The sequence below is a fragment of the Quercus robur genome, chromosome 11 (genome assembly GCF_932294415.1).
Source record: "Quercus robur chromosome 11, dhQueRobu3.1, whole genome shotgun sequence".
Taxonomy (NCBI): domain Eukaryota; kingdom Viridiplantae; phylum Streptophyta; class Magnoliopsida; order Fagales; family Fagaceae; genus Quercus; species Quercus robur.
In genome coordinates this window covers 5795995-5940173 of record NC_065544.1, presented here as the reverse complement: position 1 = coordinate 5940173, position 144179 = coordinate 5795995, and the positions used below count along the sequence as shown (strand labels likewise).

At 33.8% G+C, this 144179-nt stretch overlaps 3 protein-coding genes and 1 pseudogene across 3 annotated transcripts in view; 3 read left to right on the top strand and 1 right to left on the bottom strand.

Moving 5' to 3' along the window:
- Nucleotides 1–4481, top strand: part of LOC126707599 (lysine--tRNA ligase, cytoplasmic-like) — a 6045-nt gene extending 1564 nt beyond the window's left edge. The window contains exons 5-15 of the mRNA XM_050407327.1: nt 855–979; nt 1058–1120; nt 1370–1495; nt 1608–1890; nt 2004–2100; nt 2190–2346; nt 2861–3004; nt 3109–3177; nt 3268–3411; nt 3511–3562; nt 4318–4481. Of these exons, the coding sequence (XP_050263284.1) occupies nt 855–979; nt 1058–1120; nt 1370–1495; nt 1608–1890; nt 2004–2100; nt 2190–2346; nt 2861–3004; nt 3109–3177; nt 3268–3411; nt 3511–3562; nt 4318–4334 (1277 nt within the window). The 3' untranslated portion in view covers nt 4335–4481. The remainder of the gene's footprint in view (nt 1–854; nt 980–1057; nt 1121–1369; nt 1496–1607; nt 1891–2003; nt 2101–2189; nt 2347–2860; nt 3005–3108; nt 3178–3267; nt 3412–3510; nt 3563–4317) is intronic.
- A 24390-nt stretch (nt 4482–28871) lies between these two features.
- Nucleotides 28872–94835, top strand: LOC126707601 (lysine--tRNA ligase, cytoplasmic-like). Its single transcript, XM_050407329.1, has 15 exons — nt 28872–28961; nt 89302–89467; nt 89561–89654; nt 90550–90635; nt 91212–91336; nt 91415–91477; nt 91726–91851; nt 91964–92246; nt 92360–92456; nt 92546–92702; nt 93217–93360; nt 93465–93533; nt 93624–93767; nt 93865–93916; nt 94672–94835. Exons 1-15 carry the CDS (start codon nt 28884–28886, stop codon nt 94686–94688), a joined length of 1701 nt encoding a protein of 566 aa, XP_050263286.1. The 5' UTR covers nt 28872–28883; the 3' UTR covers nt 94689–94835.
- LOC126707600 (lysine--tRNA ligase, cytoplasmic-like) lies at nt 58924–64709 on the top strand. The gene is made up of 15 exons (XM_050407328.1): nt 58924–59071; nt 59191–59356; nt 59450–59543; nt 60440–60525; nt 61086–61210; nt 61289–61351; nt 61600–61725; nt 61838–62120; nt 62234–62330; nt 62420–62576; nt 63091–63234; nt 63339–63407; nt 63498–63641; nt 63739–63790; nt 64546–64709. Exons 1-15 carry the CDS (start codon nt 58994–58996, stop codon nt 64560–64562), a joined length of 1701 nt encoding a protein of 566 aa, XP_050263285.1. The 5' UTR covers nt 58924–58993; the 3' UTR covers nt 64563–64709.
- Nucleotides 94836–105369: 10534 nt separating the features above from the next.
- LOC126706629 (protein transport protein SEC13 homolog B-like) lies at nt 105370–108384 on the bottom strand (annotated as a pseudogene).
- Nucleotides 108385–144179: the final 35795 nt, after the last annotated feature.

The following is a 144179-nucleotide window of genomic DNA, read 5'->3' as shown; positions in this document are numbered from 1 at the left end:
GTTACTAACACCTTTTGACTTATATGTATATATATAGTTGCTCCTTATTGTGTTGACACTGTTGAGTTTACAAAAGAAATCACCATTAGTATAATTACTTAATTTGGTCTCTCTCTCTCTCTCTCATTTGATGTTTGATAATGAATTGAAAATTTTGTGGCATAAGGAAAAAATTATGGAGAGTGTTGGCAGAACTTCAAAATACAAATTTAAAAGAGACCACTTGAAAATTCCCTTAAATAGGTGCTTCATTTTGGTCTTTTTCCCTATGGTGAACGGTTTTAGTTTTCTATGCCGCATAATTGGTTTTTTTTTTTTTTTTTTTAATTTTTATCATTATGCTGCATGATTGTTGGAATCTTCCAGAAATGGGTCCAGTCTTGTGATATAGATGTACATTTTTTTTTAACTCATAATTATATACAGATTTAGTGGGTCTTGAACTTACAAACTCACTCCCAACCTTTCTCTTACAAGGGAAGGAGGTGCCATTTGAGCTAGAGGCATAATTTAATTTTTTTGAATTTCAAAGTTGAGTTGTAGGTTTTTGAGTCATTGTTTCTTTAAATTATAAACTTCCTGGTTGACTTAAATTTTGTTAGAATTATGGTCAAATGATTAAACTCACTATTTCCTAGCAGCTTAAACTTTTGAGAGAATTTGTAATTGAAATTCACTCTACCTCCCATTTAAAATGTAAAAAATCACACATGTTTGGCCCCGCTTATTAAGGGGGAGATTGGGCTCATGCGTGAGAGGGAGTACTAGAATTATGTTCAAATTAAATTCACCATTTTCTAATGGTTTTAGTTTTTGACAAAATCCGTAATTTAACACATTTTCTTTTAATTCAGGGAAAACTAAAAGGGGGGAGCTAAGTATTTTTCCAAGATCGTTTATAGTCTTATCCCATTGTCTCCATATGATGCCAAGGCAAAAGTCTAAGGCTGGTTCTGTTTCTGACAATGCCAATTTGAAGGTGAACATGGTTTCTCCCTGAATGATTTAGTGCTGGTTATAGTCTCATCCTGACTTCCTTACTTTCTTATTATTGCAGAAAGAGGAGGCTTGGGTCCCAGGATGTACCAGGAATCCTGAAACATATATTTTGAAAGACCAGGTATTGATTAATATCCTAAAATTCAACCAAATTCCTGTTGCACTGTTTTAAACTATATTCTTTAGCACACCCAAAATAAAATTCTTATGTACATATGATCTGGTACTGATGAATTGGACTATTTTTTTCCTGATGTAGATAAAAGTGAGAAGGGTCCATTTATTTTATTTTCTTTCAGTTTGGACTGTGTTTTCACTTCTCCTCTTCTTTTCCTTTTCTGGGGTTTTATTTTATTGTCTTCAATGCTAGGAAACTCGATATCGACAACGCCATTTAGATTTGATGCTGAATACGGAGGTTCGACAAATTTTTAAGACAAGATCTCAGATCATTTCATATATTCGGCACTTTCTTGAGAGTCGTGATTTCTTGGAGGTTAGTTGTTTGTCTTGATTTTTTTATTTATTCAATTCATTCAGGTGGTTTCTACATATGGCACTTCACTTTACTTTCTTTTAATTACCTTCAATGTTCTTTTCACTGTCAGGTTGAAACACCAATGATGAATATGATTGCTGGTGGAGCAGCTGCCCGTCCATTTGTGACCTATCACAATGACCTGAACATGAAGCTATTCATGCGCATTTCGCCTGAGCTCAATCTTAAGAAGCTTGTTGTTGGTGGACTTGACCGTGTTTATGAGATTGGAAAGCAGTTCAGAAATGAGGGCATCGATTTGACGCATAATCCTGAGTTCACCACCTGTGAGTTCTATATGGCTTTTGCTGACTACAATGACTTGATGGAACTCACTGAGACAATGTTGAGTGGTAAGGGTCATTTGGATCATGTTGCAAATAACTGCTTCATTCCACTTGGGTAGTGAAGTTATTTTTATCCTCCAAAATACTTGGATTTTTCCTGACACTGTAATGTGTAACAGGGATGGTAAAGGAGCTTACAGGCGGATATAAAATTAAATATCATGCAAATGGGCTGGATGAGGATCCAATTGAGATTGACTTCACTCCACCTTTCAGGTTTGTCATCTATATAGTATCTCTCACAAATTGTATAACATTAACATGAATATGAAAATATATGAAATTGGTCCTTTTAACTCTGGCAGAAGGATTGACATGATAGAAGAATTAGAGAAGATGGTGAACCTCAATATTCCCAAGGACTTTTCCAGTGATGAGGCCAACAAATATTTGAAAGACGTATGCGCGAAGTATGAGATCAAATGTGCCCCTCCTGAAACTACAGCGCGTTTGTTGGACAAAGTCAGTTCTCTGCTTAGTCCTTTTAAAAAATTTTTATTACTTTATTGAACATAAATTAGGTAGTTACTGGCATTGTGATCCTGTGTTATGTACTAAGTAGATACAATATCTGTTACGAAGGTTCTGAGCTTTATGCTTAAGGAGGTGAATGAGAGTTGAACGGATAGCTCTTGCTGGAATACTGGTTTTTCCTTAGATGGTTTTCTGCTATTTGGAGTAATGGTTCAATAAGATTGCTTAAACTGATAAGCTGTAGCAGTTGGATAAAGTAGAAATCGTAGCATTTATCTGTGGGAGAGGTAATTGGAGGTTGGGAACAGTGAAATGCCATTAAAAGAACAATATGATGGGGGCCCCAATATTTTACAATTATTTAAGTAATTCTGCATTAGAAAAAGTGTGTCAAAGTTTTCTGACTTGATCTGATTTTGTTCCTTAAGGTAGACTATTCTTGCTTGCATGCTCAGACAATTTATGAGAATTGGTTATATTTTTTTTTTTTCTGTTACTGCAGCTTGTAGGACACTTCTTGGAAGAGACTTGTACAGATCCTGCTTTCATCATTAACCACCCTGAGTTAATGAGTCCTTTGGCAAAGTGGCATAGAGCGAAGAAAGGCCTTACTGAGCGTTTTGAGTTATTTATTAACAAGCATGAAGTATGCTTTTTCAGGATATCTTGTTTTCTTTTTCTTTCTATGTATCATTCAATTTTCAGCTTTTTAATTCATGATTCTGACTTAATTTTTCTGTAACCGCTCAGCTCTGCAATGCATACACTGAATTGAATGACCCTGTGGTACAACGCCAGCGATTTGCTGAGCAGCTCAAGGTTCACGCATCAGTTTTTAAGTGTGCAGTGGATTTATCCTTAAATAAATTCCTCTGGAACTCTTCTGAATGATATGTGGTCTGCATGCAGGATCGGCAGTCTGGTGATGATGAAGCAATGGCTTTGGATGAAACCTTCTGTGCGGCTCTTGAGGATGGGTTGCCTCCAACAGGCGGTTGGGGATTGGGTATTGATCGCCTAACAATGTTGTTAACTGATTCACAAAACATTAAGGTTCTCTTCTCTCTCTCTCGGGTCTGTGCCTGTTTGCAATTGTCTCATTTATACATGTATGTTCTCAATGGGCTCTCAACATATGCTATTTGGTAACAGGAGGTTATTCTCTTCCCAGCCATGAAACCTCAAGATGAGCCATCTGCTAAAGGTACTCATTTTCAGTTTGGCCCATGTTATGCTTTTGTCTTTAGTTGATGCTAGTCTTTTCTGTCTCTTTCGTATTGTGCTGATGGCATTTTTGTGTTCTGTCTAAGGAGTATGCAGTTATATCTATATTTATTAAAGTCATACCGAACTAATTGTCGAACTTTCAAATCGTTTTTGTAGAATTTTGGTTTGGTATGAAAGAAACACTGGATTTGCAAAATAAATTTTTATTTTTTAAACTGAGTTTTTAATTATAGGTTGTTTTAACCAAATAATCATGCTTTCTTTCAATATTTAATTATAATGAAATACTTTTTAAGTCTTTTACTTTGAAACCTTGATTGATTAACTAAGGTATCAATTCAAGGCTCTATTTTTTGTCGTCGTCAATAGAAATTCATGAATTCTATATTTCAATGAGGCCTATGTATTCCATGAAATCATACTTTTATTAATTTCAACGTTTATTATGCTTACAGCTTACATATTTATTTAATTTAGTACTGGCTAATCAGATTTTTTTTAAAATTTATTTTATTTTCAATTTAAAAAATATATATAATTAAACAGTGACTATTGGTTTTCACCCAATGACTCAATTATTGAACCAATTAACCATTATACCAATTCATTGGTGGTTTGATGTTTGGTGCAGTTCACTTTTTGTTCCAGTTTTGATAACTATGGTTATGTTGTCCATGTCCCAGAGTATTGTATATTTTGACTGACTTAGTTGGTCCCTTGGTATTCCTTTAGGCAATGCAGGAGCTTAGGAAATTTTCAAAATTCTGAAACCCAGAGCTCTCATCCCAGAAAGTTGGCATGAACCTTTGATTGACTGCGTCGGCGTTGTCTCTTGCTCTCTCAGACTCTCAGTCTCTCCAATTCGGATTTGTTTCGTTTTTTTTTTTTTATTATTGGATTTGTTATTATTATTATTATTATTATTTATTGATTATAATTTTGGGCTCAAATTGGAGAGAAATTATTAGGTCTAGATGGAATACTGATTACTGATACCTAAGCAAGTGTCATCTTCCTAGCGCAAAACAACAATAATAATAATAATAAAAATAAAAATAAAAATAAAAACAAAAGTAGTGTTATAGCTTATAGGTGCTATAGATTTTACTACATGTATTACAAACTGATTTGTCACAAATTAAAAAAATGTAATTTAAAATTCAATTATGAGATAATTTAAACTTACTAATTATATTTATTGTCACATTAGGTGATGCTACACTAGGTGATAGTGTTTTATTGGTTGGAAGAGTCATTTCAGTAGCCCTAGTATATCTAATAATTTGTCTGAATTGGAGGATCAAAGTAAATAACCAAAAGAAAGGACATTTTGTGTGAGCAGTAGGATCAACTACATCAGAGTAGGAGGATTGAGATTCTACATGCTTCAGAGTGAATTTTTTTTTTTTTTTTTTTTTTTTTTTTTTTTTTTTTTTTTTGTTGTTGTTGTTGATAGATACAGTAGAATTTATGACGTTTATTCTATGATAATTGCTCTTAATAGCAAAAGATTTTACTAGCTAAGCGGGAACCTACAAAAAAACTTGTGTGCAGTGTGCACTCAGGGGCTCATGATAATACTATTCATTTACAACAAAAAGAAACTTGGAATAAAAATGTGCATTTTTTAAATTTCAAGAAAGCTACGACATAGGCTCATGGCCCATGAAATTTCAAGAAAGCTCCAACATCTCTAATACTCTATGTTATCATTATTATGTACATTTTGTATAGTTATATTAGAACAGATGGCCATCATTGCATTCCATTACATAGTTCTAGTAGTTAATAACTTAATATTAATCGAAATCACATGTTGTGTCGTGTACTGTTGAACCTGATTAAGCTTTTTTTTAAAAAAATACCTGGAGATGAAAATGGTCCGTATCTTCATGCGTGAGGCACGGAAAGATAATGGTTTTTCATATTTATACACATATAAAACCTATTCATTGTTAGAACTTAAGAAGATTCACATTGGAAGAATGTGTATTAAGAGTCTATTTGGATAAGGCTTTTTGCTGAAAATACTGTAGCAAAATAATTTTTAAGTTATGAATAGTGCCGTGAGACTCAAGATTTACCTCGAAATCTATGTTTTCACAAGTTTGGCTGGGTCGTGAACAATGCTGTGGGACTTAGCCAAAAACCCAAAACGCACAATAATTTGTACGCAAACGCATGCTTAGCTAAGCATGTGTTTGCCAATAGATGTTTGTGCGTTTTGCGTTTTTTTTGGCTAGTCCCACGGTATTGTTCACGGACCAGCCCACTTTAATAAAATGTAGCAACAATGTTTTGCCTTTTAAAAATTATTTTGCTACAATGTTTTCTGCAATAAGTTTTCATTTTTCAACAAAATAAGCGGTATCCAAACAGACCCTAAAGTTCAAAATAATTAGTGGTGCTGGTCGTTAATGATGTTCATTATTTGTTAACTGTGTTATTTTGTTAGCTCAACTTATAAAATCTTTTGTTATCGAATAAGAATTTGAAATCAAATCTTGTCAACATAAAAAATAGTCATTAATGTGGTAAGAGAGAAATTATAATGCTGTAAATACTATAAATTCAAATCCCGTCATATTTATTTATTTTTAAATGATCATAGAACATTTAGGTTGTGTTTGAGATTAGAGTGTAAGGTCAGCTTATTTTACTATTTAGCTTATTTTTGTTACTATTCATGAGTCTCACTGCACTTTTTAGTATTATTCATGGGTCCCACATCACTTTTTGGTATTATTAATGGGTCCCACTGTACTATTTTAACTAGATTTTACCTTTATCTACAGTACTTTCAGTAAAAAGTTTTAAATTTTAGCTAAATAAAGCTAAGTTTGGTAACTGTTTTTTTTTATCAGTTTTCTGTTTTCAAGTACCATTTTCAGTTTCCAATCACAAAAAACTTGTTTGGTAAACTCAAAACAACAGAAAAGAGAAAAAAAATTTGTTTCTAATTTATAACGAAAAATGAAAACAACCAAAGGGTTCTTTTCAATATTGTGTTTTTTTAGGCTTGTGAAAACACAGGAAAAACATGTCATTTTACAACTTTAATGAACCAGCTCGCAAGTTCGATTTGTGTAACTCTGATTCTTATTTATATATTTTTTTCCTCCTTGCCGCTACTTCATATAATTTTTTCCCTTCCTTGTCGCTACTTTCTGCTGAAATTTCCCACACAAAGACCCTTGAGAACGAAACTAAAGACAAGTGGTACCAAGTACAGTAAAACCCACTCCCTTTCACTCTCTCCCCTCTAGTTTATTCTCTGCACCTCTAATTTATCTCTCTCTCTCTTCCTAATTTCATATTTTTATTTTTCTATTAGTGATTTACATAATCTTTTACAGTTTTTGGGGATCCATTAGTCAAAGGTACACATAAAATTGTATTTTACCATCTATATAAATTAAACTTGCTTTAACTTTGAATAAACTAATGTTACAAGGACAAATAGTTTTACATAATCCATCTTAGGGATTGATGTGATAGAATGGTATGTTTGGTTTTTATTTTATAGTTATATAAAAGTGTTAGCACATTTGGCTTTTATAACGTTTAAATGCTATTTTTCTTACAACAGTATGAGACTTTCATTTATATAGTTCCAATCTTGTATGATTAAAGTTTCAAGCTTGAATATTATAAACAAAGCATTTGATTTTATAATTCCTCAATGTATATTGATTTTAAATACTTTGAAGCAAACGTATTTTTGAATTAGAATGAATAGACAAAAAGTTTTAAATTAGCCAAACAAAACAAAATTCAACTTTTTCAAAAACAAATACCAAACAAATTTCTTAAATTTTATTTTTGGAAATTGTTTTTTTCTTTTCAACTAACCAAATGTGTTTTTCATTTTGAAATTTTTTTTTTTCTTTTTTCCTTAAAAACAAGAAAACGAAAATAGTTACCAAACATGACCTAATTAAGCTGTTCCCAATCTAACCTAGGTGTTCGTTTGGAACAACTTATTTAATTGAAACTGAAAACTTTTTGCCGAAAGTGTAGAAAAAATGTTAAAAAATAAACTGAATAGTACAGTGGAACCCATAAATAGTATTAAAAAGTGCAGTGAGACTCATGAATAGTAGCAAAAATAAGTTGAAAGTAGAGATAAGCTGAAAAATTCAACTCATCCCAAACGCACACCTAGTATACTCATTTTTTTTTAGATTGAGAAACACAGCCTGTCTATCTCTATTAGGACCTACTGACTCATGAGTTGCACCCATGTTAAACTTATATATAGACTTCTCCATCTTATTTCTCATGCTTCTAAATTAATTCAACTAATTGCTCCTATTTGCATTTATAGCTTGTTTGGATGGAGGGGGAGTAAAGGGGAGTAGAGTAGAGGGAGGGAGAGTAGACTAAATTACCTTGTTTGGATATTTTTTAAGGGAGGAGGGAGAAGGATTTGAAGGGGTTTGGAGGGATTCTAACTACTTCTAACCCCTCATTTTTAATTCCCCCAAATTGGAGAGATTTGGAGGATGAGTAGAGCATAAGAATACTTGACCAAATGAATTACCAAATTTACCCTTACCATATTAACAAAATTACAAACTATGAAAAGGCTAATTATTTCTCTACCCCTTAATTTTAAAAACATCCAAATAAGGTGGAGGATAACCATTCCCCTCTACTCTTCTCCCCACTACTCTCCTCCCCTCTACTCCCCTTTACTCTCCTCTCTCTCCAAACTTCCAAACATAGCATTAGATTTGTTTACCTCATTTGGTAATAAAGAAAAGATATATAGCCTTATATTTACATGCCACCATTATGATAGCCCGCCACATTTTTTTTTGAACAAGTTGGGGTTCATTATTCTTATGCATGTAGTCTATATATTATGAGTAGTGTTACGGCCACAATTTTTTCATAATGATTTTACGACAAAATTTAGATGAAAAACTGATGTTAGTTTTTAATTAGACCTACCACTGATATTACTATTTTTTTTTTTATCATTACCAATTTGTCACATAAAATTTGATTTGAAACTTTTGTGAAAATATTGTGTCAATAACTTTATTCATATATTATTTTCTTCTTACGTGGACAATGTATTTGTTTATGTTTCTGTATTTTCTTGGGTTTTGACTTAACTAGCACATGGAGTATCATAACATAAGCACATGACTTCATTTTCGTCTCTAGCTCTAGCTACCATGCTGACCCAGACGCTTAGTGAAAACGACTCGCACCTGTAAATACAAAGTGGACCACAAAAATGGCATCTTAGGTCACTTCATTGACTACTTTTTTTTCAGCTCAAACACTAAGTAGATAGAACGGATAAAACAGTTGTGAAAATTTTTGTTACCATCGAAAATGGGAGCTCGCAGTAACCACACTACAAATTCCCTTTTACTTTCGCTAAAAAAGTCAACGGTCACAAAATTTTACGACTCTTAAGTGGTACGTTGTGAATTGTAGATGATGAAGTGATGTTAGTGATTGACCGATAAAATCAATAAAAATCTGCTAACTTAACTGCTTGTGAAAATTGTTGCTCAAGGACTGATCGATTAACACAAAACACACACTTTGTATAGCATATTTTGGCATGGGTGATAAGTCAGCATTTACCATTTATTAAATAATCTAATTCACTATACTTTAACCAAATTAATGTCCAAATTATAACATGTAAATGTCAGGAAATACTACTTTAATTTGGGTTGTCATTATCTGAAAATGCCAAGAAGATACACATAATACATATTTGTTGTCATTTGACTATAATTATATATAAAAACATAATTAATATTCAGATTTTATAAAATAAGGCGTGCCGTAGTGCTTCAATCAACATGCTTTGTTGTCTTCATCTTTCTTTTTTTCTCCCACCAATCTGTGATGTCTTATTTGTTAGTAAAAAATGGCTATGAGAAGACTGACTATAACAAATTAATAATTTAAAAATGAATTAAACTCCATCTTAACAATTTTGTCAAGTAATTAAAGTCATTATCTCATATCTTATATATGTCTTGGTCCTAAAGAAGATTCATGGCCAAACTTTTTTAATTATGTGAAAAATTAATAGTCTTTTTTAATTATGTGAAAAATTATCTCCACCCTCTCTCCCAAACTCCCCTCCCCCTTTTCTTTTTTCCATTAAAGAAAGATATCTATTTGGTGTCCATTTAATGAATGTTGTTTCTTCAACTAGAATAAGGGTGATGAAAATTTTGGATATATTCACTCTAGCTAAATACATCTTAATACTGAAGGTTTATAATTGTAAATGAAAAAGAAATCCAACGATTGAAAAAGAGAAAAAAACTCTTTGCTCTGACCAAATTTTTAGGAAGTGAACAGCTTTCATCTAAAACAAAGCCGAAAACCTGAGGGATATATAATACTCTCGGAGAATCTAGCCTTTTGCCCCTATTTGGCAAAAAATTTGGCCATATGCCTCTGTTTGCAAACTATGTAGGTGTGTGCCCCTGTTTCAAAACTCGATTACCTTAAAATCGAGTTATGTCCGATCAAACTAAAAAAAAAAAAAAAAAAAAGGCCTAGAACTCAATTTTATGGAGATCGAGTTCCAAAACGCCACTATAGGGCTCCCTCAACTTGCCATGGGACAATCACATTAGAAAATTTTTTTGCAGGAAAACGCCGCTATAGGGTTTTACAACGTCACTATAGGATTTAAAAACGCCACTATAGTGCTCCATGAACCTGGCATGGGGTAATCACACTTATTAAAAAAAATTTGTAGAAAAACGCCGCTATAGGGCTTAAAAACGCCAATATAGGGCTCCCTGAATCTTGTGTGGGGTGATTACATTATAAATTTTTTTGCATGGAACTCGATTTCCAGGAACTCGAGTTCCACGCATTTTTTTTTTTTTTTTTTTTTTTTAAGTTTGATCGGGCATAACTCGATTTTCTACAAATTGAGTATTTAATTGAAACTCGATTTTAAGGTAATCGAGTATCGAAACAGGGACACGCCCCTATATAGTTCAGAAACAAGGGCATATTGCTAAATTTTTTTTAAAAAAGGGGGTAAAATGCCAGAATCTCCTAATACTCTCAATAAAAGGAATATTGCCCTAGCTATATTGAAGGAATTTAAAGTTTTAGAACCAATGTAGTGGGTGCCTATAGGTCGTTTGGTAAGGTTGTAAAGAGAATTTAGGCTACAAATTAAAGGTTTGTAAGTTTTGACTAATTTTTTTTGGTAAGAAGTTTTGACTATCATAACTTATAGGAATGGTCTCTTTGCCACCAAACAACTAAGATTCTTCCAACATCACAACATGTTTTCCCATGCAAATGAGAATCGATGGACGAGGACACCTAATATAGTGACTTTTTCAACTAGGGCGGTTTCAAGAATTCTCTTTTGAATGATCATTAAGAAATCTAAATTATAATAATTGAAGATAAAAAAAAACTTTATATATTGACAAAAAAAAAAAACAAACACTCATATACATAAAGCTTTACACTTTCCTTACATATTTTAAAATTATTGCATATATGATAATCTCATTATTAATACAGCAAGCTATATCGATCTCTTTCAAATTTTAGTTCAATAAAAATTTTCGTGGGCTTTTATTTTTGTTTGAAATGGCATAATATATTGCTAAATGGACCAAAGTTTAATTTTGTTGTGCCTAAAAAAATTTAGGGTGGTCACAATTTTTTTTAATTAAAGGTAGACAAATCATAAAATTTTTAAAATTTATATAAAATTTAGATTTATTTTTTAGGTCTAGGTGGTCTTGTGACCACCCCCCTTGGATAGCTCGTCCAACTGGTGCCTTGAGTTGTTTGGCATGTATTGTAGGTGGTTCTCATCGTGGATCGTCTGATATCTCTATTCACTCACCCTAGGTGGTTCTCTTCGGCGAAAGTGTACTCATGGGAACCTTGGTTTTCAGGCACAAGATTTCTACCCACCAACCGAAATTCCCATGTTGAGGGTACAAATCCTGCGAATCTCCATGTCTTCAACTTCAAGCTTTCCATCACACCCTACAAAGGAAAATGGTGAAAAGTCATGGGAGGTGGTTAGCTCGTGACGTCCCAAATATAAACACCAGGCCCTTTCCATAATGAGGCATGAGTTAAAAACCCTAATAACTCTACTGTCATTTGAGTTCATTTGGAGTTTTTTGCGAGTTCTTAAGTATTAAAGAAGTTTAGTTCAGTACCATACTGGTGCCTTCCGACAATACATTTCCTTCTCCCAAAACCATTGTTTGGACAATTGACTCATTGATTTTTCTTGCATCATCAATAATTATTTCTTCTATAATGAATTTCCTTGAGGTTGTATTCGTTTCAAAGGGTTTTTACAACGTCATCAATTCCTAGTGTGCTTTTGACTACTTTAATTGTCTATATTATTTTTGGATTGTGGTGATGTTACTCAGATAATTCATTACTTAAAAAAATATGGGATCTAAATTAGAGTTTCATAAAATAACTCATTCATTAAGTATACATTGAATTCCACAATTCCACAATAGCGTTTGCAGGTAACTTTTTACTCTATTTCAACATTAGTTCTTTTTTTTTTTGTTCTTTACTATTTTTAACTATATTTCAACAATGGGTATAACCTTTTTTTTAATCTTATTTTGTCACACATAAAATGTATGTGGACAAACAAAAACACGTGCTCAATTGCCACATATTACACCGGGCCTTCTGGCCTGGTGGTACCTGGTCTCCTTGTGACTTAACAGCTCAGGGGTTCAATCCCCTGCATAAACACTTACCCAGCAAAAAAAAAAAAAAAAAAAAAAACCATATATTACGTACGTATATTGCACTATGGCGCTGCAGCAGCTAGCGTCAGTGCTAGTAGTATTCTTCTTCTTAAAATTAAATAAATTTCTTTAAATAAATTTCTTTCCTACTTTTGGCAAGAAATACTATGATTGTGGGTTTCAATTAATTCAACTAGTAAAATATTTGATAGTTGAATAAGTGACTTGGGGTTCAATCCTTGCCTTCACTAAAAATCAATTAGTGTTTTAGTTTGATGATTTCATAAGTTGAAAATCTTTAAAAAAAATACTATGATTACAATATTTTTATAACAACGTCATAATAAATTTTTTTTTTTGAGAGTTTCAGCCTATCGCGTTCATTCCTAATAATAGCTCTTTATCATTAAATAAGATGTTAGCAATTCTTATTTGGACTCACCATTAACATTTTTTTTTTAGTAAATAGTAATACTTATTAGAACACACATGAAAATAATAATAGTGTTTTAAACCGAATTTAAACCGAACTTATTACCACTAATATTATTTATAGCTAACTATTTGTTATCTAAATTCTATTTAATTTTCAATCATATTTTAGTCAAAAAAAAAAAAAAATTGTACATGAGGAAACGGATGCAAAATTACCTTTACGCACAGTGCACGACGGCGCAGGCTTTACTGAATTATGACATTTACTACGAACTGACTACTAAGCTGGTAGATAATTGTAATATAATTTTAATATTATCACATTAGCAACTTGCAGAATAAATAAGAGTTTATTACTGAACAAGTGAATTTCTAGGAGGGTGTTATAGGGCTTTGGCAGACTCTGAACAGGTGAATAAATAATAGTGTCCCTTTCTTCTTAGGGTAGTTCTGATGCCACATCCTCTTCCACAACTTTTTGCACAACTTTCACATGTGGCAAGCCACCTCATCTCCTTGGGCCCACCAACATACCACAATACTTAACTTTAAGGGATAATTACACATTGCCCACCTATAGTTTACCCCTAATTCTAAGTGCCTACATGTGGTTCAAATTTTGACACTTTGCCCACCTGTGATTATCACTGTTTATGTGCCGTGTGCCCACCACTCCCTCACCATTACTCTAACATAGGAAATAGGTGAAAGTCACTCCCATCCAGATCAAAACACTCACTTTTCCAAAAACCACTCAGTCACTCTCATCCGGCTTGCTCACCAAAAATCACTTAGTGTCACTCTCAAAAATCACTCAAAATCACTCACTCACTCACTCCCATCGTTCATGCAAACCGAACTGAGGAAGACAGCTTCTCCGTTCAATTGTGGCAGGAAGACTCACTCATGGGTATCGCGTTTCGCTTCACTTGACTGGGATTTGAAAGCTTGAGGTCGTGCATGCAAACCGATTTGAGGAAGATCAAGATTATTGCCTCTGTTTTGTTCAGCTGTTGCAGGTAGATTAGGATTTTGCGTTTTAATCTTTGAAATCTAGGGTTCTAAATTGGGTCTTAAAATGCCGGTGGTGGGTTTTAAAATGCCGGTGGTGGGTTTTGAAATGCCAGTGGGTTTTAAAAATGCCGGTGGTGGGTTTTAAAATTGGGTATTCTTTCTTCCAAATTCTTTCTTCCAAATTCGGTTCTTGCTTAACCATGGAACTGGTTAAGCAAAAGCCCATTTTGTTTTTTTACAAAGTCGGAGAAATTTCCTGTTGAAACCCAATTTTTTTTTTTACAGTTGCTCCTCATTTTTTTATGTTGTAGGCTTTGATGACTGTTCTATTTAGTATTACCCACCTCTCCCTCACCCGATCATGCTCATGATTGTTTTGTTGTAGGCTTTCTCTCTGCCGTGATTTGTATTGTTTAATTGTTTTTGTGGAATGTTACCAAATTGAAATCAGTTTGATCATTGGTTACTGCTTCTGTCAGTTTGAAATCAGTTTGATTTACTGCTTTTGTCACCAAATTGATCATTGGTTTTGATTTTCAGATTAATTAGAATGTTACTGGTTGAGTCTGTTTTGGACAGCATGTTATAGTTAGTGTCTAATGGACCAGTGAACTAATTATGAATTTGACCAGTGAACTAATGGACCAGTGAACTAAAAACCCTCCATTCCCTTTAAAAGTTGAACAATGCTCATGATTTTATTGAAATAATTATTCAGTCAATTATGAATTTGATAAATAAAATAGTAGAGATAAAAAGCATTCAAACAATTATGAATATATCTGCATTTTCTTATTACTTTAAAATAAAGGTCTATGGCCCATCAACTTTTTTAACAATGTGGTTGTAGCATGAGTAGTTGTTACTAAATTTAGATGAGTTGATTCTTGCCACTTGTAACAGATTTGTTGGTCTATAAGCTTGTAACAAATTTTTGCTATATCTTCATCAACTGGCAATGGCTCTACAACTAGTGGTTTCTACCGTGCCGGAGATGGTCATTTATGTACCGTTGAGAATTGTGCCCTAAGAACAAGTCGAAAAGCTGGTAACTATGGAAGAAGATTCGTTGGTTGTAGTCAATTTAATGTAAGTAACAATTACATTGTTGTATTTGAATTTAATTGAATTGAATTATTAGTTGTGATTAATTGTGAACTGTGAAATTAATTGTTATAATTGTAATACTCAGGTTGGTCCCAAATGTGGCTTCTTTCAGTGGGTGGATAACGAAACTTGTAAGAGTGACCGTGAAAGGATAAGTATGCTTGAGAATGAATTGTAGCTTGCAAATCAGAGAGAAACTACAACCAAGGAAATGGAAGAAAGATGTAATCGGAGGGAAAGAGAAACTCATGAGCTTTAGGTAGAAATTAGAGAGAAACTTAAGAGAGTTAGAGAGAGTGAGAGATTGTACAAGATGACACTAGTTTTGTCATTGTTATTTTTCATTTTTGTAATGTTGTTGTTGTGTTTTGCCTCAGTGAACAATAATGTAAGAGTGAGGAACCTTAATCTGCCATGATGCTTGGTGGGATGTTGAAATGTTGAAATGTTATTGGGTAATTGAAATGGAAAGTGTTGTTTTTGTGCAAATATTCTTTAGTATAATTTTTTTTTACTTCATCCTGTGATTGATATATATTGGCACAAAGTGTTATGTGGAAATGTTAATAACATAATAACTTGAATGGAACATGTTGGTTCAATATATACACCTGTGTCAATGCACACCTGCCTATAAATGGAACATGTTTTACACATACACATGATTTGTTGTGTGAATACATACACTTGTGTAAATCCACCAAAAGAACAAGACAAGAAAAACACAGTCCACCAAAAGCACAAGACAAGCACAACACATCAAAATACTTTATCCTGTTTCAATGCACATTAACATTAATAAAAGTGAAGAGTCATTGAGCACATTCTGTGACTTTACAAAATAAAAGTGAAAACATTAACATCCTGTGACTTTACAAAATAAAAGTGAAGACATTAACAAAATATTTTATGTCACATGCATACAAAATTGCCAACATTGTTTTTAGCACATCCTGTGACTTTACACATCTTCCAATTAAAACCCAACTATTAGTCCACTAGTGCTCAGACATACACATTTCCAACCAAAATTGCCAATATTGTTTTTGACACTTGACATATACATTAAACGAGTGAACTATAACAAAAAAGTGGTTGAAACTTTAACATCTTCCAAGTTGTCATTTACTACTTTAGGTGCCCTTGCCAGCTGTATTCTTGCCCTTTCCACCAACTGGTTGAAATTTTCTGCCTTTAAACCCCCTAGCAGCACCACCACCACTTCCTTGACTAGTGCTCACAGATGCACTTGGCTGTATAACCAAAATCCAACAGTTAGCAAGATGATCCAACAATAGCAAGTAAGAGGAAAAAAAAATAAACAAAATAGAACAAGACAGAGGTGCCTGAGATGGTAAAGAATCCCATGTCTCTCTAGGGGTATGGAAGCTCAGTTGTGAGGATGAAGAGAACCAGTTGGCCCTAGATCTAGTTGGAGGTTGAGTTGCAGCCTTAGATCTATTGTTTGGTGCAGGTTGAGATGTAGTTTGACCAAAAGCTTTGTATGCAGGCTGAGATCTAGTACTTGGTGGCTGAGATGCAGTTTGAGGTCTTGCAGTCTGCTTTGTTTTTGTAGATTTACTGCCTTGTGCCTACAAAGAGGGTAGTACAAGTTACATACACACGAAATACTTGAGGAAATGAATATAGTTCAAAGCATGGAAATACTTATAGCTGCTGATTTAGCAAGTCTATCTCTTCTCTGCCATGGAGTTTCACCAGTAATGCCTGCCTTGCACCCTCTTGCATTATGTCCTTCTTTCTTGCACTTCCCATACTTGATTGTCTTGTTCATCCTAGAAACTCTATAAGGGTTCCTTAGCTCTTCAGGATCTCTTTTTCTTTGCTTTGGTGGTCTGCCAGGTGGTTTATACACATGAGAAGCAATAGGAGCAGGTTGGTTAGTCTTAACCCACTCAGACTGGTCAGGCATTGGCTGTATTATCTCTTTGTAAGTTTCAGCAAATGTCTCTTTTAAGTAACAAGGATGCACATAGTCCTCCACTTTCTCCAGGTTCTTAACAATAGCAGAGATCCCATGTTTACAGGGAAGTCTTGTCAAATCCCAAATCCTACAGCTGCATGCTTTCTTAGCCAAGTCAACCACATGTCTCTCACGACCATTATCAACCTCATACATGAAGCTGCCTGCTGGAGTAGCACTGAAAGGTATAGATTCATGTTTTAACTTCTCTAATTTGTCTTAAATATTAGGACAAACTTTTCCAGTGTATTTTGCTATACCTCTCATCTTTTTGTATTGTTTGGTCATGAGCCTAACTCTAATCCACTCCAACATTGCTAAAATTGGCTTATCCCTAGCTTCTAAGATCATGGCATTAAAAGACTCACTCAAGTTATTAGCTAAACAATCACATAAAGCTCTACTACTAAAGTGAGACTTAGACCATTGTGCAGGGTTGATGTCAGCAAGATACTCCCATGCCTTAACATCAAAATCCTTCATTTCCTGCATTCTTCTCTCAAACTCCTTGATTGTTGTGGCTCCAGCACATCTCCACAGTGCATCCTTCAACTCCAAGCTCTTATGATCCACTTTGAAATTATTATAGATATGCTTCACACAATATCTATGCTCACAAGTTGGGAACAACATCTCAATTGTAGGTATAAGGCCCTAATTCATATACAAAACAGATCAAGTAAATATATTAGTTAAACATGTTGAAATGAACTGAAGTATGTATTATTGAACTTTAAATATGTGGGTTAAATATGTTAGTACAATTGTAGGTCATACCTTTTGTCTATTACTGATGAAGACCAGATTAAGTTGCTCTGGATCCCCAATGTCATCTGAAAACTGCTGCAGAAACCATACCCATGGATCTTTGTTTTCTTGCTCGACAACAGCAAATGCAACTGGGAAAATATTATCATTTGCATCTCTAGCTATGGCAGAAAGTATTTGCCCCCCAAATCTCCCTTTCAAGTGGCACCCATCTAAACCAATGATTGGTCTACAACCTCCCAAAAACCCAAGTTTTTGTGCATTATACCTAATATACATTCTCTTAAATTTGGGCTATGCATTTTCATCTTCCATTTCAGTTTGCATAATAACCCTACTTCCTTTATCATTCAATGTTATCATCTCTGCATAATCCCTAAGTTTCCCATATTGCAGCCGTTCATCCCCAGTAATCAAGTCAGTAGCTTTCCTTTTTGCCCTATACACTTGACTGTAACTTATGCCAATTTCAAGTGCTTGCTTCACATGATGTTGAACACCAGCCACTTTCCAATTGGGGTTTTTGTCAAACTCCTGCATAAACTTCTTTGCAACATAACTTGAAGTCACTTGGCTGTGTTTGAAGGATCTAGGGCAAGTGCACTCTGGATTGAATGTTTTTATTTGGAATGTCAACTCTCCAGGTAGTTGAGATGCATAACACTTCCATCCACATTCATTGATACAATAAATTGATATCTTCTTCTTCTCATTCAGCTTGAACTTGATATCTACTGGCTTCTTTATCGCATATTCCCTCAATGCCTCCCTAAATACTTTAGAGTTTGGAAACTTCATTCCTTTCCTTAACTCTGGTTTTCTCATGTCAGTTTGGACATTAAACTCAGGTTCTTTTGCAGCTGGTGCTGGCTGATCATCATCAGACCCTACTAGACTTTCCATGTCATCTTCAAAAGGTGGGTCAATCCATTCACACTCTTCAAGAGGTGGGTCATTGTCAGCTGCAGTAGTCCTATGTGGGGCTGCATACACATGTACATCCTCATGGGTAGATGGCCCATCATCTCCTTCAGAGGGCCTATGTGGGGCTGCATGTGTAGATGACCCATCATCTACATTTCCAAAGACATCATCATCAAAATCTGGCCCCTCAAACCCTTCCTCTAACCAATCAATATCTTGTCCACCACCTCCTTCAGCATCCACATTACCTCCCTCACCCACCTCATGCACATCATCATCACTCTCACCCACCTCATGCCCATCATCATCATTTGCTACTTCCTCATTACTAAATGGTTGTTCAACTGCAAGTGGCTCCTCACCACCCTTAACATATAGTGTTATCTTATTTGTAGGCCATGCAGCATGAATCTCACACATATAAACAACATCATCATCTCCATTTATAAGCCTTAACCCTTGCTCCAAATTACCTTCAGGAATAAGATAATGATATCTACTTGTACTAAGTGCCCCCACATCACAACAAATATCTTGTATTTCAAAATAACTAAGTCTATCTGGGTCAACATTATCAACAAAAGAAGTACTACCTTCTAAATATACCAAATCTGGGTTCCACACAAACTGCCCACCATGATGAATCTCAAAATTGAATGCCAAGTCAGCCATCTGCATATAAAACACAACAGAATAAATGAAGATGATAAAACTTATAAATGAAGATGATCAAAGCCTTAAAGCATACATATAAAAATGAGGCATCTAGTTCTATTGTTAATAAAGACTCAATACCTATATGGATAAGAGTAGTAATAAGAGCAGCACCATTAGTTCACTGGTCCAAGACCTAGAACCAGTCTTGAGCAAACAAGGTCCATTATTATCACAAACTTATTTCAAAACAGAATTGAGCAAACAAGAGAACTTAGAATGCAGTTGGACATATTTTTAAAATGCATATATAACCATCCAGCTTATATCATAATTGACTGAATAATTATTTCAATAAAATCATGAGCATTATTAAACTTTTAAAGGGAATGGAGGGTTTTTAGTTCACTGGTCCATTAGTTCACTGGTCAAATTCATAATTAGTTCACTGGTCCATTAGACATTAACTATATCATGCTGTCCAAAACAGACTCAACCAGTAACATTCTAATTAATCTGAAAATCAGAACCAATGATCAATTTGGTGACAGAAGCAGTAAATCAAATTGATTTCAAACTGACAGAAGCAGTAACCAATGATCAAATTGATTTCAATTTGGTAACATTCCACAAAAACAATTAAACAATACAAATCACGGCAGAGAGATGATTTTAGCAAAAGCAGTAACCAATGATCAAACTGATTTCAATTTGGTAACATTCCACAAAAACAATTAAACAATACAATCACGGCAGAGAGAAAGCCTACAACAGAACAATCATGAGCATGATCGGGTGAGGGAGAGGTGGGTAATACTAAACAGAACAGTCATCAAAGCCTACAACATAAAAAAAATGAGGAGCAACTGTAAAAAAAAAATTTGGGTTTCAACTGGAAATTTCTCCGACTCTGTAAAAAAAAAAAAAAGGGTTTTTGCTTAACCAGTTCCATGGTTAAGCAAGAACCGAATTTGGAAGAAAGAATTTGGAAGAACGAATACCCAATTTTAAAACCCACCACCGGCATTTTAAGACCCAATTTAGAACCCTAGATTCCAAAGATTAAAACTCAAAATCCTAATCTACTTGCAACGGCTGAACAGAGCAGAGGCAATAATCTTGATCTTCCACAAATCGGTTTGCATGCATGACCTCAAGCTTTCAAATCCCAGTCAAGTGAAGTGAAGTGCGATACCCATGAGTGAGTCTTCCTGCCACAGCTGAACGGAGAAGCTGTCTTCCTCGGTTTGGTTTGCATGAACGATGGGAGTGAGTGAGTGAGTGATTTTGAGTGATTCTTGGGAGTGACACTGAGCGATTTTTGGTGAGCAAGCCGGATGAGAGTGACTGAATGGGAGTGACTTTTCACCTATTTCCTATGTTAGAGTAACGGTGAGGGGGGAGTGAGTGGGTGAGTGATTTTGAGTGATTTTTGGGAGTGACATTGAGTGATTTTTGGTGAGCAAGTTGGATGAGAGTGACTGAATGGTTTTTGGAAAAGTGAGTGTTTTGATTTGGATGGGAGTGACTTTTCACCTAGTTCCTATGTTAGAGTAATGGTGAGGGAGAGGTGGGCACACGACACATAAACGGTGATAATCACAGGTGGGCAAAGTGTCAAAATTTGAACCACAGGTAGGCACTTAGAATTAGGGGTAAACCACAGGTGGGCAATGTGTAATTATCCCTAACTTTAATTATTTCAAATTTTCAATTAATAAATACCACTGTAACTATCTTTGCTTCTTCTTCCTCCCAAAGCCCATATGTGAAAAAGCTTCAGCCCCAAAAGAGGTCCTCTTTGGTCTAGCTTTCCTAGCTCCTGCTATTTTGATAATAAGATCCCAGCATCCTCCAATATTCTGGTGATTAAACTAAATTCATTTGTTGGGTCTGTCATGGTTTTTCTTTGTTTCAAAAGCTTCCTTGAACCTGCAAGTCCAAGATTGGGCAGTTAGTATAACTTCAGTGGGGTTAGAGGTTTTGCCATTCAAATTTACTATAAATTTATAAAATCTCTAAAATAGTTAAGGGGAAAAAACAATACCTGAGATTCGTTATCAACTTTCTTCATTTGATTCATACCAACCTTTTGATAGTGATGACCCTACAAAATAAAATGAAGCATAATATATATTATAATAAATACACTCAAATTTGCAACGTAAATTTCACTAAAAATTTAAAAGTAGCTAACTGAAAAAATGCATACTTGAGATACATTATCAAGCATACCAAATCCCATGGTAGAATTTGTATTATGCACATTTCCAACCTTGGCAGAATCCTACAAAAGCACAAAGTACAAAAGTTAACAATAGTAATAACAATGATTAATTATCCAAAAAAACATAAGTAAATAATATAATTATAGCCTAACCTTCTCACAAATTTCCTCAAGAATTGAAGTCTCAACTTGGTTAACTACATTCCCTTCGTTAATTATACTCTTCATTTTCTTTTTCTTTTCCTTTTCCTTTTTTTTCTTCACAGCTTGTTCAACCTTTGACATCTTCCTTTTAAATGATGGTCGCCCCTTTTGACAAACAACCACTGGATCAAGGATTTTTCTAGCTACTTTTGATATTACAAGACCATTGTCACATGAGGTGGAATCATTCTGAATATCTATAGAAATAGGCTTATTGCTACCACAAGCATTTCCCCCTTCCTTGAGCTCCCCTTTCATTTCACATATTTGTGTCATCACATTCTTATATGCATTTTCAGAATCCGCTGCCAAATTAGCAACCTCGTAAAAGGCATTACACATCTTTTCATAGCGACATGCTTCAGGTTTCAAAGACCAATTGTCATAACTTATTCGAACTTTAGTGTGCCTCCTTTTGACATTTTTATTCCATCTGTTTAAGATGTACTTGTCTGGTATTCGATAAATCTTCCTATGAATAAACACCAATATTTGATGCCTGCATACTATCCCCTTGAACTCAAACAGCCTGCATTTGCAGTTAACTTCACTGTTACCCTCATTAAAATACACATGAAAAATTACGCTCCGCTGACCTTCTCCACGTGATATATCTTCACGTACTTCATACTCTAAAAAGTTGTCATGTTCCCTGCATGAAGACAAACTGCAACAAATACTTCCAACTATCTCATTTTGGAAATCTGTAAATTTTTTCAAAGTGTAAGCACTCTTAAATTGTTTCTCCATATCATAAATAGTTATACAGGAAATGCGTGAATTGAAAGAATTAAAATCTTCAACAGTTTCATTATGCACCTTTGCTGCCAAAGCATTCTCATATTGTTCAACAAATTGTTTTAAAGTAGTTTTCTTATTAATGTATTTATCAAAGAAAGCATTCATGCTTTCACTTCGCTGCGTTGTTGACATTCCTGCCCAAAACATATCTTTCACAAAGGCAGGCACCCAACGATGCCGCTCATCATACAACCCAAGTAACCATTCATTGCTTTCAAGTTGATATTTCTTAATGAATCTGCCCCAACTTTCTTCAAATTCTTCTTTTGTCAATGAATCATGAACAACATTTTTCATACAGAATTTTATTGATTCATAGTCTTTGAACCCTTTAAATTTGTCAGGCAACTTATTCATGATATGCCACAAGCACCATCGATGTCGTGCATTAGGGAAAACAATCTCTATCGCTTTTTTCATGGCTTTGTCTTGATCCGTAATAATTGCATTGGGAGGACATTCAGACATGCATGCAAGCCAAGATTTAAATAGCCATATAAATAAATTTGTATCTTCTCTTAAGATCAATCCACATCCTAGCAATGTTGATTGCCCATGATGGTTCACCCCAACAAATGGAGCAAATGGCATTTCATATTTGTTAACCATATATGTAGTGTCAAATGTAACTACGTCACCAAACTCTTTGAATGCTGCCCTACTCCTTGCATTAGCCCAAAATACATTTTTCAACCGACCATCATCATCAAAATCCATTGCGTAGAAGAATTTAGAATTGTCAGCTTGCATTTTCAAAAAGTAATGGTGCATTGCACTAGCATCTCCTTCCCTAAGATGTGAACGTCTGACTTTTTCCATGTGATTTTTACAACTCTCTCCATTCAAATTGTACATGTGTAACGATGATTGATTTTATATATTGATCACTAGATTAAATTAGTTTACTATTTGCTGAAATTTCGCTCAAGCGAGTGTCTAGCGAGGCTTGAGAAAATTCTTGAGGACAACAAAGTTGTGGAAACTTCAAATTATCATATTTCACTCAATTAAAATCCAAATTTGGTTTAATTTGTATCCATTTTGAAGTCTCAAAATACTTTCCAATAAAACAAGTTTCATTCGTAAATTTTTTATAGCGTAAAATATATGAATAAAAACTGATTAATTCATTATCTTTTGAATAGCTTCTACTCCCAACTCAAACCTAATACAATTCTATTCATACCTAGAATTTATTAAATTACAACCTCCTTACAACAATTTGAATTTGAGACAGAAATTTTACCAACATCTAAAACCTAACAAAGTTGATCCAGATCCTTAACACAGTGCTTTACCCCCTTCAACTTTGGCAGCTAACAAAATAAAAGCCTGCTCTAGTTAGGAAATGTCAACCAAGAATAGTAGCTAGCAGCCAAGAAGAAGGGTAATTCTGATGCCACACCCTCTTCCACAACTTTTTGCACAACTTTCACATGTGGCAAGCCACCTCATCTCCTTGGGCCCACCAACATACCACAGCATCAGAATTACCCAAGCACTTAAAGCTTGAGCGCCAAAACAAATTCCACAGTAAACATTACTCCTTTAGCCTTCTTCTCCCTCCCTCCCAAAACCCATATGTGAAAAAGCTTGAGCGCCAAAACAGATTGCAGCTGCTGGAGTATTGGAACTATGGTGCAAAAATGAAAAACTCACTCCGGAAAACACCATCCTACACCAGAAAATAAAAACCCAACCGTGAAAAACATAACCTCTTCATCGAAAAACCAAAACCCACTGCTCCCCAAATCTGCAAAAACCATCGCTCGTATCAGCTCCATCTATTGTGGAAAAAAAAAAGTTCTCTTCCAAATCTCAGAGTTGATCACCATCTACCATCCAAGGAGGTGATTTTTCATTCCGCTTTTCCTAGTATTTTCTCTAGATTTCTTTGTTACTCTTTGATTCTTTGTTTTCCCCTGTATTATTGCTCTCATTCAATAAAAATTATTGTGCATTTCTATTAGTTCACTATGTACTGTTGTGATATTAGTTTACTTTGTCAATTGTTTGTTCTGTTCTCAACTAAATTGTTGCTGGGAGGTTCCTTGTCTAAGGGTCCTCCACTGCTTTATATACTCTCCTTGTACTCTATTCTGTTTCAATGAAATCTAAATTGAAATATCAACAAAAAAATGCAATTTTGAAGTTGTGAATTTGTTGCCTGTAATAACTGGGTTTTCCATTTTTCTATTGCATTTGGAAATGAGATTTTTTTTTTCTTTTGAAATAATGGCCAGAGGCTATAGACAATAAAAGTAATTCATCACTTGCTTTGCAAAAATAAATGTGAATAACACATTTATATGAAGCACAAAATTTTTGAAAGGATAAATTATAATATTTAGAATTATTAATTTTCTTATGATTAAGTGACTTTATATTTTGATAATGTGTTATGAATTATATTGTATAGGCATGGCAGATGAAATATCAAATGTTTTCTCACATGTGAAATTAAATGAAGATCATATTGAGAATGATATGGTGGAGGGGGATTCAAATGAAGATATCAAGAATGATATGGTGGAGGTGGAGTCGAATGAAGATAATATTGAGAATGAAATAGTGGAGTTGAATGAAATGGTAGAAACAAAAGGTGTGGAAAACAAAGCAGAAGACCCTAAGTTGGGAATGATGTTTGACTCCATTGATGATGCTGTGATATATTATAGAAGATATGCTAAAGAAAAAGGTTTTGCGGTGGCTAAAAGAACTTCTAAAAAGGGGAATGATGGGGTGGTGAGGTATGTGACCATTGCTTGTAGTTATGCTGGAAAGCCAAGGATTAGATTAAATTGCCCTGGAATTAAAAGGACTAGATCTACCAATCTAGTTCAATTGAAACCTCAAACAAAAACAGATTGCAAAGCTCAACTTAGGTTGTCTCTATGCCCAAATGGAAAGTGGATACTTAGATCCATGGTACTTGACCATAATCATGGATTCAGTCCTAGTAAGACCAAATTTTACAAATGCAATAGAATAATAGAACCACATGTGAAAAAAAAAGCTTGAATTACATGTCAAAGCTGGTATTAGAATGAACAAGAGTTTTAATTCATTTGTGGTTGCAGCAGGGGCATATGAGAATTTGTCTTTTCTACAAGTGCATATACCTACAATTAGTTTGGACTACTTGGGCCACAATATGTCTAACACTAGCTAGGATCTAAATTTGAGGTTCTAGGATCTTATTTATTTGATTAAATTATAAATAACATACAATGTAATGACTTTCAAGTTTAGAGTACTCACAACAGCCTCTCCAAAACAACCTTTAGTAAAAAATATAACTAAACCCAACTTGAAACCTCACGCATTAGACTTGATAATTTGTCAAAAATTGTTAACAATGAACAATGCCATCACTAAACATATTGAGACACTGCTCATCGCTACTCAAAAGAAAATTATTTTTTATTCATTTTCTCCCAATTATCTCTCTCTCTTTCTCTCTCTCTAGCTTTGTGGCTTTCCCTTTTCTCTCTCTACCTATAGAATCATAGATCAGCAGGTTTTTGGTGAGCGACAATAGTGGTTAGGCATTGGGTTTTGATGGAGGTATTGGATCTCGGAGCTTAGAGTTGGGACATGGTGGTGGCCTCACATTGGTTCTCTCTTAATTTGATTTTGATTTGGTTTTGATTTTGAAGTGGGTGTTTATGGATCTCTGGTTGGGTTGATTTTGATGTGGGTGTTTATGGATTTCCAGTTGGGTTGATTTTAATTTGGTTTTGATTTGGTTGAAACTAATTGTGTTGTTTTGATTTTGAAGTGGGTGTTTGAATCTCCGGTAGTGGTAGTGGTGATTTGAGATAAAATCTAAAATTGGTGATGATGGGTTAACAAAATATATCTAAGAAGATAAAATAATATTTAAATAGGATAGTGAGAAAGTAAGAGCACTTGCACTAGTCAGTGCAAAATAGAAAACGTTGTCAATTTTGCACATTTTTGTTCAAAAACTACCCACATCAGTTTGTCTATAACACTATTCATATACACAATTGCTATGGTAAATATATACAGTTACTATAGTTTTATATTTTATTTTTTAAATATTTTTTTTCTCTCCTCTACCATCGAATTTTCTCTCTCTTCCACTACTCACTTCCTTGACTCTATTTCATTGTCAAACACATCCTAAATCTAGATCCAAAGTATTTGTTATGTTTAGACTCCTAAGATTAGATTGTTTAACCTATTATATTAACCAAAGAAACTCCTGTCCTAGGAGTTCTCTCTCTCGTTCTATACGAGATTATTCCCTCCCTTGGATGTACTAAGGGCCTGCCTCCATTTTATTTTTATTTTTTCTCTTTGGTTTTTGTTCATCATGGCTGAAGACGTAATAGATAGTTTGGAGAAGATGAAGCTGACGTCGGAGGAAGAAGAAATCATTGCCCTTCCTGATGAGGGGCGTAAGGAAGAAATTGAGAGCTGTGTTTTGAGTTTGATTGGAAAGTTTCTTACTTGCAAGCCTTTTAATTAGAAGGCGGCCCAAGATACTATACAGAGAGCTTGGGGAATGGATGAGGGGCTGCATATTGTTGAAGTAGGGTCAAATTTGTTTCAGTTCAAATTCAAGACAGAGTTTGAGTTGGAGAGGGTGTTGAGGGGTGGCCCATGGACTTTTGACAACCAGGTTCTATTGCTACGTAAGTGGCAACTGGGCATGACGGTGAAGAATGTCCGTTTGAGTCGGTTTCCTTATGGGTGCAGATTTGGGATGCTCCATTCGACATGGTTAGTCCCACTATTGCGACAAAGATAGGTAGGCGTATGGGGGTGGTTGAAGTGGTGGAGAAGAGACGTAACAAGGATGGGCATAATTTATTTATGAGAGTTAAAGTGGCCATCCCAATAGCCAAACCGATTCGTCGAGGGGGTTTTCTAGCTGGCTCCGATGGCCAAAGGACGTGGACCACTTTCAAGTATGAGAGATTGCCATTGTTCTGCCATTACTGTGGATTATTAGGCCATGATATCAAGCACTGTGCCACCTATTTTGCACTAATGAAGTCTGGAAAGGATGTGCAACTCCAGTATGGTGAATGGTTGAAAGCTAGTGGGGGAAGACAAAGGGTGGAACGAACCAAGACTAGTGAGGGCGACACAGTGCCGGAGAGAGGTGATGTACAGCCAGAGGGGTTAGGTGCGGCGGCGACTGTAGAAGTTAATCATGCTAACCCTAGTGCAACGGCGATAGGTGAGAAAGGAAAGAGCGTAATCACAGGAAACGCTCGTGATAATGGGGATTATTTGCCGGATTCTACGGGAACAGACGTAACGTATATGGAAGTAACTCCAATTGATAGGACGGACGTTGCAAAGGAGATAATACCGAGACAGGAGGAAGAGCACGTGGGTTTAAATTCAAAAGATGAGAGGAAGGATTCGCAGGTGATGTCTTGTACGGATAAGCACGTGCCAGGCTTAGTGTTTTCTGTAGATGCTGAGTTAAATTGGAAGGGAGTGGAAAATATTGGGCTGAAGGAAGTCAATGAGGAGGTGGGCTTGTGTGCTACACAGCCCAATAAGCAAATAGCAAAGTGTACTAGGCTCAGTAGGATGGAGAGTGGGCCGCATGAATTAAAGCTTTCATCCAACATGCTTAAGTTGGGAAAAAGATCAGTAGAGGATGTGGGCAAAAATGGCCCATTACCATCAATTTTGAAAATAATTTGCCAAGAAACACTGTTTCCGAACAATATAGCAATATACCACTTTTTTAGGTACTCGAGCTTGGTGAGCTCGAGTACCATGTTTTTTTAATCCACTGTCGCCCCATATTCAAGGAGTCCTATAGTGGCGTTTTTAAGCCCTATAGTGACGTTTTCGGGCCCTAGAGCGGCGTTTTTAAGCCCCCATACCAGGTTAAGGGGCCCATAGTGACGTTTTCGGGCCCTATAGCGGCGTTTTTCTGCAAATTTTTTTGTTAGTCCCCATAACAGGTTCAAGGGGCCCTATAGTGGAGTTTTTAAGCCCTATAGTGACGTTTTTGGGCCCTATAGCGGCGTTTTCCTGCAAAATTTTTTTTATAGTCCCCATAATAGGTTCAAGGGGCCCTATAGTGGCGTTTTTAAGCCCTATAGTGACGTTTTCGGGCCCTATAGCGGCATTTTTTTTTTGAGAAGATGTTTGACTTAAAATGCTTGCCATGCAAGCATTGATGGAATTCTATTTCGATTAGAAATAGGTGAACGTGTTACATGGTTGACAAGTCCTAGAATCCTACTCCAAATGTAAGTAGGAGTTGTGTTTAATAATTAATACTCGTAAGAATCCTAATTCAAGTCGCGTTAGGAATTCATATTATGCTAGGAAAAGAAGTCTAAGGCGGCAGAAGCTTTTTTGCGTATAAAAAGCATGTGGGTGTGCCGCATATTGAAGTCTTATTCAGAATAAACTTGTGTTTATGTTCCAGGCTGCTTCTATGGCAGATTCCCGCAGCAAGAAATCTGCAGCAGCAGACGATGAAGATATGGATCCAACGGTATAAGTCCATTCTTGTCCTGCAATAGTTAGCATTCTTTTCTTGGATCTTTTCCACAAAGCTCTTGATTATAATCGCAATCTCCTGCTTTTAATCTTCCTCGTTTGTTTTTCCTCCAGCAATACTTCGAAAATAGACTGAAATATCTTGCGGCTCTGAGGGCAGCTGGTGAAGAGCCATATCCTCACAAATTCGATGTTACAATGTCTACCCCTGAATATGTAGAGCAGTATAAAAACATAGGCAATGGGGAGCATCTTGAGGATGTTACTGTAAATTTGGCTGGTATTGAAATCAGGGCTTTTATTTATTCGGTTAATATTTATCATGTCTCTTTTGGTGATTTTTTTTTTTTTAAATTTTCTTTCCAATGCAAAGGGCGTATCATGAGCAAACGTTCATCTTCTTCAAAGCTATTCTTTTATGATTTACATGGTGGTGGTGCAAAAGTCCAAGTTATGGCTGATGCTAGGTATCTTATCACTGTATCTTTTCTTTTCCCTTATTCATATTTGATTTTTCCTTATGATTTTAGTATTGTTATTTCTTTAGGTATGCAATGTCTTTGACAAATTATCTTTCTATTAGTTTTATTTTTATTTTTTTAAATTAAAATTTTTATTTGTAAGTTATTCATGCAACCATGTGGGCCTTGAACCTATGACTTCTACCTCCACTTTACCCCTGTAAGAGGAGGTGCAATTTGAGATGCAGCACATTGGCATCTTTCCATATTAGTAGAAGAGCCTTTGTTTTTGCTTTTGGACTCTTTCTTTGAATGGACACAAATTGCTCTCTCTGTGATCTTCTATAGTGAAATAGATGATTAGTTTGGGAATTTGGATTTTCTTGTTACATAGCATTTCATGTCAAATATCTTATCTTAAAAAGTTAATATTTTGGGGCAGTAATTCATCAATTAGTTGAATGTCAATATTTTGCCCAAGTTCCTTGTAAGAGAAACTTTGTTTTTTAATTTTTATTTTTTTTATTGAAATTATTGCTAATTTCGTGTTTTTGAGGCCTGATTAGTTGTATGTAGAAGGCTTAGGTAGATTGGCAAAAAGAATGATGTAGGTTATTTTACTTTATTGCATCTTTCTGTACCACTACCTAGCTTTCTCAACTGCGCTTAAAAAAAAAAAAAATTATAAAGGACCTATATAAACAAGATGATGAATATGTATGAATGAGACTTTCCACTTGGTACTATTTGGGAAATTTTGGTTCTGATATGAATTAGTTTCATGGACAATCACCCCACCCCACCCCCTGGCTGGGTGTCCCCCCTAAATTGCACCACCTTTAAGTTTTGCTGCACATATACCAAATTTAATGATAAAGAGATTCTTCATTTCCATGATGCAGCAAGTCAGATTTGAATGAGGAAGAATTTTCTAGGTTCCATTCAACTGTGAAGCGTGGTGATATTGTTGGTGTCAAGGGGTTTCCAGGTTTGTGATGTTACTACAATTGGGTAGTTACTAACACCTTTTGACTTTTATATATATATATATATATATATATATATTTATAGCTGCTCCTTACTATGTTGACACTATTGAGTTTACAGAAGAAATCACCATCAGTTTAATTACTTAATTTGGTCTCTCTCTCTCTCTCTCATTTGATGTTTGATAATGAATTGAAAATTTTATGGCATAAGGAAAAAATTATGGAGAGTGTAGGTAGAACTTCATAATACAAATTTAATAGAGACCGCTTGAAAATTCCTTTAAATAGGTGCTTCATTTTGGTCTTTTTCCCTATGGTGAATTGTTTTAGTTTTCTATGCTGCATAATTGGTTTATTTTTTTTATTTTTATTTTAATTTATATTTTTTATCAGTATGCCGCATGATTGTTGAAATCTTCTAGAAATGGGTCCAGTCTTGTGATATAGATGTACATTTTTTTTTACTCATAATTACATACAGATTTAGCGGGTCTTGAACTCACAAACACACTCCCAACCTTTCTCTTACAAGGTAATTTAACACATTTTCTTTCAATTCAGGGAAAACTAGAAGGGGGGAGCTAAGTATTTTTCCAAGATCGTTTATAGTCTTATCCCATTGTCTCCATATGATGCCAAGGCAAAAGCCTAAGGCTGGTTCTGTGTCTGAAATTGCCAATTTGAAGGTGAACATGGTTTCTCCCTGAATGATTTAATGCTGGTTACAGTCTCATCCTGACTTCCTTACTTTCTTATTGTTGCAGAAAGAGGAGGCTTGGGTCCCAGGATGTCCCAGGAATCCTGAAACATATATTTTGAAAGACCAGGTATTGATTAATATCCTAAAATTCAACCAAATTCCTGTTGCACTGTTTTAAACTATATTCTTTAGCACACCCAAAATAAAATTCTTATGTACATATGATCTGGTACTGATGAATTGGATTATTTTTTTCTGATGTAGATAAAAGTGAGATGGGTCCATTTATTTTATTTTCTTTCAGTTTGGACTGTGTTTTCACTTCTCCTCTTCTTTTCCTTTTCTGGGGTTTTATTTTATTGTCTTCAATGCTAGGAAACTCGATATCGACAACGCCATTTAGATTTGATGCTGAATACGGAGGTTCGACAAATTTTTAAGACAAGATCTCAGATCATTTCATATATTCGGCACTTTCTTGAGAGTCGTGATTTCTTGGAGGTTAGTTGTTTGTCTTGATTTTTTTATTTATTCAATTCATTCAGGTGGTTTCTACATATGGCACTTCACTTTACTTTCTTTTAATTACCTTCAATGTTCTTTTCACTGTCAGGTTGAAACACCAATGATGAATATGATTGCTGGTGGAGCAGCTGCCCGTCCATTTGTGACCTATCACAATGACCTGAACATGAAGCTATTCATGCGCATTTCGCCTGAGCTCAATCTTAAGAAGCTTGTTGTTGGTGGACTTGACCGTGTTTATGAGATTGGAAAGCAGTTCAGAAATGAGGGCATCGATTTGACGCATAATCCTGAGTTCACCACCTGTGAGTTCTATATGGCTTTTGCTGACTACAATGACTTGATGGAACTCACTGAGACAATGTTGAGTGGTAAGGGTCATTTGGATCATGTTGCAAATAACTGCTTCATTCCACTTGGGTAGTGAAGTTATTTTTATCCTCCAAAATACTTGGATTTTTCCTGACACTGTAATGTGTAACAGGGATGGTAAAGGAGCTTACAGGCGGATATAAAATTAAATATCATGCAAATGGGCTGGATGAGGATCCAATTGAGATTGACTTCACTCCACCTTTCAGGTTTGTCATCTATATAGTATCTCTCACAAATTGTATAACATTAACATGAATATGAAAATATATGAAATTGGTCCTTTTAACTCTGGCAGAAGGATTGACATGATAGAAGAATTAGAGAAGATGGTGAACCTCAATATTCCCAAGGACTTTTCCAGTGATGAGGCCAACAAATATTTGAAAGACGTATGCGCGAAGTATGAGATCAAATGTGCCCCTCCTGAAACTACAGCGCGTTTGTTGGACAAAGTCAGTTCTCTGCTTAGTCCTTTTTAAATTTTTTTATTACTTTATTGAACATAAATTAGGTAGTTACTGGCATTGTGATCCTGTGTTATGTACTAAGTAGATACAATATCTGTTACGAAGGTTCTGAGCTTTATGCTTAAGGAGGTGAATGAGAGTTGAACGGATAGCTCTTGCTGGAATACTGGTTTTTCCTTAGATGGTTTTCTGCTATTTGGAGTAATGGTTCAATAAGATTGCTTAAACTGATAAGCTGTAGCAGTTGGATAAAGTAGAAATCGTAGCATTTATCTGTGGGAGAGGTAATTGGAGGTTGGGAACAGTGAAATGCCATTAAAAGAACAATATGATGGGGGCCCCAATATTTTACAATTATTTAAGTAATTCTGCATTAGAAAAAGTGTGTCAAAGTTTTCTGACTTGATCTGATTTTGTTCCTTAAGGTAGACTATTCTTGCTTGCATGCTCAGACAATTTATGAGAATTGGTTATATTTTTTTTTTTTCTGTTACTGCAGCTTGTAGGACACTTCTTGGAAGAGACTTGTACAGATCCTGCTTTCATCATTAACCACCCTGAGTTAATGAGTCCTTTGGCAAAGTGGCATAGAGCGAAGAAAGGCCTTACTGAGCGTTTTGAGTTATTTATTAACAAGCATGAAGTATGCTTTTTCAGGATATCTTGTTTTCTTTTTCTTTCTATGTATCATTCAATTTTCAGCTTTTTAATTCATGATTCTGACTTAATTTTTCTGTAACCGCTCAGCTCTGCAATGCATACACTGAATTGAATGACCCTGTGGTACAACGCCAGCGATTTGCTGAGCAGCTCAAGGTTCACGCATCAGTTTTTAAGTGTGCAGTGGATTTATCCTTAAATAAATTCCTCTGGAACTCTTCTGAATGATATGTGGTCTGCATGCAGGATCGGCAGTCTGGTGATGATGAAGCAATGGCTTTGGATGAAACCTTCTGTGCGGCTCTTGAGGATGGGTTGCCTCCAACAGGCGGTTGGGGATTGGGTATTGATCGCCTAACAATGTTGTTAACTGATTCACAAAACATTAAGGTTCTCTTCTCTCTCTCTCGGGTCTGTGCCTGTTTGCAATTGTCTCATTTATACATGTATGTTCTCAATGGGCTCTCAACATATGCTATTTGGTAACAGGAGGTTATTCTCTTCCCAGCCATGAAACCTCAAGATGAGCCATCTGCTAAAGGTACTCATTTTCAGTTTGGCCCATGTTATGCTTTTGTCTTTAGTTGATGCTAGTCTTTTCTGTCTCTTTCGTATTGTGCTGATGGCATTTTTGTGTTCTGTCTAAGGAGTATGCAGTTATATCTATATTTATTAAAGTCATACCGAACTAATTGTCGAACTTTCAAATCGTTTTTGTAGAATTTTGGTTTGGTATGAAAGAAACACTGGATTTGCAAAATAAATTTTTATTTTTTAAACTGAGTTTTTAATTATAGGTTGTTTTAACCAAATAATCATGCTTTCTTTCAATATTTAATTATAATGAAATACTTTTTAAGTCTTTTACTTTGAAACCTTGATTGATTAACTAAGGTATCAATTCAAGGCTCTATTTTTTGTCGTCGTCAATAGAAATTCATGAATTCTATATTTCAATGAGGCCTATGTATTCCATGAAATCATACTTTTATTAATTTCAACGTTTATTATGCTTACAGCTTACATATTTATTTAATTTAGTACTGGCTAATCAGATTTTTTTTTAAAATTTATTTTATTTTCAATTTAAAAAATATATATAATTAAACAGTGACTATTGGTTTTCACCCAATGACTCAATTATTGAACCAATTAACCATTATACCAATTCATTGGTGGTTTGATGTTTGGTGCAGTTCACTTTTTGTTCCAGTTTTGATAACTATGGTTATGTTGTCCATGTCCCAGAGTATTGTATATTTTGACTGACTTAGTTGGTCCCTTGGTATTCCTTTAGGCAATGCAGGAGCTTAGGAAATTTTCAAAATTCTGAAACCCAGAGCTCTCATCCCAGAAAGTTGGCATGAACCTTTGATTGACTGCGTCGGCGTTGTCTCTTGCTCTCTCAGACTCTCAGTCTCTCCAATTCGGATTTGTTTCGTTTTTTTTTTTTTATTATTGGATTTGTTATTATTATTATTATTATTATTTATTGATTATAATTTTGGGCTCAAATTGGAGAGAAATTATTAGGTCTAGATGGAATACTGATTACTGATACCTAAGCAAGTGTCATCTTCCTAGCGCAAAACAACAATAATAATAATAATAAAAATAAAAATAAAAATAAAAACAAAAGTAGTGTTATAGCTTATAGGTGCTATAGATTTTACTACATGTATTACAAACTGATTTGTCACAAATTAAAAAAATGTAATTTAAAATTCAATTATGAGATAATTTAAACTTACTAATTATATTTATTGTCACATTAGGTGATGCTACACTAGGTGATAGTGTTTTATTGGTTGGAAGAGTCATTTCAGTAGCCCTAGTATATCTAATAATTTGTCTGAATTGGAGGATCAAAGTAAATAACCAAAAGAAAGGACATTTTGTGTGAGCAGTAGGATCAACTACATCAGAGTAGGAGGATTGAGATTCTACATGCTTCAGAGTGAATTTTTTTTTTTTTTTTTTTTTTTTTTTTTTTTTTTTTTTGTTGTTGATAGATACAGTAGAATTTATGACGTTTATTCTATGATAATTGCTCTTAATAGCAAAAGATTTTACTAGCTAAGCGGGAACCTACAAAAAAACTTGTGTGCAGTGTGCACTCAGGGGCTCATGATAATACTATTCATTTACAACAAAAAGAAACTTGGAATAAAAATGTGCATTTTTTAAATTTCAAGAAAGCTACGACATAGGCTCATGGCCCATGAAATTTCAAGAAAGCTCCAACATCTCTAATACTCTATGTTATCATTATTATGTACATTTTGTATAGTTATATTAGAACAGATGGCCATCATTGCATTCCATTACATAGTTCTAGTAGTTAATAACTTAATATTAATCGAAATCACATGTTGTGTCGTGTACTGTTGAACCTGATTAAGCTTTTTTTTAAAAAAATACCTGGAGATGAAAATGGTCCGTATCTTCATGCGTGAGGCACGGAAAGATAATGGTTTTTCATATTTATACACATATAAAACCTATTCATTGTTAGAACTTAAGAAGATTCACATTGGAAGAATGTGTATTAAGAGTCTATTTGGATAAGACTTTTTGCTGAAAATACTGTAGCAAAATAATTTTTAAGTTATGAATAGTGCCGTGAGACTCAAGATTTACCTCGAAATCTATGTTTTCACAAGTTTGGCTGGGTCGTGAACAATGCTGTGGGACTTAGCCAAAAACCCAAAACGCACAATAATTTGTACGCAAACGCATGCTTAGCTAAGCATGTGTTTGCCAATAGATGTTTGTGCGTTTTGCGTTTTTTTTGGCTAGTCCCACGGTATTGTTCACGGACCAGCCCACTTTAATAAAATGTAGCAACAATGTTTTGCCTTTTAAAAATTATTTTGCTACAATGTTTTCTGCAATAAGTTTTCATTTTTCAACAAAATAAGCGGTATCCAAACAGACCCTAAAGTTCAAAATAATTAGTGGTGCTGGTCGTTAATGATGTTCATTATTTGTTAACTGTGTTATTTTGTTAGCTCAACTTATAAAATCTTTTGTTATCGAATAAGAATTTGAAATCAAATCTTGTCAACATAAAAAATAGTCATTAATGTGGTAAGAGAGAAATTATAATGCTGTAAATACTATAAATTCAAATCCCGTCATATTTATTTATTTTTAAATGATCATAGAACATTTAGGTTGTGTTTGAGATTAGAGTGTAAGGTCAGCTTATTTTACTATTTAGCTTATTTTTGTTACTATTCATGAGTCTCACTGCACTTTTTAGTATTATTCATGGGTCCCACATCACTTTTTGGTATTATTAATGGGTCCCACTGTACTATTTTAACTAGATTTTACCTTTATCTACAGTACTTTCAGTAAAAAGTTTTAAATTTTAGCTAAATAAAGCTAAGTTTGGTAACTGTTTTTTTTTATCAGTTTTCTGTTTTCAAGTACCATTTTCAGTTTCCAATCACAAAAAACTTGTTTGGTAAACTCAAAACAACAGAAAAGAGAAAAAAAATTTGTTTCTAATTTATAACGAAAAATGAAAACAACCAAAGGGTTCTTTTCAATATTGTGTTTTTTTAGGCTTGTGAAAACACAGGAAAAACATGTCATTTTACAACTTTAATGAACCAGCTCGCAAGTTCGATTTGTGTAACTCTGATTCTTATTTATATATTTTTTTCCTCCTTGCCGCTACTTCATGTAATTTTTTCCCTTCCTTGTCGCTACTTTCTGCTGAAATTTCCCACACAAAGACCCTTGAGAACGAAACTAAAGACAAGTGGTACCAAGTACAGTAAAACCCACTCCCTTTCACTCTCTCCCCTCTAGTTTATTCTCTGCACCTCTAATTTATCTCTCTCTCTCTTCCTAATTTCATATTTTTATTTTTCTATTAGTGATTTACATAATCTTTTACAGTTTTTGGGGATCCATTAGTCAAAGGTACACATAAAATTGTATTTTACCATCTATATAAATTAAACTTGCTTTAACTTTGAATAAACTAATGTTACAAGGACAAATAGTTTTACATAATCCATCTTAGGGATTGATGTGATAGAATGGTATGTTTGGTTTTTATTTTATAGTTATATAAAAGTGTTAGCACATTTGGCTTTTATAACGTTTAAATGCTATTTTTCTTACAACAGTATGAGACTTTCATTTATATAGTTCCAATCTTGTATGATTAAAGTTTCAAGCTTGAATATTATAAACAAAGCATTTGATTTTATAATTCCTCAATGTATATTGATTTTAAATACTTTGAAGCAAACGTATTTTTGAATTAGAATGAATAGACAAAAAGTTTTAAATTAGCCAAACAAAACAAAATTCAACTTTTTCAAAAACAAATACCAAACAAATTTCTTAAATTTTATTTTTGGAAATTGTTTTTTTCTTTTCAACTAACCAAATGTGTTTTTCATTTTGAAATTTTTTTTTTCTTTTTTCCTTAAAAACAAGAAAACGAAAATAGTTACCAAACATGACCTAATTAAGCTGTTCCCAATCTAACCTAGGTGTTCGTTTGGAACAACTTATTTAATTGAAACTGAAAACTTTTTGCCGAAAGTGTAGAAAAAATGTTAAAAAATAAACTGAATAGTACAGTGGAACCCATAAATAGTATTAAAAAGTGCAGTGAGACTCATGAATAGTAGCAAAAATAAGTTGAAAGTAGAGATAAGCTGAAAAATTCAACTCATCCCAAACGCACACCTAGTATACTCATTTTTTTTTAGATTGAGAAACACAGCCTGTCTATCTCTATTAGGACCTACTGACTCATGAGTTGCACCCATGTTAAACTTATATATAGACTTCTCCATCTTATTTCTCATGCTTCTAAATTAATTCAACTAATTGCTCCTATTTGCATTTATAGCTTGTTTGGATGGAGGGGGAGTAAAGGGGAGTAGAGTAGAGGGAGGGAGAGTAGACTAAATTACCTTGTTTGGATATTTTTTAAGGGAGGAGGGAGAAGGATTTGAAGGGGTTTGGAGGGATTCTAACTACTTCTAACCCCTCATTTTTAATTCCCCCAAATTGGAGAGATTTGGAGGATGAGTAGAGCATAAGAATACTTGACCAAATGAATTACCAAATTTACCCTTACCATATTAACAAAATTACAAACTATGAAAAGGCTAATTATTTCTCTACCCCTTAATTTTAAAAACATCCAAATAAGGTGGAGGATAACCATTCCCCTCTACTCTTCTCCCCACTACTCTCCTCCCCTCTACTCCCCTTTACTCTCCTCTCTCTCCAAACTTCCAAACATAGCATTAGATTTGTTTACCTCATTTGGTAATAAAGAAAAGATATATAGCCTTATATTTACATGCCACCATTATGATAGCCCGCCACATTTTTTTTTGAACAAGTTGGGGTTCATTATTCTTATGCATGTAGTCTATATATTATGAGTAGTGTTACGGCCACAATTTTTTCATAATGATTTTACGACAAAATTTAGATGAAAAACTGATGTTAGTTTTTAATTAGACCTACCACTGATATTACTATTTTTTTTTTTATCATTACCAATTTGTCACATAAAATTTGATTTGAAACTTTTGTGAAAATATTGTGTCAATAACTTTATTCATATATTATTTTCTTCTTACGTGGACAATGTATTTGTTTATGTTTCTGTATTTTCTTGGGTTTTGACTTAACTAGCACATGGAGTATCATAACATAAGCACATGACTTCATTTTCGTCTCTAGCTCTAGCTACCATGCTGACCCAGACGCTTAGTGAAAACGACTCGCACCTGTAAATACAAAGTGGACCACAAAAATGGCATCTTAGGTCACTTCATTGACTACTTTTTTTTCAGCTCAAACACTAAGTAGATAGAACGGATAAAACAGTTGTGAAAATTTTTGTTACCATCGAAAATGGGAGCTCGCAGTAACCACACTACAAATTCCCTTTTACTTTCGCTAAAAAAGTCAACGGTCACAAAATTTTACGACTCTTAAGTGGTACGTTGTGAATTGTAGATGATGAAGTGATGTTAGTGATTGACCGATAAAATCAATAAAAATCTGCTAACTTAACTGCTTGTGAAAATTGTTGCTCAAGGACTGATCGATTAACACAAAACACACACTTTGTATAGCATATTTTGGCATGGGTGATAAGTCAGCATTTACCATTTATTAAATAATCTAATTCACTATACTTTAACCAAATTAATGTCCAAATTATAACATGTAAATGTCAGGAAATACTACTTTAATTTGGGTTGTCATTATCTGAAAATGCCAAGAAGATACACATAATACATATTTGTTGTCATTTGACTATAATTATATATAAAAACATAATTAATATTCAGATTTTATAAAATAAGGCGTGCCGTAGTGCTTCAATCAACATGCTTTGTTGTCTTCATCTTTCTTTTTTTCTCCCACCAATCTGTGATGTCTTATTTGTTAGTAAAAAATGGCTATGAGAAGACTGACTATAACAAATTAATAATTTAAAAATGAATTAAACTCCATCTTAACAATTTTGTCAAGTAATTAAAGTCATTATCTCATATCTTATATATGTCTTGGTCCTAAAGAAGATTCATGGCCAAACTTTTTTAATTATGTGAAAAATTAATAGTCTTTTTTAATTATGTGAAAAATTATCTCCACCCTCTCTCCCAAACTCCCCTCCCCCTTTTCTTTTTTCCATTAAAGAAAGATATCTATTTGGTGTCCATTTAATGAATGTTGTTTCTTCAACTAGAATAAGGGTGATGAAAATTTTGGATATATTCACTCTAGCTAAATACATCTTAATACTGAAGGTTTATAATTGTAAATGAAAAAGAAATCCAACGATTGAAAAAGAGAAAAAAACTCTTTACTCTGACCAAATTTTTAGGAAGTGAACAGCTTTCATCTAAAACAAAGCCGAAAACCTGAGGGATATATAATACTCTCGGAGAATCTAGCCTTTTGCCCCTATTTGGCAAAAAATTTGGCCATATGCCTCTGTTTGCAAACTATATAGGTGTGTGCCCCTGTTTCAAAACTCGATTACCTTAAAATCGAGTTATGTCCGATCAAACTAAAAAAAAAAAAAAAAAAAAAGGCCTAGAACTCAATTTTATGGAGATCGAGTTCCAAAACGCCACTATAGGGCTCCCTCAACTTGCCATGGGACAATCACATTAGAAAATTTTTTTGCAGGAAAACGCCGTTATAGGGTTTTACAACGTCACTATAGGATTTAAAAACGCCACTATAGTGCTCCATGAACCTGGCATGGGGTAATCACACTTATTAAAAAAAATTTGTAGAAAAACGCCGCTATAGGGCTTAAAAACGCCAATATAGGGCTCCCTGAATCTTGTGTGGGGTGATTACATTATAAATTTTTTTGCATGGAACTCGATTTCCAGGAACTCGAGTTCCACGCATTTTTTTTTTTTTTTTTTTTTAAGTTTGATCGGGCATAACTCGATTTTCTACAAATTGAGTATTTAATTGAAACTCGATTTTAAGGTAATCGAGTATCGAAACAGGGACACGCCCCTATATAGTTCAGAAACAAGGGCATATTGCTAAATTTTTTTTAAAAAAGGGGGTAAAATGCCAGAATCTCCTAATACTCTCAATAAAAGGAATATTGCCCTAGCTATATTGAAGGAATTTAAAGTTTTAGAACCAATGTAGTGGGTGCCTATAGGTCGTTTGGTAAGGTTGTAAAGAGAATTTAGGCTACAAATTAAAGGTTTGTAAGTTTTGACTAATTTTTTTTGGTAAGAAGTTTTGACTATCATAACTTATAGGAATGGTCTCTTTGCCACCAAACAACTAAGATTCTTCCAACATCACAACATGTTTTCCCATGCAAATGAGAATCGATGGACGAGGACACCTAATATAGTGACTTTTTCAACTAGGGCGGTTTCAAGAATTCTCTTTTGAATGATCATTAAGAAATCTAAATTATAATAATTGAAGATAAAAAAAAACTTTATATATTGACGAAAAAAAAAAAACAAACACTCATATACATAAAGCTTTACACTTTCCTTACATATTTTAAAATTATTGCATATATGATAATCTCATTATTAATACAGCAAGCTATATCGATCTCTTTCAAATTTTAGTTCAATAAAAATTTTCGTGGGCTTTTATTTTTGTTTGAAATGGCATAATATATTGCTAAATGGACCAAAGTTTAATTTTGTTGTGCCTAAAAAAATTTAGGGTGGTCACAATTTTTTTTAATTAAAGGTAGACAAATCATAAAATTTTTAAAATTTATATAAAATTTAGATTTATTTTTTAGGTCTAGGTGGTCTTGTGACCACCCCCCTTGGATAGCTCGTCCAACTGGTGCCTTGAGTTGTTTGGCATGTATTGTAGGTGGTTCTCATCGTGGATCGTCTGATATCTCTATTCACTCACCCTAGGTGGTTCTCTTCGGCGAAAGTGTACTCATGGGAACCTTGGTTTTCAGGCACAAGATTTCTACCCACCAACCGAAATTCCCATGTTGAGGGTACAAATCCTGCGAATCTCCATGTCTTCAACTTCAAGCTTTCCATCACACCCTACAAAGGAAAATGGTGAAAAGTCATGGGAGGTGGTTAGCTCGTGACGTCCCAAATATAAACACCAGGCCCTTTCCATAATGAGGCATGAGTTAAAAACCCTAATAACTCTACTGTCATTTGAGTTCATTTGGAGTTTTTTGCGAGTTCTTAAGTATTAAAGAAGTTTAGTTCAGTACCATACTGGTGCCTTCCGACAATACATTTCCTTCTCCCAAAACCATTGTTTGGACAATTGACTCATTGATTTTTCTTGCATCATCAATAATTATTTCTTCTATAATGAATTTCCTTGAGGTTGTATTCGTTTCAAAGGGTTTTTACAACGTCATCAATTCCTAGTGTGCTTTTGACTACTTTAATTGTCTATATTATTTTTGGATTGTGGTGATGTTACTCAGATAATTCATTACTTAAAAAAATATGGGATCTAAATTAGAGTTTCATAAAATAACTCATTCATTAAGTATACATTGAATTCCACAATTCCACAATAGCGTTTGCAGGTAACTTTTTACTCTATTTCAACATTAGTTCTTTTTTTTTTTGTTCTTTACTATTTTTAACTATATTTCAACAATGGGTATAACCTTTTTTTTAATCTTATTTTGTCACACATAAAATGTATGTGGACAAACAAAAACACGTGCTCAATTGCCACATATTACACCGGGCCTTCTGGCCTGGTGGTACCTGGTCTCCTTGTGACTTAACAGCTCAGGGGTTCAATCCCCTGCATAAACACTTACCCAGCAAAAAAAAAAAAAAAAAAAAAAACCATATATTACGTACGTATATTGCACTATGGCGCTGCAGCAGCTAGCGTCAGTGCTAGTAGTATTCTTCTTCTTAAAATTAAATAAATTTCTTTAAATAAATTTCTTTCCTACTTTTGGCAAGAAATACTATGATTGTGGGTTTCAATTAATTCAACTAGTAAAATATTTGATAGTTGAATAAGTGACTTGGGGTTCAATCCTTGCCTTCACTAAAAATCAATTAGTGTTTTAGTTTGATGATTTCATAAGTTGAAAATCTTTAAAAAAAATACTATGATTACAATATTTTTATAACAACTTCATAATAAATTTTTTTTTTTGAGAGTTTCAGCCTATCGCGTCCATTCCTAATAATAGCTCTTTATCATTAAATAAGATGTTAGCAATTCTTATTTGGACTCACCATTAACATTTTTTTTTTAGTAAATAGTAATACTTATTAGAACACACATGAAAATAATAATAGTGTTTTAAACCGAATTTAAACCGAACTTATTACCACTAATATTATTTATAGCTAACTATTTGTTATCTAAATTCTATTTAATTTTCAATCATATTTTAGTCAAAAAAAAAAAAAATTGTACATGAGGAAACGGATGCAAAATTACCTTTACGCACAGTGCACGACGGCGCAGGCTTTACTGAATTATGACATTTACTACGAACTGACTACTAAGCTGGTAGATAATTGTAATATAATTTTAATATTATCACATTAGCAACTTGCAGAATAAATAAGAGTTTATTACTGAACAAGTGAATTTCTAGGAGGGTGTTATAGGGCTTTGGCAGACTCTGAACAGGTGAATAAATAATAGTGTCCCTTTCTTCTTAGGGTAGTTCTGATGCCACATCCTCTTCCACAACTTTTTGCACAACTTTCACATGTGGCAAGCCACCTCATCTCCTTGGGCCCACCAACATACCACAATACTTAACTTTAAGGGATAATTACACATTGCCCACCTATAGTTTACCCCTAATTCTAAGTGCCTACATGTGGTTCAAATTTTGACACTTTGCCCACCTGTGATTATCACTGTTTATGTGCCGTGTGCCCACCACTCCCTCACCATTACTCTAACATAGGAAATAGGTGAAAGTCACTCCCATCCAGATCAAAACACTCACTTTTCCAAAAACCACTCAGTCACTCTCATCCGGCTTGCTCACCAAAAATCACTTAGTGTCACTCTCAAAAATCACTCAAAATCACTCACTCACTCACTCCCATCGTTCATGCAAACCGAACTGAGGAAGACAGCTTCTCCGTTCAATTGTGGCAGGAAGACTCACTCATGGGTATCGCGTTTCGCTTCACTTGACTGGGATTTGAAAGCTTGAGGTCGTGCATGCAAACCGATTTGAGGAAGATCAAGATTATTGCCTCTGTTTTGTTCAGCTGTTGCAGGTAGATTAGGATTTTGCGTTTTAATCTTTGAAATCTAGGGTTCTAAATTGGGTCTTAAAATGCCGGTGGTGGGTTTTAAAATGCCGGTGGTGGGTTTTGAAATGCCAGTGGGTTTTAAAAATGCCGGTGGTGGGTTTTAAAATTGGGTATTCTTTCTTCCAAATTCTTTCTTCCAAATTCGGTTCTTGCTTAACCATGGAACTGGTTAAGCAAAAGCCCATTTTGTTTTTTTACAAAGTCGGAGAAATTTCCTGTTGAAACCCAATTTTTTTTTTACAGTTGCTCCTCATTTTTTTATGTTGTAGGCTTTGATGACTGTTCTATTTAGTATTACCCACCTCTCCCTCACCCGATCATGCTCATGATTGTTTTGTTGTAGGCTTTCTCTCTGCCGTGATTTGTATTGTTTAATTGTTTTTGTGGAATGTTACCAAATTGAAATCAGTTTGATCATTGGTTACTGCTTCTGTCAGTTTGAAATCAGTTTGATTTACTGCTTTTGTCACCAAATTGATCATTGGTTTTGATTTTCAGATTAATTAGAATGTTACTGGTTGAGTCTGTTTTGGACAGCATGTTATAGTTAGTGTCTAATGGACCAGTGAACTAATTATGAATTTGACCAGTGAACTAATGGACCAGTGAACTAAAAACCCTCCATTCCCTTTAAAAGTTGAACAATGCTCATGATTTTATTGAAATAATTATTCAGTCAATTATGAATTTGATAAATAAAATAGTAGAGATAAAAAGCATTCAAACAATTATGAATATATCTGCATTTTCTTATTACTTTAAAATAAAGGTCTATGGCCCATCAACTTTTTTAACAATGTGGTTGTAGCATGAGTAGTTGTTACTAAATTTAGATGAGTTGATTCTTGCCACTTGTAACAGATTTGTTGGTCTATAAGCTTGTAACAAATTTTTGCTATATCTTCATCAACTGGCAATGGCTCTACAACTAGTGGTTTCTACCGTGCCGGAGATGGTCATTTATGTACCGTTGAGAATTGTGCCCTAAGAACAAGTCGAAAAGCTGGTAACTATGGAAGAAGATTCGTTGGTTGTAGTCAATTTAATGTAAGTAACAATTACATTGTTGTATTTGAATTTAATTGAATTGAATTATTAGTTGTGATTAATTGTGAACTGTGAAATTAATTGTTATAATTGTAATACTCAGGTTGGTCCCAAATGTGGCTTCTTTCAGTGGGTGGATAACGAAACTTGTAAGAGTGACCGTGAAAGGATAAGTATGCTTGAGAATGAATTGTAGCTTGCAAATCAGAGAGAAACTACAACCAAGGAAATGGAAGAAAGATGTAATCGGAGGGAAAGAGAAACTCATGAGCTTTAGGTAGAAATTAGAGAGAAACTTAAGAGAGTTAGAGAGAGTGAGAGATTGTACAAGATGACACTAGTTTTGTCATTGTTATTTTTCATTTTTGTAATGTTGTTGTTGTGTTTTGCCTCAGTGAACAATAATGTAAGAGTGAGGAACCTTAATCTGCCATGATGCTTGGTGGGATGTTGAAATGTTGAAATGTTATTGGGTAATTGAAATGGAAAGTGTTGTTTTTGTGCAAATATTCTTTAGTATAATTTTTTTTTACTTCATCCTGTGATTGATATATATTGGCACAAAGTGTTATGTGGAAATGTTAATAACATAATAACTTGAATGGAACATGTTGGTTCAATATATACACCTGTGTCAATGCACACCTGCCTATAAATGGAACATGTTTTACACATACACATGATTTGTTGTGTGAATACATACACTTGTGTAAATCCACCAAAAGAACAAGACAAGAAAAACACAGTCCACCAAAAGCACAAGACAAGCACAACACATCAAAATACTTTATCCTGTTTCAATGCACATTAACATTAATAAAAGTGAAGAGTCATTGAGCACATTCTGTGACTTTACAAAATAAAAGTGAAAACATTAACATCCTGTGACTTTACAAAATAAAAGTGAAGACATTAACAAAATATTTTATGTCACATGCATACAAAATTGCCAACATTGTTTTTGGCACATCCTGTGACTTTACACATCTTCCAATTAAAACCCAACTATTAGTCCACTAGTGCTCAGACATACACATTTCCAACCAAAATTGCCAATATTGTTTTTGACACTTGACATATACATTAAACGAGTGAACTATAACAAAAAAGTGGTTGAAACTTTAACATCTTCCAAGTTGTCATTTACTACTTTAGGTGCCCTTGCCAGCTGTATTCTTGCCCTTTCCACCAACTGGTTGAAATTTTCTGCCTTTAAACCCCCTAGCAGCAGCACCACCACTTCCTTGACTAGTGCTCACAGATGCACTTGGCTGTATAACCAAAATCCAACAGTTAGCAAGATGATCCAACAATAGCAAGTAAGAGGAAAAAAAAATAAACAAAATAGAACAAGACAGAGGTGCCTGAGATGGTAAAGAATCCCATGTCTCTCTAGGGGTATGGAAGCTCAGTTGTGAGGATGAAGAGAACCAGTTGGCCCTAGATCTAGTTGGAGGTTGAGTTGCAGCCTTAGATCTATTGTTTGGTGCAGGTTGAGATGTAGTTTGACCAAAAGCTTTGTATGCAGGCTGAGATCTAGTACTTGGTGGCTGAGATGCAGTTTGAGGTCTTGCAGTCTGCTTTGTTTTTGTAGATTTACTGCCTTGTGCCTACAAAGAGGGTAGTACAAGTTACATACACACGAAATACTTGAGGAAATGAATATAGTTCAAAGCATGGAAATACTTATAGCTGCTGATTTAGCAAGTCTATCTCTTCTCTGCCATGGAGTTTCACCAGTAATGCCTGCCTTGCACCCTCTTGCATTATGTCCTTCTTTCTTGCACTTCCCATACTTGATTGTCTTGTTCATCCTAGAAACTCTATAAGGGTTCCTTAGCTCTTCAGGATCTCTTTTTCTTTGCTTTGGTGGTCTGCCAGGTGGTTTATACACATGAGAAGCAATAGGAGCAGGTTGGTTAGTCTTAACCCACTCAGACTGGTCAGGCATTGGCTGTATTATCTCTTTGTAAGTTTCAGCAAATGTCTCTTTTAAGTAACAAGGATGCACATAGTCCTCCACTTTCTCCAGGTTCTTAACAATAGCAGAGATCCCATGTTTACAGGGAAGTCTTGTCAAATCCCAAATCCTACAGCTGCATGCTTTCTTAGCCAAGTCAACCACATGTCTCTCACGACCATTATCAACCTCATACATGAAGCTGCCTGCTGGAGTAGCACTGAAAGGTATAGATTCATGTTTTAACTTCTCTAATTTGTCTTAAATATTAGGACAAACTTTTCCAGTGTATTTTGCTATACCTCTCATCTTTTTGTATTGTTTGGTCATGAGCCTAACTCTAATCCACTCCAACATTGCTAAAATTGGCTTATCCCTAGCTTCTAAGATCATGGCATTAAAAGACTCACTCAAGTTATTAGCTAAACAATCACATAAAGCTCTACTACTAAAGTGAGACTTAGACCATTGTGCAGGGTTGATGTCAGCAAGATACTCCCATGCCTTAACATCAAAATCCTTCATTTCCTGCATTCTTCTCTCAAACTCCTTGATTGTTGTGGCTCCAGCACATCTCCACAGTGCATCCTTCAACTCCAAGCTCTTATGATCCACTTTGAAATTATTATAGATATGCTTCACACAATATCTATGCTCACAAGTTGGGAACAACATCTCAATTGTAGGTATAAGGCCCTAATTCATATACAAAACAGATCAAGTAAATATATTAGTTAAACATGTTGAAATGAACTGAAGTATGTATTATTGAACTTTAAATATGTGGGTTAAATATGTTAGTACAATTGTAGGTCATACCTTTTGTCTATTACTGATGAAGACCAGATTAAGTTGCTCTGGATCCCCAATGTCATCTGAAAACTGCTGCAGAAACCATACCCATGGATCTTTGTTTTCTTGCTCGACAACAGCAAATGCAACTGGGAAAATATTATCATTTGCATCTCTAGCTATGGCAGAAAGTATTTGCCCCCCAAATCTCCCTTTCAAGTGGCACCCATCTAAACCAATGATTGGTCTACAACCTCCCAAAAACCCAAGTTTTTGTGCATTATACCTAATATACATTCTCTTAAATTTGGGCTATGCATTTTCATCTTCCATTTCAGTTTGCATAATAACCCTACTTCCTTTATCATTCAATGTTATCATCTCTGCATAATCCCTAAGTTTCCCATATTGCAGCCGTTCATCCCCAGTAATCAAGTCAGTAGCTTTCCTTTTTGCCCTATACACTTGACTGTAACTTATGCCAATTTCAAGTGCTTGCTTCACATGATGTTGAACACCAGCCACTTTCCAATTGGGGTTTTTGTCAAACTCCTGCATAAACTTCTTTGCAACATAACTTGAAGTCACTTGGCTGTGTTTGAAGGATTTAGGGCAAGTGCACTCTGGATTGAATGTTTTTATTTGGAATGTCAACTCTCCAGGTAGTTGAGATGCATAACACTTCCATCCACATTCATTGATACAATAAATTGATATCTTCTTCTTCTCATTCAGCTCGAACTTGATATCTACTGGCTTCTTTATCGCATATTCCCTCAATGCCTCCCTAAATACTTTAGAGTTTGGAAACTTCATTCCTTTCCTTAACTCTGGTTTTCTCATGTCAGTTTGGACATTAAACTCAGGTTCTTTTGCAGCTGGTGCTGGCTGATCATCATCAGACCCTACTAGACTTTCCATGTCATCTTCAAAAGGTGGGTCAATCCATTCACACTCTTCAAGAGGTGGGTCATTGTCAGCTGCAGTAGTCCTATGTGGGGCTGCATACACATGTACATCCTCATGGGTAGATGGCCCATCATCTCCTTCAGAGGGCCTATGTGGGGCTGCATGTGTAGATGACCCATCATCTACATTTCCAAAGACATCATCATCAAAATCTGGCCCCTCAAACCCTTCCTCTAACCAATCAATATCTTGTCCACCACCTCCTTCAGCATCCACATTACCTCCCTCACCCACCTCATGCACATCATCATCACTCTCACCCACCTCATGCCCATCATCATCATTTGCTACTTCCTCATTACTAAATGGTTGTTCAACTGCAAGTGGCTCCTCACCACCCTTAACATATAGTGTTATCTTATTTGTAGGCCATGCAGCATGAATCTCACACATATAAACAACATCATCATCTCCATTTATAAGCCTTAACCCTTGCTCCAAATTACCTTCAGGAATAAGATAATGATATCTACTTGTACTAAGTGCCCCCACATCACAACAAATATCTTGTATTTCAAAATAACTAAGTCTATCTGGGTCAACATTATCAACAAAAGAAGTACTACCTTCTAAATATACCAAATCTGGGTTCCACACAAACTGCCCACCATGATGAATCTCAAAATTGAATGCCAAGTCAGCCATCTGCATATAAAACACAACAGAATAAATGAAGATGATAAAACTTATAAATGAAGATGATCAAAGCCTTAAAGCATACATATAAAAATGAGGCATCTAGTTCTATTGTTAATAAAGACTCAATACCTATATGGATAAGAGTAGTAATAAGAGCAGCACCATTAGTTCACTGGTCCAAGACCTAGAACCAGTCTTGAGCAAACAAGGTCCATTATTATCACAAACTTATTTCAAAACAGAATTGAGCAAACAAGAGAACTTAGAATGCAGTTGGACATATTTTTAAAATGCATATATAACCATCCAGCTTATATCATAATTGACTGAATAATTATTTCAATAAAATCATGAGCATTATTAAACTTTTAAAGGGAATGGAGGGTTTTTAGTTCACTGGTCCATTAGTTCACTGGTCAAATTCATAATTAGTTCACTGGTCCATTAGACATTAACTATATCATGCTGTCCAAAACAGACTCAACCAGTAACATTCTAATTAATCTGAAAATCAGAACCAATGATCAATTTGGTGACAGAAGCAGTAAATCAAATTGATTTCAAACTGACAGAAGCAGTAACCAATGATCAAATTGATTTCAATTTGGTAACATTCCACAAAAACAATTAAACAATACAAATCACGGCAGAGAGATGATTTTAGCAAAAGCAGTAACCAATGATCAAACTGATTTCAATTTGGTAACATTCCACAAAAACAATTAAACAATACAATCACGGCAGAGAGAAAGCCTACAACAGAACAATCATGAGCATGATCGGGTGAGGGAGAGGTGGGTAATACTAAACAGAACAGTCATCAAAGCCTACAACATAAAAAAAATGAGGAGCAACTGTAAAAAAAAAAATTGGGTTTCAACTGGAAATTTCTCCGACTCTGTAAAAAAAAAAAAAGGGTTTTTGCTTAACCAGTTCCATGGTTAAGCAAGAACCGAATTTGGAAGAAAGAATTTGGAAGAACGAATACCCAATTTTAAAACCCACCACCGGCATTTTAAGACCCAATTTAGAACCCTAGATTCCAAAGATTAAAACTCAAAATCCTAATCTACTTGCAACGGCTGAACAGAGCAGAGGCAATAATCTTGATCTTCCACAAATCGGTTTGCATGCATGACCTCAAGCTTTCAAATCCCAGTCAAGTGAAGTGAAGTGCGATACCCATGAGTGAGTCTTCCTGCCACAGCTGAACGGAGAAGCTGTCTTCCTCGGTTTGGTTTGCATGAACGATGGGAGTGAGTGAGTGAGTGATTTTGAGTGATTCTTGGGAGTGACACTGAGCGATTTTTGGTGAGCAAGCCGGATGAGAGTGACTGAATGGGAGTGACTTTTCACCTATTTCCTATGTTAGAGTAACGGTGAGGGGGGAGTGAGTGGGTGAGTGATTTTGAGTGATTTTTGGGAGTGACATTGAGTGATTTTTGGTGAGCAAGTTGGATGAGAGTGACTGAATGGTTTTTGGAAAAGTGAGTGTTTTGATTTGGATGGGAGTGACTTTTCACCTATTTCCTATGTTAGAGTAATGGTGAGGGAGAGGTGGGCACACGACACATAAACGGTGATAATCACAGGTGGGCAAAGTGTCAAAATTTGAACCACAGGTAGGCACTTAGAATTAGGGGTAAACCACAGGTGGGCAATGTGTAATTATCCCTAACTTTAATTATTTCAAATTTTCAATTAATAAATACCACTGTAACTATCTTTGCTTCTTCTTCCTCCCAAAGCCCATATGTGAAAAAGCTTCAGCCCCAAAAGAGGTCCTCTTTGGTCTAGCTTTCCTAGCTCCTGCTATTTTGATAATAAGATCCCAGCATCCTCCAATATTCTGGTGATTAAACTAAATTCATTTGTTGGGTCTGTCATGGTTTTTCTTTGTTTCAAAAGCTTCCTTGAACCTGCAAGTCCAAGATTGGGCAGTTAGTATAACTTCAGTGGGGTTAGAGGTTTTGCCATTCAAATTTACTATAAATTTATAAAATCTCTAAAATAGTTAAGGGGAAAAAACAATACCTGAGATTCGTTATCAACTTTCTTCATTTGATTCATACCAACCTTTTGATAGTGATGACCCTACAAAATAAAATGAAGCATAATATATATTATAATAAATACACTCAAATTTGCAACGTAAATTTCACTAAAAATTTAAAAGTAGCTAACTGAAAAAATGCATACTTGAGATACATTATCAAGCATACCAAATCCCATGGTAGAATTTGTATTATGCACATTTCCAACCTTGGCAGAATCCTACAAAAGCACAAAGTACAAAAGTTAACAATAGTAATAACAATGATTAATTATCCAAAAAAACATAAGTAAATAATATAATTATAGCCTAACCTTCTCACAAATTTCCTCAAGAATTGAAGTCTCAACTTGGTTAACTACATTCCCTTCGTTAATTATACTCTTCATTTTCTTTTTCTTTTCCTTTTCCTTTTTTTTCTTCACAGCTTGTTCAACCTTTGACATCTTCCTTTTAAATGATGGTCGCCCCTTTTGACAAACAACCACTGGATCAAGGATTTTTCTAGCTACTTTTGATATTACAAGACCATTGTCACATGAGGTGGAATCATTCTGAATATCTATAGAAATAGGCTTATTGCTACCACAAGCATTTCCCCCTTCCTTGAGCTCCCCTTTCATTTCACATATTTGTGTCATCACATTCTTATATGCATTTTCAGAATCCGCTGCCAAATTAGCAACCTCGTAAAAGGCATTACACATCTTTTCATAGCGACATGCTTCAGGTTTCAAAGACCAATTGTCATAACTTATTCGAACTTTAGTGTGCCTCCTTTTGACATTTTTATTCCATCTGTTTAAGATGTACTTGTCTGGTATTCGATAAATCTTCCTATGAATAAACACCAATATTTGATGCCTGCATACTATCCCCTTGAACTCAAACAGCCTGCATTTGCAGTTAACTTCACTGTTACCCTCATTAAAATACACATGAAAAATTACGCTCCGCTGACCTTCTCCACGTGATATATCTTCACGTACTTCATACTCTAAAAAGTTGTCATGTTCCCTGCATGAAGACAAACTGCAACAAATACTTCCAACTATCTCATTTTGGAAATCTGTAAATTTTTTCAAAGTGTAAGCACTCTGAAATTGTTTCTCCATATCATAAATAGTTATACAGGAAATGCGTGAATTGAAAGAATTAAAATCTTCAACAGTTTCATTATGCACCTTTGCTGCCAAAGCATTCTCATATTGTTCAACAAATTGTTTTAAAGTAGTTTTCTTATTAATGTATTTATCAAAGAAAGCATTCATGCTTTCACTTCGCTGCGTTGTTGACATTCCTGCCCAAAACATATCTTTCACAAAGGCAGGCACCCAACGATGCCGCTCATCATACAACCCAAGTAACCATTCATTGCTTTCAAGTTGATATTTCTTAATGAATCTGCCCCAACTTTCTTCAAATTCTTCTTTTGTCAATGAATCATGAACAACATTTTTCATACAGAATTTTATTGATTCATAGTCTTTGAACCCTTTAAATTTGTCAGGCAACTTATTCATGATATGCCACAAGCACCATCGATGTCGTGCATTAGGGAAAACAATCTCTATCGCTTTTTTCATGGCTTTGTCTTGATCCGTAATAATTGCATTGGGAGGACATTCAGACATGCATGCAAGCCAAGATTTAAATAGCCATATAAATAAATTTGTATCTTCTCTTAAGATCAATCCACATCCTAGCAATGTTGATTGCCCATGATGGTTCACCCCAACAAATGGAGCAAATGGCATTTCATATTTGTTAACCATATATGTAGTGTCAAATGTAACTACGTCACCAAACTCTTTGAATGCTGCCCTACTCCTTGCATTAGCCCAAAATACATTTTTCAACCGACCATCATCATCAAAATCCATTGCGTAGAAGAATTTAGAATTGTCAGCTTGCATTTTCAAAAAGTAATGGTGCATTGCACTAGCATCTCCTTCCCTAAGATGTGAACGTCTGACTTTTTCCATGTGATTTTTACAACTCTCTCCATTCAAATTGTACATGTGTAACGATGATTGATTTTATATATTGATCACTAGATTAAATTAGTTTACTATTTGCTGAAATTTCGCTCAAGCGAGTGTCTAGCGAGGCTTGAGAAAATTCTTGAGGACAACAAAGTTGTGGAAACTTCAAATTATCATATTTCACTCAATTAAAATCCAAATTTGGTTTAATTTGTATCCATTTTGAAGTCTCAAAATACTTTCCAATAAAACAAGTTTCATTCGTAAATTTTTTATAGCGTAAAATATATGAATAAAAACTGATTAATTCATTATCTTTTGAATAGCTTCTACTCCCAACTCAAACCTAATACAATTCTATTCATACCTAGAATTTATTAAATTACAACCTCCTTACAACAATTTGAATTTGAGACAGAAATTTTACCAACATCTAAAACCTAACAAAGTTGATCCAGATCCTTAACACAGTGCTTTACCCCCTTCAACTTTGGCAGCTAACAAAATAAAAGCCTGCTCTAGTTAGGAAATGTCAACCAAGAATAGTAGCTAGCAGCCAAGAAGAAGGGTAATTCTGATGCCACACCCTCTTCCACAACTTTTTGCACAACTTTCACATGTGGCAAGCCACCTCATCTCCTTGGGCCCACCAACATACCACAGCATCAGAATTACCCAAGCACTTAAAGCTTGAGCGCCAAAACAAATTCCACAGTAAACATTACTCCTTTAGCCTTCTTCTCCCTCCCTCCCAAAACCCATATGTGAAAAAGCTTGAGCGCCAAAACAGATTGCAGCTGCTGGAGTATTGGAACTATGGTGCAAAAATGAAAAACTCACTCCGGAAAACACCATCCTACACCAGAAAATAAAAACCCAACCGTGAAAAACATAACCTCTTCATCGAAAAACCAAAACCCACTGCTCCCCAAATCTGCAAAAACCATCGCTCGTATCAGCTCCATCTATTGTGGAAAAAAAAAAGTTCTCTTCCAAATCTCAGAGTTGATCACCATCTACCATCCAAGGAGGTGATTTTTCATTCCGCTTTTCCTAGTATTTTCTCTAGATTTCTTTGTTACTCTTTGATTCTTTGTTTTCCCCTGTATTATTGCTCTCATTCAATAAAAATTATTGTGCATTTCTATTAGTTCACTATGTACTGTTGTGATATTAGTTTACTTTGTCAATTGTTTGTTCTGTTCTCAACTAAATTGTTGCTGGGAGGTTCCTTGTCTAAGGGTCCTCCACTGCTTTATATACTCTCCTTGTACTCTATTCTGTTTCAATGAAATCTAAATTGAAATATCAACAAAAAAATGCAATTTTGAAGTTGTGAATTTGTTGCCTGTAATAACTGGGTTTTCCATTTTTCTATTGCATTTGGAAATGAGATTTTTTTTTTCTTTTGAAATAATGGCCAGAGGCTATAGACAATAAAAGTAATTCATCACTTGCTTTGCAAAAATAAATGTGAATAACACATTTATATGAAGCACAAAATTTTTGAAAGGATAAATTATAATATTTAGAATTATTAATTTTCTTATGATTAAGTGACTTTATATTTTGATAATGTGTTATGAATTATATTGTATAGGCATGGCAGATGAAATATCAAATGTTTTCTCACATGTGAAATTAAATGAAGATCATATTGAGAATGATATGGTGGAGGGGGATTCAAATGAAGATATCAAGAATGATATGGTGGAGGTGGAGTCGAATGAAGATAATATTGAGAATGAAATAGTGGAGTTGAATGAAATGGTAGAAACAAAAGGTGTGGAAAACAAAGCAGAAGACCCTAAGTTGGGAATGATGTTTGACTCCATTGATGATGCTGTGATATATTATAGAAGATATGCTAAAGAAAAAGGTTTTGCGGTGGCTAAAAGAACTTCTAAAAAGGGGAATGATGGGGTGGTGAGGTATGTGACCATTGCTTGTAGTTATGCTGGAAAGCCAAGGATTAGATTAAATTGCCCTGGAATTAAAAGGACTAGATCTACCAATCTAGTTCAATTGAAACCTCAAACAAAAACAGATTGCAAAGCTCAACTTAGGTTGTCTCTATGCCCAAATGGAAAGTGGATACTTAGATCCATGGTACTTGACCATAATCATGGATTCAGTCCTAGTAAGACCAAATTTTACAAATGCAATAGAATAATAGAACCACATGTGAAAAAAAAAGCTTGAATTACATGTCAAAGCTGGTATTAGAATGAACAAGAGTTTTAATTCATTTGTGGTTGCAGCAGGGGCATATGAGAATTTGTCTTTTCTACAAGTGCATATACCTACAATTAGTTTGGACTACTTGGGCCACAATATGTCTAACACTAGCTAGGATCTAAATTTGAGGTTCTAGGATCTTATTTATTTGATTAAATTATAAATAACATACAATGTAATGACTTTCAAGTTTAGAGTACTCACAACAGCCTCTCCAAAACAACCTTTAGTAAAAAATATAACTAAACCCAACTTGAAACCTCACGCATTAGACTTGATAATTTGTCAAAAATTGTTAACAATGAACAATGCCATCACTAAACATATTGAGACACTGCTCATCGCTACTCAAAAGAAAATTATTTTTTATTCATTTTCTCCCAATTATCTCTCTCTCTTTCTCTCTCTCTAGCTTTGTGGCTTTCCCTTTTCTCTCTCTACCTATAGAATCATAGATCAGCAGGTTTTTGGTGAGCGACAATAGTGGTTAGGCATTGGGTTTTGATGGAGGTATTGGATCTCGGAGCTTAGAGTTGGGACATGGTGGTGGCCTCACATTGGTTCTCTCTTAATTTGATTTTGATTTGGTTTTGATTTTGAAGTGGGTGTTTATGGATCTCTGGTTGGGTTGATTTTGATGTGGGTGTTTATGGATTTCCAGTTGGGTTGATTTTAATTTGGTTTTGATTTGGTTGAAACTAATTGTGTTGTTTTGATTTTGAAGTGGGTGTTTGAATCTCCGGTAGTGGTAGTGGTGATTTGAGATAAAATCTAAAATTGGTGATGATGGGTTAACAAAATATATCTAAGAAGATAAAATAATATTTAAATAGGATAGTGAGAAAGTAAGAGCACTTGCACTAGTCAGTGCAAAATAGAAAACGTTGTCAATTTTGCACATTTTTGTTCAAAAACTACCCACATCAGTTTGTCTATAACACTATTCATATACACAATTGCTATGGTAAATATATACAGTTACTATAGTTTTATATTTTATTTTTTAAATATTTTTTTTCTCTCCTCTACCATCGAATTTTCTCTCTCTTCCACTACTCACTTCCTTGACTCTATTTCATTGTCAAACACATCCTAAATCTAGATCCAAAGTATTTGTTATGTTTAGACTCCTAAGATTAGATTGTTTAACCTATTATATTAACCAAAGAAACTCCTGTCCTAGGAGTTCTCTCTCTCGTTCTATACGAGATTATTCCCTCCCTTGGATGTACTAAGGGCCTGCCTCCATTTTATTTTTATTTTTTCTCTTTGGTTTTTGTTCATCATGGCTGAAGACGTAATAGATAGTTTGGAGAAGATGAAGCTGACGTCGGAGGAAGAAGAAATCATTGCCCTTCCTGATGAGGGGCGTAAGGAAGAAATTGAGAGCTGTGTTTTGAGTTTGATTGGAAAGTTTCTTACTTGCAAGCCTTTTAATTAGAAGGCGGCCCAAGATACTATACAGAGAGCTTGGGGAATGGATGAGGGGCTGCATATTGTTGAAGTAGGGTCAAATTTGTTTCAGTTCAAATTCAAGACAGAGTTTGAGTTGGAGAGGGTGTTGAGGGGTGGCCCATGGACTTTTGACAACCAGGTTCTATTGCTACATAAGTGGCAACTGGGCATGACGGTGAAGAATGTCCGTTTGAGTCGGTTTCCTTATGGGTGCAGATTTGGGATGCTCCATTCGACATGGTTAGTCCCACTATTGCGACAAAGATAGGTAGGCGTATGGGGGTGGTTGAAGTGGTGGAGAAGAGACGTAACAAGGATGGGCATAATTTATTTATGAGAGTTAAAGTGGCCATCCCAATAGCCAAACCGATTCGTCGAGGGGGTTTTCTAGCTGGCTCCGATGGCCAAAGGACGTGGACCACTTTCAAGTATGAGAGATTGCCATTGTTCTGCCATTACTGTGGATTATTAGGCCATGATATCAAGCACTGTGCCACCTATTTTGCACTAATGAAGTCTGGAAAGGATGTGCAACTCCAGTATGGTGAATGGTTGAAAGCTAGTGGGGGAAGACAAAGGGTGGAACGAACCAAGACTAGTGAGGGCGACACAGTGCCGGAGAGAGGTGATGTACAGCCAGAGGGGTTAGGTGCGGCGGCGACTGTAGAAGTTAATCATGCTAACCCTAGTGCAACGGCGATAGGTGAGAAAGGAAAGAGCGTAATCACAGGAAACGCTCGTGATAATGGGGATTATTTGCCGGATTCTACGGGAACAGACGTAACGTATATGGAAGTAACTCCAATTGATAGGACGGACGTTGCAAAGGAGATAATACCGAGACAGGAGGAAGAGCACGTGGGTTTAAATTCAAAAGATGAGAGGAAGGATTCGCAGGTGATGTCTTGTACGGATAAGCACGTGCCAGGCTTAGTGTTTTCTGTAGATGCTGAGTTAAATTGGAAGGGAGTGGAAAATATTGGGCTGAAGGAAGTCAATGAGGAGGTGGGCTTGTGTGCTACACAGCCCAATAAGCAAATAGCAAAGTGTACTAGGCTCAGTAGGATGGAGAGTGGGCCGCATGAATTAAAGCTTTCATCCAACATGCTTAAGTTGGGAAAAAGATCAGTAGAGGATGTGGGCAAAAATGGCCCATTACCATCAATTTTGAAAATAATTTGCCAAGAAACACTGTTTCCGAACAATATAGCAATATACCACTTTTTTAGGTACTCGAGCTTGGTGAGCTCGAGTACCATGTTTTTTTAATCCACTGTCGCCCCATATTCAAGGAGTCCTATAGTGGCGTTTTTAAGCCCTATAGTGACGTTTTCGGGCCCTAGAGCGGCGTTTTTAAGCCCCCATACCAGGTTAAGGGGCCCTATAGTGACGTTTTCGGGCCCTATAGCGGCGTTTTTCTGCAAATTTTTTTGTTAGTCCCCATAACAGGTTCAAGGGGCCCTATAGTGGAGTTTTTAAGCCCTATAGTGACGTTTTTGGGCCCTATAGCGGCGTTTTCCTGCAAAATTTTTTTTATAGTCCCCATAATAGGTTCAAGGGGCCCTATAGTGGCGTTTTTAAGCCCTATAGTGACGTTTTCGGGCCCTATAGCGGCATTTTTTTTTTGAGAAGATGTTTGACTTAAAATGCTTGCCATGCAAGCATTGATGGAATTCTATTTCGATTAGAAATAGGTGAACGTGTTACGTGGTTGACAAGTCCTAGAATCCTACTCCAAATGTAAGTAGGAGTTGTGTTTAATAATTAATACTCGTAAGAATCCTAATTCAAGTCGCGTTAGGAATTCATATTATGCTAGGAAAAGAAGTCTAAGGCGGCAGAAGCTTTTTTGCGTATAAAAAGCATGTGGGTGTGCCGCATATTGAAGTCTTATTCAGAATAAACTTGTGTTTATGTTCCAGGCTGCTTCTATGGCAGATTCCCGCAGCAAGAAATCTGCAGCAGCAGACGATGAAGATATGGATCCAACGGTATAAGTCCATTCTTGTCCTGCAATAGTTAGCATTCTTTTCTTGGATCTTTTCCACAAAGCTCTTGATTATAATCGCAATCTCCTGCTTTTAATCTTCCTCGTTTGTTTTTCCTCCAGCAATACTTCGAAAATAGACTGAAATATCTTGCGGCTCTGAGGGCAGCTGGTGAAGAGCCATATCCTCACAAATTCGATGTTACAATGTCTACCCCTGAATATGTAGAGCAGTATAAAAACATAGGCAATGGGGAGCATCTTGAGGATGTTACTGTAAATTTGGCTGGTATTGAAATCAGGGCTTTTATTTATTCGGTTAATATTTATCATGTCTCTTTTGGTGATTTTTTTTTTTTTAAATTTTCTTTCCAATGCAAAGGGCGTATCATGAGCAAACGTTCATCTTCTTCAAAGCTATTCTTTTATGATTTACATGGTGGTGGTGCAAAAGTCCAAGTTATGGCTGATGCTAGGTATCTTATCACTGTATCTTTTCTTTTCCCTTATTCATATTTGATTTTTCCTTATGATTTTAGTATTGTTATTTCTTTAGGTATGCAATGTCTTTGACAAATTATCTTTCTATTAGTTTTATTTTTATTTTTTTAAATTAAAATTTTTATTTGTAAGTTATTCATGCAACCATGTGGGCCTTGAACCTATGACTTCTACCTCCACTTTACCCCTGTAAGAGGAGGTGCAATTTGAGATGCAGCACATTGGCATCTTTCCATATTAGTAGAAGAGCCTTTGTTTTTGCTTTTGGACTCTTTCTTTGAATGGACACAAATTGCTCTCTCTGTGATCTTCTATAGTGAAATAGATGATTAGTTTGGGAATTTGGATTTTCTTGTTACATAGCATTTCATGTCAAATATCTTATCTTAAAAAGTTAATATTTTGGGGCAGTAATTCATCAATTAGTTGAATGTCAATATTTTGCCCAAGTTCCTTGTAAGAGAAACTTTGTTTTTTAATTTTTATTTTTTTTATTGAAATTATTGCTAATTTCGTGTTTTTGAGGCCTGATTAGTTGTATGTAGAAGGCTTAGGTAGATTGGCAAAAAGAATGATGTAGGTTATTTTACTTTATTGCATCTTTCTGTACCACTACCTAGCTTTCTCAACTGCGCTTAAAAAAAAAAAAAATTATAAAGGACCTATATAAACAAGATGATGAATATGTATGAATGAGACTTTCCACTTGGTACTATTTGGGAAATTTTGGTTCTGATATGAATTAGTTTCACGGACAATCACCCCACCCCACCCCCTGGCTGGGTGTCCCCCCTAAATTGCACCACCTTTAAGTTTTGCTGCACATATACCAAATTTAATGATAAAGAGATTCTTCATTTCCATGATGCAGCAAGTCAGATTTGAATGAGGAAGAATTTTCTAGGTTCCATTCAACTGTGAAGCGTGGTGATATTGTTGGTGTCAAGGGGTTTCCAGGTTTGTGATGTTACTACAATTGGGTAGTTACTAACACCTTTTGACTTTTATATATATATATATATATATATATATTTATAGCTGCTCCTTACTATGTTGACACTATTGAGTTTACAGAAGAAATCACCATCAGTTTAATTACTTAATTTGGTCTCTCTCTCTCTCTCTCATTTGATGTTTGATAATGAATTGAAAATTTTATGGCATAAGGAAAAAATTATGGAGAGTGTAGGTAGAACTTCATAATACAAATTTAATAGAGACCGCTTGAAAATTCCTTTAAATAGGTGCTTCATTTTGGTCTTTTTCCCTATGGTGAATTGTTTTAGTTTTCTATGCTGCATAATTGGTTTATTTTTTTTATTTTTATTTTAATTTATATTTTTTATCAGTATGCCGCATGATTGTTGAAATCTTCTAGAAATGGGTCCAGTCTTGTGATATAGATGTACATTTTTTTTTACTCATAATTACATACAGATTTAGCGGGTCTTGAACTCACAAACACACTCCCAACCTTTCTCTTACAAGGTAATTTAACACATTTTCTTTCAATTCAGGGAAAACTAGAAGGGGGGAGCTAAGTATTTTTCCAAGATCGTTTATAGTCTTATCCCATTGTCTCCATATGATGCCAAGGCAAAAGCCTAAGGCTGGTTCTGTGTCTGAAATTGCCAATTTGAAGGTGAACATGGTTTCTCCCTGAATGATTTAATGCTGGTTACAGTCTCATCCTGACTTCCTTACTTTCTTATTGTTGCAGAAAGAGGAGGCTTGGGTCCCAGGATGTCCCAGGAATCCTGAAACATATATTTTGAAAGACCAGGTATTGATTAATATCCTAAAATTCAACCAAATTCCTGTTGCACTGTTTTAAACTATATTCTTTAGCACACCCAAAATAAAATTCTTATGTACATATGATCTGGTACTGATGAATTGGATTATTTTTTTCTGATGTAGATAAAAGTGAGATGGGTCCATTTATTTTATTTTCTTTCAGTTTGGACTGTGTTTTCACTTCTCCTCTTCTTTTCCTTTTCTGGGGTTTTATTTTATTGTCTTCAATGCTAGGAAACTCGATATCGACAACGCCATTTAGATTTGATGCTGAATACGGAGGTTCGACAAATTTTTAAGACAAGATCTCAGATCATTTCATATATTCGGCACTTTCTTGAGAGTCGTGATTTCTTGGAGGTTAGTTGTTTGTCTTGATTTTTTTATTTATTCAATTCATTCAGGTGGTTTCTACATATGGCACTTCACTTTACTTTCTTTTAATTACCTTCAATGTTCTTTTCACTGTCAGGTTGAAACACCAATGATGAATATGATTGCTGGTGGAGCAGCTGCCCGTCCATTTGTGACCTATCACAATGACCTGAACATGAAGCTATTCATGCGCATTTCGCCTGAGCTCAATCTTAAGAAGCTTGTTGTTGGTGGACTTGACCGTGTTTATGAGATTGGAAAGCAGTTCAGAAATGAGGGCATCGATTTGACGCATAATCCTGAGTTCACCACCTGTGAGTTCTATATGGCTTTTGCTGACTACAATGACTTGATGGAACTCACTGAGACAATGTTGAGTGGTAAGGGTCATTTGGATCATGTTGCAAATAACTGCTTCATTCCACTTGGGTAGTGAAGTTATTTTTATCCTCCAAAATACTTGGATTTTTCCTGACACTGTAATGTGTAACAGGGATGGTAAAGGAGCTTACAGGCGGATATAAAATTAAATATCATGCAAATGGGCTGGATGAGGATCCAATTGAGATTGACTTCACTCCACCTTTCAGGTTTGTCATCTATATAGTATCTCTCACAAATTGTATAACATTAACATGAATATGAAAATATATGAAATTGGTCCTTTTAACTCTGGCAGAAGGATTGACATGATAGAAGAATTAGAGAAGATGGTGAACCTCAATATTCCCAAGGACTTTTCCAGTGATGAGGCCAACAAATATTTGAAAGACGTATGCGCGAAGTATGAGATCAAATGTGCCCCTCCTGAAACTACAGCGCGTTTGTTGGACAAAGTCAGTTCTCTGCTTAGTCCTTTTTAAATTTTTTTATTACTTTATTGAACATAAATTAGGTAGTTACTGGCATTGTGATCCTGTGTTATGTACTAAGTAGATACAATATCTGTTACGAAGGTTCTGAGCTTTATGCTTAAGGAGGTGAATGAGAGTTGAACGGATAGCTCTTGCTGGAATACTGGTTTTTCCTTAGATGGTTTTCTGCTATTTGGAGTAATGATTCAATAAGATTGCTTAAACTGATAAGCTGTAGCAGTTGGATAAAGTAGAAATCGTAGCATTTATCTGTGGGAGAGGTAATTGGAGGTTGGGAACAGTGAAATGCCATTAAAAGAACAATATGATGGGGGCCCCAATATTTTACAATTATTTAAGTAATTCTGCATTAGAAAAAGTGTGTAAAAGTTTTCTGACTTGATCTGATTTTGTTCCTTAAGGTAGACTATTCTTGCTTGCATGCTCAGACAATTTATGAGAATTGGTTATATTTTTTTTTTTTCTGTTACTGCAGCTTGTAGGACACTTCTTGGAAGAGACTTGTACAGATCCTGCTTTCATCATTAACCACCCTGAGTTAATGAGTCCTTTGGCAAAGTGGCATAGAGCGAAGAAAGGCCTTACTGAGCGTTTTGAGTTATTTATTAACAAGCATGAAGTATGCTTTTTCAGGATATCTTGTTTTCTTTTTCTTTCTATGTATCATTCAATTTTCAGCTTTTTAATTCATGATTCTGACTTAATTTTTCTGTAACCGCTCAGCTCTGCAATGCATACACTGAATTGAATGACCCTGTGGTACAACGCCAGCGATTTGCTGAGCAGCTCAAGGTTCACGCATCAGTTTTTAAGTGTGCAGTGGATTTATCCTTAAATAAATTCCTCTGGAACTCTTCTGAATGATATGTGGTCTGCATGCAGGATCGGCAGTCTGGTGATGATGAAGCAATGGCTTTGGATGAAACCTTCTGTGCGGCTCTTGAGGATGGGTTGCCTCCAACAGGCGGTTGGGGATTGGGTATTGATCGCCTAACAATGTTGTTAACTGATTCACAAAACATTAAGGTTCTCTTCTCTCTCTCTCGGGTCTGTGCCTGTTTGCAATTCTCATTTATACATGTATGTTCTCAATGGGCTCTCAACATATGCTATTTGGTAACAGGAGGTTATTCTCTTCCCAGCCATGAAACCTCAAGATGAGCCATCTGCTAAAGGTACTCATTTTCAGTTTGGCCCATGTTATGCTTTTGTCTTTAGTTGATGCTAGTCTTTTCTGTCTCTTTCGTATTGTGCTGATGGCATTTTTGTGTTCTGTCTAAGGAGTATGCAGTTATATCTATATTTATTAAAGTCATACCGAACTAATTGTCGAACTTTCAAATCGTTTTTGTAGAATTTTGGTTTGGTATGAAAGAAACACTGGATTTGCAAAATAAATTTTTATTTTTTAAACTGAGTTTTTAATTATAGGTTGTTTTAACCAAATAATCATGCTTTCTTTCAATATTTAATTATAATGAAATACTTTTTAAGTCTTTTACTTTGAAACCTTGATTGATTAACTAAGGTATCAATTCAAGGCTCTATTTTTTGTCGTCGTCAATAGAAATTCATGAATTCTATATTTCAATGAGGCCTATGTATTCCATGAAATCATACTTTTATTAATTTCAACGTTTATTATGCTTACAGCTTACATATTTATTTAATTTAGTACTGGCTAATCAGATTTTTTTTAAAATTTATTTTATTTTCAATTTAAAAAATATATATAATTAAACAGTGACTATTGGTTTTCACCCAATGACTCAATTATTGAACCAATTAACCATTATACCAATTCATTGGTGGTTTGATGTTTGGTGCAGTTCACTTTTTGTTCCAGTTTTGATAACTATGGTTATGTTGTCCATGTCCCAGAGTATTGTATATTTTGACTGACTTAGTTGGTCCCTTGGTATTCCTTTAGGCAATGCAGGAGCTTAGGAAATTTTCAAAATTCTGAAACCCAGAGCTCTCATCCCAGAAAGTTGGCATGAACCTTTGATTGACTGCGTCGGCGTTGTCTCTTGCTCTCTCAGACTCTCAGTCTCTCCAATTCGGATTTGTTTCGTTTTTTTTTTTTTATTATTGGATTTGTTATTATTATTATTATTATTATTTATTGATTATAATTTTGGGCTCAAATTGGAGAGAAATTATTAGGTCTAGATGGAATACTGATTACTGATACCTAAGCAAGTGTCATCTTCCTAGCGCAAAACAACAATAATAATAATAATAAAAATAAAAATAAAAATAAAAACAAAAGTAGTGTTATAGCTTATAGGTGCTATAGATTTTACTACATGTATTACAAACTGATTTGTCACAAATTAAAAAAATGTAATTTAAAATTCAATTATGAGATAATTTAAACTTACTAATTATATTTATTGTCACATTAGGTGATGCTACACTAGGTGATAGTGTTTTATTGGTTGGAAGAGTCATTTCAGTAGCCCTAGTATATCTAATAATTTGTCTGAATTGGAGGATCAAAGTAAATAACCAAAAGAAAGGACATTTTGTGTGAGCAGTAGGATCAACTACATCAGAGTAGGAGGATTGAGATTCTACATGCTTCAGAGTGAATTTTTTTTTTTTTTTTTTTTTTTTTTTTTTTTTTTTTTGTTGTTGTTGATAGATACAGTAGAATTTATGACGTTTATTCTATGATAATTGCTCTTAATAGCAAAAGATTTTACTAGCTAAGCGGGAACCTACAAAAAAACTTGTGTGCAGTGTGCACTCAGGGGCTCATGATAATACTATTCATTTACAACAAAAAGAAACTTGGAATAAAAATGTGCATTTTTTAAATTTCAAGAAAGCTACGACATAGGCTCATGGCCCATGAAATTTCAAGAAAGCTCCAACATCTCTAATACTCTATGTTATCATTATTATGTACATTTTGTATAGTTATATTAGAACAGATGGCCATCATTGCATTCCATTACATAGTTCTAGTAGTTAATAACTTAATATTAATCGAAATCACATGTTGTGTCGTGTACTGTTGAACCTGATTAAGCTTTTTTTTAAAAAAATACCTGGAGATGAAAATGGTCCGTATCTTCATGCGTGAGGCACGGAAAGATAATGGTTTTTCATATTTATACACATATAAAACCTATTCATTGTTAGAACTTAAGAAGATTCACATTGGAAGAATGTGTATTAAGAGTCTATTTGGATAAGGCTTTTTGCTGAAAATACTGTAGCAAAATAATTTTTAAGTTATGAATAGTGCCGTGAGACTCAAGATTTACCTCGAAATCTATGTTTTCACAAGTTTGGCTGGGTCGTGAACAATGCTGTGGGACTTAGCCAAAAACCCAAAACGCACAATAATTTGTACGCAAACGCATGCTTAGCTAAGCATGTGTTTGCCAATAGATGTTTGTGCGTTTTGCGTTTTTTTTGGCTAGTCCCACGGTATTGTTCACGGACCAGCCCACTTTAATAAAATGTAGCAACAATGTTTTGCCTTTTAAAAATTATTTTGCTACAATGTTTTCTGCAATAAGTTTTCATTTTTCAACAAAATAAGCGGTATCCAAACAGACCCTAAAGTTCAAAATAATTAGTGGTGCTGGTCGTTAATGATGTTCATTATTTGTTAACTGTGTTATTTTGTTAGCTCAACTTATAAAATCTTTTGTTATCGAATAAGAATTTGAAATCAAATCTTGTCAACATAAAAAATAGTCATTAATGTGGTAAGAGAGAAATTATAATGCTGTAAATACTATAAATTCAAATCCCGTCATATTTATTTATTTTTAAATGATCATAGAACATTTAGGTTGTGTTTGAGATTAGAGTGTAAGGTCAGCTTATTTTACTATTTAGCTTATTTTTGTTACTATTCATGAGTCTCACTGCACTTTTTAGTATTATTCATGGGTCCCACATCACTTTTTGGTATTATTAATGGGTCCCACTGTACTATTTTAACTAGATTTTACCTTTATCTACAGTACTTTCAGTAAAAAGTTTTAAATTTTAGCTAAATAAAGCTAAGTTTGGTAACTGTTTTTTTTTATCAGTTTTCTGTTTTCAAGTACCATTTTCAGTTTCCAATCACAAAAAACTTGTTTGGTAAACTCAAAACAACAGAAAAGAGAAAAAAAATTTGTTTCTAATTTATAACGAAAAATGAAAACAACCAAAGGGTTCTTTTCAATATTGTGTTTTTTTAGGCTTGTGAAAACACAGGAAAAACATGTCATTTTACAACTTTAATGAACCAGCTCGCAAGTTCGATTTGTGTAACTCTGATTCTTATTTATATATTTTTTTCCTCCTTGCCGCTACTTCATGTAATTTTTTCCCTTCCTTGTCGCTACTTTCTGCTGAAATTTCCCACACAAAGACCCTTGAGAACGAAACTAAAGACAAGTGGTACCAAGTACAGTAAAACCCACTCCCTTTCACTCTCTCCCCTCTAGTTTATTCTCTGCACCTCTAATTTATCTCTCTCTCTCTTCCTAATTTCATATTTTTATTTTTCTATTAGTGATTTACATAATCTTTTACAGTTTTTGGGGATCCATTAGTCAAAGGTACACATAAAATTGTATTTTACCATCTATATAAATTAAACTTGCTTTAACTTTGAATAAACTAATGTTACAAGGACAAATAGTTTTACATAATCCATCTTAGGGATTGATGTGATAGAATGGTATGTTTGGTTTTTATTTTATAGTTATATAAAAGTGTTAGCACATTTGGCTTTTATAACGTTTAAATGCTATTTTTCTTACAACAGTATGAGACTTTCATTTATATAGTTCCAATCTTGTATGATTAAAGTTTCAAGCTTGAATATTATAAACAAAGCATTTGATTTTATAATTCCTCAATGTATATTGATTTTAAATACTTTGAAGCAAACGTATTTTTGAATTAGAATGAATAGACAAAAAGTTTTAAATTAGCCAAACAAAACAAAATTCAACTTTTTCAAAAACAAATACCAAACAAATTTCTTAAATTTTATTTTTGGAAATTGTTTTTTTCTTTTCAACTAACCAAATGTGTTTTTCATTTTGAAATTTTTTTTTTCTTTTTTCCTTAAAAACAAGAAAACGAAAATAGTTACCAAACATGACCTAATTAAGCTGTTCCCAATCTAACCTAGGTGTTCGTTTGGAACAACTTATTTAATTGAAACTGAAAACTTTTTGCCGAAAGTGTAGAAAAAATGTTAAAAAATAAACTGAATAGTACAGTGGAACCCATAAATAGTATTAAAAAGTGCAGTGAGACTCATGAATAGTAGCAAAAATAAGTTGAAAGTAGAGATAAGCTGAAAAATTCAACTCATCCCAAACGCACACCTAGTATACTCATTTTTTTTTAGATTGAGAAACACAGCCTGTCTATCTCTATTAGGACCTACTGACTCATGAGTTGCACCCATGTTAAACTTATATATAGACTTCTCCATCTTATTTCTCATGCTTCTAAATTAATTCAACTAATTGCTCCTATTTGCATTTATAGCTTGTTTGGATGGAGGGGGAGTAAAGGGGAGTAGAGTAGAGGGAGGGAGAGTAGACTAAATTACCTTGTTTGGATATTTTTTAAGGGAGGAGGGAGAAGGATTTGAAGGGGTTTGGAGGGATTCTAACTACTTCTAACCCCTCATTTTTAATTCCCCCAAATTGGAGAGATTTGGAGGATGAGTAGAGCATAAGAATACTTGACCAAATGAATTACCAAATTTACCCTTACCATATTAACAAAATTACAAACTATGAAAAGGCTAATTATTTCTCTACCCCTTAATTTTAAAAACATCCAAATAAGGTGGAGGATAACCATTCCCCTCTACTCTTCTCCCCACTACTCTCCTCCCCTCTACTCCCCTTTACTCTCCTCTCTCTCCAAACTTCCAAACATAGCATTAGATTTGTTTACCTCATTTGGTAATAAAGAAAAGATATATAGCCTTATATTTACATGCCACCATTATGATAGCCCGCCACATTTTTTTTTGAACAAGTTGGGGTTCATTATTCTTATGCATGTAGTCTATATATTATGAGTAGTGTTACGGCCACAATTTTTTCATAATGATTTTACGACAAAATTTAGATGAAAAACTGATGTTAGTTTTTAATTAGACCTACCACTGATATTACTATTTTTTTTTTTATCATTACCAATTTGTCACATAAAATTTGATTTGAAACTTTTGTGAAAATATTGTGTCAATAACTTTATTCATATATTATTTTCTTCTTACGTGGACAATGTATTTGTTTATGTTTCTGTATTTTCTTGGGTTTTGACTTAACTAGCACATGGAGTATCATAACATAAGCACATGACTTCATTTTCGTCTCTAGCTCTAGCTACCATGCTGACCCAGACGCTTAGTGAAAACGACTCGCACCTGTAAATACAAAGTGGACCACAAAAATGGCATCTTAGGTCACTTCATTGACTACTTTTTTTTCAGCTCAAACACTAAGTAGATAGAACGGATAAAACAGTTGTGAAAATTTTTGTTACCATCGAAAATGGGAGCTCGCAGTAACCACACTACAAATTCCCTTTTACTTTCGCTAAAAAAGTCAACGGTCACAAAATTTTACGACTCTTAAGTGGTACGTTGTGAATTGTAGATGATGAAGTGATGTTAGTGATTGACCGATAAAATCAATAAAAATCTGCTAACTTAACTGCTTGTGAAAATTGTTGCTCAAGGACTGATCGATTAACACAAAACACACACTTTGTATAGCATATTTTGGCATGGGTGATAAGTCAGCATTTACCATTTATTAAATAATCTAATTCACTATACTTTAACCAAATTAATGTCCAAATTATAACATGTAAATGTCAGGAAATACTACTTTAATTTGGGTTGTCATTATCTGAAAATGCCAAGAAGATACACATAATACATATTTGTTGTCATTTGACTATAATTATATATAAAAACATAATTAATATTCAGATTTTATAAAATAAGGCGTGCCGTAGTGCTTCAATCAACATGCTTTGTTGTCTTCATCTTTCTTTTTTTCTCCCACCAATCTGTGATGTCTTATTTGTTAGTAAAAAATGGCTATGAGAAGACTGACTATAACAAATTAATAATTTAAAAATGAATTAAACTCCATCTTAACAATTTTGTCAAGTAATTAAAGTCATTATCTCATATCTTATATATGTCTTGGTCCTAAAGAAGATTCATGGCCAAACTTTTTTAATTATGTGAAAAATTAATAGTCTTTTTTAATTATGTGAAAAATTATCTCCACCCTCTCTCCCAAACTCCCCTCCCCCTTTTCTTTTTTCCATTAAAGAAAGATATCTATTTGGTGTCCATTTAATGAATGTTGTTTCTTCAACTAGAATAAGGGTGATGAAAATTTTGGATATATTCACTCTAGCTAAATACATCTTAATACTGAAGGTTTATAATTGTAAATGAAAAAGAAATCCAACGATTGAAAAAGAGAAAAAAACTCTTTGCTCTAACCAAATTTTTAGGAAGTGAACAGCTTTCATCTAAAACAAAGCCGAAAACCTGAGGGATATATAATACTCTCGGAGAATCTAGCCTTTTGCCCCTATTTGGCAAAAAATTTGGCCATATGCCTCTGTTTGCAAACTATATAGGTGTGTGCCCCTGTTTCAAAACTCGATTACCTTAAAATCGAGTTATGTCCGATCAAACTAAAAAAAAAAAAAAAAAAAAAGGCCTAGAACTCAATTTTATGGAGATCGAGTTCCAAAACGCCACTATAGGGCTCCCTCAACTTGCCATGGGACAATCACATTAGAAAATTTTTTTGCAGGAAAACGCCGTTATAGGGTTTTACAACGTCACTATAGGATTTAAAAACGCCACTATAGTGCTCCATGAACCTGGCATGGGGTAATCACACTTATTAAAAAAAATTTGTAGAAAAACGCCGCTATAGGGCTTAAAAACGCCAATATAGGGCTCCCTGAATCTTGTGTGGGGTGATTACATTATAAATTTTTTTGCATGGAACTCGATTTCCAGGAACTCGAGTTCCACGCATTTTTTTTTTTTTTTTTTTTTTAAGTTTGATCGGGCATAACTCGATTTTCTACAAATTGAGTATTTAATTGAAACTCGATTTTAAGGTAATCGAGTATCGAAACAGGGACACGCCCCTATATAGTTCAGAAACAAGGGCATATTGCTAAATTTTTTTTAAAAAAAGGGGTAAAATGCCAGAATCTCCTAATACTCTCAATAAAAGGAATATTGCCCTAGCTATATTGAAGGAATTTAAAGTTTTAGAACCAATGTAGTGGGTGCCTATAGGTCGTTTGGTAAGGTTGTAAAGAGAATTTAGGCTACAAATTAAAGGTTTGTAAGTTTTGACTAATTTTTTTTGGTAAGAAGTTTTGACTATCATAACTTATAGGAATGGTCTCTTTGCCACCAAACAACTAAGATTCTTCCAACATCACAACATGTTTTCCCATGCAAATGAGAATCGATGGACGAGGACACCTAATATAGTGACTTTTTCAACTAGGGCGGTTTCAAGAATTCTCTTTTGAATGATCATTAAGAAATCTAAATTATAATAATTGAAGATAAAAAAAAACTTTATATATTGACGAAAAAAAAAAAACAAACACTCATATACATAAAGCTTTACACTTTCCTTACATATTTTAAAATTATTGCATATATGATAATCTCATTATTAATACAGCAAGCTATATCGATCTCTTTCAAATTTTAGTTCAATAAAAATTTTCGTGGGCTTTTATTTTTGTTTGAAATGGCATAATATATTGCTAAATGGACCAAAGTTTAATTTTGTTGTGCCTAAAAAAATTTAGGGTGGTCACAATTTTTTTTAATTAAAGGTAGACAAATCATAAAATTTTTAAAATTTATATAAAATTTAGATTTATTTTTTAGGTCTAGGTGGTCTTGTGACCACCCCCCTTGGATAGCTCGTCCAACTGGTGCCTTGAGTTGTTTGGCATGTATTGTAGGTGGTTCTCATCGTGGATCGTCTGATATCTCTATTCACTCACCCTAGGTGGTTCTCTTCGGCGAAAGTGTACTCATGGGAACCTTGGTTTTCAGGCACAAGATTTCTACCCACCAACCGAAATTCCCATGTTGAGGGTACAAATCCTGCGAATCTCCATGTCTTCAACTTCAAGCTTTCCATCACACCCTACAAAGGAAAATGGTGAAAAGTCATGGGAGGTGGTTAGCTCGTGACGTCCCAAATATAAACACCAGGCCCTTTCCATAATGAGGCATGAGTTAAAAACCCTAATAACTCTACTGTCATTTGAGTTCATTTGGAGTTTTTTGCGAGTTCTTAAGTATTAAAGAAGTTTAGTTCAGTACCATACTGGTGCCTTCCGACAATACATTTCCTTCTCCCAAAACCATTGTTTGGACAATTGACTCATTGATTTTTCTTGCATCATCAATAATTATTTCTTCTATAATGAATTTCCTTGAGGTTGTATTCGTTTCAAAGGGTTTTTACAACGTCATCAATTCCTAGTGTGCTTTTGACTACTTTAATTGTCTATATTATTTTTGGATTGTGGTGATGTTACTCAGATAATTCATTACTTAAAAAAATATGGGATCTAAATTAGAGTTTCATAAAATAACTCATTCATTAAGTATACATTGAATTCCACAATTCCACAATAGCGTTTGCAGGTAACTTTTTACTCTATTTCAACATTAGTTCTTTTTTTTTTTGTTCTTTACTATTTTTAACTATATTTCAACAATGGGTATAACCTTTTTTTTAATCTTATTTTGTCACACATAAAATGTATGTGGACAAACAAAAACACGTGCTCAATTGCCACATATTACACCGGGCCTTCTGGCCTGGTGGTACCTGGTCTCCTTGTGACTTAACAGCTCAGGGGTTCAATCCCCTGCATAAACACTTACCCAGCAAAAAAAAAAAAAAAAAAAAAAAACCATATATTACGTACGTATATTGCACTATGGCGCTGCAGCAGCTAGCGTCAGTGCTAGTAGTATTCTTCTTCTTAAAATTAAATAAATTTCTTTAAATAAATTTCTTTCCTACTTTTGGCAAGAAATACTATGATTGTGGGTTTCAATTAATTCAACTAGTAAAATATTTGATAGTTGAATAAGTGACTTGGGGTTCAATCCTTGCCTTCACTAAAAATCAATTAGTGTTTTAGTTTGATGATTTCATAAGTTGAAAATCTTTAAAAAAAATACTATGATTACAATATTTTTATAACAACTTCATAATAAATTTTTTTTTTTGAGAGTTTCAGCCTATCGCGTCCATTCCTAATAATAGCTCTTTATCATTAAATAAGATGTTAGCAATTCTTATTTGGACTCACCATTAACATTTTTTTTTTAGTAAATAGTAATACTTATTAGAACACACATGAAAATAATAATAGTGTTTTAAACCGAATTTAAACCGAACTTATTACCACTAATATTATTTATAGCTAACTATTTGTTATCTAAATTCTATTTAATTTTCAATCATATTTTAGTCAAAAAAAAAAAAAAATTGTACATGAGGAAACGGATGCAAAATTACCTTTACGCACAGTGCACGACGGCGCAGGCTTTACTGAATTATGACATTTACTACGAACTGACTACTAAGCTGGTAGATAATTGTAATATAATTTTAATATTATCACATTAGCAACTTGCAGAATAAATAAGAGTTTATTACTGAACAAGTGAATTTCTAGGAGGGTGTTATAGGGCTTTGGCAGACTCTGAACAGGTGAATAAATAATAGTGTCCCTTTCTTCTTAGGGTAGTTCTGATGCCACATCCTCTTCCACAACTTTTTGCACAACTTTCACATGTGGCAAGCCACCTCATCTCCTTGGGCCCACCAACATACCACAATACTTAACTTTAAGGGATAATTACACATTGCCCACCTATAGTTTACCCCTAATTCTAAGTGCCTACATGTGGTTCAAATTTTGACACTTTGCCCACCTGTGATTATCACTGTTTATGTGCCGTGTGCCCACCACTCCCTCACCATTACTCTAACATAGGAAATAGGTGAAAGTCACTCCCATCCAGATCAAAACACTCACTTTTCCAAAAACCACTCAGTCACTCTCATCCGGCTTGCTCACCAAAAATCACTTAGTGTCACTCTCAAAAATCACTCAAAATCACTCACTCACTCACTCCCATCGTTCATGCAAACCGAACTGAGGAAGACAGCTTCTCCGTTCAATTGTGGCAGGAAGACTCACTCATGGGTATCGCGTTTCGCTTCACTTGACTGGGATTTGAAAGCTTGAGGTCGTGCATGCAAACCGATTTGAGGAAGATCAAGATTATTGCCTCTGTTTTGTTCAGCTGTTGCAGGTAGATTAGGATTTTGCGTTTTAATCTTTGAAATCTAGGGTTCTAAATTGGGTCTTAAAATGCCGGTGGTGGGTTTTAAAATGCCGGTGGTGGGTTTTGAAATGCCAGTGGGTTTTAAAAATGCCGGTGGTGGGTTTTAAAATTGGGTATTCTTTCTTCCAAATTCTTTCTTCCAAATTCGGTTCTTGCTTAACCATGGAACTGGTTAAGCAAAAGCCCATTTTGTTTTTTTACAAAGTCGGAGAAATTTCCTGTTGAAACCCAATTTTTTTTTTACAGTTGCTCCTCATTTTTTTATGTTGTAGGCTTTGATGACTGTTCTATTTAGTATTACCCACCTCTCCCTCACCCGATCATGCTCATGATTGTTTTGTTGTAGGCTTTCTCTCTGCCGTGATTTGTATTGTTTAATTGTTTTTGTGGAATGTTACCAAATTGAAATCAGTTTGATCATTGGTTACTGCTTCTGTCAGTTTGAAATCAGTTTGATTTACTGCTTTTGTCACCAAATTGATCATTGGTTTTGATTTTCAGATTAATTAGAATGTTACTGGTTGAGTCTGTTTTGGACAGCATGTTATAGTTAGTGTCTAATGGACCAGTGAACTAATTATGAATTTGACCAGTGAACTAATGGACCAGTGAACTAAAAACCCTCCATTCCCTTTAAAAGTTGAACAATGCTCATGATTTTATTGAAATAATTATTCAGTCAATTATGAATTTGATAAATAAAATAGTAGAGATAAAAAGCATTCAAACAATTATGAATATATCTGCATTTTCTTATTACTTTAAAATAAAGGTCTATGGCCCATCAACTTTTTTAACAATGTGGTTGTAGCATGAGTAGTTGTTACTAAATTTAGATGAGTTGATTCTTGCCACTTGTAACAGATTTGTTGGTCTATAAGCTTGTAACAAATTTTTGCTATATCTTCATCAACTGGCAATGGCTCTACAACTAGTGGTTTCTACCGTGCCGGAGATGGTCATTTATGTACCGTTGAGAATTGTGCCCTAAGAACAAGTCGAAAAGCTGGTAACTATGGAAGAAGATTCGTTGGTTGTAGTCAATTTAATGTAAGTAACAATTACATTGTTGTATTTGAATTTAATTGAATTGAATTATTAGTTGTGATTAATTGTGAACTGTGAAATTAATTGTTATAATTGTAATACTCAGGTTGGTCCCAAATGTGGCTTCTTTCAATGGGTGGATAACGAAACTTGTAAGAGTGACCGTGAAAGGATAAGTATGCTTGAGAATGAATTGTAGCTTGCAAATCAGAGAGAAACTACAACCAAGGAAATGGAAGAAAGATGTAATCGGAGGGAAAGAGAAACTCATGAGCTTTAGGTAGAAATTAGAGAGAAACTTAAGAGAGTTAGAGAGAGTGAGAGATTGTACAAGATGACACTAGTTTTGTCATTGTTATTTTTCATTTTTGTAATGTTGTTGTTGTGTTTTGCCTCAGTGAACAATAATGTAAGAGTGAGGAACCTTAATCTGCCATGATGCTTGGTGGGATGTTGAAATGTTGAAATGTTATTGGGTAATTGAAATGGAAAGTGTTGTTTTTGTGCAAATATTCTTTAGTATAATTTTTTTTTACTTCATCCTGTGATTGATATATATTGGCACAAAGTGTTATGTGGAAATGTTAATAACATAATAACTTGAATGGAACATGTTGGTTCAATATATACACCTGTGTCAATGCACACCTGCCTATAAATGGAACATGTTTTACACATACACATGATTTGTTGTGTGAATACATACACTTGTGTAAATCCACCAAAAAAACAAGACAAGAAAAACACAGTCCACCAAAAGCACAAGACAAGCACAACACATCAAAATACTTTATCCTGTTTCAATGCACATTAACATTAATAAAAGTGAAGAGTCATTGAGCACATTCTGTGACTTTACAAAATAAAAGTGAAAACATTAACATCCTGTGACTTTACAAAATAAAAGTGAAGACATTAACAAAATATTTTATGTCACATGCATACAAAATTGCCAACATTGTTTTTGGCACATCCTGTGACTTTACACATCTTCCAATTAAAACCCAACTATTAGTCCACTAGTGCTCAGACATACACATTTCCAACCAAAATTGCCAATATTGTTTTTGACACTTGACATATACATTAAACGAGTGAACTATAACAAAAAAGTGGTTGAAACTTTAACATCTTCCAAGTTGTCATTTACTACTTTAGGTGCCCTTGCCAGCTGTATTCTTGCCCTTTCCACCAACTGGTTGAAATTTTCTGCCTTTAAACCCCCTAGCAGCAGCACCACCACTTCCTTGACTAGTGCTCACAGATGCACTTGGCTGTATAACCAAAATCCAACAGTTAGCAAGATGATCCAACAATAGCAAGTAAGAGGAAAAAAAAATAAACAAAATAGAACAAGACAGAGGTGCCTGAGATGGTAAAGAATCCCATGTCTCTCTAGGGGTATGGAAGCTCAGTTGTGAGGATGAAGAGAACCAGTTGGCCCTAGATCTAGTTGGAGGTTGAGTTGCAGCCTTAGATCTATTGTTTGGTGCAGGTTGAGATGTAGTTTGACCAAAAGCTTTGTATGCAGGCTGAGATCTAGTACTTGGTGGCTGAGATGCAGTTTGAGGTCTTGCAGTCTGCTTTGTTTTTGTAGATTTACTGCCTTGTGCCTACAAAGAGGGTAGTACAAGTTACATACACACGAAATACTTGAGGAAATGAATATAGTTCAAAGCATGGAAATACTTATAGCTGCTGATTTAGCAAGTCTATCTCTTCTCTGCCATGGAGTTTCACCAGTAATGCCTGCCTTGCACCCTCTTGCATTATGTCCTTCTTTCTTGCACTTCCCATACTTGATTGTCTTGTTCATCCTAGAAACTCTATAAGGGTTCCTTAGCTCTTCAGGATCTCTTTTTCTTTGCTTTGGTGGTCTGCCAGGTGGTTTATACACATGAGAAGCAATAGGAGCAGGTTGGTTAGTCTTAACCCACTCAGACTGGTCAGGCATTGGCTGTATTATCTCTTTGTAAGTTTCAGCAAATGTCTCTTTTAAGTAACAAGGATGCACATAGTCCTCCACTTTCTCCAGGTTCTTAACAATAGCAGAGATCCCATGTTTACAGGGAAGTCTTGTCAAATCCCAAATCCTACAGCTGCATGCTTTCTTAGCCAAGTCAACCACATGTCTCTCACGACCATTATCAACCTCATACATGAAGCTGCCTGCTGGAGTAGCACTGAAAGGTATAGATTCATGTTTTAACTTCTCTAATTTGTCTTAAATATTAGGACAAACTTTTCCAGTGTATTTTGCTATACCTCTCATCTTTTTGTATTGTTTGGTCATGAGCCTAACTCTAATCCACTCCAACATTGCTAAAATTGGCTTATCCCTAGCTTCTAAGATCATGGCATTAAAAGACTCACTCAAGTTATTAGCTAAACAATCACATAAAGCTCTACTACTAAAGTGAGACTTAGACCATTGTGCAGGGTTGATGTCAGCAAGATACTCCCATGCCTTAACATCAAAATCCTTCATTTCCTGCATTCTTCTCTCAAACTCCTTGATTGTTGTGGCTCCAGCACATCTCCACAGTGCATCCTTCAACTCCAAGCTCTTATGATCCACTTTGAAATTATTATAGATATGCTTCACACAATATCTATGCTCACAAGTTGGGAACAACATCTCAATTGTAGGTATAAGGCCCTAATTCATATACAAAACAGATCAAGTAAATATATTAGTTAAACATGTTGAAATGAACTGAAGTATGTATTATTGAACTTTAAATATGTGGGTTAAATATGTTAGTACAATTGTAGGTCATACCTTTTGTCTATTACTGATGAAGACCAGATTAAGTTGCTCTGGATCCCCAATGTCATCTGAAAACTGCTGCAGAAACCATACCCATGGATCTTTGTTTTCTTGCTCGACAACAGCAAATGCAACTGGGAAAATATTATCATTTGCATCTCTAGCTATGGCAGAAAGTATTTGCCCCCCAAATCTCCCTTTCAAGTGGCACCCATCTAAACCAATGATTGGTCTACAACCTCCCAAAAACCCAAGTTTTTGTGCATTATACCTAATATACATTCTCTTAAATTTGGGCTATGCATTTTCATCTTCCATTTCAGTTTGCATAATAACCCTACTTCCTTTATCATTCAATGTTATCATCTCTGCATAATCCCTAAGTTTCCCATATTGCAGCCGTTCATCCCCAGTAATCAAGTCAGTAGCTTTCCTTTTTGCCCTATACACTTGACTGTAACTTATGCCAATTTCAAGTGCTTGCTTCACATGATGTTGAACACCAGCCACTTTCCAATTGGGGTTTTTGTCAAACTCCTGCATAAACTTCTTTGTAACATAACTTGAAGTCACTTGGCTGTGTTTGAAGGATCTAGGGCAAGTGCACTCTGGATTGAATGTTTTTATTTGGAATGTCAACTCTCCAGGTAGTTGAGATGCATAACACTTCCATCCACATTCATTGATACAATAAATTGATATCTTCTTCTTCTCATTCAGCTCGAACTTGATATCTACTGGCTTCTTTATCGCATATTCCCTCAATGCCTCCCTAAATACTTTAGAGTTTGGAAACTTCATTCCTTTCCTTAACTCTGGTTTTCTCATGTCAGTTTGGACATTAAACTCAGGTTCTTTTGCAGCTGGTGCTGGCTGATCATCATCAGACCCTACTAGACTTTCCATGTCATCTTCAAAAGGTGGGTCAATCCATTCACACTCTTCAAGAGGTGGGTCATTGTCAGCTGCAGTAGTCCTATGTGGGGCTGCATACACATGTACATCCTCATGGGTAGATGGCCCATCATCTCCTTCAGAGGGCCTATGTGGGGCTGCATGTGTAGATGACCCATCATCTACATTTCCAAAGACATCATCATCAAAATCTGGCCCCTCAAACCCTTCCTCTAACCAATCAATATCTTGTCCACCACCTCCTTCAGCATCCACATTACCTCCCTCACCCACCTCATGCACATCATCATCACTCTCACCCACCTCATGCCCATCATCATCATTTGCTACTTCCTCATTACTAAATGGTTGTTCAACTGCAAGTGGCTCCTCACCACCCTTAACATATAGTGTTATCTTATTTGTAGGCCATGCAGCATGAATCTCACACATATAAACAACATCATCATCTCCATTTATAAGCCTTAACCCTTGCTCCAAATTACCTTCAGGAATAAGATAATGATATCTACTTGTACTAAGTGCCCCCACATCACAACAAATATCTTGTATTTCAAAATAACTAAGTCTATCTGGGTCAACATTATCAACAAAAGAAGTACTACCTTCTAAATATACCAAATCTGGGTTCCACACAAACTGCCCACCATGATGAATCTCAAAATTGAATGCCAAGTCAGCCATCTGCATATAAAACACAACAGAATAAATGAAGATGATAAAACTTATAAATGAAGATGATCAAAGCCTTAAAGCATACATATAAAAATGAGGCATCTAGTTCTATTGTTAATAAAGACTCAATACCTATATGGATAAGAGTAGTAATAAGAGCAGCACCATTAGTTCACTGGTCCAAGACCTAGAACCAGTCTTGAGCAAACAAGGTCCATTATTATCACAAACTTATTTCAAAACAGAATTGAGCAAACAAGAGAACTTAGAATGCAGTTGGACATATTTTTAAAATGCATATATAACCATCCAGCTTATATCATAATTGACTGAATAATTATTTCAATAAAATCATGAGCATTATTAAACTTTTAAAGGGAATGGAGGGTTTTTAGTTCACTGGTCCATTAGTTCACTGGTCAAATTCATAATTAGTTCACTGGTCCATTAGACATTAACTATATCATGCTGTCCAAAACAGACTCAACCAGTAACATTCTAATTAATCTGAAAATCAGAACCAATGATCAATTTGGTGACAGAAGCAGTAAATCAAATTGATTTCAAACTGACAGAAGCAGTAACCAATGATCAAATTGATTTCAATTTGGTAACATTCCACAAAAACAATTAAACAATACAAATCACGGCAGAGAGATGATTTTAGCAAAAGCAGTAACCAATGATCAAACTGATTTCAATTTGGTAACATTCCACAAAAACAATTAAACAATACAATCACGGCAGAGAGAAAGCCTACAACAGAACAATCATGAGCATGATCGGGTGAGGGAGAGGTGGGTAATACTAAACAGAACAGTCATCAAAGCCTACAACATAAAAAAAATGAGGAGCAACTGTAAAAAAAAAAATTGGGTTTCAACTGGAAATTTCTCCGACTCTGTAAAAAAAAAAAAAGGGTTTTTGCTTAACCAGTTCCATGGTTAAGCAAGAACCGAATTTGGAAGAAAGAATTTGGAAGAACGAATACCCAATTTTAAAACCCACCACCGGCATTTTAAGACCCAATTTAGAACCCTAGATTCCAAAGATTAAAACTCAAAATCCTAATCTACTTGCAACGGCTGAACAGAGCAGAGGCAATAATCTTGATCTTCCACAAATCGGTTTGCATGCATGACCTCAAGCTTTCAAATCCCAGTCAAGTGAAGTGAAGTGCGATACCCATGAGTGAGTCTTCCTGCCACAGCTGAACGGAGAAGCTGTCTTCCTCGGTTTGGTTTGCATGAACGATGGGAGTGAGTGAGTGAGTGATTTTGAGTGATTCTTGGGAGTGACACTGAGCGATTTTTGGTGAGCAAGCCGGATGAGAGTGACTGAATGGGAGTGACTTTTCACCTATTTCCTATGTTAGAGTAACGGTGAGGGGGGAGTGAGTGGGTGAGTGATTTTGAGTGATTTTTGGGAGTGACATTGAGTGATTTTTGGTGAGCAAGTTGGATGAGAGTGACTGAATGGTTTTTGGAAAAGTGAGTGTTTTGATTTGGATGGGAGTGACTTTTCACCTATTTCCTATGTTAGAGTAATGGTGAGGGAGAGGTGGGCACACGACACATAAACGGTGATAATCACAGGTGGGCAAAGTGTCAAAATTTGAACCACAGGTAGGCACTTAGAATTAGGGGTAAACCACAGGTGGGCAATGTGTAATTATCCCTAACTTTAATTATTTCAAATTTTCAATTAATAAATACCACTGTAACTATCTTTGCTTCTTCTTCCTCCCAAAGCCCATATGTGAAAAAGCTTCAGCCCCAAAAGAGGTCCTCTTTGGTCTAGCTTTCCTAGCTCCTGCTATTTTGATAATAAGATCCCAGCATCCTCCAATATTCTGGTGATTAAACTAAATTCATTTGTTGGGTCTGTCATGGTTTTTCTTTGTTTCAAAAGCTTCCTTGAACCTGTAAGTCCAAGATTGGGCAGTTAGTATAACTTCAGTGGGGTTAGAGGTTTTGCCATTCAAATTTACTATAAATTTATAAAATCTCTAAAATAGTTAAGGGGAAAAAACAATACCTGAGATTCGTTATCAACTTTCTTCATTTGATTCATACCAACCTTTTGATAGTGATGACCCTACAAAATAAAATGAAGCATAATATATATTATAATAAATACACTCAAATTTGCAACGTAAATTTCACTAAAAATTTAAAAGTAGCTAACTGAAAAAATGCATACTTGAGATACATTATCAAGCATACCAAATCCCATGGTAGAATTTGTATTATGCACATTTCCAACCTTGGCAGAATCCTACAAAAGCACAAAGTACAAAAGTTAACAATAGTAATAACAATGATTAATTATCCAAAAAAACATAAGTAAATAATATAATTATAGCCTAACCTTCTCACAAATTTCCTCAAGAATTGAAGTCTCAACTTGGTTAACTACATTCCCTTCGTTAATTATACTCTTCATTTTCTTTTTCTTTTCCTTTTCCTTTTTTTTCTTCACAGCTTGTTCAACCTTTGACATCTTCCTTTTAAATGATGGTCGCCCCTTTTGACAAACAACCACTGGATCAAGGATTTTTCTAGCTACTTTTGATATTACAAGACCATTGTCACATGAGGTGGAATCATTCTGAATATCTATAGAAATAGGCTTATTGCTACCACAAGCATTTCCCCCTTCCTTGAGCTCCCCTTTCATTTCACATATTTGTGTCATCACATTCTTATATGCATTTTCAGAATCCGCTGCCAAATTAGCAACCTCGTAAAAGGCATTACACATCTTTTCATAGCGACATGCTTCAGGTTTCAAAGACCAATTGTCATAACTTATTCGAACTTTAGTGTGCCTCCTTTTGACATTTTTATTCCATCTGTTTAAGATGTACTTGTCTGGTATTCGATAAATCTTCCTATGAATAAACACCAATATTTGATGCCTGCATACTATCCCCTTGAACTCAAACAGCCTGCATTTGCAGTTAACTTCACTGTTACCCTCATTAAAATACACATGAAAAATTACGCTCCGCTGACCTTCTCCACGTGATATATCTTCACGTACTTCATACTCTAAAAAGTTGTCATGTTCCCTGCATGAAGACAAACTGCAACAAATACTTCCAACTATCTCATTTTGGAAATCTGTAAATTTTTTCAAAGTGTAAGCACTCTGAAATTGTTTCTCCATATCATAAATAGTTATACAGGAAATGCGTGAATTGAAAGAATTAAAATCTTCAACAGTTTCATTATGCACCTTTGCTGCCAAAGCATTCTCATATTGTTCAACAAATTGTTTTAAAGTAGTTTTCTTATTAATGTATTTATCAAAGAAAGCATTCATGCTTTCACTTCGCTGCGTTGTTGACATTCCTGCCCAAAACATATCTTTCACAAAGGCAGGCACCCAACGATGCCGCTCATCATACAACCCAAGTAACCATTCATTGCTTTCAAGTTGATATTTCTTAATGAATCTGCCCCAACTTTCTTCAAATTCTTCTTTTGTCAATGAATCATGAACAACATTTTTCATACAGAATTTTATTGATTCATAGTCTTTGAACCCTTTAAATTTGTCAGGCAACTTATTCATGATATGCCACAAGCACCATCGATGTCGTGCATTAGGGAAAACAATCTCTATCGCTTTTTTCATGGCTTTGTCTTGATCCGTAATAATTGCATTGGGAGGACATTCAAACATGCATGCAAGCCAAGATTTAAATAGCCATATAAATAAATTTGTATCTTCTCTTAAGATCAATCCACATCCTAGCAATGTTGATTGCCCATGATGGTTCACCCCAACAAATGGAGCAAATGGCATTTCATATTTGTTAACCATATATGTAGTGTCAAATGTAACTACGTCACCAAACTCTTTGAATGCTGCCCTACTCCTTGCATTAGCCCAAAATACATTTTTCAACCGACCATCATCATCAAAATCCATTGCGTAGAAGAATTTAGAATTGTCAGCTTGCATTTTCAAAAAGTAATGGTGCATTGCACTAGCATCTCCTTCCCTAAGATGTGAACGTCTGACTTTTTCCATGTGATTTTTACAACTCTCTCCATTCAAATTGTACATGTGTAACGATGATTGATTTTATATATTGATCACTAGATTAAATTAGTTTACTATTTGCTGAAATTTCGCTCAAGCGAGTGTCTAGCGAGGCTTGAGAAAATTCTTGAGGACAACAAAGTTGTGGAAACTTCAAATTATCATATTTCACTCAATTAAAATCCAAATTTGGTTTAATTTGTATCCATTTTGAAGTCTCAAAATACTTTCCAATAAAACAAGTTTCATTCGTAAATTTTTTATAGCGTAAAATATATGAATAAAAACTGATTAATTCATTATCTTTTGAATAGCTTCTACTCCCAACTCAAACCTAATACAATTCTATTCATACCTAGAATTTATTAAATTACAACCTCCTTACAACAATTTGAATTTGAGACAGAAATTTTACCAACATCTAAAACCTAACAAAGTTGATCCAGATCCTTAACACAGTGCTTTACCCCCTTCAACTTTGGCAGCTAACAAAATAAAAGCCTGCTCTAGTTAGGAAATGTCAACCAAGAATAGTAGCTAGCAGCCAAGAAGAAGGGTAATTCTGATGCCACACCCTCTTCCACAACTTTTTGCACAACTTTCACATGTGGCAAGCCACCTCATCTCCTTGGGCCCACCAACATACCACAGCATCAGAATTACCCAAGCACTTAAAGCTTGAGCGCCAAAACAAATTCCACAGTAAACATTACTCCTTTAGCCTTCTTCTCCCTCCCTCCCAAAACCCATATGTGAAAAAGCTTGAGCGCCAAAACAGATTGCAGCTGCTGGAGTATTGGAACTATGGTGCAAAAATGAAAAACTCACTCCGGAAAACACCATCCTACACCAGAAAATAAAAACCCAACCGTGAAAAACATAACCTCTTCATCGAAAAACCAAAACCCACTGCTCCCCAAATCTGCAAAAACCATCGCTCGTATCAGCTCCATCTATTGTGGAAAAAAAAAAAGTTCTCTTCCAAATCTCAGAGTTGATCACCATCTGCCATCCAAGGAGGTGATTTTTCATTCCGCTTTTCCTAGTATTTTCTCTAGATTTCTTTGTTACTCTTTGATTCTTTGTTTTCCCCTGTATTATTGCTCTCATTCAATAAAAATTATTGTGCATTTCTATTAGTTCACTATGTACTGTTGTGATATTAGTTTACTTTGTCAATTGTTTGTTCTGTTCTCAACTAAATTGTTGCTGGGAGGTTCCTTGTCTAAGGGTCCTCCACTGCTTTATATACTCTCCTTGTACTCTATTCTGTTTCAATGAAATCTAAATTGAAATATCAACAAAAAAATGCAATTTTGAAGTTGTGAATTTGTTGCCTGTAATAACTGGGTTTTCCATTTTTCTATTGCATTTGGAAATGAGATTTTTTTTTTCTTTTGAAATAATGGCCAGAGGCTATAGACAATAAAAGTAATTCATCACTTGCTTTGCAAAAATAAATGTGAATAACACATTTATATGAAGCACAAAATTTTTGAAAGGATAAATTATAATATTTAGAATTATTAATTTTCTTATGATTAAGTGACTTTATATTTTGATAATGTGTTATGAATTATATTGTATAGGCATGGCAGATGAAATATCAAATGTTTTCTCACATGTGAAATTAAATGAAGATCATATTGAGAATGATATGGTGGAGGGGGATTCAAATGAAGATATCAAGAATGATATGGTGGAGGTGGAGTCGAATGAAGATAATATTGAGAATGAAATAGTGGAGTTGAATGAAATGGTAGAAACAAAAGGTGTGGAAAACAAAGCAGAAGACCCTAAGTTGGGAATGATGTTTGACTCCATTGATGATGCTGTGATATATTATAGAAGATATGCTAAAGAAAAAGGTTTTGCGGTGGCTAAAAGAACTTCTAAAAAGGGGAATGATGGGGTGGTGAGGTATGTGACCATTGCTTGTAGTTATGCTGGAAAGCCAAGGATTAGATTAAATTGCCCTGGAATTAAAAGGACTAGATCTACCAATCTAGTTCAATTGAAACCTCAAACAAAAACAGATTGCAAAGCTCAACTTAGGTTGTCTCTATGCCCAAATGGAAAGTGGATACTTAGATCCATGGTACTTGACCATAATCATGGATTCAGTCCTAGTAAGACCAAATTTTACAAATGCAATAGAATAATAGAACCACATGTGAAAAAAAAAGCTTGAATTACATGTCAAAGCTGGTATTAGAATGAACAAGAGTTTTAATTCATTTGTGGTTGCAGCAGGGGCATATGAGAATTTGTCTTTTCTACAAGTGCATATACCTACAATTAGTTTGGACTACTTGGGCCACAATATGTCTAACACTAGCTAGGATCTAAATTTGAGGTTCTAGGATCTTATTTATTTGATTAAATTATAAATAACATACAATGTAATGACTTTCAAGTTTAGAGTACTCACAACAGCCTCTCCAAAACAACCTTTAGTAAAAAATATAACTAAACCCAACTTGAAACCTCACGCATTAGACTTGATAATTTGTCAAAAATTGTTAACAATGAACAATGCCATCACTAAACATATTGAGACACTGCTCATCGCTACTCAAAAGAAAATTATTTTTTATTCATTTTCTCCCAATTATCTCTCTCTCTTTCTCTCTCTCTAGCTTTGTGGCTTTCCCTTTTCTCTCTCTACCTATAGAATCATAGATCAGCAGGTTTTTGGTGAGCGACAATAGTGGTTAGGCATTGGGTTTTGATGGAGGTATTGGATCTCGGAGCTTAGAGTTGGGACATGGTGGTGGCCTCACATTGGTTCTCTCTTAATTTGATTTTGATTTGGTTTTGATTTTGAAGTGGGTGTTTATGGATCTCTGGTTGGGTTGATTTTGATGTGGGTGTTTATGGATTTCCAGTTGGGTTGATTTTAATTTGGTTTTGATTTGGTTGAAACTAATTGTGTTGTTTTGATTTTGAAGTGGGTGTTTGAATCTCCGGTAGTGGTAGTGGTGATTTGAGATAAAATCTAAAATTGGTGATGATGGGTTAACAAAATATATCTAAGAAGATAAAATAATATTTAAATAGGATAGTGAGAAAGTAAGAGCACTTGCACTAGTCAGTGCAAAATAGAAAACGTTGTCAATTTTGCACATTTTTGTTCAAAAACTACCCACATCAGTTTGTCTATAACACTATTCATATACACAATTGCTATGGTAAATATATACAGTTACTATAGTTTTATATTTTATTTTTTAAATATTTTTTTTCTCTCCTCTACCATCGAATTTTCTCTCTCTTCCACTACTCACTTCCTTGACTCTATTTCATTGTCAAACACATCCTAAATCTAGATCCAAAGTATTTGTTATGTTTAGACTCCTAAGATTAGATTGTTTAACCTATTATATTAACCAAAGAAACTCCTGTCCTAGGAGTTCTCTCTCTCGTTCTATACGAGATTATTCCCTCCCTTGGATGTACTAAGGGCCTGCCTCCATTTTATTTTTATTTTTTCTCTTTGGTTTTTGTTCATCATGGCTGAAGACGTAATAGATAGTTTGGAGAAGATGAAGCTGACGTCGGAGGAAGAAGAAATCATTGCCCTTCCTGATGAGGGGCGTAAGGAAGAAATTGAGAGCTGTGTTTTGAGTTTGATTGGAAAGTTTCTTACTTGCAAGCCTTTTAATTAGAAGGCGGCCCAAGATACTATACAGAGAGCTTGGGGAATGGATGAGGGGCTGCATATTGTTGAAGTAGGGTCAAATTTGTTTCAGTTCAAATTCAAGACAGAGTTTGAGTTGGAGAGGGTGTTGAGGGGTGGCCCATGGACTTTTGACAACCAGGTTCTATTGCTACGTAAGTGGCAACTGGGCATGACGGTGAAGAATGTCCGTTTGAGTCGGTTTCCTTATGGGTGCAGATTTGGGATGCTCCATTCGACATGGTTAGTCCCACTATTGCGACAAAGATAGGTAGGCGTATGGGGGTGGTTGAAGTGGTGGAGAAGAGACGTAACAAGGATGGGCATAATTTATTTATGAGAGTTAAAGTGGCCATCCCAATAGCCAAACCGATTCGTCGAGGGGGTTTTCTAGCTGGCTCCGATGGCCAAAGGACGTGGACCACTTTCAAGTATGAGAGATTGCCATTGTTCTGCCATTACTGTGGATTATTAGGCCATGATATCAAGCACTGTGCCACCTATTTTGCACTAATGAAGTCTGGAAAGGATATGCAACTCCAGTATGGTGAATGGTTGAAAGCTAGTGGGGGAAGACAAAGGGTGGAACGAACCAAGACTAGTGAGGGCGACACAGTGCCGGAGAGAGGTGATGTACAGCCAGAGGGGTTAGGTGCGGCGGCGACTGTAGAAGTTAATCATGCTAACCCTAGTGCAACGGCGATAGGTGAGAAAGGAAAGAGCGTAATCACAGGAAACGCTCGTGATAATGGGGATTATTTGCCGGATTCTACGGGAACAGACGTAACGTATATGGAAGTAACTCCAATTGATAGGACGGACGTTGCAAAGGAGATAATACCGAGACAGGAGGAAGAGCACGTGGGTTTAAATTCAAAAGATGAGAGGAAGGATTCGCAAGTGATGTCTTGTACGGATAAGCACGTGCCAGGCTTAGTGTTTTCTGTAGATGCTGAGTTAAATTGGAAGGGAGTGGAAAATATTGGGCTGAAGGAAGTCAATGAGGAGGTGGGCTTGTGTGCTACACAGCCCAATAAGCAAATAGCAAAGTGTACTAGGCTCAGTAGGATGGAGAGTGGGCCGCATGAATTAAAGCTTTCATCCAACATGCTTAAGTTGGGAAAAAGATCAGTAGAGGATGTGGGCAAAAATGGCCCATTACCATCAATTTTGAAAATAATTTGCCAAGAAACACTGTTTCCGAACAATATAGCAATATACCACTTTTTTAGGTACTCGAGCTTGGTGAGCTCGAGTACCATGTTTTTTTAATCCACTGTCGCCCCATATTCAAGGAGTCCTATAGTGGCGTTTTTAAGCCCTATAGTGACGTTTTCGGGCCCTAGAGCGGCGTTTTTAAGCCCCCATACCAGGTTAAGGGGCCCTATAGTGACGTTTTCGGGCCCTATAGCGGCGTTTTTCTGCAAATTTTTTTGTTAGTCCCCATAACAGGTTCAAGGGGCCCTATAGTGGAGTTTTTAAGCCCTATAGTGACGTTTTTGGGCCCTATAGCGGCGTTTTCCTGCAAAAATTTTTTTATAGTCCCCATAATAGGTTCAAGGGGCCCTATAGTGGCGTTTTTAAGCCCTATAGTGACGTTTTCGGGCCCTATAGCGGCATTTTTTTTTTGAGAAGATGTTTGACTTAAAATGCTTGCCATGCAAGCATTGATGGAATTCTATTTCGATTAGAAATAGGTGAACGTGTTACGTGGTTGACAAGTCCTAGAATCCTACTCCAAATGTAAGTAGGAGTTGTGTTTAATAATTAATACTCGTAAGAATCCTAATTCAAGTCGCGTTAGGAATTCATATTATGCTAGGAAAAGAAGTCTAAGGCGGCAGAAGCTTTTTTGCGTATAAAAAGCATGTGGGTGTGCCGCATATTGAAGTCTTATTCAGAATAAACTTGTGTTTATGTTCCAGGCTGCTTCTATGGCAGATTCCCGCAGCAAGAAATCTGCAGCAGCAGACGATGAAGATATGGATCCAACGGTATAAGTCCATTCTTGTCCTGCAATAGTTAGCATTCTTTTCTTGGATCTTTTCCACAAAGCTCTTGATTATAATCGCAATCTCCTGCTTTTAATCTTCCTCGTTTGTTTTTCCTCCAGCAATACTTCGAAAATAGACTGAAATATCTTGCGGCTCTGAGGGCAGCTGGTGAAGAGCCATATCCTCACAAATTCGATGTTACAATGTCTACCCCTGAATATGTAGAGCAGTATAAAAACATAGGCAATGGGGAGCATCTTGAGGATGTTACTGTAAATTTGGCTGGTATTGAAATCAGGGCTTTTATTTATTCGGTTAATATTTATCATGTCTCTTTTGGTGATTTTTTTTTTTTTAAATTTTCTTTCCAATGCAAAGGGCGTATCATGAGCAAACGTTCATCTTCTTCAAAGCTATTCTTTTATGATTTACATGGTGGTGGTGCAAAAGTCCAAGTTATGGCTGATGCTAGGTATCTTATCACTGTATCTTTTCTTTTCCCTTATTCATATTTGATTTTTCCTTATGATTTTAGTATTGTTATTTCTTTAGGTATGCAATGTCTTTGACAAATTATCTTTCTATTAGTTTTATTTTTATTTTTTTAAATTAAAATTTTTATTTGTAAGTTATTCATGCAACCATGTGGGCCTTGAACCTATGACTTCTACCTCCACTTTACCCCTGTAAGAGGAGGTGCAATTTGAGATGCAGCACATTGGCATCTTTCCATATTAGTAGAAGAGCCTTTGTTTTTGCTTTTGGACTCTTTCTTTGAATGGACACAAATTGCTCTCTCTGTGATCTTCTATAGTGAAATAGATGATTAGTTTGGGAATTTGGATTTTCTTGTTACATAGCATTTCATGTCAAATATCTTATCTTAAAAAGTTAATATTTTGGGGCAGTAATTCATCAATTAGTTGAATGTCAATATTTTGCCCAAGTTCCTTGTAAGAGAAACTTTGTTTTTTAATTTTTATTTTTTTTATTGAAATTATTGCTAATTTCGTGTTTTTGAGGCCTGATTAGTTGTATGTAGAAGGCTTAGGTAGATTGGCAAAAAGAATGATGTAGGTTATTTTACTTTATTGCATCTTTCTGTACCACTACCTAGCTTTCTCAACTGCGCTTAAAAAAAAAAAAATTATAAAGGACCTATATAAACAAGATGATGAATATGTATGAATGAGACTTTCCACTTGGTACTATTTGGGAAATTTTGGTTCTGATATGAATTAGTTTCATGGACAATCACCCCACCCCACCCCCTGGCTGGGTGTCCCCCCTAAATTGCACCACCTTTAAGTTTTGCTGCACATATACCAAATTTAATGATAAAGAGATTCTTCATTTCCATGATGCAGCAAGTCAGATTTGAATGAGGAAGAATTTTCTAGGTTCCATTCAACTGTGAAGCGTGGTGATATTGTTGGTGTCAAGGGGTTTCCAGGTTTGTGATGTTACTACAATTGGGTAGTTACTAACACCTTTTGACTTTTATATATATATATATATATATATATATATATATATATATATATTTATAGCTGCTCCTTACTATGTTGACACTATTGAGTTTACAGAAGAAATCACCATCAGTTTAATTACTTAATTTGGTCTCTCTCTCTCTCTCTCATTTGATGTTTGATAATGAATTGAAAATTTTATGGCATAAGGAAAAAATTATGGAGAGTGTAGGTAGAACTTCATAATACAAATTTAATAGAGACCGCTTGAAAATTCCTTTAAATAGGTGCTTCATTTTGGTCTTTTTCCCTATGGTGAATTGTTTTAGTTTTCTATGCTGCATAATTGGTTTATTTTTTTTATTTTTATTTTAATTTATATTTTTTATCAGTATGCCGCATGATTGTTGAAATCTTCTAGAAATGGGTCCAGTCTTGTGATATAGATGTACATTTTTTTTTACTCATAATTACATACAGATTTAGCGGGTCTTGAACTCACAAACACACTCCCAACCTTTCTCTTACAAGGTAATTTAACACATTTTCTTTCAATTCAGGGAAAACTAGAAGGGGGGAGCTAAGTATTTTTCCAAGATCGTTTATAGTCTTATCCCATTGTCTCCATATGATGCCAAGGCAAAAGCCTAAGGCTGGTTCTGTGTCTGAAATTGCCAATTTGAAGGTGAACATGGTTTCTCCCTGAATGATTTAATGCTGGTTACAGTCTCATCCTGACTTCCTTACTTTCTTATTGTTGCAGAAAGAGGAGGCTTGGGTCCCAGGATGTCCCAGGAATCCTGAAACATATATTTTGAAAGACCAGGTATTGATTAATATCCTAAAATTCAACCAAATTCCTGTTGCACTGTTTTAAACTATATTCTTTAGCACACCCAAAATAAAATTCTTATGTACATATGATCTGGTACTGATGAATTGGATTATTTTTTTCTGATGTAGATAAAAGTGAGATGGGTCCATTTATTTTATTTTCTTTCAGTTTGGACTGTGTTTTCACTTCTCCTCTTCTTTTCCTTTTCTGGGGTTTTATTTTATTGTCTTCAATGCTAGGAAACTCGATATCGACAACGCCATTTAGATTTGATGCTGAATACGGAGGTTCGACAAATTTTTAAGACAAGATCTCAGATCATTTCATATATTCGGCACTTTCTTGAGAGTCGTGATTTCTTGGAGGTTAGTTGTTTGTCTTGATTTTTTTATTTATTCAATTCATTCAGGTGGTTTCTACATATGGCACTTCACTTTACTTTCTTTTAATTACCTTCAATGTTCTTTTCACTGTCAGGTTGAAACACCAATGATGAATATGATTGCTGGTGGAGCAGCTGCCCGTCCATTTGTGACCTATCACAATGACCTGAACATGAAGCTATTCATGCGCATTTCGCCTGAGCTCAATCTTAAGAAGCTTGTTGTTGGTGGACTTGACCGTGTTTATGAGATTGGAAAGCAGTTCAGAAATGAGGGCATCGATTTGACGCATAATCCTGAGTTCACCACCTGTGAGTTCTATATGGCTTTTGCTGACTACAATGACTTGATGGAACTCACTGAGACAATGTTGAGTGGTAAGGGTCATTTGGATCATGTTGCAAATAACTGCTTCATTCCACTTGGGTAGTGAAGTTATTTTTATCCTCCAAAATACTTGGATTTTTCCTGACACTGTAATGTGTAACAGGGATGGTAAAGGAGCTTACAGGCGGATATAAAATTAAATATCATGCAAATGGGCTGGATGAGGATCCAATTGAGATTGACTTCACTCCACCTTTCAGGTTTGTCATCTATATAGTATCTCTCACAAATTGTATAACATTAACATGAATATGAAAATATATGAAATTGGTCCTTTTAACTCTGGCAGAAGGATTGACATGATAGAAGAATTAGAGAAGATGGTGAACCTCAATATTCCCAAGGACTTTTCCAGTGATGAGGCCAACAAATATTTGAAAGACGTATGCGCGAAGTATGAGATCAAATGTGCCCCTCCTGAAACTACAGCGCGTTTGTTGGACAAAGTCAGTTCTCTGCTTAGTCCTTTTTAAATTTTTTTATTACTTTATTGAACATAAATTAGGTAGTTACTGGCATTGTGATCCTGTGTTATGTACTAAGTAGATACAATATCTGTTACGAAGGTTCTGAGCTTTATGCTTAAGGAGGTGAATGAGAGTTGAACGGATAGCTCTTGCTGGAATACTGGTTTTTCCTTAGATGGTTTTCTGCTATTTGGAGTAATGGTTCAATAAGATTGCTTAAACTGATAAGCTGTAGCAGTTGGATAAAGTAGAAATCGTAGCATTTATCTGTGGGAGAGGTAATTGGAGGTTGGGAACAGTGAAATGCCATTAAAAGAACAATATGATGGGGGCCCCAATATTTTACAATTATTTAAGTAATTCTGCATTAGAAAAAGTGTGTAAAAGTTTTCTGACTTGATCTGATTTTGTTCCTTAAGGTAGACTATTCTTGCTTGCATGCTCAGACAATTTATGAGAATTGGTTATATTTTTTTTTTTTCTGTTACTGCAGCTTGTAGGACACTTCTTGGAAGAGACTTGTACAGATCCTGCTTTCATCATTAACCACCCTGAGTTAATGAGTCCTTTGGCAAAGTGGCATAGAGCGAAGAAAGGCCTTACTGAGCGTTTTGAGTTATTTATTAACAAGCATGAAGTATGCTTTTTCAGGATATCTTGTTTTCTTTTTCTTTCTATGTATCATTCAATTTTCAGCTTTTTAATTCATGATTCTGACTTAATTTTTCTGTAACCGCTCAGCTCTGCAATGCATACACTGAATTGAATGACCCTGTGGTACAACGCCAGCGATTTGCTGAGCAGCTCAAGGTTCACGCATCAGTTTTTAAGTGTGCAGTGGATTTATCCTTAAATAAATTCCTCTGGAACTCTTCTGAATGATATGTGGTCTGCATGCAGGATCGGCAGTCTGGTGATGATGAAGCAATGGCTTTGGATGAAACCTTCTGTGCGGCTCTTGAGGATGGGTTGCCTCCAACAGGCGGTTGGGGATTGGGTATTGATCGCCTAACAATGTTGTTAACTGATTCACAAAACATTAAGGTTCTCTTCTCTCTCTCTCGGGTCTGTGCCTGTTTGCAATTCTCATTTATACATGTATGTTCTCAATGGGCTCTCAACATATGCTATTTGGTAACAGGAGGTTATTCTCTTCCCAGCCATGAAACCTCAAGATGAGCCATCTGCTAAAGGTACTCATTTTCAGTTTGGCCCATGTTATGCTTTTGTCTTTAGTTGATGCTAGTCTTTTCTGTCTCTTTCGTATTGTGCTGATGGCATTTTTGTGTTCTGTCTAAGGAGTATGCAGTTATATCTATATTTATTAAAGTCATACCGAACTAATTGTCGAACTTTCAAATCGTTTTTGTAGAATTTTGGTTTGGTATGAAAGAAACACTGGATTTGCAAAATAAATTTTTATTTTTTAAACTGAGTTTTTAATTATAGGTTGTTTTAACCAAATAATCATGCTTTCTTTCAATATTTAATTATAATGAAATACTTTTTAAGTCTTTTACTTTGAAACCTTGATTGATTAACTAAGGTATCAATTCAAGGCTCTATTTTTTGTCGTCGTCAATAGAAATTCATGAATTCTATATTTCAATGAGGCCTATGTATTCCATGAAATCATACTTTTATTAATTTCAACGTTTATTATGCTTACAGCTTACATATTTATTTAATTTAGTACTGGCTAATCAGATTTTTTTTAAAATTTATTTTATTTTCAATTTAAAAAATATATATAATTAAACAGTGACTATTGGTTTTCACCCAATGACTCAATTATTGAACCAATTAACCATTATACCAATTCATTGGTGGTTTGATGTTTGGTGCAGTTCACTTTTTGTTCCAGTTTTGATAACTATGGTTATGTTGTCCATGTCCCAGAGTATTGTATATTTTGACTGACTTAGTTGGTCCCTTGGTATTCCTTTAGGCAATGCAGGAGCTTAGGAAATTTTCAAAATTCTGAAACCCAGAGCTCTCATCCCAGAAAGTTGGCATGAACCTTTGATTGACTGCGTCGGCGTTGTCTCTTGCTCTCTCAGACTCTCAGTCTCTCCAATTCGGATTTGTTTCGTTTTTTTTTTTTTATTATTGGATTTGTTATTATTATTATTATTATTATTATTATTTTTCTTTTTGGATTGGATTTTAAAGAGGTTTTGGGCTGGACTCATTAGAACAATTAATAAGCAGAGCAGGCCTTTTTTCTTTCCTTTAAAAAAAAAATATAATTTATTAATTATAATTTAGGGCTCAAATTGGAGAGAAATTATTAGGTCTAGATGGAATGCTGATTACTGATACCTAAGCAAGTGTCATCTTCCTAGCGCAAAACAATAATAATAATAAAAATAAAAGTAGTGTTATAGCTTACAGGTGCTATAGATTTTACTACATGTATTACAAACTAATGTGTCACAAATTAAAAAATTGCAATTTAAAATTCAATTATGAGATCATTTAAACTTACTAATTATATTAATTGTCACATCAGGTGATGCTACACTAGGTGATAGTGTTTTATTGGTTGGAAGAGTCATTTCAATAGCCCTAGTATATCTAATAATTTGTCTGAATTGGAGGATCAAAGTAAATAACCAAAAGAAAGGACATTTTGTGTTAGCAGTAGAATCAGCTAGCATCAGAGTAGGAGGATCGAGATTCTACATGCTTCAGAGTGAAAACAATTTTGTGTTGTTGATAGATAAAGTAGAATTTAAACTTATGACGTTTATTCTATGATAATTGCTCTTAATAGCAAAAGATTTTACTAGCTGAGTGGGGAACTTACAAAAAAACTTGTGTGTAGTGTGCACTCAGGGCTCATGATAATACTATTCATTTACAACAAAAAGAAACTTGGAATAAAAATGTGCCTTTTTTAAATTTCAAGAAAGCTACGACATGGGCTCATGGCCCATGAAATTTCAAGAAAGTTATGACATCCCTATGTTATCATTATTTTGTGCATTTTGTATAGTTATATTAGAACAGATGGCCATCATTGCATTCCATTACATAGTTCTAGTAGTTAATAACTTAATATTAATAGAAATCACATGTTGTGTCGTGTACTGTTGAACCTGTTTAAGCTTTTTTATATTAATACCTAGAGTTGAAAATGGTCCGTATCTTCATGTGTGAGGCACGGAAAGATAATGGTTTTTTATATATATATACACGTATAAAACCTATTCATTGTTAGAACTTAAGAAGATTCACATTGGAAGAATGTGCATTAAGAGTCTATTTGGATACCGTTTTTTACTAAAAACACTGTAGCAAAATAATTTTTAAGTTATGAATAGTACCGTGAGACCCAAGATTTAACTTGAAATCTGTGTTTTCATAAGTTTGGCTGAGTCATGAACAGTACCATGAGACACTGAACAGTACCATGAGACACAGCCAAAAACGCAAAACGCACAATAATTTGTACGCAAATGCACGCTTAGCTAAGCATGCGTTTGCCAATAGATGTTTGTGCGTTTTGCCTTTTTTTTTTGGCTGGTCCCACGGTATTGTTCACGAACCAGCCCACTTTAATAAAAAGCAACAACAATGTTTTACCTTTTAAAAATTATTTTGTTGCAATATTTTCGGTAATAAGTTTTCATTTTTCAGCAAAATAAGTGGTATCCAAACTAACCCTAAACTTCAAAATAATTAGTGGTGTTGGTCGTCAATGATGTTCATTATTCGTCAACTATGTTATTTTGTTAGCTCAACTTATAAAATTTTTTGTTATCGAATAAGAATTTGAAATCAAATCTTGTCAACATAAAAAATAGTCATTAATGTGGTAAGAGAGAAATTATAATGCTGTAAATACTATAAACTCAAATCCCGTCATATTTATTTATTTTTAAATGATCATAGAACATTTAGGTTGTGTTTGAGATTAGAGCTTAAAGTCTGCTTATTTTACTATTTAGTTTATTTTTGTTACTATTCATGAGTCTTACCACACTTTTTGGTATTATTCATGGGTCCCACTGCACTTTTTGGTATTATTAATGAGTTTTACTGTACTATTTTAGCTAATTTTTACCTTTATCTACAGTACTTTCAGCAAAATTTTTTTAAATTTTAGCTAAATAAAGTTAAGTTTGGTAACTGTTTTTTTTTATCATTTTTTTTGTTTTCAAGGACCATTTTCAGTTTCCAATCACAAAAAACTTGTTTGGTAAACTCAAAACTACAGAAAAGAGAAAATAATTTTTGTTTCTAATTTATAATGAAAAATGAAAACAGCCAAAGGACTCTTTTCAATTTTGAGTTTTTTTAGGCTTGTGAAAACACAGGAAAAACATCTCATTTTACAACTTTAATGAACAAGCTCGCAAGTTAGATTTGTGCAACACTAATTCTTATTTATATAATTTTTTTTTTCTTTGCTGCTACTTCACATAATTTTTTCCCTTCCTTGCCGCTATTTTCTGCTGAAATTTCCCACACAAAGACCCTTGAGAATGAAACCAAAGACAGGTGGTACCAGGTATAGTAAAACCCACTCCCTTTCACTCTCTCCCCTCTAGTTTATTCTTTGTGCCTCTAATTTATCTCTCTCTCTCTTCCTAATTTCATATTTTTATTTTTCTATTAGCGATTTACGCAATCTTTTACAGTTTTTGGGGATCCATTAGTCAAAGGTACACATAAAATCATATTTTACCATCTATATAAATTAAACTTGCTTTAACTTTGAATAAACTAATGTTACAAGGACAAATAGTTTTATAGAACCCATCTTAGGGATTGATGTGATAGAATGGTATGTTTGGTTTTTATTTTATAGGTATATAAAAGTGTTAGCACATTTGACTTTTATAACGTTTAAATGCTATTTTTCTTAAATAGTATGAAACTTTCATTAATATAGTTCCATGTTATGCTTTTGTCTTAGTTGATGCTAGTCTAAGGAGTATGCAGTTATATCTATATTTATTAAAGTCGTACCGAACTAATTGTCGAACTTTCAAATCATTTATGTAGGATTTTGGTTTGGTATGAAAGAAACACCGGATTTGCAAAATAAATTTTTATTTTTATTTTTTAAACTGAGTTTTTAATTATAGGTTGTTTTAACCAAATAATCATGCTTTCTTTCAATATTTAATTATAATGAAATACTTTTTAAGTCTTTTACTTTGAAACCTTGATTGATTAACTAAGGTATCAATTCAAGGCTCTATTTTTTGTCGTCGTCAATAGAAATTCATGAATTCTATATTTCAATGAGGCCTATGTATATTCTATGAAATTATACTTTTATTAATTTCAACGTCTAGTATGCTTACAGCCTACATATTTATTTAATTTAGTACTGGCTAATCATATATATATATATATATATATATATTTTTTTTTTTTTTTTTTTTCAATATGTTTTTCAATTTAAAAAATATATATATAATTAAACAGTGACTATTGGTTTTCACCCAATGACTCAATTATTGAACCAATTAACCATTATACCAATTCATTGGTAGTTTGATGTTTGGTTCAGTTCACTTTTTGTTCCTGTTTTTATAACTATGGTTATGTTGTCCATGTCCCAGAGTATTGTATATTTTGACTGACTTAGTTGGTCCCTTGGTATTCCTTTAGGCAATGCAGGAGCTTAGGAAATTTTCAAAATTCTGAAACCCAGAGCTCTCATCCCAGAAAGTTGGCATGAACCTTTGATCGATGTGATTTCTGTCATAACTGAATTTCTTGGGGATTTTGTCACTTTTTATGGGTCGAAATACCATCCATCCTTGTTAATTCAGTTTACTAATTGTGTAATTCTTCATATATCTTTTTATTTTTAGTTTTTGGCAAATTCAAATTAATATCATGTGAAATTAAATGAAGAATCAAGTTATTAGAACTGTCATTGTCTCTCCCTCATATATTTATGCATAATTGGGAGTTTGGAGAAAAACCCTTGAAACTCTTATTTTTTCTTATTGGATGCAAATTTTGAAAATCTAACCATTAGTTTGCATGTTATTATATCCTCCATACTTGCAAAATTTCAAGAAGATTAAAGACGAACAATCATGTCATCAATAACATGTTTAAATTTCAAGTTTTATGGTAAAAAATTAGGCATAAAAAATAGGTTTATTGATCTAATAGTAAATAACATCTGATATGAACGAAATTTGACATGCATGTTATGAGCATAAAGAATATACAATTTAATGGTTAAAAGGAGTTTGAAGGATTTCTTTTCAAACTAGTTTAGAGAGAAACTTTGTCTGCACAATTGGGCAAGGACTATTGAATTATGCAGCTTTAGGCGTAGCATCAAGCTTTAATTTCATATATGCGATTAAATAATACTGAAATGAAGGGCAGGTAGCCTATTGCTGACTCAGACAGATTTTTTTTTTTTTTTAACTGTCTCAATTGACCCCAATTTTTTAGCCTGCTTTTGACCCGTAAACATATTTTTGACACTAAAATTCTGGCTCGGTGAAGTGTAGAGTAGTATTCTACAGTTCAAACCATAAATATATCATAAAATTCTATTGTTTTTATTGCAAATTTGTGCATAGGTAACGGTTTATGAGTCCGAAGTTGGTAAGGATAGGGTGTAAAATTTATGTTTTACAGTTTACACTTTTTAATAAGAGATTGTCACATTAACTTTTTATTTAAAACTTAATACATCTTACTATATATAGTAACATCTCAATAAAGTCGTAGTTAAGTTGGATTTTTAAATGGGTATTAGAATTGACTGAGTGTGGTTGTGCCTATTCTTTAATATGTAATATGATGATGTGGCATGTTGGGATTGGGGAGGTAAAACTTAGATTTTTACACTACATTCTTATAGAATTTAATCTCAAAGTGTATATATATATATATATATATATTGGAAAAGTATCAGTGGGTCAAGTTAAAGTTATACATTATGTAACTTTTTGTGATGTTACACAAATTCATAACACTTCCAATTTTGTGTTATTTGGATGCTATTTATTATTTTATTGAAAAACTCATGTTTTGGGCATAATTTCAAAGTTAAAAATATTCCAAAATTTAGAAGTTTTATTGATTAGAAAAGTTCAATATGTTTACAGTAGTGTAAGAATACAATGTAGCTCAATGGTAATTTGTTAAAATATGTGTTCAATAAATAAATAAAAAAAAAAAATTATGGGACAATGTAACATCTCAGAGCTACATAGCGTTTAACTTTAACATGGCCTTATTAGAATATTACAAAATATATATATATATATATATATATATATATAATGTAAACCATGTTTTTTTATAAAGGTAAAACTTAGGTATTAGGTTGGTAAGCTAAGATATAGTTTATTAGTTAGGTAAACTTAGGTATAGTTGATTAGGTATTGTACATTTGATTCTCATTTAAATTACGTCATGTGATTGTATTGACGCCAAGAGTCTAGTAATGCAACTAACACTTCATACGCCAAGAGCCTAGTAACGTAACTGACACTTCATAGTGTTTCAATTCAATAAAGATATTTAGAGTTTAAATCCTCTCACCCCAGCTATTATATTATAAATTTAAAAAAAAAAAAAAAAAAAAAAAAGTGATTGAATTGACCAATGCACAAAGTAAAATTATCATTATTATTTTTTTGTGTGGAAAAGATAACATTGTTTTTACTAGTCAATACAATCATGTGGTTGAATTCAATTAGGGACCCTATGTACAACATTTAAGAATTTGTTCTTAAGTTTTGCCCTTTCTAGAATATCATGGAAACCATGTTTATTTTTGCCACTTAACTACTGCAGTTTTAAGACTATCATACTAATCCTAATATATCATATATTGGATTCATTGTAATACACAATTTAAAATAGCATAGATGTACTAGTTTAGGACTTTTCCACTGTATACATAGGCCATTAGATTAGACCATGTTAATTAATTCTTTTTGCTTTCTTATTCTCTCTAAATCATTTTTTTTTCTTTCTTTTTATTTTAACATGGTATTACAGTCATAATCTTTGTTCCTTGTCAACCTTCATCGTTGCTTTTGCTATCAACATTAAAGATCACACTAAAGATATAGATCTTTAGGGATCCCATCTATACCTAAGCTTCTCAAATTTGCATTCATGTCCTTAAATAATTGTCATTTTGGTGCGTCACACAACCTCAAGCACTGAGTCTCAATCATGCATTTCTTGTGGCACGTGCACTGCACACCCTCCATGTGTCTCACATGAGCTTAGAGCCCTCACATGCCAATTTTGTTATGACAACATGCTTGACCTACCATCTGATTTCCATAGCTCATTGCTCCACACAAAACACTTGTTGGAGATACGCCTACTTGTGCTCTTGCTCCAAATCTCTCTATATTATTGTGTCAAACAATGCTAAGACCACAACTATTTGCACAACTTTTGTCACAAACAACTTGTAATGTGGCAAATTTTGAGTGGTGGAGGTGTGGATCCACATGAACACACCACTAACAACTTGTCACGTGGCAAATTGTGTAAATAGTTGTGGTCCTAACATTTTTCTATCATGTCAGGTCTCACTATTCAATCATCTTCTTGATGTTTTTCTCTATTCAAGTAGTAGACTAAATAAGACTATTCTTACACGTCCCTAGTGAGATAGAGTTTCGCATTCGTCACCTTCTTCACGAGCTTTTTCTCTTTGAGAATGTATGCTCTTTGAGACTTCCCACACGTCCCTAGCAAGATGGAGTCTTACATGTATCGTCTTCTTAACGGGCTTCTTCCTTTTCTGGCTTGATGTTGTCATAGGCATTTCTTGGTGGTTTTTGATTCATTCTATGGGAACTAAAGACCTTCCTCGTATTGAAGATCGTCTATCCAAAGTTAAGATTTTCATCTAGCATCCACATTGAGATTGGGGGGGATTAATGGTAGAATATATTAGGGTATTTTTATCAGAATATATTACCATAAATATTGTAGACCATGATTTTTTAGAACATTATGGGCTAATAAGATTTTGTAATATCATAGGTTGTCATGATTTGCAGGGCTACCATACTAGGCGTAATGTATTTGAATATATACTCAAGATTAGGTTCTTTGTAACAATCAATTCAATATAGTAAAGATGTAACTGTTTGGAATTTTCTATTGTTGATGTAGACCGTTAGGTTGAACTGCGTTAATTCTTTTTTACTTCTGCTTTCTCCTTCCACATTATTTTATTTTATTTTTTCTTTCTTTTTTAACATGGTATAAGAGTTATAATATCTTCAACTTTTTATTCTTGCTTTCATAGGTAAAATTAGAGCCCACACTTGAGACCCAGATTCATTCCATCTTTTTTTTTTTTTGAGAGAGTTTCAACCTATGGCGTCCGCTCCTGATGATAGCTCTTTATCATCAGACCAAGACACCAATCAGTTTATGGTGTAGACGGGGATTGAACCCCAGATCTCTTATACAACCATCAGAGACTTTACCAGTTGAGCTAACTGGAACCCACTAGATTCATTCCATCTATTCCTAGATTCTTCAATTATGCATTTGGGTCCACTTAGAATTGTTGTTTTGACGTCACACATGCCCTCAAGTACCTTTGTCCTAAAATGTTGGTCATGTTTAGAAAATTCAAATATTTAAGAGAGTATCATTTAATGTATTGTATCTTAGTTAAAAAGTACAATTTTTCAAAACTACCGCTTTCAAAATAAAATAACTAGTAAGATAGAAATTTTATTTATTAATTTTGGAAAGAGGATTTCATTTTGGGAAATCCCAAAATGGAATTGAGAACTAACAATTTAGGATTGTGGGAGTAACATACAATTCAATATTGCAAAGATACAACTCTTCGAAACTTTCTACTGTTAATATAAATCATGAGACTCTCTTTGTTTTTTCCTTCTATAATTTAAAAAAAAAAATCTTCGCTTCCGCTTTCTCTTTCGACGTCATTTTAATATATTTTAACCAATATTAAACGTAATTCAACTCTCCTGTATTTGGAATATTGACTAAAAAAAAAAAGAGTGAGCCTGATTAGCCTAGCTCATATTTTTCTCTTGTTAATAACATAAAGGCTGGTCGTGCTTAATAGGGCTGTGTCATGCACTTTGAACTCAAGACCACGACACATTATTTTAGGAATCAAAATGCATGACTCTTCTCTGATAGGGGGAGTTGTTAGTTTGTTTAATGATTAGAAATGTAGTTTTACAAGCTTAGGAAGGTGCTCACTGCTCACTTCCTAACCTTATTTTGACATCTGTTAGGCCTCTACTTTCTAAAATACATAATGATTTTATTTCTTTTGTAAAAATATTAATATATTTTTGTCTTATCTTCCAGCGTCCTCGATTTGGACGTTTCTGTTTGGTACCTTTGACTGCTAAATGATATCACTTCTCCGTGACTAATATAATGAAGCTCACACCAATGACCTCTTTGTCAAACTACGGTGGTTGATATCTTGTTGGTAACCATCAATTTCAAAACAATTTATGTTGTCAGAAAGGGAACCAACATTATGTGTAAGTTTAAATGATTTCGATGGTCAGTGGATATTGTAGGATAATGAATCTTAATTATGATGTCAATGATCTTATTATTATATCCGTGGATATAAAACCTTAAAACTCCAAAGCTGCTGGTTGGCTTTCAACTGTCTAGAATTCATTCATGGGCTCTTTTTGAGTGAGAGGGAAATAGTTGGAGAGAGGCAGAAAGTGGGTTCTCCTGTAAACGGCATATGCCTCTTGATTCCCAATTTTCCACAAATTATAAAGGCCATAGCTAATGCAAAAGACCCAATTAAACATATAGCTAAAGAAACCTCTGCATTGTGGTAAAAGACCTCATGATTTCAAATCTGTCATATCTGATCATTTTTCGCAAAGAAACCAAGCATGCATATTTTCAAAAATCTCTATGATGAGAGAAGACTTATACACCATACCATCAAAAAAGTATTGGTAGACATAAAAGAGTGGGTGCAACTACAATCACTTTGCAATCCTCCAAAGAGATTTTGGTCTCTTCATTGACATGAATTCCCTCTTAATCTTTCTCTTTCATTCCTTCCTCGTAGTCATCTTGGGGTTTATCACTTTACAATTAATAATATACCTAAAAGTCTTTTTTCTTAGTCACAATAAAGAGGTTAGACAGTGGAACATAATCAGCATATAATGCATGATTGAATTTGCAAGTGCAGGTGTCCTCAATTGTTGAAAGTTGAGTGGAAACTATGATGGTCCAACATGAGACAGGATTAGGCAACATACCATTTGGCATTTACATAGTCTTGCACTGATTGAGTTCATGTGCTCATCCTTAAACCATGCCTTTCTTGCAAGTATATGAGGATCTCACCATAATTTGGTGCACTCTCATATAATTTATTCCATCTTTTAAAGGATGATTAGCTTCATGAGTAATATGGTTGTGTTTTTGGTGGAATTAATAATTAACAATGTGGAATGAGATATATATGAAATTATGAAAATAACACAATTCATTTAATAATTGACAAAAAAATTTTATCGTATAGTAATTGATTTTGTGAAGAGTATTTTTCCTGGTTTTGAATCTCCCTCCTTAGTCCTCACTTCTAACATATATATATAGAATAAAAAATATTTTAATTGGAAAAAATATAAAATTTCTGAATTTCATATCAATAGGCTGGTATTTAGTGAACAGTAGAAGTGTTGAGGGGCAACTGTGAAATATGATAATTTTTTTTTAATATATAAAATGAATCTGACAGATGTTTAAGGTACCTTTGTAAAAAGTCTTATAGCAATTAGTAACCCCTATGCTTCCAATGGAGATGTCCAAGTTCAAATCCCCCACCTCTGTTATTGCCATCGAATTATAAAAAAGGAAACACAATACCTGGTTTCTTGAAACCAATTTCTTTCAAATCCAGCTTCTAATATATATATTTACCCCAAACATCTATCTTTGAAAGTAGTAATGAATATACACACACTAGACTTAAAGAATCATTGGATAACTGAATATTACTTGTATGTGCTGAGCCTGATATTTAGCATCTTAACTCATTTTTGCAACATCATAGTTCCACAAGTAGAATAATAATCTATTACCACCTAAAACAATGCACAAATGTACAATACATCAGTTGACCAGTTCCCATGTGAGCACATTAACCATCAAAGAGGGAATGTATTTGTTTAGTCAATAATACTTGAGGGAAGAAACTTTCATGCTCATCTGTCATCTCAATGTGACCAAGTGTATCATCGCAGACAATGACAGTATCATAGTAGGGTTTGACTATGATAACTTAAGTGGATAACTCATTTTTGCAACATCATAGTTCCACATAGTAGGGTTTGACAGATGCTACAATAACTTAAGTCCCTTTTAAGGCAAAAGAAGGGAAACTAGACTAGTCTACAATTCTTACCACAGCAATAACCCTAAATAAAACCAAACATTCTATAGATATCCAAAAAAAAAAAATTTCCCTAAACTCATTGTATAATTCGACCATGAAAATACACTTCAGCTCAATGATAAAGGGTAGGATGGCATTTGGGTGGATTCTATGTGGAATCATATAAAGACATGTATTTATTTTAATTAATCAGCAAACGGTTACACTCATAGATGTAGATTAGCAGAAAAATAACTAAAAGACTGACAAAACTTCAAACTGATATTAGAAATCCACCATGACCAAAATCAACAATTTCAAGAGAATTTTTGACAAACTACAATCAACAATCGTTTTTGGCAAGTCTAGGAATTTGATATAAACTCCCAACTTTGAAACTTTTGACAATATCAAGCAAAGTAATAAAATACATGAATATGTAAACAAAAAATAAGTCCTAATACATGTAAATGAAAAAGATTCAGAATGGAATCCAGTACTTAAGGAGCTAACTGTTTAAAAAAAAAAAAAAAAAAGATTGTAAGGCTCAACTGTAGTCACCTGTTGCCACTCCCCATCTACAGCTTCCTTCCACAATGTCACACTGTTGTTTCCATCAGCCACAGCCAATATGTTTCCTGTTAGCGAACAGGACAACCCCCAAACAGGAGTCTTGAAATCATTCAGAACCTTGCCTTCCCATTGATCCCCCTCCTTGGCCACAGTCCATATGATGACTTTGCCATCCTGTGAGGCACTTGCAATTGTAGATTTGGGAAGTCCCAAGTTACGGGCCCAGGCAACATCACAAACCCAATCTGCATGCATCTGAAGAGCTGGAAAGCAATCCATCTTCCATGTCCCATTATAGAGCTTCCACACCTTCACAGTATTATCACAACCACCCGAGCAGAGCTTCTGAACAGGATCAAGCAAGCCAGAATCAACAAGAGCCCCAGGGGCTGTTGAGGGAGCCCATGAAACAGATGTGACACCAACTGGGTGAGCCTGGTTTATCCTTGAGGTGTCCCAACCACCATCCAGTCTTGCAGTGAAAACTGAGATATTCCCATCAGAGGAACCACATGCCAAACTAAGTCCCAGTTCATGAGGAGCCCAAGCAACAGAATTGACAGATGACTTGTGGTCATTGAAGACATGGGCTTGGCTCCAATGGCGGAGCCATGTTGCTCCTTGGGGGGGCCATGGCCCCCCCCCCCCCAAAATTATAAATTTTCTCAATAGCATATATGGCAAAAATATATAGGCCCCCTCAAAAAATTATAACCGGCCCCCCCCCCATTTGTTCAGAAGACTTAAACTTTGTCTAATAGGTAAAACTTCTCATCAAATAAAAGAATAGTTGAGCTCCCCAATTATCTAAAGACTTGTAATTAATCTAGTGGACAATAAACTACTCTCTACAAATAGAATAGATGTTAGCCCATTTCAAAACAAAGCTTTTACATTTTCCTCTTCATTCTCATTCTCAAGCTACGTGCCTTTTGCCTTTTTCTCCTCAATATTGCTGCCAGCGTCATTGTTTAGTTAATATTAACAAAACAAAACTCATCTCAACACAGTCACACAAAACTGAAAACCCTCACAGCTAGTAAAAACAAATCTATCCCTTTTTTTTCCATCTCATTGCTGTTATAGTAGAACAGTGAACTTGGAAGTGTGTGAGGATGTGGGTTTGTGTTGGGGGATAATTCATTAAAATATTTTAAAAATAAATAATATGAATGATAAAGTGGATGTTGCTTAAAATAATAGTGGAATTCGTTTTTCTTTAATGTGAGTAACATTTATATAATTGAGAAAAAAAATTAAGGTTCTTTTTAGGTTAATTCTTGTGTCATATTAAAGATATTAGTAATTTAAAATTTAGGACACTTGTAGCAACAAATGCTTTTTTTTTTTAAATGCAAAATGTTCTTTAATGATTTGATGATGGTGGCAAAATTTAAGATGCCTGTAGCAACATTTAGAATTCATAATTTGATGATAATAGATTAATTTTATTCTATGAAAGATTATCGTCATGTAAATTTTTTTTAATTTTTTTTTGGATATTATGTATGTCTATAGTGAATTAGACAATTTATGGATATATTAGAGTTGATAACTTTGTATTCAATATATTTATAAATTATAATTATTGTATAAATACTATAACTCGGCCCCCCCAAGTTAAAAATCCTGGCTACGCCCCTGCTTGGCTCCACTCATTTGGATTACCCTCCTTCCATGTTATCACTTGCCCATCATAAGAACATGAAGCAAGTAAAGACCCGAATTTTGGGTGAGCCCATGCCAACTGCCAAACAGGTCCTTGGTGACCAAGTTACGTTGCAAGCTGCTGAGAGGCCGTATTGCTCACCCCAGTTATCTTAATGGATTGGTCTGATGAGGCCGTGGCAACACGCTTACCATAGTAATCCATGGCTACATAATGGACCACGTCTTGGTGACCAGTTTCAATCTTTTGTGAAGGCATTTTTAACAATGCTCAGAACAAAAGAAGTAAACCTAAATTATTACGGATTCATACTCCAATTGATTTTGCACATAATTTCAAATCCTTCAAAAAGTGAAATCCTCTAAAATTTTAAACATAGACCCACTATTTGATTCCTAAGAATGTGCAAGAACATGAAAAACAAACTAAAATAATAAAACCCTCGAAATTCTAAGTTTTCCGCAAATCTTTAAAAATACGATAATTGAATAAATTTCATGAGCTACCATTATTTCTAAGCTAACAAGTCATAGAAATCTGAGCTCAGCCTCATATAACAAGTTGCATTATTGAGAGGTATCTGAGATTTGATGCTGCATATAAAAGTAGCTATGAAATCACTGCTATAAGGGAATAATATCACATCATTTGCAAATATTGCATGAATATGACTAATCCACCAAGTGGCTATACAAATTCATCAATCAAATTAAGCATACCCCAAGTGCTACAAATTCACAGACAATGAAATGAAATTCATCAAATCTTGAACAAACCCCACAAAAAATCCAAATCCCATTTATCATTTTTTCCTACAAATTTCCTCAAAAACCACACACCAAATCTAAATCTTGAACTTACAAACCCAACAGAATTAAATCATCAACACACCAACAGCAAAAAGGAGGAAAGCGTTAATAAATCAAAACTCACCAACACAAGTTCAGAGCACAGCGGAGCGGCGGCGGTGGCGGCTGTGTCGGCGTTGTCTCTTGCTCTCTCAGACTCTCAGTCTCTCCGATTCGGATTTGTTTCGTTGTTTTATTGGATTTGTTATTATTATTGTTATTCTTTTTGGATTGGATTTTAATGAGGTTTTGGGCTGGGCTCATTAGAACAATAAGCAGAGCAGGCCTCTTTTCTTTTTTCTTTTTTTTTTTTCTTTTTAAAAAAATTATAATTTATTTTTTATTTTTTTTAATTATAATTTTGTTCTCAAATTGGAGAGAAATTATTAGGTCTAGATGGAATACTGATTACTGATAATAATAATAAGTAGTGTTATAGCTTATAGGTGCTATAGATTTTACTATATTGGTATTATAAACTGATATGTCACAAATTAAAAAAAAAAAAATGCAATTCAAAATTTAATTATGAAGTAATTTAAACTTACTAATTATATTCATTGTCATATCAGGTGATGCTACACTAGGTGATAGTGTTTTATTGGTAGGAACAGTCATTTCGGTAGCCCTAGTATGTCTAATAATTTGTCCGAATTGGAGGATCGAAGTAAATAACCAAAAGAAAGGACATTTTGTGTTGGCAGTAGGATCAGTTGGCATTAGAGTAGGAGGATCGAGATTCTACATGCTTCAGAGTGAAAACAATTTTTTGTTGTTGATAGACATAGTAGAATTTAAACTTATGATGTTTATTCTATGATAATTGCTCTTAATAGCAAAAGATATTACTAACTAAGTGAAATGGAACCTACAAAAAAAAAAGCTTGTGTGCAGTGTGCACTCATTTACAACAAAAAGAAACTTGGAATGAAAATGTGTCTCTTTTAAATTTCAAGAAAGCTACGACATGGGCTTATGGCCCGTGAAATTTCAAGAAGGCTACGACATCTCTATGTTATCATTATTATGTACATTTTGTATAGTTATATTAGAACAGATGGCCATCATTGCATTCCATTACATAGTTCTAGCAGTTAATAACTTAATATTAATCGAAATCACATGTTGTGTCGTGTACTATTGAACCTGACTAAGCTTTTTTTTTTTTTTAATACCCAAAGTTGAAAATGGTTTGTATCTTCATGCGTGAGGCACGAAAAAATAATGGTTTTTCATATATACACACATAAAACCTATTCATTGTTAGAACTAAAGAAGATTCACGTTGGAAGAATGTGTATTAATAGTATGTTTGGATACCACTTTATGCTGAAAATACTTAATTAAAATAATTTTTAAGTTATGAAGTGTCGTGGGACCCAGGATTTACCTCGAAATCTGTGTTTTCACAAGTTTAGCTGGGTCGTGAACAGTGTCGTGGGATCCAGCCAAAAACACAAAACACACAATAATTTGTAGGCAAACACACACTTAGCTAAGCATGCGTTTGCCAACAGATGTTTGTGCATTTTGCCTTTTTTTTTTTTTTTTTTGTTGGTCCCACGACACTGTTCATGGACAAGCCTACTTTAATAAAACACGGCAACAATGTTTTGCCTTTTAAAAATTATTTTGCAATAGTGTTTTCAACACTAAGTTTTCAGTTTTCAGCAAAATAAACAGTATCCAAATAGACCCTAAACTTCAAAATAATCAGTGGTGCTAGTCATCAATGATGTTTATTATTCGTCAACTATGTTATTTTGTTAGCTCAACTTATAAAATCTTTTGTTATTGAATAAGAATTTGAAATCAAATCTTGTCAACATAAAAAATAGTCATTAATGTGGTAGGAGAGAAATTATAATGTTGTAAATACTATAAACTCAAATCCTGTCATATTTCTATATTTTTAAAGGCAAAAATGCAAAACCAACTCTCTAACTTACACTGTTTTTCATTTCAATCCTTTAATTTTCAGTTTTGTCAATTCAGTCATTTAACTTTCAATTTTTGTCAATTCAAGGCTCTGTTACAACTTAATTAGTGCTGCCATTAGATATGCTTGAAATGACTCCGTTTTGCTCTTTTTTTTTTTTTTTTAATTCAGAATTAAAATAAAATAAGAAAAATCTTTAAAAAAAAAAAACATTAAGGGGAACAACTCCCCTGAATCAAAACAAAACAAATCCCTAACATAAATCAAAATAGAGAAACTTTAAGAGACCCAAATCCCTAACATAGAGAATTTGGGGAAAAGGAAGAGAGGCTGAGTTGGATTTGAGAGAGGGAGCCGGTGGTTTGAGAGAGAGAGACCGAGTCCGTTTGAGAGAGAGGCTGAGTCGGATTTAGAGAGAGAGACTGAATCAGTTTTGAAGGTGACTGAAGTCTTCTCACTGGACTGAATCGGATTTGAATACGTACATGAGGCTCCTTTCGGCCTCTACAGCTCAATTCCCTTCATGATCTTGCACGGTAAGTCTCATGGAACTTCTGGATTCTTTTAGCTGAATGTGGCGAAGATGCAAATCGATGTGTTGACGGCCGGTTAGGACGCGGATTCCGTGATCTCATTATAGTGGGATAGGTCTAGAATCGACACATTGTGGATGAGCGAGGCCGGGATTGTTGATGCTTTCTTCTTCATCGGTCCAAAGCCTAAAGACGTGGTCAGACAATACACTAGTGTGACTGGAACGCTTGTGATGCCTCAATTCTTTTTTCTTTTTCTTTTCTTTTTTTTTTTTTCTCCAGATTTTTCTTTTTCTTTTTAATTTCAAATTAAAAAAAAAAAGATATCTAATGGCAACACCGACTAAGTTGTAACAGAGCCTTGAATTGACAAAAATTAAAAGTTAGAGGACTAAAATGAAAAACAGTGAAAGTTAGAGAGTCAGTTTTGCATTTTTGCCATTTTTAAATAATCATAGAACATTTAGGTTGTGTTTGAGATTAGAGTTTAAAGTCAACTTATTTTTGTTACTATTCATGAGTCTCACTGCACTTTTTGGTATTATTCATGGGTTCTACTATACTATTTTAGTTAGTTTTTACCTTTATCTACCATACTTTCAGTAAAAAGTTTTAATTTCAACTAAATAAAGTTAAGTTTGGTAGCTGTTTTTTATCAGTTTTCTATTTTCAAGGACCATTTTCAGTTTCCAATAAAAAAAAAAACTTGTTTGGTAAACTCAAAACAACAAAAAAGAGAAAACAATTTTTGTTTCTAATTTATAAAGAAAAATGAAAATAACCAAAGGGCTCTTTTCAGTTTTGTGTTTTTTAAGGCTTGTGAAAACACAGGAAAAACATGTCATTTTACAACTTTAATGAACCAGCTCGCAAGTTCAATTTGTGCAACTTTGTTTCTTCTTATTTATATATATTTTTTTTCTCTTTACCACTACTTCACGTAATTTTTTCCCTTCGTCGCCGCTACTTTTTGCTGAAATTTCCCACACAAAGACCCTTGAGAACGAAACCAGAGACAGGTGGTACCAGGTACAGTAAAACCCACTCCCTTTCACTCTCTCCCCTCTAGTTTATTCTCTGCACCTCTAATTTATCTCTCTCTCTCTCTCTCTCTCTCTTCCTAATTTCATATTTTTATTTTCTATTAGAGATTTACGCAATCTTTTACAATTTTTGGGGATCCATCAGTCAAAAGTACACATAAAATCATATTTTACCATCTATGTAAATTAAACTTGCTTTAACTTTGAATAAACTAATGTTACAAGGACAAATAGTTTTACAAAATCCATCTTAGGGATTGATGTGATATAATGGTACGTTTGGTTTTTTTTTTTTTTTTTTTTTTATAGGCATATAAAAGTGTTAGCATATTTGGCTTTTATAATGTTTAAATGCTATTTTTCTTACAATAGTATGAAACTTTCATTAATATAGTTCCAATCTTGTATGATTAAAGTTTCAAGCTTGAATGTTATATACAAAGCATTTGATTTTATAATTCCTCAAAGTATATTGATTTTAAATACTTTGAAGCAAACGTATTTTTGAATTAGAATGAACAGACAAAATGTTTTAAATTAGCCAAACAAAACAAAATTCAACTTTTTCAAAAAATAAATACCAAACAAATTTCCTAAATTTTGTTTTTGGAAATTGTTTTTTTTCTTTTCAACTAACCAAACGTGTTTTTCATTTTGAAAATAATTTTTTCTTTCTTTTTTCCTTAAAAACCAGAAAACGAAAATAGTTACCAAACATGACCTAATTAAGCTTTTCCCAATCAGACTTAGGTGTTCGTTTGGAACAGCTTATTTAACTGAAACTAAAAAAATTTTGCCGAAAATGTAGAAAAAATGTTAAAAAATAAGCTGAATAGTATAGTAAGATTTATAAATAGTATTAAAAAGTGCAATGGGACTCATGAATAGTAGCAAAAATAAGTTGAAAGTGGAGATAAACTGAAAAATTCAACTCATCCTAAATGCACACTTAGTATACTCATTTTTTTTAGATTCAGAAACAAAGCCTGTCTATCTCTATTATGACTAATTTTTATGAGAGATGCTTCGTCTACAACATTTTTACAACATTTTCACAACAAATCATAGATGGTTAGTTGTTATAGGTTAAAATTTGAACCTAACACTAAGATTACTTTTTTGCCCCAGTAATAACAACTAGTAACAACCTGCCACTTAGGATTTGTTGTGAAAATATTATGGACATATCAATTCTTAATTTTTATAGTTTGAGACAGAATAATTGCATAATATATTTCTGATTAGGACCTACTGAACTGGTTTAGTGGTTCTCATAAGTTGCACCCATGTTAAACCTATACATAGACTTCTCCATCTTGTTTCTCATGCTTCTTACATTAATTCAACTACTTGCTCCTATTTGCATTTATAGCTTGTTTGGATGGAGGGAGAGTAGAGTAGAGGGAGGGAGAGTAGATGAAATTACCTTGTTTGGATATTTTTCAAGGGAGGAGGGAGAGAGATTTGAAGGGGTTTTGAGAGATTCTAACTGCTTCTGATCCCTTATTTTTAATTCTCCCAAATTGAAGAGATTTTGGAGGGAGAGTAGAGCATAAAAATGTTTTACCAAATGAATTACCAAGTTTACCCTTACCATATTAACAAAATTACAAACTATGAAAATACTAATTATTTCTCTTCCCCTTAATTTTAAAAACATCCAAACAAGGTAGAGGATAACCATTCCCCTCTACTTTTCTCCCCACTACTCTCCTCTCCTCTACTCCCCTTTACTCTCCTCTCCCTCCAAACTTCCAAACATAGCATTAGATTTGTTTACCTCATTTGGTAATAAAGAAAAGATATATAGCCTTATATCTACACGCCACCGTTTTGATAGCCCGCCACCTTTTTTTTTTGAACAAGTGGGGGTTCATTATTCTTATGCATGTAGCCTATATAATATGAGTAGTGTTCTGGCCACAATTTTTGCATAATGATTTTATGACAAAATTTAGGTGAAAAATTGATGTTATGGCACGTTTGGTAGACTGTAATAGACACTGTAATATAATAGTTATTCCTATGGTTTAACTATTCAATAGTTTGATTATATTTTTAGTACAGATAACAATCATTCCTTATGAATAGCTAAAATGAGGAATAACTATTTTTCTCTAAAAGGGTTGTAATAGCTATTCTTTAGTAGATGTAATGATTTCTAACATTAATATATTTCCAAATAAATAAACTTTTCATATCCACCTAACAATTATGAAAATAAAAAAATCATCAAAAAATAACTCATCTCTCTAAAATTTAAAACATATTATTTTCTAGGAAATATATTCGTATGAATGAGATATTTCTTAAAATAGATCATAAGTTTTATTCTAATATTACAACTCACAACCAAATTGATGAATAAGTTTAGTTATTCCATTACAACAACTTTTATTCCTGGTAATAAAGAATATCATTTCTGTTATAATCTACATTCAGTGTACCAAATGTACTCTTAATTTTTAATTAGACTTACCACTGATATTACTATTTTTTTCTTATCATTACCAATTTGCCACATAAAATTTGATTTGAAACTTTTGTGAAAATATTGAGTCAATAACTTTATTCATATATTATTTTCTTCTGACGTGGATAATGTATTTGTTTATGTTTCTGTCTTTTCTTGGGTTTTGACTTAACTAGCACACGGAGTATCATAACATAAGCACATGACTTCATTTTCGTCTCTAGCTCTAGCTACCATGCTGACCCAGACGCCTAGTGAAAACGACTCGCACCTGTAAATACAAAGTGGACCACAAAATGGCATCTTAGGTCACTTCATTGACTACTTTGTTTCAGCTCAAACACTAAGTATATAGAACGGATAAAATAATTGTGAAATTTTTTGCGACCGTCAACTTTTTTGATGACAGAAAATAGGAGCTTACAGTAACCACACTTACAAACTCTCATTTACTTTTGTCAAAAAAGTCGACGGTCACAAAATTTTACGACTGTTAAGTGGTTCGTTGTGAATGGTAGATGATAAAGTGACGTTAGTGATTGACCGATATAATCAATAAAAATCTATTAACTTGATTAACACAAAACACACACTTTGTATAGCCACTTTTGGCATGGGTGATAAGTCAGCATTTACCTTTATTAAATAATCTAATTCACCATACTTTAACCAAATTAATGTCCAAAGTATAGTATGTAAATGTCAGGAAATACTACTTTAATTTGGGTTGTCATTATCTGAAAAATGCTAAGAAGATACACATAATACATATTTGTTGTCATTTGACTATAATTATATATAAAAACATAATTAATAATCAGATTTTATAAAATAAGGCGTGCCGTAGTGCTTCAATCAACATGCTTTGTTGTCTTCATCTTTCTTTTTTTCACCCTCCAATCTGTGATGTCTTATTTATTAATAAAAAATTGCTATGAGAAGACTGACTATATCAAATTAATAATTTAAAAATGAAACTCCATCTTACCAATTTTGTCAAGTAATTAAAGTCATTATCTCATATCTTATATATGTCTTGGTCCTAAAGAAGATTCATGGCCAAACTTTTTTAATTATGTGAAAAATTAATAATCTTTTTTAATTATGTGAAAAATTATCTCCACCCTCTCTCCCAAACTCCCCTCTCCCTTTTCTTTTTTCCATTAAAAAAGATATCTATTTGGTGTCCATTTAATGAATGTTGTTTCTTCAACTAGAATAAGGGTGATGAAAATTTTGGATATATTCTCTCTAGCTAAATACATCTTAATACTGAAGGTTTATAATTGTAAATGAAAAAGAAATCCAACGATTGAAAAAGAGAAAAAACTCTTTGCTCTGACCAAATTTTTAGGAAGTGAACAGCTTTCATCTAAAACAAAGCCGAAAACCTGAGGGATAATAATACTCTCAATAAAAGGAACATTGCCCTAGCTATATTGAAGGAATTTAAAGTTTTAGAACCAATGTAGTGGGTGCCTATAGGTCGTTTGGTAAGGTTGTAAAGAGAATTTAGGCTACAAATTAAAGGTTTATAAGTTTTGACTAATTTTTTTTGGTAAGAAGTTTTGACTATCATAACTTATAGGAATGGTCTCTTTGCCTAACAACTAAGATTCTTCCAACATCACAACATGTTTTCCTATGCAAATAAGAATCAACGGACAAGGACACCTAATATAGTGACTTTTTCAACTAGTGGCGGTTTCAAGAATTCTCTTTTGAATGATCATTAAGGGTGTGTTTGGATAGAACTTATTTTGCTGAAACTGAAAATTGAAAACTGAAAATATTGTAGCAAAATAATTTTTAAATGTGTGAATAGTGCTGTGGGACCCATTTTTAATGAAAAAATTGATAAAAAATGAAATTTGTGGGTCTGTGAACAGTGCATATTTGCACTGTTCACTGCAGAAAGTCAACATTTGCGGTTACTGTTCATTGAACAGTAACCGCAACACTCCAAAACGCGTGAAAACCAAAAAAAAAAAAAAAGGGAACAAAACGCAGCTCCAAACGCAGAAGCTGAATACAAACACACACTAAGAAACCTAAATTATACAAATTTAATATAAAAAAAACTTTATATATTGACCAAAAAAAAAAAAAAAAAAACAAACAAACACTCATCTATATATTACTAAAAGCTAAAGCATGACATTTATTGCTACTAAGCTCATGTTGCACCATCTCATCACCACGTCATTTATCACATACTTATTATTTATTATTTATTCCTATGTTTTTTACAAATATATATATATATATATATATAAATAGATTATTGACCTTATATATTCATCTTTATTGGTTTTAACATCTATATATATTTCTTTTTTATTTCCAATTTTCCTATAATTTTTTTTTACATTCACTTATTTTTTGAATATTTACATTTTCTTCAACCTTTCTTCTTCCTTTACTTTTTTATCCCCCCACTACCCTCTACTTTAATATTGCTATTTATCTTTCCCTTCATCTTCCTTCATTTGTCTCTTCTTATCCATTCCCTTTTACTATAAATTTGTCATTCTTTTCCATTCTTTGCATAGTTTTCTCTCACAAAAAGGTTCTCTCTCTCTCTCTCTCTCTCTCTCTCTCTCTCTCTCTCTCTCTCTCTCTCTCTCTCTCTCAATGCTTTGGTGGATTTTTATTTTTAATTGCATCTCCGCTTTAGGTTAATAAATTTTGTGTTTTTAAGAACTCTAATTTAGGTTGATACGATTTAGTTTTTTGTTTTAAATTATTATTATTATTATTTTGCTCTTTGATTGTTAAATTTTATCTGATTACATTATAAAAATTTAAAGATAGTAGATAAAAATAAAATAGTATTCCATTACATAGGATAATTTGGATAATTTAGTGTTTATTGTTATATCTTTTAATTTTTTTTTTTCTTCTCTTCTATTTTACTCAATATTGAAATTCAACCACATCCCCCTTATCATTAAATTATTTATATTTTCTCTCTCTTTTTGTTTTAAAAAATAAAAAATGTAATATTTTACTTAAATAAAAGAAAATTGTGCTCATCAAATTGTACTCATTTTTTTTTTTTAACATTTACACTTTCTCCAACCTTTCTCCTTCTCTTTACCTTTTCATCTCCCAAAATATTCTAACTTGATATCACTCTTCCTCTTTCCTTTTATCTTCCTTTATTTTGTTTCTTTTTATTTTCATCCTCTTGGTATAAATTTGTCATCCACTCTTCAATTCTTTACATAATTTTCTCTCACAAAAAAGTGGTTATTTTCCACTCTTTCTCCCTCAATTTTTTGGTGGATTTTTATTTTTCTTGTAACTCTATTTTAGCTTGATAAAGTTTTGTATTCTTTAGAACTCTATTTTGGTTGATGGGATTTAGTTTTGTGTTTTAAGTTTTTTTATTTTATTATTTTTTTATGACTTTGATTGTTAAATATTATCATATTGCATTATAAATAATTAAAAATAGTATATAAGAATGCACTATTATTATATTACATAGAATTATTTGGATAAGTTAGTGTTTATTGTTATGTATTTTTTTTTTCTCGTATCATTTTATTTAACATTTAAATTCAGCCACATCACCCATATATATCATTAAATTATTTATATATCCACTCCTTTTTTATTTTAAAAATTTTAAAATATAATATTTTGCCTAAATTAAATAAAAAAAATTGTCCACATTAAGTGGTGTAATGCTAGGGAAACACTCTTTCTCACACCCAATGCATTAAAGGAAGAATGAAATACAAAACAAATCAAGTTAGAGACACTAAATTAAAAAAAAAAAAAAAAAAACTAATAATGCATATTTAATGTCATAGAATCATCATCAAATTTTGGAAAACGATAGGCTGCCAATGGAGAGAGAGAGAGATGGTATAGAAAAAAACCAATACAAAGTAATAAAGAGTAGATAAAAAATGTTTCCTCTCATTTTCATACAATATTACTTTCGAAAATCTAATGAACAATGCTACCTCTCATTTATCGTCTTTATTATGCAAATCATTAGTTAGTAAATATATGATAATGGTAAGAAACGTTACAAATGAGATCACTAAAAATATATATATATATATATATATATATATATATATAATTAATTAGCCACTATTATTATGGAGTAGTAATTTATAATTTTACGCATCCAAAAAAGTGGAATATATAGAGTTTTCTTAAAGGTATGTGTAAAGATTCACCATATGTGTGTGTGAATAAAGTTAAAAAAAGGTATATTTAAGGCTTTTATTAACATAAAAACTAATGAAAAACTAATGGTTAATAACTAAAACTATAGTATTAATAAAATATTTAATGAGACCATCCTAAAACAATTATCACGCACAACGCGCGGGTATGCGACTAGTATACATAAAGCTTTACACTTTCCTTACATATCTTTAAATTATTGCATATATGATAATCTCATTATTAATGCAACAAGCTATATCGATCTCTTTCAAATTTTAGTTCAATAAAAATTTTCGTGGGCTTTTTCTTTTTGTTTGAAATGGCATAATATATTGCTAAATGGACCAAAGTTTAATTTTTTTGTGCCTAAAAAACTTTAGGGTGGTCATAATTTTTTTTTTAATTAAAGGTAGACAAATCATAAAATTTTTAATATTTATATATAATTTAGATTTATCTTTTAGGTCAAGGTGGTCTTGTGACCACCCCCCTTGGATAGCTTGTCCAACTGGTGCCCTGAGTCGTTTGGCATGTATTGTAGGTGGTTCTCATCGTGGATATCTCTATTCACTCACCCTAGGTGGTTCTCTTCGACAAAAGTGTACTCATGGGAACCTTGGTTTTCAGGCACAAGATTTCTACCCACCAACCTAAATTCCCATGTTAAGGGTACAAATCCTGAGAATCTCCATATCTTCAACTTCAAGCTTTCCATCACACCCTACAAAGGAAAATGGTGAAAAGTCATGCATGGAAGGTGGTTAGCTCCCGATGTCCCAAATATAAACACCAGGCCCTTTTCATTATGAGGCATGAGTTAAAAACCCTAATAACTCTACAGTCATTTGAGTTCATTTGGAGTTTTTTGCGAGTTCTTAAGTATTAAAGAAGTTTAGTCTAGTACCATACTGGTGCCTTCTAATAATACATTTCCTTCTTCCAAAACCATTGTTTGGACAATTGACTCATTGATTTTTCTTGCATCATCAATAATTATTTCTTCTATAATGAATTTCCTTGAGGTTGTATTCGTTTCAAAGGGTTTTTACAACGTCATCAATTCCTAGTGTGCTTTTGACTACTTTAATTGTCTATATTATTTTTGATTAATTGTGGTGATATTACTCAGTTAATTCATTACTTAAAAAAGTATGGGATCTAAATGAGAGTTTCACATTTTTAACTCTCTCATTAGATTACAAATATTATTATTATTATTATTTTGGGGAAGAAGATTACAAATATTATTGAACTGAGGTTAATGCACATTTAATTAGGCAAAAAAAAAAAAAAACAAAAAAAAAACAAAAAATCTCGTCAACCGCTAAAAGCACACAAAATCAAGTAGCAATTGCGTAATTTGCGTGTGTAACTCTTCCATTACATTGAGCCAAAAAATAAGATAAGATAAAATAAAATAATATAACTCATTCGTTAAGTATACATTGCACAATTCCACAATAGCGTTTGCAGGTAACTTTTTACTCTATTTCAACATTAGTTCTTTTTTTTGAAGAGAACATTAGTTCTTTTTTTGTTCTTTACTATTTTTAACTATATTTCAACAATGGGTATATATTAGGTACGTATATTGCACCATGCCGCAGCAGCTAGCGTCAGTGCTAGTAGTATTCTTCTTCTTAAAATTAAATAAATTTCTTTAAATAAATTTCTTTCCTACTTTCGGCAAGAAATAGTATGATTGTGGGTTTCATTTAACTTAATTGGTAAAATTTCTGATATTTGAATAAAAGATCTGGATTCAATTCCTACTTTCACCAAAAACTGATTTGTGTCTTAGTTTGATGACTTCATAAGTTGAAACTTTCTTAAAAAAAAAAAAAAAAAAAAAAAAAAAAAAAAAACTATGATTACAACATTTTTATAACAACTTCATAATAAAACTTTTTTTTAGAGAGTTTCAGCCTATGACGTCTTTTCCTAATGATAACTCTTTATCATTAGACAAGATGTTAGCAATTCTTATTTGGACTCACCACTAACATTTTTTTTTTTAAGTAAATAGTAATACTTATTAGAACATACATGAAAATAATAATAGAATTTTAAGATGTTAGCAATTCTTATTTGGACTCACCACTAACAATTTTTTTTGAGTAAATAGTAATATTTATTAGAACATACATGAAAATAATAATAGCATTTTAAACCGGGTTTATAATACATTTCCACTAACATTATTTATTGCGAACAATTTGTTATCTACATTCTATTTAATTTTCAATCATATTTTAGTCCCAAAAAAAAAAAATTGTACGTGACGAAACGGATGCAAAATGACCTTTACGTACAGTGCACGACGGCGCAGGCCTTACTGTATTATGACATTTACTACGAACTGACTATTAAGCTGGTAGATAATTGTAATATAATTTTAATATCATCACATTAGCAACTTGCAGAATAAATAAGAGTTTATTACCGAACAGGTGAATTTCTAGGAGGGTGTTGTAGTTATAGGGCTTTGGCGGACACTGCATCATATATGGTGTCCCTTTCTTCTTGGCTGCTAGCTACTATTCTTGTTTGACATTTCTTTAAATAAATTTCTTTCCTACGTTTGGCAAGAAATCTATGATTCTGGGTTTCAATTAATTCAACTAGTAAAATATTTGATAGTTGAATAAGAGATTTGGGATTCAATCATTGTCTTTACTAAAAATCAATTAGTGTTTTAGTTTGATGATTTCATAAGTTGAAACTCTCTAAAAAAAAAAATACTATAATTACAATATTTTTATAACAACTTCATAATAAAACTCTTTTTTTGAGAGTTTCAGCCTATCGCGTCCATTCCTAATAATAGCTCTTTATCATCAGATAAGATGTTAGCAATTCTTATTTGGACTCACCATTAACATTTTTTTTTTTAATAAACAGTAATACTTATTAGAACACACATGAAAATAATAATAGTGTTTTAAACCAAATTTATAATATATTACCACTAATATTATTTATAGCTAACTATTTGTTGTTTAAATTCTATTTAATTTTCAATCATATTTTAGTAAAAAAAAAAAAAGTTGTACGTGAGGAAACGGATGCAAAATTACTTTTACGTACAGTGCACTACGGCGCAGGCTTTACTGTATTATGACATTTACTACGAACTGACTACTAAGCTGGTAGATAATTGTAATCTAATTTTAATATTATCACATTAGCAACTTGCAGAATAAATAAGAGTTTATTACTGAAGAGGTGAATTTCTAGGAGGGTGTTACAGGGCTTTGGCAGACTCTGAACAGGTGAGCAGGTCAGGTGAATAAATAATAGTGTCCCTTTCTTCTTGGCTGCTAGCTACTATTTTTGGTTGACATTTCCTAACTAGGGCAGGCTTTTATTTTGTTAGCTGCCAAAGTTGAAGGGGGTAAAGCACTGTGTTAAGGATCTGGATCAACTATGTTAGGTTTTAGATTGTTGAGTTTGTTGGTCAAATTTCTGTCTCAAATTCAAATTGTTGTAAGGAGGTTGTAATTTAATAAATTCTAGGTATGAATAGAACTGTATTAGGTTTGAGTTGGGAGTAGAAGCTATTCAAAAGATGATGACTTAATCGGTTTTTATTCATATATTTTATGCTATAAAAAATTTACGAATGAAACTTGTTTTATTGGAAAGTATTTTGAAACTTCAAAATGGATACAAATTAAACCAAATTTGGATTTTAATTGAGTGAAATATGATAATTTGAAGTTTCCACAACTTTGTCGTCCTCAAGAATATGCTCAAGCCTCGCTAGACACTCGCTTGAGCGAAATTTTGGCAAATAGTAAACTAATTTAATCTAGTGATCAATATATAAAATCAATCATCATTACACATGTACAATTTGAGTGGAGAGAGTTGCTATGTCAATATTACACTGAAAGCAAACTTTCTTGAGCCTGAACAATTTTAAATCTCTCACTAAAGTTTCCTCTTTGTGAGATATTTTTTGGAGTTTTTCTTAAGTTTTTTTTTTGATAATCTGCACTTTTCATTAAAAACTAAACAACGGAAACAGAGGGGTAATCTCCCTTACAAGCAGCCTCAAGAGAGGGGGGAAAATTACCATAAGAAAAACAAAAAGGGCGGTAAGAGTTCAGAGTAGGCCTTGCAGCTTCATGAGCCGCACCATTGCACTTCCGCTGAACCCACCTAAACTCACAAGACTCAAAACAAGAAGCCAGACTACGAATATTACAAATTAAAGTATTGATGGGCCAACTCGGAGTGAGGTCAGGTTGTGAAAGAGGGTCAAAACACAGCTTAGCATCTCCTTCGAAAATGACTGCACTCCATCTCTCTTGAATGGCAATTTGCACTGCCCACAGGATTGCTTCAGCCTCTGCTTGAGATGGAGAACAAAGGTGATGTTCCTTACCCCAAATGGAGATGGCAACTCCCAAATGATTTCTAGCAACAGCAGCCAAAGCAGATTTTGAATTACTTAGAGCTGCATCTACGTTGATTTTGATCCAACCTTGAGGTGGAGGAGACCAAACATCAACAGATTGTTCCACAGAAGGACGACTGCTAGGAGAGTACACCTTTGACGCTTCCAGGAACCTGACTCGAGCATTGTTCATGGCTTTATTCACATCGACTTTGCCCTCGTGAAAGAGAAGGTGGTTTCTGGTTTTCCAAATCTCATCTATGATCAGAGCCATATTGAGCGTTACAGTCCAATGTTGATCTAAGGGGATGGGAGCATGTGTTGGGTTTATGATCAAACTAATGATGTCTTCATTTGATGTCAGAGATGTAGAGTCAAATCTAAAGCCCCAACCAGCTGTGGTCCACAAGGCTTTGGCAAAAGGAAAAAGGAAGAACAAGTGTACATAAGTCTCCTCATCCGATTTGCACAAGCTACAGGTTGTGTCAGCTTGCTGAATTCTGCGCTGAAGGTTCACCTTTGTAGGCAGGACATTGGCACCTATCCTCCATAAGAGCATTTTGAGGCGCTCAGGGAGTTTAGCTTTCCTTAAATTTTTCCAAAGTGGTTGAGCTTGTACATTGCTGTTTGGATACTGAAAGGCTACCTTATGGACAGACTTAACTGAGAAATTTCCTTTAGGATTGGGGATCCATATGAGCTTATCTTGCCTTGGGGTGAGAAGGATGGGGATGGTGAGTATTGCAATGGCAGAGTCAGCATCAAAAATCTCCTTGATCATGTTCTCATCCCAAGTTTTCGATGGAGAGTCAAAGAAGTGATGTGCTTTGAATGGAAGTTGTGAATATACCTCAATCCTAGGTCGCGGTTTGAAACCTTCCTTCCATGGGATCCATGGATCCTCCCAAACACTAATCGATTTGCCATCGCCAAGAAGGTAGCAAGCTCCTTTCACAATCAGATTTTTTGCCTCCTCAATAGCTCTCCATGTTGGGGAAGCTCTTTTCTTTGGTTCCGTTCTAAGCCAATCTTCTTTAACTTTGTACTTAGTTCGAAGAACCTCCATACAAATGCTTTGCTTTCCTGATGCCACCATCCAAGCCAGCTTTGCAAGGAGGCCAGCATTAACTTCTTTGGTTTTTTTGAAACCCAAACCACCTGCTACTTTGGGTCGACATAGCTTGTCCCATTGTTTCCAAGCTATGAATTTACCCTCCTTCTCCTTAGGCTTCCACCAAAACCTTCTGGTCATCGAATCCAGCTTATCACAGTTTTTGGTAGGGACATGAAAGGCAGATAAAGTATAGCTGGGGATAGCTTGTGCCACTGATGTAATAAGAGTGCTTCTACCCGCCCATGAGAGGGTTCTACTCCTCCAACCTGCAAGTTTTGATTCTAACTTTTCCTGCAGAAATTTGAAGTCTTTGGATGGAGATCTGGACATGAACAAGGGTGCACCAAGGTACACTGCATCTTTTTTGAGGGATTTCATTTGGAGAAGATGCTTTATAGATCTTTTGCAATTTGCTGTGGTGTGCTTTGAGAAGAATATCCCTGATTTGGTTCTGTTAAGACTCTGGTCAGACCATTCGCAGTACTTCTCAAGACAAGAGGCTAAAGTTTCTGCATCTTTTCTTGTTGCCTTGGAGAACAGAACGATATCGTCGGCGTACATAACATGTGTTAGAGCCGGCCCTCTAACACTTGCTTTGGCGCCGCTAATATTGCCTAGACTCAGCTCCCTATCTAGCATTCTTGAAAGAACCTCCTGCCCAAGTATGAATAAATAAGGTGACAGGGGGTCGCCTTGTCTTAAGCCTCTGGTAGATTTGAATTGATTCGACTTACCCCCATTAACCAAAACCTCAAAGGATACAGTAGATATACAAGTTAGGATCCATTTGATGAAAGTATGGTTAAACCCAAGATTTGAGAGAACAGCTTGGATAAATTTCCAATTAAATCTATCATAAGCTTTTTGGAGATCAAGTTTTAAGGCCATGAATCCAGATTTTACCTTCCTTACCTTGAAGCTATGCAGCAACTCATGCACCACCACTTGGTTCTCTGCAATCCACCTCCCAGGGATGAAAGCAGACTGACATGGGGAGATGATTTTGTGCAAGAGAGGTCTTCTTAAGTTATGTGTTCTACAAGTGCATATACATACAATTAGTTTGGACTACTTGGGCCATAATATGTCGAACACTTGGATCTAAATTTGAAGTTCTAGGATCTTATTTATTTGATTAAATTATAAATAACATACAATGCAATGACTTTCAAGTTTAGACTTTAGAGTACTCACAACAGCCTCTACAAAACAACCTTTACTAAAAAATATAACTAAACCCAGCTTGAAACCTCACGCATTAGACTTGATAATTTGTCAAAAATTGTTAACAATGAACAATGTCATCACTAGACATATTGAGACACTGTTCATCGCTACTCAAAAGAAAATTATTTTTTATTCATTTTCTCCCAATTATCTCTCTCTCTCTCTCTCTCTCTCTCTCTCTCTCTAGCTTTGTGGCTTTCCCTTTTCTCTCTCTATCTATAGAATCATAGATCAACAGGTTTTTGGTGAGCGACAATAGTGGTTGGGCGTTGGGTTCTGATGGAGGTGCTGGATCTCGGAGCTTAGAGCCTCACATTGGTTCTCTCTCAATTTGATTTTGATTTTGAAGTGGGTGTTTATGGATCTCTGGTTGGGTTTATTTTGATGTGGGTATTTATGGATTTCCAGTTGGGTTGATTTTAATTTGGTTTTGATTTTGATTTGGGTGTTTATGGATCTTTGGTGGTGGCCTCACAATGGTTCTATCTCAACCCACCTAATTTGGTTTTGATTTGGTTGAAACTAATAGGGTTGTTTTGATTTTGAAGTGGGTATTTGAATCTCCGGTAGTGGTAGTGGTGATTTGAGATAAAATCTGAAATTGGTGATGATGGGTTAACAAAATATATTTGAGAAAAAATAATATTTAAATAGGATAGTGATAAAGTAAGAGCACTCGCACTAGTCAGTGCAAAATAGAAAACATTGTCGATTTGCACATTTTTGCTCAAAAACTACCCACATCAATTTGTCTATAACACTATTCATATACACAATTGCTATGGTAAATATATATAGTTACTATACTTTTATATTTTATTTTTTAAATATTTTTTCTCTCTCCTCTACTATCGAATTTTCTCTCTCTTCCACTACTCTCTTCCTTGACTCTAATTCGTTGTCAAACCCATCCTAAATCTAGATCCAAAGTGTTGTTATGTTTAGACCCCTAAAACAAGATTGTTTAACCTATTATATTAACCAAGTGATTATTTAGATTAATTATTCAGATATAGGTTAAATACAAATAAATCATATCATGCAAAGATGCGGAAAAGTAAATAACACCACGATATGATGACACAGGAAAATCGATGAAACGAACCGTTTCAAGGTAAAAACTTGGAGAGGATTTAACCTAACTATCCTCAAGGTAAACACATCCACTATAAGAGAATTGAAGTTTTTACAATGGGATTTAACCCTAAATCTATTGCTACTTCCAATAGTAATTTACTGATACAACCACATGCAAACTCCGAATCCACGGACTCCTTCTCTTCTTGGATTTACATCAACACAAGCACCCTTGCTTGTGACTTTGAGATCCCACTCAAATGTTTCAGATCACCATCAATAATGATCTTGATCCAGCAACTATGTTCTACCAAACGCTTGATTGTAGTTTTTGCTCTGGTAGATTCTTGTGTAGTTAGAAGGTACAAAACCTCTCAAATCTTACAAAGAGTAACACACAAGTCTTTACAGCATATTCAAAATGTGGCTAGGGCTTCCCTTTTATATGTGGAGAAGTTTAGATAAAACCCTAAACATTTTCGCGGGCTTGGGCCTATTTAAAAATTTCGCAGAAAAATTGTGCCTACGATTTTCGATCGGTTGAGCTTGACAAAAACTTTCTTCCTTTTTCCACAATCAGCTAAACTTGTACCTTGAAACAACCACTTTTAAGCATTGCCTAATACATGGACTAGACATGTTTTGTTCTCAGTTTGCCAACACACAAAAAACATGATTCTAAACATTTAAACCTAAATGTTTAGAACCTAACACAAAGTCATCAAACCCAAATTGCAAAGAAGAAGAAGCACAAACCCATATGAATTATCAAATCCAAATTACAAAGAAGAAGAAGAACAAACCCATATGAATCATCAAATCCAAATTGCAAAGAAGAAGAATAACAAACCCATATGAAAAATTGAAAAGAAGAAGAAGCAACATTGCGATGGTCAAGAGAGAAGAGAGATGAGAGAGAATGTGAGAACAAATAAAGGTAAAAATAATAATAAAAATGATTATTTAAATAAAATGGGGGTGTATAATAGATAATTTATTACACAACTACTTTTAAATAAAAGTAGTTGTGTAAATAAAATAAAAAAAAGGTAGGTTAAAATGCTAAAATAGATCGAAAAATTTTAAAAACCTAATGTGAATGGTCTAATAAGTCTAATATAGTTGAATTTGAATGGTACTTTAGCTAAACTAATAAAAGTAAAAATTTTAGACCAAATTTGATTAACAAAGCATTGAGGGTAATATAAATACTCTTATATTGTTGAAAAATATCATTCATATTAGCTAACAAATATTAGATATAGAGATGCACATTGTACAGAGAACACCATTCTATGGAACAAAATATACATTTTTTTGGTCATATTTATCTTTCTTTCAGAGCAGATCCATCATCCTACTTTGAATTTCTCGATGTGCGAGCTTCAGCATTTGTTGCAGACCTATCTTTATTAATTATTACTATAATTTATCAGAATACAAATAAAATGTCAATAAAATATGTTAAATTACAAGTATGGTATGCCTGCCATATTTTATACAGGTATATGTGTAATAAAAATATAGGAAACAATTAACTAACCAGTCAACGGAAACAGCACATTTGCGGGCCATAGTTAACGGCCGACTGCTCCTTTAAATACCTACAGGTCTTCTCTGTTGCTTAACTGCTGTACAGACCCCTTTAATATATATATATATATATATAGTAAATAAATAAAAATAATAAAATAAAAAATATCTTTTGAGAAACAAACATACACAAGGGAGAAGAAAATGAGTTCTAACACAAAAATACTTTGAAGAAATTAACCGAAGTAATTGACCAGTCTTTAGGCCTCCACGGTTTTGTGCTAAAAAAAAAAAAAAAAAAAAAAAATTCATGTATAGGAGAAGCATAAACTTACCTTGGGCAAATACACCTTCCTTTTCCACTTCCATGCATGAGCTTGATTTGGACAAGTGAAAACTGAAAGGTTATTATGGGGATTGGCCTACAACGTATTAGGAATGAAAATTGTATAAAGACTGGTAGAAAAAATGGAGTTTAGAGGAAAGCAGTTTGTTTGTTTGTTTAGACCCCTTAAAGCAAATTGTTTAACCTAATATATTGTTCAAGTGATTGCTTAGGTTAATTATTCAGATCTAGGTTAAACAATAATAAATCATATCATGCACAGTAACGGAAAAGTAAATAACGTCATGATATGATGATCTAAGAAAACTAATGAAATAAACCGTTTCAAGGTAAAATCCTAGGGAGGATTTGACTTATTTATTCTCAAGGTAAAACAAATCCACTATAAGAGAATTGAAGTTTTTACAATAAAATTTAACCCTAAATCTATTGCCACCTCAAGTAGTAACTTAGTGACATGACCATGTGTAAGTTTTGAATCTACAGACTCCTTTTCTCCTTGGATTTACTGCAACACAAGCACCTACGCTTGTGACTTTGAGATTCCACTCAAAGGTTTTAGATCACCTTCAATTGTTGATTTTTGTAGCAGCAACTAGGTTCTACCACCGCTTGATTGTAGATCTTGCTTTGGTAGATTCTTGTGTAGTTAGAACGTATAACACCTTTCAAATATCACAAAGAGCAACACACAAGTCTTCCAAAATTCTCCAAAACGTAGTTAGGGTTTCCCTTTTATATGTGGACAAGTTAGAATGAAATCCTAAACATTTTCGTGGACTTAGACCTGATTTAAAATTCTGCAGAATTTCCTTTTTTGTGATTCTCGATCGATTGGGCCAAATTCTCAATCGATCAGGCCTAATTCTCGATTGATCGAGCTTGGCAGATTGTGACTTCTCTTTTCTGCAATTAGCTCGAACTTGAAACTTGAAACCTACACCTTTGAGCATTGCCTAACACATAGACTAGACATGTTTTGTTCTCGGTTTGCCAACGCATACAAAATATGATTCTAAACATTTTATTCTAAATCTTTAGAACCTAACACAGTAGATACCTATCTTTGGATGACATGGTTGTTAATTTATGGATCCTTTACTTTTAGTCGATCAACCAATATGATTATCCTAGAAAAAGTGTTCATTAACTAATGTCATATTAATATTTATTTTACCCTAACAATTGACCATCACATTTATAGTTTGTTTGGATCTAGGGAGAGAAAGGGGGAGTAGAGTAGAGTTGACCAAATTTTTACTAATAAATTTACAAAAGAATTAAATAAATTTACAAATTTTTTACGAATACTTTATCTTAAAATTGTTAGAAGTACGTGGTTATCAAATGTTAAATTACCAATTATTTCAAAAGTTTTAAGCTTTTGAGAGAATTTGTAATTTAACATGGTATCAAAGTGAGGAGTCCTAAGTTTGATCCATGTCTCGTCCACTCTACCTCTCATTTAAAATCCCACTTATTGGGTCTCATCTATTAAAAAGGAGTTTGAGCTCACACATGAAAATGAGTGTTATAAATATGTGATTATTAAATAATTAAATTTACTATTTTCTAACAATTTTTAGGAGAATTAATACTTTAACAAAAACAATTTTCTACTAAAATAAATTATGTTCTGACGTAATTTTACATTTTCCATCAATTGAGCCAACAAAATTGTGGTGGAAGGATCAATTAATTTGGTCATGTCTGAGATATTAAGGACTACTAATTTCAAATTATAAGACCATGAGGACAATTTAAATTTTGACCTAAATTTTATAGGGTATTTTGGTCTATTCCCTTTATTAATTTTGTTAATTCTCAATATAACAATTTATTTAAGCATTAGCTTTGATTTTTATACTGGATAACACATATGTACAGTTTAAACATGTACAATACATGTTTTTTTGGGGTCTTGGGGAGAGAGGGGGGATTGGGTTAATTGGCCTTGATTTTTTGTTTGATATGATTTTAATTTTGTTTTATCAATGTGGTTGCAAGTGTATCGATGACCTTTGCTAGGTGTCAATTTCCTTACTTATAATCTTAATTTGATTATTTGACTCTGTTTATAAAAGGAATGTGGTTCGGCCGGTGATGCCTCAATTGAGAAGACTTTCCAAGGTCGACGTGATTATTCATTATTCAAGAGAATGCAATTGATGGTGACTAAGAACTAACAGAGCTTCAAAGTTCAAAGTCCATTGTACAAGGAAGCTGAGTTATTCAAAGTTCTACTAAAACATGAAGCTAACAAGGCAAATCGATGCAAATTTGTTTATGTTAATGCACACGTCAAATGAAATCAATAAAAAATGTCTAAGGATCTAACTTGCTAACAACTAAGAACTTAATGCTAATTCAAAGGAACTGGAATATAATCAAGAGTAGCAAAGTAACTAATTAGAAGTAAGCTATATAATTGCACGAATACCTTACAAAACTACCCTAAAAACTAAAAGAAAATACAATAACAATACATAATTCTCTGTACAAGCAGTCAATGAGTGGAGATTTGTGTCATTTCTTCATGAGATTTTTTTTTTTAATGGATTAAGATCAAGTGCTATAGCTCCTAGTGGCTAAGATTAAGAGTTAAAAAAAAAAAGCAATTTTCAATCTTAACTATTAAATAAAAAAGTGAAAGTGGTAAAAAGTTTTTATGAGTGGGGAGGAGATAATTACACTAGGTATTGCATTGGATCTCGATCACTTTTTTATGGGCAAAAAGGGTATTTCCAGGCAATAACTATCCCACAAAGCACGGAAGAAGTTTCTTATAGTTTCCACTTGAGTTACTTACAAGTTTCTTCAAGCCTTCTATGCAATGGACAACTGAGTAGGTAGTTTTTTCCAGCAAATTTACCAATCGTCAATGAATAGTTGGGTTATTTGCCACATGGTATAATTTGTCAAATCACGTGCAGTGTGCCTACCAAATTAATAAATAATACATGCATGGTTACCAATTTACATGTGTAATCATGTCTAAGATTACAAGTGGCTCTATGCCAGATATAATTCTAACTATTATTGATCAATAAATCACTTCCTCGATTTTATTATTATTGAGCCTTCGATATCGAGACTATAGTGGTTTAATTTTGTTCACAAAACCACATGCAATAGACTTATACCCAAAAAAATAATGTGATTTTTGAATTAGGTGATGCTATCTTTCATGAGGAAAATTTTCCTTTTAAATCTAAAAATAGTGGGGGCAAAGAAGTTAGAGAAAATGTGTTATTTCACCCTAGTTCTTCTACTCCTTATTCACAAAATCAAGAAAATCTTGAAATTGAACTTAGAAGGAGTTAAAGAGCTAGAGTTGAAAAAGATTTTGGCCTTGACTTTTATGTTTTTAATGTCGATAAAAATCCTCTTACTTTGCAAGTAGCTTTGTTATCACCTGATGTTGTATTTTGGAAAGAGGCTATGAATGATGAAATGGATTCAATAATTTCCAACAAAACATGGAAGTTAGTAGAGTTACCACCTGGTTGTAAAACAGTAGGTTGTAAATGAGTCCTTAGAAAGAAGCTTAAACCTGATAGCACAATAGATAAATTTAAAGATAGACTTGTTGTAAAAGATTTTAAGCAAAAAGCTGATGTTGATTTTTTTGACACTTTTTCTCCTGTTACGAGAATTACATCCATTAGATTGTTAATTGTTGTTGCAGCTATATATGATTTGAAAATTCATCAAATGAATGTAAAAGCAACTTTTCTTTTATAGTGAATTATACTGTCTCATTTGCACCACATGCAATAGACCAAATTTCTAAGAAACCATTGATGAAAATAAGTCATTTCCCCTTTCTTTTAATAATTTTTTTAATCTTAGAAATTAAAGTCAAATTATATATATATATATATATATATATGTATGTATGTATATAGACTCTAGAGTTCTATTATTGTCTCCATGACTTCTATTTTTAGTGTATTTTAAACGTACCCCATTGGGAAAGTGACTCAATGAGTGACGCTTCATTTTTTGACTTTTAAATATTTGGTCCTATTAATAGCTAGACACGAGGCATGTATTGCTGCATAGGCGTGCTAAAGTCTCACGCAAAAGGTTTGGAAATCTAGTGTGACGAGGAGAATTGAAACTACAAAAATTATATTTTACCTAAATTTTCATCTCTAGGCAATTTTGGTGTATAAACTGGAGAAGTAGGTGCGGCTCAAACGTATTGGAAAAGATAACTGTCCCAACATATTTTTATTTTTATTTTTGCAAAACAAAGTGACTAATCCAGGATTGACACCAAGATGTATCAAAATTAAAATAATGAAAATAATTTGATTATAAGTATAAGCTTGTACTAAAGTCAAATCTTGGAAGCTCTAAAAAGTTAACAGCCCAATACATATGTGCCCAGTTATCCCTTTGGATGAGAGATTTCTTCCATAGAATAGAGTAGAGATTCCGTATATTATTTAGAGGAGTAGGTTTGTAAAGGTGAAGGCTATCGTCATTTTTTTTATTGAAACACGACACATAAATGTGGGCTGCTTGTCATATATGGGATTCTATTATTGACAGAGATAAGGTTTTTGTGGGGTTTCAGTTATCTTAATTAATAAAGTCTTTAATGGTTGAATAAGAGATTTAGGGTTCAATCTCCACCTAAACTAAAAACTGATTGGTATTTTGATCTGATGATAATGAGCTATTATTAGGAGTGGATACCATAGGTTGAAACTCTCTCTCAAAAATTTACGCGTTACTGGTTTTGGAAGAGTTAATATCTCCATTAGCTAAACCTCTTCTTATCCTGCCTTACTCATATTTTGTTTGTACACAATCAACGGAGGCTTTCCTGACATATGTTACAATGTCTTCAATAGCATGCTCTTACTACATCTTTCCCTTAATAAGTCAAAGAAGATAGGTTTCTATGTAGGGTATGGACAATCTAATTGTGTTTTGCTATTTATGGACTGATGTAAAATCAAATTGGTTTGTGAAAGCAAAGCATTGCCGACCTTATGTAAATCCCTCGTTAGTCATATCCACTTTAAATCCGAAAGTCCAGGAGTTTTTTATTAAAGTGAAAGGGCAACAACTTTAAAGGGCAGGTTGAAAGGTGTATTCATATGACCTTTTCAGCGGTTGCACATAGTGTCCCAATCTAACTGCCTAATTTTCATTTAATTAATATATTCCAGGCAATGATAATCTTGTTTAACATGGGGTTCAACTAGTTGTAGATCTTGTTCTTCTATCAACTGTGTGCCATGCACACCACTAGCCTTGCTGTTGTCTGGCGGCATACTCGTGTTATTGTTATAATTATAAAGTAATGAGATACAAGTCCGTTTAAATTTCTAATAGCATTTTCAATAATAATAATAATAATAATAAGGTAAAGACACCATATAAGTCTATGTATTGAATTCAATGTGAAACTTTATAAATAATTTCCTACGAGCAAGGGTCATATTTTTATGTAAATGACCTCTCTTATGACAAAACACATTTTACTTGCAATTGGGTAGTTTCTAAGTGGTTTCAAGAATATCATGACAAGTAGTATTGTTGAGGACACGAAGATTACTCAAGCTACAATGCAAAAAAGACAAAATATAAAGTCTCGATACCTAGCTTGACACCTCTCGATTTATTGAGATATGCAGATTTTGATTGTTCAGATATGTTTTTGGCCCATGATCACCAAAGCTTTCTAGGGTTTCATGCCTAAGATTTTTAGAGATATAAAATACATATTTTATAGCCATCATCATATAGAGAGATAGACACTTAGACATATACTGTGATACAAGCTCTTGTGAAATTACTGCGACTCTTGTGCACCTTAGGGTTATGTACCAAGCTACTTTAAGATCTACAAGCATGGATTGAAGAACTTTGCACCCAACAACAATTCTCAAGTTGTTGTGTTAGTCAGGTACTGGGATCCATGCAAAGGGAATAAGTCTTCTACAAGATAAAGTCCTGCCCAGCCTTTTACAAGTGACGACACACCTTCCCCTATACCACTTTCTATTTTGTAAGTATCATATTTTTATGTATCATATCTGAGGTCAAAACACACTTTATATGTAATTAAGTCTTTAGTTTCTAGTGTGTTTAAGAAGATTTCAATTGAATAAAAAAGTGGTATTATTGAAAACACAAGATTGCATAAGAAACTGCTCAAGGAAAGCTAAAACAACAAGTCTCGATACCTGGCTTGATGCCTGTTGATTTATCGGGAATAAATGAATCTTGATACTTGGCTCGACACCTCTCGATTTATCGAGCTTCGGGAAAATTAAACAATAAATTTTTGTTACCCGTGATGACTTATCCTTTCTAGGGATCATTTACTAGGGTTCTAGAGTATATAAAAGACATTTTATAGTCATCATCATAGACATAGAGAAACGTACGCATAACAGGAGTTGTTATGATGTTTATGTGCCTAGGGTTTTGTACCAAGTTATTATCGATTAATCGAAGCGTGGATTGGAGAACTTTGCAAAACTATAACAATCAAAAGGGTTGTTGTGCTATTAGTCACAAATAGGAGATTTGTGCAAAAGAGAAGTTTTTGCAAGAAGTAGTCCAATTGGGGATGAAGCTTCCTTATATATATTAGTAGGTTCTATTGTAGGTAAGTACTTCTAGATAGGGTAAGATTTCTTGTACATATAACCTCTATTCTTGTTAGTAGTTTCTTCGGGAATGGTCACTTGAATTTTATTGGGTGGGGTTTTACGTGCAAGGGTTTTCCCCTATTGTGATCAAATCATTGTATCAAACTTATTTTCTATTGCACTTATTTTAGTTTGGTGATTTTATTGTACTTTAATAGGATTTGCATATAATTGGACTAATTAATCAACTTAAGTAGTTGGTTAAGTAACTGGGTCAATCTATAACCCAACATATTTGAATTACACACTATGATGATAGGAATTGTGTAAGGGTCAATTGTCTCCCTTGTTATATAAAAGGGAGTAGTCACAGCCATTAGGAGGCAGAGTTCAGCCAGACAATTCTTGCTAAAATTAGGCTACTAGGAAGAATAAAGAGTCAGAGTGTGCCCGTTTTGTAGGATTCAAATCTTCTAGATTTCCTAGGGTATTCTACCAAATAGATTTTCTTAAATTTTAATCATTCTTTAATGATTTAATGGTTTAGATTTTGTCATGTCAGCATTCCACTAACAATAATCTTAATTATTTTGTTTGCAACATTATTTTATTATTTTAATAATATTGTTAGTGGAATGCTGACATAGTAGAATCTAGACCGTTAAATCATTAAAGTGTGGTTAGGATTTAAGAAAATCTCTATTGATAGAGTACCCTAAGAAATTTAGAGGATCTGTATCTCGTTTTGCATCATTCTTGTCTTATTAAAATCTTCTCAGGGTCATAGGTTTCATCCTTTGTCCCACTGTAGCTTTTCACCCATTAAAAGGGTTTTCCATGTACTTGGTGTGTATTTTGCATGTTGATTTCTTTATTGTTCATTTGCATCAATATCCAACACTATTTCTTAATGTGCTAAGGATTTAGCTTAGGGAGCAAAGAGAGGGGAAATTTACTAGAACCGAGGCTCTAATACCATGTAAAGACTATAAGCTTATATATTTACTAGTGTGTAAAATTGTACAAAAGACTAGCGTTAAATATGTACATATTTAACGCCAATCTTTTGTACAATTTAGAAGTAACTTAGGGAAAATTTTTATATGCACCGCGTGCAGGAGATACAGTCTTGTGACTTAGAAGTAAAAAGGGTATAGTAAAAGTATAGTACAACGGGGTTAGGTCTATTGGATTTGTATTCTATCAGAAAGATATTTGGAGAAGTCTTTATGAGACAATCACATTAGGATCCACTGGAAACCCCTCTCCCTTCCACTCAAAGAAATGGATTATGTTTAAATTATCTCTTAATTAAATATAATTTTACCTATTTATTACAATTTTTAGGTCAATATTTTGTGAGGCTATTGTTGGATTATATGTCTTCCACACGCTATTCATACTTGTCAAAACTCCCTTCTTTTTAATACATTGAAAATATAAGAAAACTATACCTTTGAATATTTATTAGATGATAAAGAATCAACAAGGTAAAGGGGTGGCACTTTTGCTCTAAAAATTTAATACTTGCAAGAAGGAAAAATAAAGGCGTGCTTGACATTACTAACAAAATGCTTTCCGATTTTCTAACATAGAAATAGCTGCAGTTGTTTCGACCATTGGCCCTAAGCAACTACAATTGAAAATTGTTCCAAGTTGTGGAGCATTGCACTTGTATTTACCATTTCTCCCGCTTATCCTGGCTTTCTCAGCATTTGGGTGATTCCATTTCCAATTGTTTTATTCCTATTTGTAATTAAGACTAAGTAAATGAATTGTTGAAGCAGTGGTAATTAGGTGAGTTGATTTCATGCGTACATATCACAATTTCTTTGCCAGTACAAACGATAGAATGAATCCATGCAATCTCCAAGTAAACATAATGCTTGACTATTGAGGAAATTTGACCTGGACAATGTCAATGGCCCTTCACCAAGGGGAAAGTGCCAATTTAACATATTCACAAAAATGAAAAAAAGAAAAAGAAAAAAAAAGTACCAATTTAATATGATCAAGGCAATTTATACCACTTTGCATTGTATACTTAGTCCAATGAGACTGAACCTAGTCTCTGGACCAACAGGAGAGAAAAAGGCATTATGTTTACTTGGAGATTGCATGGATTCATTCTATCGTTTGTACTGGCAAAGAAATTGTGATATGTAGCCATGAAATCAACTCACCTAATTACCACTGCTTCAACAATTCATTTACTTAGTCTTAATTACAAATAGGAATAAACAATTGGAAATGGAATTACCCAAATGCTGAGAAAGCCAGGATAAGCGGGAGAAATGGTAAATACAAGTGCAATGCTCCACAACTTGGAACAATTTTCAATTGTAGTTGCTTAGGGGCAATGGTCGAAACAACCGCAGCTATTTTTTTTTTTTTTTTTTTTTTTTTGAGAATCTAACTGCAGCTATTTCTATGTTAGAAAATTGGAAAGCATTTTGGTAGTAATGTCAAGAGCGCCTTTATTTTTCCTTCTCGCAAGTGTTAAATTTTTAGAGCAAAAGTGCCACCCCTTTACCTTGTTGATTCTTTATCATCTAATAAATATTCAAAGGTATAGTTTTCTTATATTTTCAATGTATTAAAAAAAAGAGAGTTTTGACAAGCATGAATAGCGTGTGGAAGACATATAATATGTAGGTTTTAATATGTGTGGTAATCCCACTTTGAAAGTGAAAGAATGAAGATTGTTTCTGAAAGATTTAATTTGTCGTGCAAAGTGATTGCTCAAATGAAATTATAGACAAGAGGACTAGAAAACTTTATGTTTGACTTTTTCCAAATTTATTAAATAGCTTGCTCGACCAAAATTACGAAATAGATTCGCAGAAGTTTGCATAATTATGCAAAAAGGGGGCCAAAGTGAGGGTTGATTGTTCTTAATGGCCAGCAAATTTTTATTGTTAAATCCTCATTGAATATATATAAAATCATATTCAAAAAAATTTCCTTTCTATTATTTCAGACCTTCAAAGGAAAATTTTCAAAATTTTTTAGAATTGCTATCAGTAGAATTTGAGTTTGGTTGTATCATGGGGATGCTTATCCTATAATAGTTTGAAATCTTTTTTCAGTGGGTGAAAATAGTCTGAAAGACATTGATTCATCAAGACTCTAAGCCTTCTTTGATTCTATTCTTCTTCAATTATTTCCTATTTTTTTTTCAACAATTCATGATGTAACTTTTTGTCAATGTCGACAACTTAATTATGCTTTATTGGATTAGTATTTAGAAATTTCACTGTTAAAACTTCTATTCTTTCATGCTAAATATCATAATAATTTACTATTCAAAATATTAACCCATGTTTTGTGTATAATTTTAAAGTTGACAAATATGAAATTCAAACATTTTTTTAGATAAGATAATTATTAAGCTTTGATCAGTGGCGGCTCTAGATATTTTTTGAGGGTGGTCACTAAGAAACTTAATTAAATTATACAAAATCTAATAAAAAAAACTTCATATATTGACGACAAAAAACAAACACACACGAAAACACATAAAGTCTTACAATTTCCTTCTACAAATTTTCTTATTTTGAAATCGTTACATGATAGTGTTGTTATCTTTGTTACAAGCTACATCTCTTTCAAAATTTTAGTTAAATATAATTTTTCTTGGAATTTTTCTTTTTGTTTGTAAGGACCTAATATATTGTTAAGGGGATTAAAGTTTAAGGATAAAATTTGGCTACAAACTTAGTTGTAGCCACTAAACAAATTAACATTGCTACATATTTTGAAAATCTAATCATTGAATTGCATATTCTTTATTTTCTTAAAAAACATGTCCAATTTCATGTCAATCAAATGTTATTTACTATTCGATTCATAAACTTATTTTTTATGTATAATTTTAGACTACAAAAACTCAAAATTTTAAATGTTTGATTGATAACATAACTATTGATCTTTGATTTTTTTTTAAATTTTGCAAGTATGAGGATATAAAAAGAAAATGTAGTTAAATTGTGGAGTTGTCAAAACTTATGTCTAATAAATAAATAAATAAAAAATTGAATAGAGTTGTAGCCTTAGTTTACAACCAAGTTTACAAAAACTCAAAATTTAAACATTTGATTGATAACATAGCTATTGATCTTTGATCTTCTTAAAATTTTGCAAGTATGAGGATATAAGAAGAAAATGTAATTAGATTGTGGAGTTGTCAAAACTTATGTCTAATAAAAAAATATTGAATGAAGTTGTAGTCTTAATTTACAACCAAATTTGTTATCAAATTTTGTCTAAAGTTTAATTTTATTGGGCCTGACAAAAATTTAGGATTGCCACAAATTTTTGTTAAAGATTAAAAAATCATAAATTTTTAAAATTTAAGACCACCTTGGACTCTATGTGGAGCCGACAATGGCTTTGATCATATGGATATTTGTTAGTATACATGGCATAAGGAGTCAATATAATCCAATGGTGTGTGTATGTATATAATGTTTATGGGGCATTCGACTTCTATAATCTTGACACATGTTAATCAATTAAGATAATCTTGAAACCTGTCTTCATGGACGGAGGTAGACTTGGGCATTGGGGGGCAATGGCCCCCCCTAATTTTTTTAATAAAAAATATTAGTATATATATAGCTACTAATTTTAGCAATTTCGTTCTATAAAATTACACTTTGCCCCCCTTTAATAATATCATTGATTCTTTTAAAAGTAATGTTATAGTCACAAACTTTTTTACAACATTTTTACAAATTGTTGAGGTAGTAAATTTTTATTGGTTTGTATTTAAACCTAGCTACTACTTACATCACTTTTTTACTTATCAATAACCACTCACCACATCAACAATTTGTAAAAAAAAAAAATTGTAACTCTAGCATTTTCCTCTTTCTAAAGGCCATAAAAAAATTTATGGGTACAAGCCCAAAAAAAATTAGTCCAACAACAAAAATTACCAGTAATAAAGTTAAAAACAATTAAGTTCAATCAATCAATTTTACCCAAAATAAACAACCTAACCCTTTAAAAAATTTGAAATAAAATAATTTTGTCCTTACCTAGTAACAACGCACACATCAAAAGCACAAAAAATATAGAAAAAAATAGAAAAACCCTTGGCAATTAGTTAAGCAGTAGAGTCAGAGGTCAGAACTGCCGCACATAGCCAACAGTAAAGCTGCCCCCCCTAACTCTAAGTTCTGGCTCCGTCCCTGCCTGTCTTGACAGTTATTGATTGATCGAGAATCACACTCGCACGGATCCAGATTCTAAACGAAGCCTATCAAGTTGTCCAAACTTTAAAATTTTGAGTCCTACTTACTAGAGTATAAAATGACTGATTAGGGATGACTAAAAGTAGTTTTGAGAGTTGCATCTAGTCAAGCCAAAGTTGATATATTCAACACAGATTTGTGCTATGAAAAGCTTCATGGTGATCATTGAAGTGACGAATGAATTGTTCATGTAAACAATGTCTAAAGTAGAGAAGTCAAATGGGGTTAGAGCTGTGTCTTGTCATGTTAAGTATCTATTAGAGGTAATATTTGAATTAACGTTTATTCTATTGTAAAAACTTCAACTCTACTAGTAGATTTGTTTCTTTAAGGGTTTGCGGTAAACTTCCAAAACGTTTTCCCTGTTAAGGTTTTTTCACTTCCTAACCATATTGTCATCTCTTCTACTTTTTGCACTTCATTTGTTTGAAAATATTGTTTGTGTGATGTGATTAACTTATACTGAATTGTAAATCATAATTGGTTAATTAGTTTGTTTGGCATAAACTTGACTAAAAGTGAACAATTATGGTCTAAATTTTTCAACAAAAAACTAATTAATGTTGCATGAACCTATTGCTTCAGAGTTTATTGCAATACTTCCTATTGAGTATTTTGACATTGTAGTAGCTACTCATCATTGCAATGTTATTTTTTTCTTTGTAATAATTTTTTTTCTTGTAGTGTGTTGTTATATGACTACAACTAAATGATTTGTTGTGATGTTTTTTCTTTTCTTTTATTTGTTACTTAGCAACACATTAGAAGAACATTGTACACCTTATCAAATATAATGATGAGTTAGTGAATATTAGTACTTTCAAAATTTTGTTTTTGTTTGAATTTTTTTTAATCGTCAACACTAATTAAATTATAGTTATAATAATAATAGATATATAAAGCAATAATAAATATGGTTTTTATTTGAATTGGAAATGATGGAAAATCAACTACAATATTTGACCTATTTAGGTCTAGCATTGAATGTGTCAAAACTAGGTGTCGCAACAAAATGAAAATCGATTCTTTAACAAACTCTTTATTTTGTATGTTAAAAAGGAAATTGTAGCAAAATTTATGACAAAGTTAATGATAGATAATTTTAGATTCAAGACAACAAGGAGTTTGAATTTAATAGTTGATTGAGTTTAAATTCATTAAAAAAGATCTTTATTTTTCTTTTATTAATGTTGAATTGTTAATTGTTTAGATTTTCATTATGAATTTAGTTTTGAATCTTATTGGTATATTTCTTGTTCTTGAAAAATCTTTGTGTGTGTTGTTGCGTCCTAAGATGAAATCCTTGCTCCATCTAAAATTAAGACATTTGTCAAACATTGAAAAACGAGGAAGCAATAACTATAATGTCATAATACAAAATGGCTACGATAAGCTAAATTAAGCTGTTACACAGAAATGCACATCCTCCCTATAAATATAGGGTTTTATTAAGAATTAGGGTATAATTCCTTGCATCACGGGTACATTTAAAAATAATGAGAATTACACACACACATATATATATATATATGTTCAAATTATACTTGGTGTTAGAGTTACAACTTACACATTTAGAATCTAATTGGATTTGCCGATTTGGACTCTATGGTTTTTGCACCCAATAATTTACTTTCCACAAAAATTTAAAATTAGATAGGACACATGGTGCAAAATTGAATTCCAATTGAAATCCAATTTAGAATCTAATTGGATTTATTCTCTTCAACTTTTGCACATAATAATTCACTTGACACAAAAATTTTAAAATTAAATGGGACATGTGGCGTAAAATTAGACTCTAATTTTAAATCTAATTGAACTTTCTCTAAACTTTGACTTTAGCTATATATATATATATATATTATATATACTTTATCATAACATAAAAAGTAAGCATATTACCAATTGGCACCTCTAGTATTTTCAATGAAAATTTCTGGATTTCTACACCCGCATCTCATTCTAATTATTGAATTAAAAAAGAAAAGAAAAAGAATAAGCATATTAAGTTATTAACACATAAATGCATATCTTGCCTATGGACATAGGGTTTAACTAAGAACTATACTTAAACCATAACGTAGAGAGTAACCATATTAATATCAGTCATACGCATGCTAGTATTACTAAATTTATGATTAAGAAGCTCAAATCATGCCCAGTACAGCCTTAAAGGTCTTCATTCACTTCTCTCCATTTACTTATGGAAGAAAAAACAAATAAAAACTTGGGAGAATTTTAAGGAGCAAAGGGTGAGTGAGCCTGGCAAGTTGCGATTGTTCTTACATCTCTCACTCGTTGCTCCATCAGGAGCAGGCCAGGCCAGGCCACACCTCTATTATTGTAAATCTTTATAAAATCGGCTGGTTCAGGTTGCCGGGTTCGATGACTCTCTATTATTGAGGGTCCCCCTAATTTAAAGTCAAAAAACCCAACTTACCAAAACCCCCCAACAAAAAGAAAAAAAAAAAGTCAAATGCCTTCAAATAATTTCAAGATAGAAAAAACCAACAGCACATTGTCTTCCCTGTCCCTCACGGTTTTTAGTTTCTCATAAACTTAAAATCAAACTTGTCTTCTAGTATTTTCAACGAAGGTTTTCATCATTTAAACTTTCTTTCGCTCAACTAATGATTATTACAAAAAGAAAGAAAAAAAGAAATTCGAACTTTTACGCTTTCAATTATTAATTTTATTATCTATATTATTAATAACAAGGTTTTTTATTTTGGGTTTTATCATTTTGCGTATTAAAATATTCTCATACAAATTCTTAAACTCTATAAAATACCTTATCTTTTAGTTGAATAATTTTAAATTTAAAAACATAAACTGATTAAAAGAGTAAATTACTATTTTTAAAAGAGTTCCTAAGTTTTAGACTTTCAAACTTTTATCAGAATACTAAAAATTAAGACATTATCTCTATAAATAGTATTTCACTAAACCTAAAATAAAAAATAAAAAAGAGCCTTATTGCATGCACAAAATGCATGTGATGAGTTTAATTATTTAATAAAAAGATTGTTAATTAGATTTCTAATTTATTTGATGGCTAATCAAATGTTCAACTATATGGAAATGCATGTATATTCCCTCTACTCCCATTTTGCTTCATATTGTTGTCATGTTTTACAGAAAAGTATTAGCTATTATATTCATATATAATCTTTTGTTTGATCAAATAATTTTTTTTTTTGAGAAAGGATCAAATAATTAAGTTGACTGTTTTAATTTTTATTCTAAGTCCTAGCCTGTTATATGCCGTAATCATTAGAATCTGAAAAAAAAAAAAAAATTATAATTGATTTGGTACTTGGGTGTGTTAAAAAATCTTTATACACTCATGAATTTCGTCAACTAATTTCGTTCCCTTCTCTTACTTAAAATAAATAAATAAACACTTAAGGGTCCCACTTATTTGATGGCTAATCAAATGCTCAACGGTCGCATTTGCTCTACTCTCGTTTTGTATCATGCATTAATCATTTTTAATTAAATAATGTATTATTTAATTTTCTAATTGTTATTCCGGGTACAATTATTTACATTAATCATTACAATCATATTCAACCTTATATAAAATAAATAAATAAATAAAGAACTGTTTATTTACTTTTTATGTTTGGTATGTGATTGGGTTAATTGTTTACATTAGATGAGGATGGCCTGCATGATATGTTTTACTGAGAAGTTTAATTAGTGGAGGATTTGAAGTTTGAAGAGAAAAAATATACGGCAAGTTAACGTGTATAAAATGAAAAATGAGTTCTAAACTAGGACGTCTTTCTCACACCTAAACTTGTTTGAAACCTTTTATATTGGGTTTCTGAACTTCTTCTTAAAATTAATCTAAAATACAAAAATGATTTTATATTATATTTATTTGATTTTCGATTGGAAGTTCTTCTTTTCTCTCTTGGAAATTTCCTCAACAGTGAATTATTATTATTATCAGAGAGTATATGCGATATGATTCTGATATGCTTGACACTTTTTCAAAATAGATACTGTAAACTTGTGCAGATAATCTTCACACAAATTTATTCAAAATTAAACCATATCACGCTTACCCTTTACTTCAAAATAGAATCTTTTCCTTTCGTTTTTAGATGGGTATACGTAGAATCTAATAGTCCTTGAATAAGTTCATAGAAAAATGAAAAATCATAGCCGTAATTTCATGATAAACAAAATCATCATGTGTTGCATAGAAGACATCATACTTAAA

Bases quoted from the DNA above. Each gene is read 5' to 3' on its own strand.
- LOC126707600 (XM_050407328.1), top strand. From the start codon at position 58,994: ATGTTCCAGGCTGCTTCTATGGCAGATTCCCGCAGCAAGAAATCTGCA. The intron at 60,526-61,085 runs GTTTGTGATGTT...CTTTCAATTCAG, and splicing joins TGGTGTCAAGGGGTTTCCAG to GGAAAACTAGAAGGGGGGAG. The intron at 63,642-63,738 runs GTTCTCTTCTCT...ATTTGGTAACAG, and splicing joins CTGATTCACAAAACATTAAG to GAGGTTATTCTCTTCCCAGC.
- LOC126707601 (XM_050407329.1), top strand. From the start codon at position 28,884: ATGTTCCAGGCTGCTTCTATGGCAGATTCCCGCAGCAAGAAATCTGCA. The intron at 28,962-89,301 runs GTATAAGTCCAT...TTTTTCCTCCAG, and splicing joins ATGAAGATATGGATCCAACG to CAATACTTCGAAAATAGACT. The intron at 92,457-92,545 runs GTTTGTCATCTA...TAACTCTGGCAG, and splicing joins GACTTCACTCCACCTTTCAG to AAGGATTGACATGATAGAAG.